Source organism: Platichthys flesus, chromosome 14 (assembly GCF_949316205.1).
Source record: "Platichthys flesus chromosome 14, fPlaFle2.1, whole genome shotgun sequence".
NCBI lineage: Eukaryota > Metazoa > Chordata > Actinopteri > Pleuronectiformes > Pleuronectidae > Platichthys > Platichthys flesus.
The window spans coordinates 9,091,436-9,231,710 of NC_084958.1; the positions used below are offsets into that span (position 1 = coordinate 9,091,436).

At 41.8% G+C, this 140,275-nt stretch overlaps 12 protein-coding genes across 19 annotated transcripts in view; 4 read left to right on the top strand and 8 right to left on the bottom strand.

Moving 5' to 3' along the window:
- The first annotated feature begins 247 nt into the window (after positions 1 to 247).
- Positions 248 to 18,448, top strand: sgip1b (SH3GL interacting endocytic adaptor 1b). The gene is made up of 23 exons (XM_062405315.1): positions 248 to 630; positions 5,997 to 6,060; positions 6,458 to 6,497; positions 7,001 to 7,057; positions 7,382 to 7,439; positions 7,998 to 8,173; positions 8,679 to 8,690; positions 9,252 to 9,263; positions 9,622 to 9,646; positions 9,757 to 9,820; positions 10,173 to 10,243; positions 10,332 to 10,406; positions 10,497 to 10,565; positions 10,648 to 11,409; positions 12,860 to 12,981; positions 13,138 to 13,288; positions 13,801 to 13,912; positions 14,459 to 14,614; positions 14,792 to 14,924; positions 15,047 to 15,249; positions 15,518 to 15,582; positions 16,136 to 16,300; positions 16,390 to 18,448. Exons 1-23 carry the CDS (start codon positions 621 to 623, stop codon positions 16,410 to 16,412), a joined length of 2,625 nt encoding a protein of 874 aa, XP_062261299.1. The 5' UTR covers positions 248 to 620; the 3' UTR covers positions 16,413 to 18,448.
- Positions 18,449 to 20,205: 1,757 nt separating this feature from the next.
- LOC133968981 (dynein light chain Tctex-type 5-A-like) lies at positions 20,206 to 21,271 on the top strand. The gene is made up of 4 exons (XM_062405270.1): positions 20,206 to 20,318; positions 20,478 to 20,566; positions 20,779 to 20,903; positions 21,002 to 21,271. The coding sequence occupies exons 1-4, from the start codon at positions 20,206 to 20,208 to the stop codon at positions 21,203 to 21,205; spliced, it is 531 nt and encodes a 176-aa protein (XP_062261254.1). The 3' UTR covers positions 21,206 to 21,271.
- Positions 21,272 to 22,605: 1,334 nt separating this feature from the next.
- On the top strand, positions 22,606 to 24,338 carry LOC133968803 (dynein light chain Tctex-type 5-A-like). 2 transcript variants are annotated; one of them, XM_062405012.1, is made up of 5 exons: positions 22,606 to 22,688; positions 23,233 to 23,392; positions 23,592 to 23,680; positions 23,864 to 23,988; positions 24,078 to 24,338. In XM_062405012.1, the coding sequence occupies exons 2-5, from the start codon at positions 23,280 to 23,282 to the stop codon at positions 24,279 to 24,281; spliced, it is 531 nt and encodes a 176-aa protein (XP_062260996.1). In that variant the 5' UTR covers positions 22,606 to 22,688; positions 23,233 to 23,279; the 3' UTR covers positions 24,282 to 24,338. The 2 variants fall into 2 exon arrangements, with proteins under 2 accessions (XP_062260996.1, XP_062260997.1); XM_062405013.1 differs by having other exon boundaries at positions 22,634 to 22,688; positions 23,254 to 23,392; positions 24,078 to 24,332.
- A 1,789-nt stretch (positions 24,339 to 26,127) lies between these two features.
- mier1b (mesoderm induction early response 1b, transcriptional regulator) lies at positions 26,128 to 34,344 on the top strand. 3 transcript variants are annotated; one of them, XM_062404090.1, is made up of 13 exons: positions 26,128 to 26,191; positions 26,960 to 26,984; positions 27,874 to 28,022; positions 28,148 to 28,333; positions 28,449 to 28,560; positions 28,687 to 28,754; positions 29,085 to 29,157; positions 29,321 to 29,472; positions 29,788 to 29,869; positions 30,625 to 30,719; positions 31,034 to 31,161; positions 31,887 to 32,014; positions 32,593 to 34,344. In XM_062404090.1, exons 1-13 carry the CDS (start codon positions 26,183 to 26,185, stop codon positions 32,907 to 32,909), a joined length of 1,524 nt encoding a protein of 507 aa, XP_062260074.1. In that variant the 5' UTR covers positions 26,128 to 26,182; the 3' UTR covers positions 32,910 to 34,344. The 3 variants fall into 3 exon arrangements, with proteins under 3 accessions (XP_062260074.1, XP_062260073.1, XP_062260075.1); XM_062404089.1 differs by lacking the exon at positions 26,128 to 26,191 and having other exon boundaries at positions 26,629 to 26,984; XM_062404091.1 differs by lacking the exon at positions 26,128 to 26,191 and having other exon boundaries at positions 26,629 to 26,984; positions 31,115 to 31,161.
- A 388-nt stretch (positions 34,345 to 34,732) lies between these two features.
- LOC133968189 (nucleotide sugar transporter SLC35D1-like) lies at positions 34,733 to 38,935 on the bottom strand. Its single transcript, XM_062404092.1, has 13 exons — positions 38,689 to 38,935; positions 37,680 to 37,713; positions 37,509 to 37,595; positions 36,892 to 36,959; positions 36,724 to 36,795; positions 36,556 to 36,624; positions 36,376 to 36,478; positions 36,198 to 36,290; positions 36,003 to 36,070; positions 35,449 to 35,527; positions 35,281 to 35,363; positions 35,140 to 35,192; positions 34,733 to 35,035 (listed from the first exon to the last, which is right to left on the bottom strand). The coding sequence occupies exons 1-13, from the start codon at positions 38,886 to 38,888 to the stop codon at positions 35,025 to 35,027; spliced, it is 1,020 nt and encodes a 339-aa protein (XP_062260076.1). The 5' UTR covers positions 38,889 to 38,935; the 3' UTR covers positions 34,733 to 35,024.
- Positions 38,936 to 40,295: 1,360 nt separating this feature from the next.
- Positions 40,296 to 48,405, bottom strand: serbp1b (SERPINE1 mRNA binding protein 1b). 4 transcript variants are annotated; one of them, XM_062403752.1, is made up of 9 exons: positions 48,025 to 48,405; positions 47,131 to 47,329; positions 46,129 to 46,269; positions 45,702 to 45,815; positions 44,578 to 44,652; positions 44,086 to 44,275; positions 43,609 to 43,674; positions 43,193 to 43,384; positions 40,296 to 42,037 (listed from the first exon to the last, which is right to left on the bottom strand). In XM_062403752.1, exons 1-9 carry the CDS (start codon positions 48,278 to 48,280, stop codon positions 41,978 to 41,980), a joined length of 1,293 nt encoding a protein of 430 aa, XP_062259736.1. In that variant the 5' UTR covers positions 48,281 to 48,405; the 3' UTR covers positions 40,296 to 41,977. The 4 variants fall into 4 exon arrangements, with proteins under 4 accessions (XP_062259736.1, XP_062259735.1, XP_062259738.1 ...); XM_062403751.1 differs by having other exon boundaries at positions 46,129 to 46,272; XM_062403754.1 differs by having other exon boundaries at positions 45,702 to 45,773; positions 48,025 to 48,404.
- Positions 48,406 to 53,004: 4,599 nt separating this feature from the next.
- LOC133968703 (uncharacterized) lies at positions 53,005 to 55,049 on the bottom strand. 2 transcript variants are annotated; one of them, XM_062404878.1, is made up of 4 exons: positions 54,310 to 55,049; positions 54,126 to 54,195; positions 53,797 to 53,971; positions 53,005 to 53,714 (listed from the first exon to the last, which is right to left on the bottom strand). In XM_062404878.1, the coding sequence occupies exons 1-4, from the start codon at positions 54,922 to 54,924 to the stop codon at positions 53,546 to 53,548; spliced, it is 1,029 nt and encodes a 342-aa protein (XP_062260862.1). In that variant the 5' UTR covers positions 54,925 to 55,049; the 3' UTR covers positions 53,005 to 53,545. The 2 variants fall into 2 exon arrangements, with proteins under 2 accessions (XP_062260862.1, XP_062260863.1); XM_062404879.1 differs by having other exon boundaries at positions 53,005 to 53,731.
- A 4,601-nt stretch (positions 55,050 to 59,650) lies between these two features.
- On the bottom strand, positions 59,651 to 63,373 carry LOC133967994 (3-keto-steroid reductase/17-beta-hydroxysteroid dehydrogenase 7-like). Its single transcript, XM_062403755.1, has 9 exons — positions 63,196 to 63,373; positions 62,511 to 62,714; positions 62,272 to 62,364; positions 62,029 to 62,143; positions 61,120 to 61,314; positions 60,350 to 60,454; positions 60,173 to 60,229; positions 59,968 to 60,066; positions 59,651 to 59,849 (listed from the first exon to the last, which is right to left on the bottom strand). Exons 1-9 carry the CDS (start codon positions 63,228 to 63,230, stop codon positions 59,727 to 59,729), a joined length of 1,026 nt encoding a protein of 341 aa, XP_062259739.1. The 5' UTR covers positions 63,231 to 63,373; the 3' UTR covers positions 59,651 to 59,726.
- A 149-nt stretch (positions 63,374 to 63,522) lies between these two features.
- LOC133968347 (discoidin domain-containing receptor 2-like) lies at positions 63,523 to 71,332 on the bottom strand. Its single transcript, XM_062404335.1, has 14 exons — positions 71,309 to 71,332; positions 70,198 to 70,345; positions 69,607 to 69,709; positions 69,202 to 69,385; positions 68,563 to 68,803; positions 68,371 to 68,436; positions 67,424 to 67,560; positions 66,429 to 66,639; positions 66,148 to 66,332; positions 65,776 to 65,903; positions 65,442 to 65,660; positions 64,791 to 65,025; positions 64,472 to 64,621; positions 63,523 to 64,289 (listed from the first exon to the last, which is right to left on the bottom strand). The coding sequence occupies exons 1-14, from the start codon at positions 71,330 to 71,332 to the stop codon at positions 64,155 to 64,157; spliced, it is 2,166 nt and encodes a 721-aa protein (XP_062260319.1). The 3' UTR covers positions 63,523 to 64,154.
- Positions 71,333 to 79,969: 8,637 nt separating this feature from the next.
- On the bottom strand, positions 79,970 to 94,196 carry LOC133967920 (carboxyl-terminal PDZ ligand of neuronal nitric oxide synthase protein-like). The gene is made up of 10 exons (XM_062403627.1): positions 93,924 to 94,196; positions 93,203 to 93,274; positions 90,575 to 90,664; positions 90,424 to 90,482; positions 90,220 to 90,328; positions 87,574 to 87,703; positions 86,992 to 87,119; positions 82,001 to 82,162; positions 81,762 to 81,930; positions 79,970 to 81,310 (listed from the first exon to the last, which is right to left on the bottom strand). Exons 1-10 carry the CDS (start codon positions 94,026 to 94,028, stop codon positions 80,784 to 80,786), a joined length of 1,551 nt encoding a protein of 516 aa, XP_062259611.1. The 5' UTR covers positions 94,029 to 94,196; the 3' UTR covers positions 79,970 to 80,783.
- A 9,629-nt stretch (positions 94,197 to 103,825) lies between these two features.
- rgs5b (regulator of G protein signaling 5b) lies at positions 103,826 to 105,432 on the bottom strand. Its single transcript, XM_062404568.1, has 5 exons — positions 105,292 to 105,432; positions 105,067 to 105,162; positions 104,912 to 104,973; positions 104,641 to 104,804; positions 103,826 to 104,530 (listed from the first exon to the last, which is right to left on the bottom strand). The coding sequence occupies exons 1-5, from the start codon at positions 105,333 to 105,335 to the stop codon at positions 104,354 to 104,356; spliced, it is 543 nt and encodes a 180-aa protein (XP_062260552.1). The 5' UTR covers positions 105,336 to 105,432; the 3' UTR covers positions 103,826 to 104,353.
- Positions 105,433 to 130,304: 24,872 nt separating this feature from the next.
- The window catches only part of LOC133967879 (BMP/retinoic acid-inducible neural-specific protein 3-like), a 16,790-nt gene continuing 6,819 nt past the window's right edge, over positions 130,305 to 140,275 (bottom strand). The window contains exons 4-8 of the mRNA XM_062403569.1: positions 139,151 to 139,368; positions 136,280 to 136,385; positions 135,262 to 135,498; positions 133,143 to 133,365; positions 130,305 to 131,573 (exon numbers count right to left, since the gene is read on the bottom strand). Coding sequence (XP_062259553.1) covers positions 130,439 to 131,573; positions 133,143 to 133,365; positions 135,262 to 135,498; positions 136,280 to 136,385; positions 139,151 to 139,368 — 1,919 coding nt within the window. The 3' untranslated portion in view covers positions 130,305 to 130,438. The remainder of the gene's footprint in view (positions 131,574 to 133,142; positions 133,366 to 135,261; positions 135,499 to 136,279; positions 136,386 to 139,150; positions 139,369 to 140,275) is intronic.

Below are 140,275 nucleotides of genomic sequence, written 5' to 3' on the forward strand. Positions count from 1 at the left end.
GCATTTTGCGGTGGAGGCAACTCGAGGCGAGCAGAGAGGTGCTAAGGCATCAGGGGACAGCAGCCATGTGACCATGGTTACAGGGATTGGTTTAGTGCAGATGTGACATCAGCAAGCCTCCCACTCCCTCCCTCCCTCCTCTCTCTCCCAGTCTTTCTCTGCCTGTCTCTCTCTCTCTCTCTCGCTGCCTCTCTCTGATTTTTTTTTTCTCCTTCTGCCTTTCCTCAGCATCCCCCCTCTCGGAGATGGCGTGTGTCACTGCTGCTTCTCCCCGGTTGTCCGGGGCCTAACGCGCGCGCATAGGAAGACAGAGAGGACCCCGCTCCCCCCCACCCCTCCCCACCTTGCCTCTGATCTGCTGCATATTCCTCGGGTGTCTCTTTTTGCATCCCTGTCCTCCACCGCTGCCTCCCGTCTCAGCCCTCCTCCCACAACCACCTCCTGGTGCGGGGTGGCCGGGAGTCGGGCCCTTGTGGGTGGAGGGAATCAGCATCGCGCTTTGCTGGGGGAGCTGTGCGGAATTAGCCATGCCCTGCCGAGGCTTCCTCTGACCGGCTGCATTTCTCCGTCTTCTCTCCGCCTGCACACCGGAGGGCAACGTAGGATGAGAATCGGCCAACATGATGCAAGGTGAGTACTCGGTGCACTCCTGCTCCTCCTTTATGTCTCGTGATGTGTGCCCCGGCGTCCTCCCTCTGCCCTCTCACGTCCTGCTGGGCCATTAAAGCCACTGATGTGGGATGTGATCTGCTGTGGAACCACTAAGAGATGTGCACGAGCAGCGTGACAGTGTGTGGGACACATTTAGAGGACCTGTATTTGAGATGCAAGCAAAGGTGTGAGATGGGAGGGACATTTGCAGCCCTTGCTCGTGTTGTGTGTGTGTTTACACATGTGACTGTGCACATCTGTGTTTGCATGTGCAGATTACCCACATATCTTTAGTGGTGCTCAGGCTGTGTCATGTGCATGTGCATCTGAGCAGAGATCAGGTTTGTCCCGGAAGCTACATTCATTCAATCCTCTGCTGCTGCTGCTGTATAACAATATATAACAGGAATGATCATCCTTAAACATAGCACTGTTTGTGTTGCATGATGGTTGCCGTAGTTGACAGTAGTGGAATGCAGTTAAGTAAATTATAAACATTAGATAGAGGAGCTACATCATAGCTCTAACCCTGCATGACAGATGCTGGGCCTTTACCGTCCATTAATGCCAATGTAATGGAAGGTGGCTATTATTAGCTAAAGGCCTGCAGTCAGCCTGCCTTCAGATTGTACACAGATGTCACATGTTCACCACAGCCTTTGTTAGCATGCCTTGCTAATTACACAGTGAAGGCTGTCGGCTGTAGTTAGAGACATGACAACATTTTTATTTGTATATTATAGCAATACTCACCTTCATGCTGATGCAACTTGCAGGGTTATCTATATCATTAAATGCATAATCTCAGGAACATAGATTTATTGGCTGGTAGTACTTCATCATCAGGCACGACTGAAGTTAACTGTCTTGCACCACAGCAGCAGCTTACTTTGCAACATTAGATACAACAAATACATACATTTAACATCACATTACCTCCACAAGCTAGAATGCATTGCTCTGCTAAGGCCCAACAGTTTCAATCAGACTCAAGCTGCACCACATTGCACCCTCTCAGAGATATTACTCCAGAATCCAGGAATTATGCCCTGTGAATAATGAGAAGTGAGTCTTTCTTACACACCACCAAACAAATGTTCAGGGGTGAAAATAAAATAAATAAAAAGACAGTTAATGGCCCTTCAACATACTTTGATCTGGGATTACGTTCCATATCTACTTCTAGGCTTGACTGGTGCACACAGGGCTTCAGTCTAAGACCTAATATTCACTATCAAACATGATTAGAGTCAAAGACAATGTTATTGGCCAGTTTTGACTTCAATAAGTAAAGCATCAAAACAGCAAAGTGTCAGACCGGTTTACTTTCCTCTAGCCATCCTACTTTTTTTTTCATTTTGAGATAATTGATTCCATATATAAAATGAGCAACAAGTGAACAGTGGATCATCTGAGCATTAGCGACAGCCAAGTGGAGTTGATGGATATATCTCAGAAAAGGGCACAGTTATGTCTTAAACCACTGGAATACATTGTTAAAAGCGATCCATAGGTGGAGGTGATGTGTTGTTTGTTCATTTGACATCTACCAAAAGTTCAGTTGGTAGTTTTACAGTGACGTCAAGTTTCAAACCATCAAAATTAAAACTGAAAAAAAAGTCAATGCAGAAAATGACATAGTAAACCTGTATGTGGCACAAAGGTACTCGCATTTCTGAGTGTAGCTTTTAACCAGTAGCTGAAGGAAATAGTTTACAGGCAAAGTTATGACATGCCGAGTCTGGACATTGTTCAGAACTAGCTGGGCCCCGCTTAGCTTCCCCCTCTCTTCTGTATTCTTGATTTCATATCCCCAGTCTGTCGCTGGCAGCTGAGACATGGTGTTGTCAGTGGACAGCATTTCTGTGGCGGATGTAGTTTGTGTAAATAGTGACAGGAGCTGAATTTTCACACCTTGGCACAATTGTCACCTAGCGTGGACGACTGACAGGTTGTCTGCTTTAGGAATAAAAAAAATATATATTGTGGAATTATTGCTTCTTGAGGAATGACAGGTGCCACCGGCTCTAGAAGAGATCTTACATCAGCTAACAGGTTTTGTAGAGAGCTTTCAGCTGCACCCTCTGGTGAGGAAAACCACAAGAGGCAGCTGAAAGAAATCCAGTAAGTGGACCTTGAGAAAGGATTTTTTTTCACAGTTAAAGAGGTTGAATGTCATGAATAGGATTATGTTTTGAATCAGAATTGAAAGACAACGTTACTTAGGTCTGGAGTCAGTTTAAAGGTTTTATTAATTTTATCATGACTCTGCACCGGTCGCAGCCAATGGTTGTGCGTCCATCTGTCTATACCTACGTCTCATTCCTTTGAATGCCTTGAGGGAATTTCCTCCAATTTTGTACAAGTATTCACTTGGACTCAAGGATGAACTGAGTAGATTTTGGTGGACAAAGGTCACAGTGACCTCACAAAGCACATATTTTGCCTTGTGAAGGTGATATATCAGGAAGGTCACCAAGGGAATGTCTTCAAATTCATTACAAATTTTCACTTGGACCCAAAGATGAACTGATTAGATTTTGGTGCCTGGGGGGTCAAAGTTCAAGGTCACAGTGACCTCATGGTACTGTGAATGAGACATATTAGGATTGCCCTTGGGGAATTTCTTTACATCTGGTACAATTCATTTGGACTCACTGATACATTGATCTGATTTCAGTGGTCAAAGGTCAAAGGTCCTGGGGGCTTCAAAAAAAACGTTTTGTGCCTCTTGAATGTGAAACTCAACACTGCTTGAGGGAATTTCTTCAACTTTTGATCAGTTGTCACTTGTTTCAGTAGTCAAAGGTAAAGGTTACAGTGACCTTTATATGATCTGGAAGAATGTACGCAGAGAAATGATATTCACAGAAACTGCACAGGTTAGCGAAGCCATACTTTATTGATTTTATATTTCACTGATAGGAACAGAGCTCGTTAATGAACAGACAAAATACTGTAATGAGCCAAAGTGTCATCTGTTGTCCCTATCAGCAGTGGGCTACATACAAGGCAACCAGAAATAATACAAAATGTCCCATCTCCTGTAACTACAAATATCTATGGATAGTTCATGTTCATTATGCATATCATCCAAACATACTGTCTAACAAACCTATGATTTAACTACATCCAATGAAAAACTGCAGATAACAAATTATTAAAATGTACATTTTATTCAAAAACTAGTCATTGTATTAATAAAGCAATTCAGAATTATCTTTCCAAATTGTCTCTTTTCCCAGTGACTTCTGAAGAAGTCACATGTTACTTAGAAATCATTCTAAGTAACATGCATTTGTCTAACACTCTAATATATGCTTTTGAAATTGTATTTGAATAGATGAATGTTATTGTTATAGTGAAGAACGTTTTCAGTGAAAAATGGTTGCAGTGATGACATCATAAGCCATTTGTTGTGATGTTATCATCATGTTGTCATTAAATAACATAATAATCCTATCTCAGTAATACTTATTACATTGTAACCATCTTCCATCTGTGTAATGAGTTGTCAGGCTCTCTGGAAAACTTTATGAATGGGTTACAAATCAAAGTTTTCCTCTGATAAACCTGAACTGTTTTGCAGTTCAGTGCCGTCAGTGATCATATTAACTGTAACTGTGCTGCTTGTGATGCTTGTGTGTGTACATTATACATAAATATAAGCAGGATTGTTACTTATCAGAATTAAGATTCATTCTCTTTTTGTATACACACAAACCATGCAGGGTATACGCATGGCTCATTGTACAGAGCTGTCTCCACTGATGCAGGAATAATCTGTGCTATTGAGCAGCTCAGCGATCTACTAATACATCACAGGCTCTGACACGTCCTTTAGTACCCGGGAGAGATTCCTCTCAAGTGAATGAGTCACAGTGAACTGACTTCCCTTGTTATGGTTATTTTGATTTCAACACAAGCCTGTTGATTCACCAAATAAACATCTCTATATTTACTATGAAAACATTTAGGACTGGTCTCTATGTAGTGTAGTCAGAAATCATAAATAAGCTATCAACCCCAAAAAAGGTCTGTTTTGGTCAAACAATGACATCCATCTTAAAACACATCAAACTGATGAGGAGCTGAGCTGCCTCTGCAGAGCAATGTTCATCCAACCAACTGTCCATCACATGTGATTGCTCTGTTGCTCTTATATGGATGTGAGAAGCAACTGTGCTCGCTGCTCGTCTAAAACACTGTTATGTAAACCTGTCAGTTATCTGTTTGGGGCAAAACCTGCAGCACAGCAAATTCATGCAAAAAAAAAACATGAATAAATGGTGCTCAAATTGTTGGTTTGACCCGGGTCTTTCTGTTCGCGGTTCTACCAAAGACATGCAGACCGGGGTTAGGTTCATCTGCGACTCTTATTTGATGGTAGATGTGAATGGGAACATGAAGTGTTGTTTTTCCCTGTATGATGGCCCGGCCATAAAGGTGGAGAACTGTCCAGGCTGTATTCTGCCTTTCAACCCATGGTCCGCTGGGATTGACCCCATGCTCCCTTGCAACTCTCAGAGGATAGGCGGTTTAGATGATGGATGGATGGATGATCCTCAAATTATTTAATTTGCCATTAACAGAGTTACATGGTCGTCTTCTTTTTGATGTCTGCCATTTGACTGTATTATTGTTTGTGTACATGTTTAATTCAATACCTCAATAACCTAACCCAGATAAGTTGGGTCAACGCCTCACACATCTGGGAGCTCAGCTGGCTATAGTGTGTTTATGTAAACTTGAAATCCCTTTCAGACTTCATGGTGTGATTCATTTGATTGGTTAATTGTTTCTATGTCTAGTAATAGATTAACTGATTAATTGTGTCAGAAGTTTCTATTAATTTGACATTACAGCTCTGCACACACTGTGCTGTGTTATATTCCCCTCATTTGTCTGGATGTCAGTGCTGCAGGGGGGGTTGGCACCCAGTTTGGCTGACGGGCCGTGTAGCAGATCTCTCCCCACCCACCCTCGAATCTCGCTAATGAAGTGGACGGATTGATCCACCTTTGCTCGTGTTTTCTCTCCACTTTATATAGTCAGGGAGGGGACACTTAAGAGAATTGCTCAGTCTGCATTGCTTCATTTTACGTGGAGGCTCCTCTCAGCTGGCAGGATGTTTGTGTCCCAAACGGATGCATTTATTTATATCACCAAGCTGATTGCTCTATTTCCTGCTCAATGCTGCTGTTAGAGTGCATCATCGCCCTGTTACCTGTCTCCACTTTGCTTTCAGGTGCATTTAAAAGATGAGGCTGTGGGCTTATGCTCAGGCTTTAAACTATTCAAATAACTCTTGATGATATTTTTTTTGTTCCTCTCCCTCTCGATAGGACTGAAAAACCGAACCAGGAGAGTCCTGGGTCTAGGAAAGAAGGACAAAGACACAGACACAACGTGAGTTGGCTCTGAAAACACAATTAACATGAAAAGTATTAGCATCAAACGGCTTGGACATTCATCGTTCGTTAATGTAAATAAATAAGACTAGGTTTTCAACCAAATACTGAGCTCTGACTAAAATATGTCTTTAACAGAAAACTGTCAAGTACTGAAAAGTTGACATTGAATGTTTGGCCAGATGCGCTTATATTTTATATATTTTTTTCTCATTTGCTGATTTCTGATTTGATTCAGTAATTTATACAGCTGTTTGTGTTCAGATATTTAACATTTGAGACTCTTTTGAAACTGGTACTACAACTCAAGTATCATTTTGTACAATAATACAATAATAAGAAGTTCACGAAGTATAACGAAAACATTTCTCCCCCCTTCTTGTCACCTCAAACAGGAGCTCACCTGACAGAGAAGGGGCTGGAAGTGGAAAGAAGGTAAATGCATGGTCATTTTTAATATTCTTGAAGGATTTCTCTTCCTTCTATCTTTTATCCAGACATTCAAGAATGAAATGGGTTCTTCCTCGGGTCAGACCCCACCCCTCGGTTTAGTAGTTTCTTAGTTATCCTGTTGACTGACAGACAAACTAATAGCAATGAAAACATAACCCCCCCCCCCCTTGGCGAAGGTAATCACAGCTCAAATGCCTCATTGCACAGGAAAACTGCACAATCATCACACACATTTTTTAAAGTCAAGCTGTAAATTATAGAAAAAGTTTGGGTAATAATTCAGTTATTTACCCATTAGCTTTTAATTTCTCTTCTAAATTGGTTTGTTAACCAGTGATATTGCTTGATACTTGGAATAATTGCCAGAGCTCATGATTAACCAAATGAGACTCTTTTTTTTATTAAAGATTGTAATGTGTTTATACATTACCCCTTTACTTAAATGAAAGATTAAGTAAAATCTGTTGTTCCTATTTTGTTAATAGAAAAAGGCCAATGGGGCTCCCAATGGTTTCTATGGGGAGATTGACTGGGACAGATATGTGAGTATTATCCTCCTACTCGTTGTGTTTGCTCCCCTTCTTTCTGATGTCATACAGAGACTCTGCAGCTTTATGCATTAAATATATGTTGTGCTGATCAGTGTCATGTAACACTGGGTTTAAAATTACTGAGTAGACCAATGCGAATAGAGCAATAGCTGCATATTCTGTCAGTCAGCAGGAGCTTCAGCCAGGACGTTGAGTGTCTCAGGAAAGACATCTGTGAAATATGATCGACATTTAAATACAGAGCTGATCGAAGGAAGAGAGTTTAGCACTGCGTCTGTTAAATGTTTGTCTCTTTTCTCCTCCTCTCTGCCGCAGGCGACTCCTGATGTGGACGAGGAGGGATTCAGCCTCCGGCCCGGTGACGAGGGCGATGATATCCTTTCAGCGACGGGTAGAAGCAGTGGCAGGAGCAGAGTCGGGACAATTCTGCAAAACTATCGACCTATTTGGCTGACCGACTCATTGGTGGACTGCTCAGTATTAAATAGGCCAAATCAATGGTTCCTCCCTCTCTTGCCACGTTTCATGTGTGTCCCTGCAGTGGCGAAACCTTTTGTTATAGTTATATTTTGATTGACTTTTCAGTTATCCCTGAGCCACAGCTCTTATTAACAACTGTCCCACAGTTCACTGGTATCTTTCGCTCCCGCAGGTGTCAGCCGCTGTATATTTGAATTAGATTCACAGAGAGCTGGCGCTGTGACACTACCCCTGAGCAGGATGATTTATCCGAAGGTGTTGTTTAGCAGCAGATGGAGACACGGAGCAGATGTCTCACTCCTGAGCTGCAGCGTTGCTCTGCGCATGACTGAGACAAATTTCTATATTTTTAAAGGGTTTGTTAACTTTAAATGCTGCAAAAGATTGAATTAGCCTCCATCTCTCCTCTAACATTGAGTACCATTCTGTTTTGTCCTTGACGAGCGTTCACTTGCCTCCAAAGCAAAGCAATTTTTCTCCTCCAGCGATTCTGAGGACGATGACGAAAGCAGGAAAAAGTTCAAAATCAAGATCAAGCCACTGGTGTCGGACAGTGCCAAGTGTGTCCCTCCATCTATGGACGAGCTAAAAGCCTCAGTGGGCGGCCTGGCCCTCTCTCCGTCTCTGGTGAGCGCTGCTGCTCAGGGCACATAACACGTACACATAATGCAGCTTAGTGTCTTTTAGCCTTTTAACTGTGTATGGTGATGGACGATGTTTCTCCACTTCCTCCCACTATCCAGAAATATAAGCAAAACATCCTGGAGTGATGGTAGCAAGGTCCCAGCAATTCTCATGCTCGACCGACTGCATTTCAGTGTCAGCTCTCAATCATGATGTAAAATAACTAATGAGAAAAATGAGAGTGATAAGAACTATGTAAAATGCAAAACAGTAATTTGACATGTGCTTAGAATTTTAATTTTTTGTCCATGTCCCTTACATTAACGTGGAGGAGGGTGGATATGTGACCTATACTGCAAGCAGCTACCAGGGGACGATCACACCACTTTGGCTTGTCTTTAAGGGGTGTAGTCATGACCACCATCTTTGTGTACAGAATGTCTGGTATATCTTTAACTTTCTTTCCATGTTTGTCTTTTTTATGCCGGTTCTCCCCGTGGTCTCGTAGAAGAGAAGTCCGGTAAGCCTGTCACACGTCTTCATCGTTGTATCACCCCCGAGAGAGAGAGAGTGCATTGCATGAGCTCACTTAACAGAAATGCTCGATAAAGTATGTGCCCCCCCCCCATGATAATTCACTTACAAATGGCTTCCCCCTCTTTTTCCGCATGCCTTCACCTTCAGTGTTTGTGCCCTGAATTAAAAATCATGTCTTTTTTGTTGATTAATTTTTTTTTCTGTCTCGTGAAAGCTTTACTTGAACCTGTCTGGCAAAGCGTGTGTATAACATAATAGAGAGTTATCGTAACACAAACACACACATTAGCTCCCAACCTATTGATTTGCTCTAAGTGGAGCTCACATGCTGAGCAGGCCTGCTACTGCCAGTGTGCGGCCACACGTGTGCTGGTCTCATAAGACAACGCCGACAGTTGTCCTCATGATCTCCAGGGTGTCATTCAGGCTTGGCGGTGAAAGTACAGACGTGCGTTGTGTGCAGTTTAAGTTGGTGTCCACTTGACTGATTTGTCACTCACTCTCTGACCCAGGTCTGTTCTCTCTTCCTTTTTGCTGGTCTCAGAGACGCAGCCCGGTGAGTTCATCGCTCCATCTGCTGGCTGTTTGGAGGCAAGCAGCCCGAAATGCAGCTTTTCTGATCTCTGCTGCTTGACCTGTTCTGAACTGTGCAGCATTGAAAAAAGCATACACTAAAAACTCAGCTTAGACAATGTAGTGTTGGTTTTATGTATTTATCTAAGAAAATATAAGTTAAAATATCTTTTAGGACTGTATCCTACACTTTTGCTCATTGTTTTCTCACTTAAAAAACAATACATCACAGAGTAGAAGAATACAATATCTATAATATATAGAGTCTTACAATACACATATATGTACTCTTCATTATTTGTATGCTTACGTTGCCCTTTGTTTTGGATTGTGCTTTTCAGGGGCTGATAAAAAGAAATTTGTCCTGTAAGTACATCAGCGTTAACACTGCTCTCCCCCCCTTAGTTTTATGCATATTTGGTCAAATAAAGGAATAACAGAGCAACAGCTGAGTTTTTCTTTTTTCTTTCTCTTAGGTGAGGAGATTGCCAGACCTAGACGCTCCACCCCGACTCCAAGTCCTGCGCCTGAGATAACAAGGTCTGGGATTAGTGCACCTCTCACCAAACCAAAATCAAACAGGAAGTTGATAGTAATAATCCTTTTCAGGAAGAACTGACAATCATGATGAGGTTGTCAAACAATCAACACCATATGATATGCTATCTAATGACTTTCTATAAGATACAATAAAGAACTTACAGTTTAATTCTCACTTAAAAGGTGCTTTGGTTTTAATACGGAAATGGAAGACATGGCGTGTGCAGAAATATAGTTTTTTTTTATTACATTCACCACTAGGCTGAAGTAAAAAAACTAAACAAAACTTTCCTCTTGAGATAAACAAACAGAGCTACTTATTTATAATCTCCTTGTGTTTCTCCTTCTGCAGTGACAGGCTATCCCAGAACGTTCCCTCCTTCTTCGGGCCGCCTTCAGAGACCAAATATGCCAGATATGATGGTCCGTCCCTTGTCAATAGTAAATTACTATATTTTGTCATCAAATACAGCTACTGAGGGGATGCTGATTGTTTTTTTTGTCATCACAGTGGTTCCTGCTGATATGTGGGTAGAATCAAGACCACGGTCAGACTCTCCACTGGGCATAAGTTTCCCAACAGGAGGTCAGTTTAATTGTACAAGGAGCTATATCCATATATAGTTAAAAATGATGTCATCTATAATCTATAACTGACGTGTCATCCTTGTTGCAGCTCCTCCTCCTCTTCCTCCAAAAAACATTCCATCAAGAAGTCATTATGGTTATCCATCAGAATCAGCTGGTGAGTTCTGCTTCACTTGTCTATCGGCCAGAGAGTTAGATCCCATGAGTTTAGATCTAACGCTCCTTCACTCTAATTGCAGCTGATCTAACCAATGGGAGGGCAACTCGCAGTTCTGCCCCCATCTACCTGAACATCCTGTCCCCGGCCTCCTACCGAGGCTCCCCGGGCCCTGACATCGACGACGTGTTCGGCCCCGTCGACAGCCCTCAAACCAGTGAGGAAGCAATGTCACCCAGATGGGTTACCTTCCCTGATGACAGACCCCCGCCACCGGATGAACCCGCTCCCCCTCCACCGCCAGACTCTCCTGCCCCAGACACGCCCTCGTCCACCCCCTCCACGCCCTGCCTCTCACCCGGACCTCCGCCAGACGAGCCCCCGCCTTTACCCCCACCCTTTTCACCCGGGTCTCCTCCTCCTTTCACGCCACCGGAATCGCCCCCCTCCATTGTGCTCGGACCTCCTCCTCCAGATGAGCCGGCGCCTCCCCTGCCACCAGACTTCTCTCCCTCTAGATCGCCCCCCGTCTGCCTGGATGAGGAGGCGCTCGATGAAGAGGTGCTGCTGTTTGCAGCGTACTCATCCTCCCCTGCTCCAATCAGCCCTGTGCCCCCTCTGCCAGCCGAGCGGAGGTCTCCTCGAATAGGAGTCACTTCTCCCCTTGTGCTGGGGAGCACTGGAGGAAAAAGAACCCCAGAGGGTGCTTACCTGAGAGATGATATCCCAGACTTTGTGGGCTCGCCCAGAGAGCTGACGCCGAGCTTCAGGGGAACGCCGCCTCCTCTCCCTCCAACCACCTACAGGTCTATCATGTCTTCCCCCGGGCCGTACTCAGGCAGCGGTAAGTACTGTCAGCTATCTGATTATACTGAATATGAACTTAGTGAACAAAGCCAAGCTAAAGTGTCTTGTTTGTTTTGAAAAGATGAGAGTGCTGCTCCAATCAGTGAAACCAGACAATCTCATAGAGCTGCCGAGATGTATTTCAACTTTGTGATCTGTTCACATTTTGTCTGTAGTTTAAATGTGATCTGATCGAACTACAGAACTTCATCATGTTATGAGCATCAGTGACTTTTTATCCTTGCTTTTAGTTTCTCAGCAACACTGATAAGAAGTATTAATCTTACCCGTTGTTATTATGTATGACTCGTTCTTGAAAGCAGTTTGATATCCTGCACAGTCTAAATTAAATTATAATATTATATAGGCAACCACCTTGGTTTGACTCTGGATAGTTACATATTATCATTAGGTGGTGCCCCTTTCGAAGTAAGAGTTCTTTGTTAATGTAACCATGCTAAGTGATTTATTACATTACAAAATTACGTTATCTTCCTTGCAGGTGTATGTGTTAGTGCAAATGTCTGCGGACTTTCTCCGCCTGAACCTCTGGTATAAAGTCGGCAGAAAGTCGTCAATGTGAAAACACAGGAGGGGATCCCCCGGTGAATTCACTGTGAGCGACTGGGGAGTGAATGACACTTCTAACATGCGACAGACACAAAAATATATATATATATATATATATATATATATACATATATATATCAGAGAGAAAATGCAGTGACACATACGTATAAGACACGGATGAAGATGTCATGGGTGTTTGTGGTAGAATCCTGCAGAGAATCTGTTGCCATTGTGAACGGGTCTGAGCAGAGACCTGCGTTGGGCATGTGGGAAAGAAAAACTGCCCAACCAATTCTTCGGAGATCCTCAGCAGGACATGAAAACAGCTTTACTGGCATCTGGTGGTTTGATAATTACACAACAGCCTCAGTATTACAAATATGAATATCTCCTTTATCTAATTCCAGATCTCTTTTTTATTTACTACAATCCAATTTAATGTCTCTTTTCCACAGGATACAATATTTCCTTTTACATATTCCAGGGGGGAATACTGACAAAGTAGCTTCTGAACAAAACGAAAACATTGCTGATTACATACCAGAGCTTTATTAAGTAATTTTCTGTGACCATCTAATCTTAACGTTACAATGTCAAGTATGTTGTATTCATCAATTGGGCTCATCTCACCTCAGACTTTTGTATGAATCAGATTCACAACCATAACAGAACCCGAGAGCTCAGTCTGCTCTTGATACGTGTTAGTGGTGATTATCAACCTTTTAAAAAGCATAGAGGAGGGGGAAATATAATCAACAGTGTACCAGACAAACAAAGGGAAAATGACATGAGCTGAGGCGTTGGAGCTCATGTTAAATAAAACCCTCTCATTGTGATCTGAAGCCAGTGCTAACCACAAACACTGGTGTGTGCCACAGGCCCCTCGTCTCCAGCTCGTCCTGCCACGCCCCAGTCCCGAGGCAGCCCAGTTCCGCCGCCTCCTCCCCCCCGACCGTCCTCGAGACCGAAGCTGCCCCCTGGGAAGCCAATCACAGACCTGGTACAAATTAAGTGTCCTTTCATTTCTCTGTCTCCTTTTGCTGTTGTGTCCTTTGACCCGACATCTCATCTGTGATGTTTAAATGAAACAGGTTAATTCATTCTGTATGAGTCTTCCTTGAGACAGCAGATTCTCAGTATGTCTTTCGGTCTCCAGACTCGACCCTTCAGTCCGCCGGTTTCGGGCAGCCCCCCTCCTTTCGCGCCCCTGGCCCGGTCAGAGAGCTCTTCCTCCATCTCCTCCATTACCTCACAGAGTGCAGCATCCACGCCGACGTTAGGAAGGGACCTTAACATCTCCACCACAGGTATCACTTTTCCTTAGTGTAGCGTCTCCTTTGTGTCAGTCCATGTTGTCAGTCGCTCATCATTGTGTCCTTGCCTCACGGTCTTGTCCCTCTCCATGATTCTCTCCTCCTCATGTCTCTTCTCTCTCAGAGGCCTCACAGCCTCTGGTATGGTTTGACCATGGCAGGTTTTATTTAGCTTTTGAAGGTGAGTTGAGCCACGATGCTCCGGTAGTCCCATCTGTGCATGTACTGAAATCACCTGCCGTATTTCGACCTGCCGTCTTGCTCATGTTCACTGAGCCCAAATATTGCTTCCCACCACCCGTGTCTTGCTCACTCACATAGAATACAGATTCAATATGGAGGGTTTAGTTCTGCTTTTAACTATGTGCTTGTTTGTTTATACTCCCCTTTTGTCTGTGTGTGACCCTTGGCTAAACGTTTGTGCAAATATGGAACAACCCAAAGGAAGATATGTGGTTTACGTTTTGATTTAATTTTTAAAAGAACCGTTTGTGTGTTTTCTTCAGGATGCTCCAGAGGACCCAGTCCACTCACCATGGGACCCCAGGACACGCTGCCAGTTGCTGCTGCCTTCACAGAAACCATCAATGCCTACTTTAAAGGCGCTGATCCCAGCAAGTAAGCCTGGATTTCCTTTTTTCTTACAGTGTGACATTACCAATTGTTTTGAGCGTTTTCTGGAAGCTGGTGAAGGGGAAACTCAGGCAGCAGCTGGTGTCTTATGCAGAAGAGCTTAATGTAGACTTGATGCATCAAGGAGACCAGAAGGTTGAACAACATACAAGATACTGTTGGTTGGTCCTTTATCTATAACCTGACTTTGGGATATTCTAAGAGAGAGAAGGGAGTGTGTGTTGAATGAAACAGGCCCCCCTCTCCCAATGGTGAAAAAAAAGTATACACAGTGTATACATAATATAAAGTGGCATATACAGTAATGTGTTAGAAGGGTCAAAAATTCCTCAACACCAATGCACGAGCCAATTTATACAGTTTACAATGCTGTCATAGGTAGAAAGGTCTTGCATTTGTTTCATTATATAGATATATAAGATTTCAAAAAGTTTAGAAGGGACTTACAGTTTGTTCTCTACCTTTTGATCCCCTGTGTATTATTGTTCAGTGCAATGTCTGAGTTCAGCCTTATCTCTCCCACTGGTCCAGATGTGTTGTGAAGATCACAGGGGAGATGGTGCTCTCTTTCCCTGCGGGCATCACCCGGCATTTTTCAAGCCACCCGACTCAGCCCATCCTCACCTTTAGCATCAGCAGCTACAACAGACTGGAGCAGGTCCTCCCCAATCCACAGCTGCTCTGCTGGTAGGAACAAACATCGCGAAACCGTATTCAACCACACAGAAATCTAAGTTTTCGTTGTTTAAAGAACTGGAAAAAAGAAGAGTTACTGGCCTTTATTTTATAATGAATAATGCATAGTATAGAGCCAGTATCTAACTAGTGATTGTCTGAATCAAACACATTTTTCTCATCCTGTAGTGATACCACGACAGAGAGTGTTGACACCAAGGAGTTCTGGGTAAATATGCCAAACTTGATGAGCCATCTGAAAAAAGTGGCCGAACAGAAGCCTCAGGCCACTTACTACAACGTGGACATGATCAAATATCAGGTATCTGTCTATCTACTCCTTCTATTTGTTGTATTTATCCATCCAGCCCCTTGAATCGTCCTCTGTAAATTCTCCTTGCCATCCATCCGTCTATCTTGCTGTCCTGTGTTTCTGTGTCTCAGGTGTCTGCAGATGGGATCCAGTCCACTCCTCTGAATTTGGCATTGAGTTGGCGAGGCGACGGCACCAACACAGACCTTAGAATAGACTACAAATACAACAATGAGGCCTTGGCTGCTCCTGTGCCACTACACAACCTTCACTTTCTGGTACCTGTGGATGGAGGCACAGCCAAACTCCAGGCCATGATCCCACCTGCCATCTGGTGAGGGTCGCTTATATTTGTGATTTTAATTAAACAAGGAAAGGAGATGAATACGCTGCCTAGTCCTCCTTCATTTCCTGCAGTGAAGTTTTTGTTGTTATATTGTGTATTTTGCATCCTTATTACTGTGCAATATACTTAGCTTAGGTCTGGTTTAAAACCTATTTTGTTTTTCTCTATAAGCATGATATTGGACCCAATTTCTCTTTGTGTAAATGAATTTCAGACTATTTTTCTTCTGAAACTGAACACCTATTTTCTCCTATAGGAATCCAGAGCAGCAGACGATACAGTGGAAGATTCCCAGCCTCTCTCATAGATCTGACAATGGAGGTGGGTGTCTGTATATGTCACTGAATACAAAAGCTGGAAAAAAAGCTCCCACACACTATCAAACTTGTAATGAGTGATTTTTCTGCTAATGCTCAGTATGACAGCTAAAATATAAATTGCAGTCTGAAGCTTTTTGTTCTAGGTTTATTAGTTTGTGAGAGTCTTCTCCCCTCAGTTGGTCAAGATCCTGAGTCACCACTTGTCGCTCATCTCGACAAGCTGCACAATTTGAAACACCCTCCATTCATGTTTTCATAGAATAATGAATATATTAAAGCATATGCTTTTATTCTACAAAATGTAGTTGTTTTTTTTTTACATTAAACTGTAATGATAAGATCTGCTTTAGAATGACTGTTATTGAATATCTTTGATGGAGTCAAAGTCTGTGTGGAAATGGGTTTGTGGTCAGGGAAGGAGAAAACACATAACACAGACTGCATCAAGTTCTTTATGACCCATTTGCTACTAAAGTTATTATGCTGGTGCGTAACAACTCGAAAAGGTAGGTGATCACAAAGTAGCACTTTCATCTCAGCTCTTTTTCCTGCAGGAGTAGGGGCTCTCCTGGGCCGGTTCCAGATGAGAGAGGGTCACTGTAAACCGTCCCAGCTGGCGGTGCAGTTTACCAGTGAAGGCAGCACTCTGTCAGGGTGCGACATCCAGCTGGTGGGCACTGGTTACCGGCTATCACTGGTCAAGAAGAGATTTGCTGCAGGTCAGTCGGAGAATCAGAAATGTGTGTGTGACCTTCACTTTTTTATTTGAGTGACTTTGATTCCTGACTTGTTTAATTTCTCTCCACAGGGAAATATTTGGCAGATAATTAGTGGACCTGTTTGTGAAGGGATCCAAGAGAATCAATGGCTTTTGACTGTGACGACAATGGACCCATCTCATGTTTAGTGTGTTTCAAACGTTATCCTTAGCAGCCATTGGAATGAACGGTTGAGATTAAACAGACCACAACACAGGTACACGATATTTGACCTTATGACATCATATTCAGTAGACCAACTGCTGCTGAGTTTATGCAAGTAAACACAAATCCTTAGTTCTGGGTTCGTGGAAATCTTCAAGGGTTTCACAGAGTTCAGTACAGAGAAAACATGATTTGTTATTGTTGACATAATTGTGGATTCATGCAGTGATCCAGCCTTATTCATTTCAATTCCTTTTGTCTAACTGGTTGTCATTGCAAAATGCACTGTAACAGATAATGTGAATAGATTATATAATATAAAAACAATCTTAAACAAGGTGGAAAAGAATGGAAATGTAAAAAAAAAAAAAAGTAGTATAAGATTACTTTGCAGTTATATTTCAATAAGTTATAGGTTACATCGTAATATCTGATTTACACTGCCACCCTAATCACCGTTTGTGAAAAATCTTTAGTCGTCCAAACAGAGATTTTGTTTCTGTCGAGATGAGCATCTGAAATGTCACAGCCCATCCAGCAGTCGTACAGTTAGAGGTGATTGGTGTCATCACAGTTCAGAATGACCTGCAGTACATGTTACCTTTTGAAAGGGAATTTTATGTGGACATCTTGAGCACTGAAAAAAACATTGTTTGCAAGTACATCATTGATATTTGTAAATAAATTGTCATCAAAAAAGAATAATTTGAATTAAGCATCTGTGCTCCATAAAGCTCCTTGCTTGCTACTGAATCAATAATAACCTGTTTGACTCTTTTCTCAAATTTAATTTCAAGCTTTTAAATTCAACTTTAAAATTCGAAAAAGACAACGTTAGCTGGTGAACATAGTGGAACATCTGCTAAAATTAGATTTGTGGATATTTCCATCAGGAGCTGGAGATCAATTACAGAGTGAATATCAGGCTCCAAATTATGCTAATGTTGCTGCGTAGTTCATCAACAAACAATCTAAAAGGTTACAAAATGTCAGTGTTGAGTTCATACAAACAAATTCATTCATGGAGCATATTTACCTGTTTGGCTAAAATTCTATTCTTTCTTCGACAATTTCTGTACAAAATGTAATCCATGTGCCTGAAAACATTTTTCCCGTGCTCAGGATGGAAGTACATATATGTCATACTCTATGGCATATAAACACACTCATAGGTGTCATTTTACCATGAACAGGGCCGATGGTGGCAGTAAATCAGTTGCAGCAGTTGGACCTGCTGAAGAACGAAAGCGTTTCCACTGTGGGCAAGTGCAATGCTGAGATACATTGAAAATGTCCCCTATCACAGGACTGTAGTGTTTTGGTGGTGTGAGTGATTGGTCAGATTTAAAAAAAATAAACTGATATGATGAGTAAAGTGAGCTGCTACTTGGAACAGTTTGGGCTAATCATTCTGTCAATGCTGCAGAATTTTAACAATGTGAAAGGGCCTTAAGATGTTCGTTACACACAGAGCCGGGTGTGAGTGCCATACAGTGGAGATAAGGAGCTTTAGGTTTCAGGAGGAAATGCAGAGGGACCTGGACTGACGATTGTAGGACTAACCTTTAATGCTGCTTAAAAACTTGCCCAGTTCCTTTTGACTGTGATCTTTGCCAGAGTTTTTTTCGACGAGGATCACTGGGGACACCTCAGAGTAATGAAAAGAAATGTCTATCGAGGAGGTAGCACTACTGGTGTCCCTGATTTCATTTCTTCCTTTTCCACCATGTTGAATAAATGTTTTATCATTATTTTCTAATAGCAATATTTAAAAAAACTTAAGTGTAAAAAGTGTACATAAAAAAAAGAAGCTATGTTTCAAATATTTCTCTGGGCATATAGATGTGTCTGTGGTTGTCTCTTGGTTAATTGATGTCAGCACCCATAATGCATTAGGTTCTGTGTAACCCCACCACCACTTTTCTGCATCTATTGTTTCTACATGTGGGTTTCTTGTACAAAGAAGTGTTACTGTGGACGAATAACTCCAAATGGTGCCGCATGAAATCTGCATTTGTCCATCACCAGTCTTTATTAATGCAATACCAGTTCCTCCATTTCAACAAGGTCATTGTACGTGTTATTGTGTAATTGTGCAGTGAGAGGAGACGTTTTGCCTTCACATGAAACTCCACTCCCTGTTCAGAAGATCATTGTCAATACATTTGGCATGTGTCCATTGATATTCCCATTCCATGCATCTAAATATAGGTGTTTGACATTCTCCTGTGTTGGACTTGCAAGAAAAAGAAAAAAAACTTAAATTTCCTTCATCAAAACAATCCACGGCTTCACGTCATGCATACACAAACACACACACAAGTTGGTATGTTGTGTTTGAACATCACATTTTACAGAATGTTTCGATGTGTTGACTCACAGTTTGGGCTTGAGTGTCACATTTGATTGGTTCAGGAAAAAGGAAGCAACCTTGTTATTTGCAGTTAGTTTAGAGCAATGTTTCAACATGTGTTTCTGTTGACAATGCTTTTGTTCTTTTGCCTTATTTATGTCCTCCTGTATTGGAGGATTTGCTCTGAGTTTATTTTTTTCTACAAGTCTTTTTTTGCTGTATTCCTTTCACTGCGGTAGACACAGAATATGCAAACATTTCATGTAAATTTCCCATCCAAAGATTTTGAAAATAAATATATGAAAAATCAATATAATGTAATACCTGTTTTACTTGGTAATAAAGAAGAGGAAATGTGAGACATGTATCTCCTTCTCATTTGTTCAAAGACTCATTATACTTGTCATAGTCATTATACAGGAAATTCTATAAAGTAAAAGTTGCCTTTAATCCATCAATTCCTTAATCGATTAATACTTTAACCCCTTTCAAAAGTCGCTTTAATTACATTAATATAGACTTTGATGGCGGTAATATCAGAGACATCTTGACGTCTTTGGTAGGTCATAAAGGAAAACAGCTAACGAAGAAGAGGAAGAAGACATAGTAGGTGGACGTATAGTCGGATCAGAGACTTTATATTTGCTACGTTATTTCAGGTAAGAATTGGGACAACTTTATCAGGAAGGTACATGGTGGAAAATGGTACTCCTCAGGGCAGTGTCATAGGTCCAATATTGTTTTCCATTATGACAATTCATGTTGTATAAAATGGTTAGTAAGATAGGGTTTCAATTTCTCAGTGTAAAAAACATGATTTTTAGATGACCCTCAATGATTTTGAAGTTGATCTGTGAAAACCTGTAGGAGGAGTTCAATAAATAACACAACTTGTAAAATGGGCAAAATGGCCACTAAATCCAGAACGGCAGACTTCTTGTTGGGTTAATCCAATTAGTGGCACAAACTTTATTTTCCATCCGGTCATGCCACACATATGTTCCAAATTTTGTGAAGATCGGTTAAACCAGATGGAATTGGTGTCAGTAATGTGATTCTTTCGCCTGTCAAGCAATAGGCCCGTCGCACTGACAGTGCTCGGGCCCTAATGAAAACGCTGAGTATGTACAGTGTATACACCTTTCACTGTAGTGGTTTCTATAAACATGTTATAAAGTAAAGTAAGGAAAAGTGCAGTGCGCAAACCAGTAGAAAACCCCTTTGTACATAAATATAAGGAAATATTGGGATGTGCAGATTACATCCTTTGTACTACTGTATGTTTTAATGTTAACTGAGCTACCGTCCATGATTTGAGCCTGTTTATTATCCTGTGAAGAACAGCCACATGTCTAAGCTGCAGAAAGACAAACCTCAGAAACGAGAGAAGAAGACGGTGAAGGTTCCAACAGAGGCGACTCATGGAGTCAAAGGCAAGGAAACCACTGGGAAGACTAAGGAGTGAGTAAACTTCACTAAATAAACCTAGTCTGTGACTGATATCGACCATGTAAGTTTGAAACAGCCTTTTTTCTATTATCACTCCTTTAGGTCACTCAACCAGATGATGTAAACACCTCATTTTTCCGTTCCTTTATTCACCCTGATCCTGTCTTTCAGAGTCGTGGATATTGAGTCACCCAGCGGTGAAGTAGGACACCATGACGACGCTCGTACGGTGGGGAAAATGGAGAACACCTACCAGACGGGTGAGATAACGTTCACCTCAACACTGCAACCCAACACCACCATCACTAACTAAAAACAGAAATACAATAGTGACTGTTTCTTGGAGTTTTGTGCTCAATCTATTTAAGCTTTTCATTCAGTCCTTCTCTTTCTTCATATTTTCACTAACCTAAGCTATCACAGCAGAAGTCAAATGTGTTTGTCTTTGTGTTGTGTGTTTTCTGCACCACAGGCCCTTACAAACGCTTCCCTGTCGGTGCTGTCACAGACATACTGAAGGACGTACTCACCACTTACCTCCAAGAAGAGAAATATGAAGTGGAGTGGTCCCAAAAAATGACCAAAACAATATGTGAGGTAAATTAAACTGAAAAAGCTTGTTCCTGCGGCTCCTTTTGGATACCTGTGAATTGTTCTGCTCTATCCAGCCTCATTCTTCTCTTTGGCTCTCTCAGGTGACACGAGCCCGTGTGAAGGATCTCATGATTCCCAGATATAAGGTGGTCGTCCTGCTCCACATCGGCCAGCTCACTGGTCAGAGCATGCAAATCAGCAGCCGCTGTCTGTGGGATAAATCCAACGACACATTCGCCGCCTACTCTTTCAAGAACAGCTCTCTGTTTGGAATGGCAACTGTCTTTGGTGTTTACTTTGAATGAATCCCTGAATCCCCTGAATTGTCATGATTCAGACATGTTTTAAACTTAATTTCAATGGCGGGTATGACGGCTAGATTGTGACCTATTGTGGATGTTCCCCTCTAGCAGAGCATAGAGAGGTCAGTCCGTCGACAGCCTAGTTGACAGCACACTGTATGAATAGATATCAAGGTTTGTCTAGCAAAAGTCAAGGCTTTTATTTTGTAGGTCGGTTAAATTTGGTGGTTTTAACACCAAAGTTCTTAAGGTAGACGCTGTGTACTGACCGTCCGGCAAAGTGTCGTCTCCTCCCATTAGTCTTCTCCACCTGGATCCTCCGCACGTGTAGGTCACTGCTCGCAGGAAGGCTCGACCACACAGCCTCAGTGTGTTCGCATCATGCTGTGTCTGTGCCTGGGCTGCACAGGACACAGACAGCAGCCTCGCTGCCAGGAGTAAGGAGCTCATGGAGCTAAAAGAAGATACTGAACCAAGATCTTATTTGCAATTAGTTGAGAGCCATGCTTCAGCATGTTTCTGTTGACAACGCTTTTGTTCTTTTGCCTTATTTATGATAATTATATAAATCCTAGGGTATTGGAGGATTTACCTTAAATTAAAAAAAATCTACAACTCTTTTTGCTGTATTCCTTTCACTGCGGTAGACACAGAATATGCAAACATTTCGTGTGAATTTCCCATCCAAAGATTTTGAAAATACGTAAATGAAAATAAATAAAAAAGTTAATAAAAAAGAGGAAATGTGAGACATGTATCTTCCTCTCATTTGTTCAAAGACGTAGAGGTAGACTCATTATACATGCCATATTTATTATACAGGAATGTCTATAAAGTAGAAGTCCTCCAGAATAATTGACGAATATATATACTTCACTTCACTACTGTGTGTTGTGATTATATATAAATATATCCCGGTTAAGGATACGACTCTCTGAACTTTATAAATAGATGGAATCATGACTGATGTTATAGTAAAATAACATGTAATGGAATAACTGAGCATGTGTCGGTCACACCAGGAAAACAGTGATATGATGTCCAAGCTCTAGGAAAAAACAAAGCAGAGTTAGTTGAGTAAACCTGTGTAAAGTTAATTTTTTTAAATTGAGCTCAATAACAGAGCTGAAAATAATAATACTTCAAATAGTTGACTGAAAACAATGCATCTTATTGCATAATCAATTGATGGTTTGATAAGACAGAAAGCAGTCAGGAGCTCTGGTCTAAATGGTGGGCAGTCTCTCTTAAAGGAGACATGGCGATAGTGTTGACTTTAGCACACATGTAGATATTACAATTAAAGAATTGACATTATAATCCACATTTTAACTGAGCACCAGTTTACTCCTTAAATCTCGCGAGACTTCCACCGTCCTCCCACTGCCTGCTGGTTCCTGGTTGTCATGGCAACACCAAGCTCTCCGTGGCCACTCGGTCCATGCTACTTGTTCGGTTGTGTTCGGATCCAGAGGCTCTGACGTCGGTAAAAACCAGTTACATTTCCCTCCGAGTCATTTCTCTCTTGCACACTTGGACGCAGCGATACGTCCTGTAAATGCATTCTTTTATATATGGGTTAGAGTTAGCACGTAGAATTAGCAACTAAAAAACTAACATGCAAATTAAATGCTACATGTTTTCATTTTAAAATCAGAAATTAATAACAACAACGATTTGTGTTTGATAAGTGATGAGTTCTGCAGGTGGTGTATTTAAGATAAGATAAGATAAAACTGTATTGATCCACACACCGGGGAAATTCAGTTGTTCCAGCAGCTGGCAGGTCAGGCTGAGGTAGACAAGGGAAGGAAATAAATATAAATGCTGAGTATGTACATTATATACACCTTTCACTGTAGTGGTTTGTATATAAATTATATAAAGTTAATTAAGGTAAAGTGCAGTGCAAAAAGCAAATAGTATTAAAGTTTGTTCATAAATATTAGGACATGTTGTGATGTGCAGATAACATGTGTGTGCAGATTGTATGTTTTAATATTAACTGAGCTATCGTCCTTGTATTGAAGCCTGGTTATTATCCTGTGAAGAACGGTGTAAGGAACGGGAGGCTGTCATGTCTGAGCTGCTGAAAGACAAACCTCAGAAACGAGAGAAGAAGACGGTGAAGGTTCCAACAGAGGCAAGTCACGGAGTCAGAGGCAAGGAAACCACTGGCAGGACTAAGGAGTGAGTAAACTGTGCAAATCACACTGGAAAGAACCGTTTTATATCTTCCTTCTTCACTAAATATACTAAGTCTGTGACTGATATCGACCATGTAAGTTTGAAACAGCCTTATTTGTTATTATCACTTCGCCGTATGTCAACCCGGGATGTAAACACCTCATTCTTCTGTCACCTTCTTACCCCTGAATCTGTCTTTCAGCTCCATGAGTATTGTGTCATCCATTGATGAATTAGGACACCATGAAGACGCTCGGATGGTGGTGACAATGGAGAACACCTACCAGACGGGTGAGATAACATTCACCTCTACACTGCGCCTCACCACCACCACCACTAACTAAAAACAAAACAGAAATACAATAGTGATTGTTTCTTTTCATTCGTTCCTTCTCTTTCTTCATATTTTCACTAACCTAACACAGCAGAAGTCAAATGTGTTTGTCTTTGTGTTGTTTGTTTTCTGCACCACAGGCCCTTACAAACGCTTCCCTGTCGGTGCTGTCACAGACATACTGAAGGACGTACTCACCAATTACCTCCAAGAAGAGAGATATGAAGTGGAGTGGTCCCAAAAAATGACCAAAACAATATGTGAGGTAAATAAAAATGAGAAAGCTTGTTCCTTTTGGATACCTGTGAATTGTTCTGCTCTATCCAGCCTCATTCTTCTCTTTGGCTCTCTCAGGTGACACGAGCCCGTGTGAAGGATCTCATGATTCCCAGATATAAGGTGGTCGTCCTGGTCCACATCGGCCAGCTCACTGGTCAGAGCATGCAAATCAGCAGCCGCTGTCTGTGGGATAAATCCAACGACACATTCGCCGCCTACTCTTTCAAGAACAGCTCTCTGTTTGGAATGGCAACTGTCTATGGTGTTTACTTTGAATGAATCCCTGACATTTTGAGTAATCTTTATCTGTGATGTTGATCTTGTGTATACTGACAAAACAAGATTCTTTTCAAAAACAGCGTTCAGTGTTTTTTATTTTTGTCATCGTTGAAATTGAATTCACATTATTCAGACAACTTTTTTAGCTTAATTTCAATGGATGAGTGTGACAGCTGGATGGTGACCTATTGTGGATGATCCCCTCTAGCAGAGCCTAGAGAGGTCAGTCCGTCGACAGCCTATTTGACAGCAAACTGTTAAAAGTGCCTGGCTTTCATCACGCCGATGACGTAACATTACCGGAACATCTGTCGTCTTGAGGAAAGTTGGCACCCTGTTGCCTGTGAATAGATATTAAGGTTTGTTTAGCAGAGGTCAAGGCTTTTATTTAGTAGGTCGGTTCAATTTGGTGGTTTTAACACCAAAGTTCTAAAGGCAGACGCTGTGTACTGACCGTCCGGCAAAGTTTCGTCTCCTCCCATCAGTCTTCTCCACCTGGATCCTCCGCACGTGTACACCACTGCTCGCAGGAAGGCTCGACCACACAGCCTCAGTGTGTTCGCATCATCCTGTGTCTGTGTCTGTGCTGCACAGGACACAGACAGCAGCATCGCCAGCAGGAGTAAGGAGCTCATGGAGCTAAAAGAAGATACTGAACCCAAAAGCCAAACACACACTAACACTCTTTGTTGATTCTCAGGAAACATCTACCCGCATCAGTCCTTTTATATCAAGTCTCCTTATCCTCAGGAAAATCTGTTTCTTATCTTGTGTGACCATCAAAGGCTTTTAACAGACGGATGTCACTCAGGCTGTTTGGGATGTGTGTGGGAATCTGGGCCATTGTGAGGATCACTGATTAAATACAATTTTCATAAATGTTAAGGAAAGAAATGCTCCTTTACGTCTGAACTGCAAGGTTTTTATTGCCACGGATTTGGTAAAGTGTCTCCTAATGGATAGCTGGAGATATTCCATGTGTGACCAGCTGAGGTGATGGCTCTCTACATAGCAACATAGTGGTGTGTGTTCGTCACTATCATGAACATAAATCTGTGGTTCCGAGAAGAGACGTTTAAATTAACAGCGCATTTGTCAAAATAAACCCTGTCATGGAAAAGAGTCAACCTTTAGAATGGTCATTACTGGCCCATGTCTAAATACACACGGTGGGGCTGGTATCAGAAATCAAAAACTAGTTTTATCATGTTTATAGCTTAAACCCTTAGATATCCCCTCTGGTCTATCCACTGTATCTCTTAAAGAAAGTAGATATATTAATGAATGATATTGTGCTCCATGGTTTCAGGTGGCAGAAAACCCCAGTAGCCTTCCTTACTTGTGTCATAGTGTTAATCCCTTTATCTCTCAGATTGTACAACATTACAGAAACCCACCATAATTTATGTAAAAGCATATAAAGTGTAATCTCGTCTTGAAACCATCTTTTTGGGGATATACATTTTTTTATTGGATTATTTTCAAGGTTAGTTTTCTGTGACAATCACAAAATTAACCTGAAAGACAGCATATGTGCCTCTAAATTAAATATAATCACATTTAGGAGCACATCAATACATTCAGCTCCCTTGATTAGGATATAATACAAAATACCTGGACATTGTTCTGTTTCTGTTTTAAATTAGCGATTATTCAAATTCTATAAAGTTTTACATACTGTATACCTTGTTAAACCTGTATGCTATGCAACGTTTGGTAGATGTTTACATTGTTTGTTTGTTTTTGATTATTATCAATATTATCATTATCCCTGGGGTCGTGACGTCAGGGCAGCTCTCCACGCGCTCCGGAGGCATCACGCTCTTGATACCGCAGGTGGGCGGGGCTCTACATCCGGGCACCGCTGCTGACCCCTGACGGGACCCTGCAGGATTGCAAACATGGCGGAGGTAAGAGAGTGAGATAAATATACGGGAAAAAAATTATTTATCTCTGCCGGTCAGTTTATTCGGTCCAGTGTGCGCGTCGTGTGCGAGTCGCCTCTTTACTTCGGAGGCTTAGGAAACAAACGGTGGCGTGGCTGGATAACTCACATTTCCCGACACTTACATGTTTAGTAAACTTCGGGTTAAGCTAACGTTAGCCGTGCTAGCTCCGACTGTAGGGAGCTGCGGCGCCTAGCTGTGGTACTTCGCGGTTTTGTTGAAGAATACTTAACTACCCGCGTTTCCGTGTTTTACCCGACGTATGGCGATATTTCCACGGCTGCGGATACGCGTCGTGTTGCCCCGCGGGTCTTCACTGGCGAGCGGCGGATTTCCCGAGCTCGACTTGAACGCAATAGCCCCTTGTAGAAAAAGAGTGTTAGCTTGCAACTTGTACTGCAAGTTGGCCCGCTGAGTTCAGGTAGTGCGCACCGGGCTGTGGCGCTAAGCTAAGTGCGGCTGAATACGGGCGGTAAACGCCACAGTTCCTGTTGTATTCACCTCACCGAGCTGCAGCCTCCACGATCCCGCAGGAAGTGGTGACACTCTTTGTTTCTCTTCTTGTAGAACAGGGCGCGCTTTCTCTCTAACTCCCACCAGTGATAAAGTAACTTCAGTGTGTTGTGGTTACACGCAGCGACGACGAACGCTTTCTGGTTGTAGATCTCAGGAGGTATTTGCCTCTGAATCTGTTCTGTGACTTAACTCATGCTCCTCTTCTCCGTTTTCCAGCCCTCCCTCGGGAACTCGAGCCCAGGTACATACATCTGCAGCCTTTCTCTTTATCCTCTGGGTGCACGGGTTTTCTAAAGACTTGTATCAACAACATATTTCATTTATTGCATAAAGTTAATGTTGTTGACTTAATGTTTAGCATATGTAAATATCGATGACCAGTTTTTTATATTACATATTTTAGTTTTGAGTTATGGTTGGAAACAACAGTAAAACACTTCATAATTATTAAAAACACTAAATGTCGTAACTTTGAATTTTTGTACAATCTGAGATCTTGCCTTAGTGTTTATACCATTTATCAGTTACTTTCATATCCTTGGCTGTATTAAGCAATTATGAATAATGCTGAAATAGTGTAATTCGGTGTGTTTATCACTGTTAATATTTTTTCTAGTGGTGAGCATGCTTTATCATTTGTAATCAATTTCCTGGATTTGTAAAAGCAGACATCCCCATATGACTCATATAACCTCCAAGAGTTTTAATTGAATTATGATAAATGGTTTGTTCTCATGATTTACCTCAATATTATAAATTTATAATTACATTTACAATATTGATGGCTGTGGCTGATTGGTAGAGCAGTTGTCCTCCAACCAAAAGGTCTGCAGTTCGATCCCAGATTTCTCCCGATGCATGCCGAAGTGTCCTTGGTGTGCTGCTAATAGATGCAATATATGAATGTGTGGATGAAAGGTTGTAGATTAAAGAACTTTGGTTGGTCATCAAGACTCGAAAAGCGCTATATATATATTACATTACATTACATGTCATTTGGCTGACGCTGATTGAGCTTTGGTGGATTTTTTTCATAATTTCCTTAGGTAAAAGTTTTGTCACAATTTTACTCGTATCAGTATTTGATACTGAATTTACAATATCTCTTATTTTTGATGTTACTTCTACAGGAGGTTCAGCAGGTTCCGATGACCGGGATTTCGACCCAGCAGCAGACATGCTTGTCCATGACTTTGATGATGAGCGCACCCTGGAGGAAGAGGAAAGGTTGGAGGCATCAGATGAGACCAATGCAAACGAGATTGAAGATCTTGAGCGGGTTAGTTTCAGGCTGTCCGCACGAGGTTTATTTTGTCACCTCTGTTAATAAAATATACTGTTATGCAGTAATCTTCCTCAGTGAGTGGAGTTTAACAAGAAGTTTTTGCTTCTCTTTTGTAACAGGAGAGAGAAATGCCCATTCATGAGCTGCTGAGTATGTATGGCTATGGGGGTGGATCAACAGCAGATGAGGATGAAGAGGAGGAAGAGGAACCTGAGGAAGAAGAGGATGACGAGGAGGAGGATGAGGAAGAAGACCTTGACAATGACGAGAGCAGCAGAAGCACTGGCGAATTGAAAAGAAATGAGGTATGTGGGTATATCTTGAGTTCCTTGACAGTTAAATGATTTCCAGAAAACAAATGTTTTGTGTCAGTTCAGCAGCATCTGTAACATTTGTGACATTTTGTGTGTATGTTTTCAGGGTGAGGGTGTTAGGAACTCTATAGGACAGGGGAATGAGGCCCAGACAACCTCTGAGGTTCGCACACGCTCAGTCAGGTCCCTTGGCACAGCAGAACTAATGTATTTTGAAAGTACGTGCCACCTCATCTTCTTTACTTTTTATGTAGAAGAGTCATGTGTTATCTGTATAAGAAAACATCTCAGACTCTGACTCTCTTGTGAGATTTATCTGACTAAAATATCATTTTTGGTCTTAGGCAATAATGATGCAGAGGAGGAGTCAGATGAAGATGAGGACTATGTTCCATCAGAAGACTGGAAGAAGGTTTGTTTGAACCTAATTCATCAGGGTTAAAGACTGTGTACATATGCAGTGCCAGTTTTATATACAAGATTTAAACTGAATCTCTCAATAAAATTTACTTTTCCAAAGGAAACAATCAAATATTTTCAATCGAGGAATATATTCACATGTGTTCAAATGTGTAGTGAAAATGTGTGTTTGCAGAAAATCAAGTTTACACAGTGTAAAGAAAAAACATGGTTGAATTTGGGCCTGTGTGTTTTGTAGGATGCAAACAGGTTTTATATTTTGTATAAATAATCAAGTAATGTCAGTCCACATTTAGTTTAAATCGTGTTTTTTCCCCAACAGGAGATTATGGTTGGCTCCATGTATCAGGCAGAGACCCCTGCTGGCTTGTGTAAATATAATGACAACGAAAAAGGTGAGATGGCTGCCCTGTTTCCTCGCTGTCGACATCTGCACATTCAAGTAATAACACTATGCGAGTTACACAAGGGATACACAGAGTAAACGTGATATAAAGTTGATATGATTGATGTGAAATTTACGTCTCATTAGCTGCTGTCTGAATTTGTCATCTGTAGTTTATGAAAACGATGACCAGTTATTGTGGAACCCTGAGTGTCTTCCTGAAGGCAAAGTAGTGGAGTTCTTAACAGAGGCATCGAGGCGAACTGGAGATGAGAAGGGAGTCGATGCGATCCCAGAGGGCTCTCATATCAAAGATAATGAACAGGTGAGATCAAAACACCTGTAACATGTATTAATGGAAATTGCTGATGATTGTCTACATTTTTCTTATTGTCAAGAAGTCCCTTGAAAAGTCCAAAACAAACAATTATGTGTGTAGTCTGTTTAGCAAAAGCCTGATATAGCATAAACAAAAAAATTAACAAGACATTCGCACTTTTGTGTTGTCAGTCTCCACATAATGTTTTAATACTCACAGAAATTCAGAAAAAATCATATGCTTTAAAAATAGTCCTAATGTATTATGTTTATAGTTTTGCATGCTGCTAATGTAAACATGTTTGTTTCTCTTTCCATGTAGGCATTGTATGAACTGGTGAAATGTGATTTTGACACAGAAGAAGCTTTAAGAAGACTTAAGTTTAATGTAAAAGCAGCCAGAGGTAAGCAGACTCTCACTAATACCTGCTGCACACTGGAGGATTTTCACATCTTAACTGATTTTCAAAACATGGCAGACCACACACACGCAAAACAACAGATGTAATTGATTTTTAATCTTTTAATCGTGAGAGCCCACATATTACACAATCCAGTCGAGACAGAGAACCACACACTCTGTGTTTCAACAAACAATTTCTGAGAAGTGATTCCAGAGACTTAAGAACTCAAAGATACTCGCATGATGAAACTTGGCTTCATAATAAATTAACATTAAACAATACTTATACAGTTGCCACAATTCCACAAGTTAGTCCTCCTTTTCTTCTGTCCACAATTTCGTATATTTATGTGTAGGCAGCCATGTTATGAGTACGTGACATCCGGTTAGTGACGTTTCCCGGTACGTTTCCTGTGTTTTAGTCTGGGAAAGCAGAAGCAGAGCTAAATGGAAAATGATGACACACTCTCTCTCGACCACTTGCTACCAGCGTTTAAAATGTAATAGTATGGATGCAGCCTCCAATCAGTAATGCCCTAGCAATTGTCGGGAGGCCTGAATCTGACCCAAAATCGACCCAATATCCTCCATTGTGCAGCAGACATGGCCGTCAAAGTTTAATCTTCATTTTCACCTCAGATTTCTCAGATGTAACTCAACCGATCTTATTGTCTCTTTGTAGAAACTGTGATATTTATCTTTTTGAAAGAGATTGTAATAAAGATGCAACATAAACATTCTTCTTCTTTGTAACAGAGGAGTTGTCTGTCTGGACTGAAGAGGAATGTAGAAACTTTGAACAAGGACTAAAAGCTTATGGGAAAGACTTTCATTTAATACAGGCCAATAAGGTAAGAGAAGTGTGAAAATCTGCTTGTTCAGATCATTTTGTCCTCATATTGATATTAAAAAAAATTTGCAATAAAATTGATTTGAAATGATTGTTGATGTGTTGCTGACATGTGTTTTTGAATGCTCAGGGTTGAAATCTGCTCAATTTCAACCTTGCAGCATTTTGAGACAAATCAAATGTCTACAGTTTTGTTGTCTGATTTTTGTCCCAGAGAGAAGTTTGATTTGTCTCTTCTTTGACATTGTGCTGAATCTGTGTCTTCAGATGATGGTAATAATGTTCGTTTCATGTCTGCTGAATTAAATCTTTCAGGTGAGAACTAGGTCTGTAGGAGAATGTGTGGCCTTTTATTACATGTGGAAGAAGTCTGAGCGTTATGATTTCTTTGCACAGCAAACCAGACTTGGGAAAAGGAAATACAACCTTCACCCTGGTGTCACGTGAGTTTTATTTTTTTATTTGTACACTTGTGAAAGATATGAATATGTATACATTGTGAATTATTCATTATTTGGCTTTTTTCAAGCTAATTAAACCTACATGATGTAAAATATGTAGTGTAATTTAATGAAGAAATCATAACCATGTCTTAGGTTTGGTGTTTTTGGTTAGGTTTTTTGTTAAAAAGTCTAGCTGGGATTTTCAGATTTTAAATGTTTTTAAAAGTGAAAAATGAGTTAGTTTAAAGGGGATTGGTAGATTTATGTTCAGAGCACACATATATGTCTGCCTTGATCTGTGCTGCTGCCCTGTTTGCTACCTTCTGACTGCTGTCTCATGCACAGTGATGTTAATTAAATTCATTTAAACCATTATCAGTTCTTATTCTGTGGAAATGGTCCAGTCATGTATCATTTACAATTTTTATATATGGTTCATGAAGATGTACAAGGAGTCTCATGTATTAATCAATCAAACACTTTAAAAATGTGCAATAAATAGAAGAAAAAAGTGGATGGGGATGGAAACATATACTAATAATATTAACAGATTGAAAACATTGAACATACAAATAATCCACACTTTATTTCTGATTCATCTTTAGAATGATAGTGATTCAATGTACAGTATTTGATCCTAACAAGGACCCACCTGCACTCACTGTATCACCCTGTCAAGAGTTGAGATTATGTGTAACAGGCTGTGTCCTGCTGTCTGTCCTCAGAGACTACATGGACAGATTACTGGATGAGACGGAGAGCGCAGCATCCAGCAGGGCGGCATCGCCTCCTCCCACCACCTCCAGTAGCAGTGCCAGCCACTCAGAGAAGGAGGACAGCAGCAGTCAGAATGGTGAGCTGATGACTAGCCCTTACACACCAATAGGTATTGAACACACAAACAGGAATTTAAGATGTTTATTAATTCAGATGTATTGGCAAGGCAAGTTCATTTGTTTTGGCCCTTTCAGCAACAAGGCAATTCAAAGTGCCTTACATAAAAGACATCATGACAAATTGTTAGAGCAAAGTAAGACAAAACAAAAATAGCTTTTGAAAGCGTTTAATAATAAATAAAACTATTTAAACTATCATACAAATAGTTTGACAAATGAAGAAAAACAAAGTTGCATCGAATCAGAATTTTTTTTATAGTATGTGAAGGAGTCAATCACCTAAAACATCAGTTCATATGGTTTTATCAACACATCCATCACAGTAGAAATGGACATTTCATTTTTCGAGCTGGACCATTGACGTATTCAATATAATAAGCTTTCATTAATATCTCTTTCTGTAAACAGTGAACATGATACTGGGGATATCCAGTTTTATCAACATTTGAAATCTCCATTCTAGTTTTAGTTTTTATCATGATCTCTTTATTTCTTAGTTATCTCCGATCACTCAATATTTATATTTCTTTGACAGGTATCGCAACTCACAATTCAAACCACCCTGTGGATGGCGCTCCGTTGCCTCCAGCACTTTCAGTCAAACCTGAGTCGACTCAGTCCAACGGCCCCTCCATTCCAACAGTTGATTCTCCTCCCATCACAGACAACAACTCCAATGGTTGCAGCCAACCCTCTGCGCCCAACCACGACAGAAATGGTTCTCTAGAGCCGCCGCTCGACCACAGAGACGCAGCGGCAGTGGCACTCGAACGGCCGGCCAAGAGATGCAGGACAGAGGCGGAGCCTTTGGGCCAAAGTGAGGTGGAACCATCCAGAACGCTGGAGAACTGAAGGTTTTCGAGCTTGGTGGCGCTTGCTGATAGACTGTAACTTGGGGTAAAATGTCCCGACCTTTTTGGCTGGGAGCTTGGCATCTCCTGAGAGCAAAGACTCACGAAAACAAGGTCAAAGGTCACTGCAAATGACACAGTGAAGAACACAGCCTACCAAACTGCAGCTGGTCCTCCGGGAGGGGCAGTGACGGACCTGTCCCCACCCCGAACCCATTCTTGTACTGACTGCCTGCAAAGCTCATCCCAAAGTAACACCGCTTCATCGTGTCTACGAAACATCTTCTTTATTCCCTTTTCGGAGACTGACAAAATTTTGCCAAGAATTTCCTCTCTTTTTTTCTATTTGTACTCAAAGAAAAGAAATCACCTGATTATTTTTTTACACAGAGATATTTATATTTTTTAACAAAAAAATCTTTAATGATAAGTTACTGTTCAAGCCATTTGAACATTTGATGACACGGGACACACTGGCCGATGCTCAAGTTGTCTTAAAAAGGCAGAAAGACGACAGGTTGGCTGGTGCTGCCACTGACTCACTTTAGGTGCACTTTGATTGTATGTTTCTCATTGTTGATTGACAGATCGATCAGGGTGGTGATGTAAAAACCCAGCAGAATGACTTTTTCACTCCTACACTCACTGAACTGGCTCTGGCCTCGTGTCATGGCTGTTTGTTTCTGATAAATAAACCGAAGGGTTCGTTCCCCCCCCGCCCCCCCTGCAGGTTTGTTTGTGTAAAGCAGCTGACATCAGTGATGTCTTGTACTATAAACTCATCGTGTAGAAGATCGCTGTATTTTTGGATTTTCATAGTCAGTGCTATGCTCAACACTTTGTTTTTACTAGACAGAATGTCCATGGTTTTTAATGTAAAGTTTGTATAGATTTCTTACCTTGAGCAGTTGGTACATTTTTATAACTGTATGTTTATCTCTGTATTTTCTGGTCTTCCTTGTAGGCTTCGCTTTTTTGTTGAGAAACCTTTTTGCTCTGAGATGGATGTAATTAAAGTAGCCATTCCTCGTCCCCTCTCTGTCCGGCGGCACGTCTCATTCCTGTGTGACCCTGCTCAGTCTCAGATGTTTGTTGCAGAGCTTCATATTTTGTGCGTACAAAGTACTCCACATTGTGGTTGAGCTTCGGTTTTAAAAAGCAAAGGCTAATGCTTAGTTTCAGCCAGTATTTCCTGTCCCTCCACAGGGAGCGTCTTCAGAGCAGTGGACCTCCAGCAGACCAGGCTAATTTGTTTTGGTACAGTAGCTTTTCAACCTAATGCTTCGTTGTTTTACTTTGTTTTACTTTGTACTCAATCACAAATTAAGATGAGTTTGTCTCAAATGTTGATCCATGTAGTCTCTTTTCTCTTTTATTTACTGATGGCTTTTTTTCTCTGTAAATGACAACATAAATAAAAATGAAGTGTATTCCAAGACTTGGCTATGAATGGAATAAACGGCTATATTTAATAAATGTATTAATGAAGTTGAGAAGTTGTGTTGTGAGTTTTCATACTGCAAAATTTCAACCACTCAAAACGGCAGTACAGTTTTGTAGATAAAGTGTATATGTGCAGCACTTTATAACACAGCACAGCCATCAGGGGGAAGCAGTGTCTTGCCCAAGGGCACTTTAGCAAGCGGAACTGAGGAGACTGGAATCGAGTGACCCACCCTCTGGTTAGTGGATGACCCGCTCTACCTCCTGATCCATAGCCACCCAAAGTAACACTTTTCAATTTAAAAGACATTTAAGCATTAGAGTAGTGGTTTAAAATATTCCTCACATATACCATATGTGAATTGAAAGAGGTACAAACTATTTAAATACACTTACATTTTTATTAATTTCTCAAATATAAAAAGTCATTGTGAAACAATTGTATAAAAGTTAAGGCTCTTTGTCATAATCTTACAAAAGCTGATCATAGTGTCTCAATTACTTCATGATTGTAAAATAGCAACAAAAAATTCACAAGCTAACAAAGTTCAGGAGATATTTGTAAAACAAGGAATGATTTAAAAGTAGATATATGTATACATGTATCTCTGTACAGTACTCTGAGATGAAATGTGCTCTGGACGTACTTCAGGATCTGGTCGGGACTCAGTGTTTATGCCTTTTCTGTTCAAATTGGATGCAAAAGAGTAATAGTCAGGAAACAGAAAAAAAACTGATTGGACAGTTACAGTGAATTTTACCATCGACTTTATTCAGCCAGTTCTTACTCGCTCGCTCCTGTGTGAAGGTGATGACGGAGTACACCAGGCTCCCGGCGATGCTGTGAGAAACAAAGATGTCATTTGTTAAAAGAAAAAAGAAAAATATCAGCTCCTCAAACAGAATCAGTCAAATGCTCTGAGTCTTACCTGATGTTCAGACCTATAAAGTTTGTCCAGGTGAAAATGTAATCTCCACCGAACACCATTCCAATGTAGGTCACGACAACGTTCTGCAGGGACAGAGAGAGAGTCACTTCACACATCTGCATTTATGACTTAGCCAATAGAGGGCAGCACCGGCTTTAAATGACCCACCTTGATGCAGCCCACGATGGAGGTAGTGAGCGCTGAGTTGTGCTGCGTGCACAGCATGATGGAGTACATCAAAATGAAGCTGCATGACAGATGGGAGACGAATTACACCAGGGCAGCGTTGAGGGTTTATATTATAGATCTGTATAAAAACATGGACGGCGTTTCTCCACTTCCTCCCCACTATCCAGGGATGAACGCTAACACCTTGCGCATTTTGCTACGAGGTTCCATGGATACATGCGGTCGACCAATCATGAGCCAGTCTCAGCTGTCGATCGTGATGCATCATCCTGGTTTTACAGCATCGACAATGAATGAAAACCAAACTTTTCTGATAAGTAAAACTTGGACAATCATGGGTGATTAGAACCACCTTCATAGACAGACAACTTAAGTGGATGTTCCCTTTGATTTTTAGTGTGCACCACGTCCCTTCCACTAACACGGAGGAGACAGGATCCATGATCCCTGTGAGGCTGTGAGCTGTGATGCCGTCCATCTTTATAGACAAGTCGATGATATCTCCATGAACAAACAGTGGCAGTAGAAGTTACCCCATGACACAGGAGAGCACAAACTGCACGACAAACAGCAGCTCGGACCATCCGTCATACTCCAGCCCCTGTACGCAAACACACACACAAACACACACACACACACACACACACACGGCAGAGACCCTGAGGACTGACTCAAGTTGTCAGGAAATATATTATACATAAACTCATGTTAGAAAAACCACATCTTACCATTTGTAAGTCCCCAGAGTAGTAGGCATACGCCGTAGTGGGGAAAATCATGATCAGGGCGTTGTAATACAGAAGACCAAATTTGCCCAGCTCCTGTGGGAACAGCAGCACACAGCTCTTCAGGAAACGGTGAAAGAACGAGAGGCGCCGCGGGATGAGGATCAGCCGCTCCGCTCACCTGAGAGTCAAGTTTCTGCTTCACATAGGCCCCGCTGGCCGCCGTCAGGACGTTGTTCAGCATGATGAAGACGTACCCTTCGAGGTCAAACGCTATGTCAGAGCTGTAAAACCCCAGAGTGAGACACGCGGCCTGGGTTTGAATATCAGCACATGGGTTCAGGGTGTGTGGGGCGCTTACCTGGCGGCGATGAAAGCACCGAAGATCATGGTGAACACTGTCATTTTCACCGACACAGAGAAAGTCTTCCTGTGAGGAGAGGAAATATCGAAAGCATTCATTTGCACGTGTAAAAACATTTTGGTTAAATTGTACAAAAAAAAAAAAAAAACATGGAGTTGAACCTACTTCAGCAGAAGTCCCTCGAACACCATGGTGAGAAAAATACTGAACCTCCTCAGGACTGTAAACATAGGTAAACTAGGAGATGAAGAAATGATTCAGAGTCAAATGATTCTGTTTAAAAGAATATTTCATGAAAATAACATTAGATAATAATGTGGGACAAGCTCTCACTTGAGTCGCTGTGTTCCAAAGAGCCCTGATATCTGATTCCCCACATACAGCAGAGGCAGTGGGAACATCTGGAATGGAAGGAAGCACAGAAAATGTTTTAAAGAGATTATTAAGGGAGGAAAAAACTTTGAGAATAAGTTTTTAAAATCAACAGTCCAAATATTACAAGAAGAAATTGTTATTTGAGGCTACATTTTATATTAGGAGAGGGAATATCAGAAGGTCCGTCTGTCGCTTGTGTTAAAAGAAGGAATGTGGAGCCTCTTTTTAAATTATAATTTAGAATAGGTTTCACAAATAACAAAATACTTCATCTTTTGTCACATCAGCCTCAGCAGATTGGGTGAGAAACTGTCTGTTCTAAAGAAAAGAATCACTCAGAGTAGGAGGAGGAATGTTTGGCAGTGATCGACTGGGGGGTTATGGTCGGTGACATCTGAGTGATATTCACAGAGGTTTCATAATTTCTCAAGAAACAAGGAGTTTAGTCATCAACGGTTTGGATCCAGAAGCACTTGAACTCCAACGAGCTCTCCCTTACTGCTTATACCCCCCAAAAATCTTTATTTTTGTAATTTTCCAATATTTAACATCAGCTCATAGAATTCACTGCGCACCTTGCCTGGTATACTCAGATCCAGATCTGGAAATGAGATGATGCCCAACATCTTCCCCGTCCTCAGAACTACGACCGTGGCCAGCATCTGCAGGGAGAGCAAGTGGAGCACATCAGTGTTTGTTCAAGAGCAGTGGAAAAAAAACGTTGACTCCACTTAAGACAAACCTACTTGGCCGATTCCGACACATGTTGACGATGGAAACCTGTAAAACACGTAGAGAGTGGTGAGAATGAAGAAAGTGACTGAAAACAATATTTAACCAGAACAGTTTGAGTAAAATCTACCAAGACCCAACTGTAAATAATGATAAATAAATATATTCAAACAGTCAAGCTGCACCAAATTCCACACAGTAAGAAATAATAAAATGAGTAACATTCAACAGGTTCTTCTCTGACCCATGAAAATATGTGCAGTGGTTTTTTAATAATCCTACTAACTCACATACAAACAGAAGAAAAACACAAACACCTTGTTGGAGGGAATTACCACACTTCATTCATGCTTCTTAGCTGCATGTTAACGTCTGGTTTTACTTCCTATAACCTGAGATTAAACACATTACACAAGTTTGGCCTTTTAACTTCTTGATGTTTTTTCCTAATAGAAACGTCACACAAATGTAAACAACAAGGATTTCAAGTTCTGAACCAACACAAATGCAGTAAATGTAATAAATAACTGATTTTCACTGACGTTCTTGTACTTTACTTTTATTATTGACTCTTCGTTATATTATGTAACTCATGCGGATATGAACATTTCTATCTTGACCTTATTCTCCAGCAATACAGTGACGCATGAGGTTGCATTATAAAGTTTATTTTTGATGATGTGAAGTGAAAATATTAACCTGGTGAGATGTGTTGTTTCTTTCTGAAGTTACACCTTTTTACTTCGGGTACATTTTGATTCTCACGTTGTAAGAACTCAGGACTTTCCCTTGCTGTTGAACTGACGATTCACTGAACTAAATAACCAACCTCTCCCTAAAGAAACATGGAGGTGGCTGAAGGGAGAGGTTGGTCGGTGCAGGTGGAGAAACCCAGTGACAGTCCTCACAGCTGCACCATTCACCGTGTCCTCTCCCTCAGCTCATCGTTAGAGTAACACCAGTCACATAACAACACACATGTGGAGAGCGGGCTTCCTCTGACTTGAACTCTGAACTTTGTACCTGTAGCTGCTCAGGACGCTCTTGTTGACAATGACGATGAGGAACGAGCTGACTCCGTAGAACACCGCGGCCAGAAGCTTCAGCATCACCGAGGAGGAGCCGCCTTCACTGGAGCCCTCTACCCGGGCCCTGGAGGACTGTCCCCCGGCCGGTGGGTCTCTGTCTCCGGGCTCATGTCGATGTCTGCGGAGCTCAGCCATTAATACCTGGGAGGTTTCAACAGGAGACCTCGAGTCCTGTTGCGCATGCGCACAACAGCATCTTACGCCTCGGCGATAGGAAGTTCCGTTGGCGAAGACGGAAGAGGACGGAAGTTCACTATCTTGACTTTATGACGTAAATTAACTGGATGTAAACATTTCATAAACAGTCAATCTTATATTATTATTCTGGGAAACTATTATATCCATTTACTTAATGGAATAGCATTATAAATACATACATTTTTCAACTACTTTATTTCAGAAAAATTAAAAGGTAAAAATAATTCCAGTGTTCCAGTTTCTTTTTTATCGCTCTCCTGTTTTCTTAGTAGGTACTTTATCTATGTTTTATTCAATAATACCATTATGTTATCTCCCTCATTGTGGCATAACTCATCTGTAGAGTTTTCGTTCAGACATTCCTCAGCTCATCCAAACACATTTTATTCCATCTCCTTTTCTTTTCATCTGGAGTTGATGCTATACAATTCTGTTGTTTGGCAGTGAAGGCCCTGAGGCTCTGGATCAACAGCCCGAGGAGATCATGTCTTTACAGGCCCTTCTTCAGCCTTCAATCTCCATTTCTCAATTTTTGTTTTCACATACCCAATGATTTTATTCTATTTTGCTGATGTGACTGTATAAGTTTGCTGCCATTGTAAGGTGCTATGTAATGTTGACAAGTGCTTAATAAATTGAGTTTATTATCAAACGACTGACTTTTTCTGTGCTCCTCCCTTTTACCCTTTATACCTGTATTAAATCAAATCGTTCATACACTTGAAATTGAAGGATATTTAGTAAATGTGGGACAAACTTATTTCTTCGTATTTCACCCAGCTAACATGATCTATACCTTTCAAACCAGTTAAAATCTCTATAAAGAAATTAAACTTCATAGCTACATTCTTTCTTTTTTTCAACTTAGAGTAAATACTCACTATGGGAATTACTTAGAGATTTAAAGGTCAGTCAATGAAACTCTCAAATCTGTCAGTGTACAAGCTATTACACCAGTCCTACAGTAAATCCCACCTTCAGCAAGTTTATAATATTCAGGATTTGGTGAATCTTTGTTTCAGGTGTTGAGTTAATTTGAGTTATATTATCCAAGCAATTATATACAATCATGGATATAACTGATGGTAGCTTCATAGTCCATTAAGCTGAGTCAACATCACAGATGAAGGTTTAATGCAGAGCTGCCTAAAAACTGTAACTGAGTGTAAATCCAACCTCTCTGCACTGCTTAAGTCTCACTCAGGTCCATATGGGATCAACAGGGAATACTGCCGGCCTGAAACACACCAGCGCCTCAGTGTTTTGAAGCCAATGAAGAGTCATCAGCGTCTTTTACACCTTTTAAATTCACAGTATGGATTTTAAAACACCCCCGACAGCTACTGGCAGAGTACATGTAACACCTCTAAAGCGATTTATTAGAACAGGGATGTTTGCAAGAGAAACTTTCGCCGTCACGTGGCTCAAACAGTCGCATGAGAAAACTTTTGCAGCAACCTGTATCAGTGCATTGCCTGCGAGTCACCGCAGCGCACAGCATGTAAAGCTTTGAACTCACTCCCCAATGCCTTCAGTAACCCCCCCCCCCCAAATGTGGAATGTACTCACTTCATAAAAATAAACGCTCACTGGAAATGACTGACACAGGTGGCTACAAGCAACATCATCGTACAATACATTCTGTAGCTCGTGATTGCTCCACGATGACAGCGGACATTTCTTTCAGACAAATTATGCATTATGATGCTGCTGCTCTGACAAAACACCAACAAAATTAAATAAAAACAGCAAATATGGTTCACAGGAGGGAAAAGGAAAATAAAAACACAATCTTCAGAGGATTGTTGCTGATAAAAACCCAAGTGCTTTGAGTTCTCAAAAGATATTACAGATACTGTAAGAGCTAGATATATCCACAGTCTATCGTTCTCGCATAGATTTCAACAATCACTTTTCAAAACACAGTATGAACTACTTCAGGCCAGAACGTGCAATCTACTGCTGGAGAATGGCAAGTTCTTAGCGGAGGAATACTTAAAATTTTAATTTAACAGCTGTCAAATTCACACAGTCAGCCACACACTCTTCAATACATTCACACTCTTCGATACATTCACACACAATCTTAACAACAAAATACAATATTTGCTTAGTGGTCCTTAATATACAAGTAGTTCAGTCTGTATGACCTAAGAGGACCAGCCTAAAGATATACATTGGGCCCTGGGACACCCTGAAAACACAGGTAGCACATCTGGATCAGGGGATACAAAGCATTACTAACCACTGGTCCACCAAATAAAAGGCAAGCTATCAAAAAATAAATAAAACAGGAAAAGGCATTTACTTCCACTGCACAACAAGCTGAAAAATACCAAGCTTTAGTAGGAGGTCTCTTTGACTGGAGACCCATCCTGAACTTGTGCCTCTCAAACAGGGGTGGGTAGTCAGGATCAGAGCAATTACACTTTAAATGCAAGTTAAGCCATACTTCAGATATCTAGTACAAGTTTGCTATGTAGTGAATCGCTACCACATCGGTGTGCATTTACTGGAAAACAAAAACTCCAGCAGAAAGTCTTTTTCTAAGATGATCCCGTAATACTGAGCGGAAGTCAGGAGGAGAGAAAAAAGAAAGCACACAAGCTTCAGGGGGAAGAGATACACACACGCACACACACACACACTTCAACCTAATTGCAGAAATGAACAAATTCATAAATTCAAGCAGCACAAAAAGAATGATCACTGATGTATGCATAATCTCTGAAAAAAAGAAAAGTATGAAAACATCCCTGCTTTCATGTTTCCTAAATACAAAACGTCAGTGTTACAAGAGGTCCTTTTTCCGCTGTTTTTTGTCTTTTGTTCTCCTTTAAAACGGGTAAATTGTTTCCTCTGGTGGGGTGGATGGTATGGGATGACAGTCTTTTTTTTGTTTGTCATTAAAATCTTTTTTTTTTCTGTTTTCTTATATACTTGGAAGATGTGGTAAGCATGCAAGCCTCGTAGAGGAGGGGCCCCCGGAAGGGCTGATGGGTGGGCTGGTGGTGGAGAATGGGCTCCTAGGCCAGAGCTGGGAAGGCCTCAGGATCATCCACGTTGGGGACTGACACGCCGCTCGCCTGGAGGGAGACACAAGAACCAGGACAGGGTTAACTGGGCTTATACATCAGTAAAGCTGCCATGGTCAAATCAATGGTTTCATTTTAACAATGGATCTTATTACAAAGTGTGTGTGAAGGTTGATGCTCAATTTGCCGAACCCAAAAACAATTAACTGTCAACTCCATAGTTTCCCTGAAATCATCTGCCCTGTAACTTCTAATAATAATACAATATTTGCATTACTTGTTACTTTGACATCTTAATGATAACCCTTTAAAGACCCTTTATTGTAGCTAGTGTCTAAGTATAAGGATCCATATCAATATGATGTTTATATAACCCATTACAATACAGAACATTTGTTGCAGATTATTATATTAAAACAAATATACATTATATGATGCAAGAAATTCCATTTCATCATATCTTATTTTTAAAACATGGATTGGGGGTATCTGATATTAGTTTGCATGAAATGTAGTGTGATTTTCAATTAAATATAAACATAATCTTTGGATGTTTGGTGCGACAGCTTGTGCTCACTTCCCATCGATTTTCATGCGAAAAGAGCCAAAGAAAAGCTGAGTGTGCAGCTTAACATCCTTTCCCTTCGTGAATCTTTGCTTTAGAATCATTTACTGCCTATTATCTTTTCAAATATATTATTGCGCTCTACTTCTACACTTACAGTACAGTGGCAGGCTCATTGTGTATCATCCCTGCCTCCTCCAGCTCTACACTGCTCTGATACAGGGCCTCTCCACAAGTTGAACTTCCTGCACCGTTTCTCTGCAGGGTGGCTTCCGGTTCAGGCTCAACTCCCACACAGGAAATGCACACCAACAGGAGCCGAGCAGGCAAAGGGAAATACATCAGAGTGATGCACCCCTTTAAACCCTGTGAGTCCAAATAAGCATTTGATGATAGCTTTTAGTAGTTCACAGTTTAACACTATAAAAATTGTGATTCACAGAAAAAAAAGCACCACTGTCATGAGGTCAGTGAGAGTTTTCCCACAGTGGAGCACGTGTTCACGGGTCTGTTATTTCAGGGCTTCAGTTTTCCGCAGCAGGTTTTCCACGTCAGTGATTTTGCAGCCTGTTCAGTCAGTGAGCTGAATCTTTTGTGCGGGACACTAAACCTTTGTTGTTGTTAGCAGCTTTCATAGTTACCTTTTCGGGCCGTCCACCCCCGCGTGCCGGCCTGCTGCCTCTCTCGCCGCGGCCTCCCCTGCCTCCGCGCGCCCCCCCACGCCCGCGGCCGGGGCGGCCCAGGTCTCCAAAGTTGATCTCCAGCTGGGATGTGATGTCGTTGGCCGGTTTGCGGAAATGGTGCTCGCTGGACTCGTCGATGGGGCCGGGAGGCTGACAAGAGAAGATATCGAAGTATGTTAGGAGATTAACTGCCTTCCATTTATTTTTGTATTTGGTAATGAGAGTGAACATGAGGTAAAGGTTTTAGTGTGCATCATTTAGTACAATACCCTTAGAGCCTTTATTTCCTCTGCCCAAAATAGATTAAAAATTACCCCCCCCAAATGTTTTCATAGTCTGTGTGTATGAATGAGCAGTGTGAGAGCTGCAGGCACCTTCTGGTAAACTGGTGGAGCTTCTGGTTCAATCTCTGGGGGGTCAATCACAGCACCGACAGGCTTCTGAAAATTGAAACAAGAGAAACATGAGTATCTACACGTGTGATGTGGTCTCAGCTTGTGAGAAAGTCAGTGACCTCCACAGTAACCTGAGCGTGTGTCCCTGGAGTCCAGCCGGAAATGTTCTATTTAAATGCATCAAATTCAAGAAAAAGACAAACAGGAAAGTCTCCGCGCTGTGTCTAAAACTGTTGCAACACACTCCCTATCTGAATTATCATTAACTTTCGGTCATGCACCCAATCGTTTGAGTGCAATGACTCAAAGAATACAAAAACTTTTTATATTATCTGTGCACAACTTCCTATGTTTTCAAAACTCCATATTTCCCTGTAGTCTTTCCTTTTGGTTTATGCTTGAAAATGTAAATAACCACAAATAACAGTATTTGGAATAATAGAAAACTGGACCCACCTCGACGCATACGTCCTCGCTCTTGGACTTGTGCAGCACGTATCCTTTCTTCCACTGGCTGTCGGCGCCCTCGTTGGGCTTCCGGATGTTGAACTCCACCTTGGTGCGCTCCTTGTCCTGCATTGCCTTCCACTCGTCCAGGGTCATTTCTTTGGGGCCTTCGGTTTTCACCTCTTCCGCCTCGTTCTCCCTGGGAAGCCCGCACACAACATTGCAGCGAATTCAAACGCAGAGCCGCATATCCTCTTAGCTCTGTACCTGCTCTAATCCCGAGGGCCAAAAGGTCAGTAGCAATTTTTATCCCCAATCCACCACAGCTGTGAGCAGAACGCTTGAACAGTTTGTGACAAAGACCGTCTCATAAAACCTGCCGATGGTGCTCTGCAGCTACAAGCCACCTTACCTGGCTTTTACGTAAACAAATGATGTTACTTTCCTGAACATCCAAATATCGCCCGACTAATCGTCATCTGACAGGAAGTGCATGCTCACTTGTTCTCAGATCCAGCAGGTGCAGGTTCCTCTCCTTCTGGGGCCGTCTCCGGGGCGGCAGTCGGTTCAGTCTCACTGGGAACAAAGTCACATAGGCACCTGGTCAATACAGACTATTTGACACGACTTAACATAATGAACAGTACAGCTGTAGTGATTTAATATTGGGAAAAAAATAATCTAGCTTTATACCTTCCTGAAAGTCACAACATATCATATGTTCAACCTTATCATTGAAGAAGAAAGTGTTTCACTAAAGGAAGTTTGTGTTTTAAAATGAAAACTTCCTATAATGCAGGTTTAAAATTAAACCTTAAATAAGTCATTCAAATGGGCACGTAAAACAACACAACCAGTATTAAGTAATTGTGACAAAGAAACAATACAACGCTATTTGTAAACAAATCCAATGTCAGATGCTGATGTCATAAACCAACACAAAACAAGCCAATCAAATGTCAAATATTGACGCTGAATGTCTGAAAGTCAAGAAAACTGTTAAACACTTTTGACGAGGACATCTAGTAGATTCCATTCTCTTGTTCAAGTTTTTCCAAACATTGAACGAGTTGGCCATGCAGGTTACACCCCTCCCCCCGTTCCTATGTGTAGCTTACTTAAATTACTGCTTTGGGACGCATTTAAATTTAATGATTTTCTGTAAATATTTAAAGTGTGGTTTCCTCAAGCATCACGTTACCTCACAGCCAGAAACTATGATGAGCAAGAAAAGCGAAAAGCGAACCCAAGAGGAAACTAAGCGAGGCATCTTTTGATGTCTGAACCCGACCCAGGCCCATTTCCCTCGATCACAGGCATGTGCAGTGTAAAGAAACCCAGAAGGTAGCCATGCCAACGTGACCCAAACCTGAGCCAAACACTTCAAACCTTCCGTGTGAACCCGGCCTGCGTATCCACATTCTAAACAGCAGAGAACCGAAGTCAGGTAATTGATCAGAACTGAACAAAGCGGTGCATCGTAAGTTAAACTGACTTTATCTGGAAACCACCTCAGTGAGCAGAGTCTGGGCTGATTCGAGATGTGCCTCGTTGTTGTGCAGACAGTGAAAACAGCTCAGACAAACAGGCCGTGTGTGTGTGTGTGTCTGTTTGTGAACGCTCACCTCACTTCTTCCTTCACGTTGCCCCAGCTGTGTGGGCCGCTGCCACTGCGCTTCTCCTCAACCTTCTGATTGCTGGAGTGAGAACAGACAGGAGGACACACATCGTGATGGAGGCTGTATGAAAATAGTCACAGTGGGAGTAGTTCCAACAACAACTCTTTAGTCTGTAGTGAAAAGTAGGTTGGTGAACACAGCTTGGAAAAATAAGACACAACTGATCTTGATCGCAGACATTGAGACTCCCTGACCTCTGCAGAGGTCAGGGAGTCCTGAGTGTTTGGTTGGTGAACAGTGTCACTGGATTTTTGACAACTTTGTGTTAAAGCGGCCAACAAATAATCTGCTGACAACAACACAGTTTGTTGACGAGTCATTTCTATTTTTAGATTCCCTGCTCTGCTAAAGCCTAAGTTCAGGACTGACTCACGATTTGTCACCGCCGCTGTGTCGCTCAAAGTCTCGTTTCCCACGGGAGTCGAAGCCGTCTCCTCGGCCCATGCCCCGTCCTCTTCCACCACGCCCACCCCGGCCGCCACCACGCCCTCGAGGGGGCCGGTCTCCAGGAGGCCTGCTGGACACAGAGGCGCATGTTAATTGATTCCCGGCAATCGTAAGTGGACGTTGGTCATGATCACACCTGACGTTAGAATGCGTCTCGACTGACTGCTTGCGATCTCACTTCTCTGCCCTGTGTGTAAATAAGCATGTTCAGCATTTCTGTCTGAAAAGAGCAAATGTGTTCATGTGTGGAGTCCGACGATGACACCTGGGTCTGTTGTCAATGTCAAGAAATTATTCTATACCTGCCGGCAAAGGCATCAGCGAGTACACACACATCTATGAACCAATCCCATACCACATCATTAACACGGCCATACAGGGTTATTAGCATACAGCTGTTAAAATAAGTTATGCAAGTTGTCATGCATTAAAAGGAACTGGTATTGGATTAGTGTTCTACATCGGCCTATACACAAAAACCAGGTATCTGAATCATCAGGAAGGGGAAAGTGGTATCAAGCATCTGTATTATTGAGAAACGACAACATCAGTGTTTAGTTCAGATCTCAATGTGCCTGCAATGCATCTTGGGTATGTTTACACCTGTACGCAGGTTAACACCTGCTGTGCAGAGGCCAAAGAGACGTAATATTAACACGTCTGTAAACATGCTGTTATCTGCAGAGGGGATCTGCACTTTCGGTAAAAACTGTCTCGATGACAGAAGTGTCGGCTTAAATGTCAAAGAGCAGTGCAGCACCAGAACCATGCATTTCACTGATGGTTGCTCTGTTGAGGTTAAGGAGAGTTAAGATCAAATCGACGCTTCCTGCACACAGCCTCACACTGATCCTGTGATAGCATCAGACGGCCATGTGCTTATCAGCCTGTTTAAATCTGCGTTTCGTCATTCATCACAGCCACCCACTTGTCTGCTGAGAACTCGCCAGGTCCCTCGGGCTTGTCCTCGGCGGGCTTCTCGAAGCGGCGCTCTCGGGGAGGTCTCCTGTCCGGCCTCTTGTCCCCGGGTCGCCCTTCGCCCTGGCCGCCCTGGCCTCCCTGGCCGCCCTGGTGCTGGGAACCGGGCTGGCCCTGCTGGTCCGGTCTCCGGCCCACCCGCCTGATTCCTGCAGATCACACGAGCAGGAGTCAGATGGAGTAAACTCAGAGTAACAGTCGTGCGAACTGTGTCACACCACTTGCACAGAGGAGCTGTCGTGGAAAGGAGCCGTTTAAGCTCCTGATGTCACCTCAGCAGCTTTACATTAGCAGTGCAACTGTTCATGCACTTAGTTCACAGTGTCTGTCCGGAAACCCACTGGTGTTACAGAGCCAATGAGCTCCACAACTATGAAGCATTCAAAAGAGCGAAGACACCATCACAACAAACAGCGGTCTGCTCCGCGCGCTCGGTCCCGCTCACAGGTGAACATCCTGCAGAGCTCCGTGCAGCCTGCAGCCGGTGCATCCTCCAGAGCATCCTCCAGAGCATCCTCCAGAGCATCCTCCAGAGCATCCTCCAGCAACACAACACTACACCTTCATCTACAGTGGAGACCATTTCTGCGACACAACACTGGCTCGGTCTGCACAGAGGACTCCACCGGAGCTGCACGGTGACTCTGCTGTCACCCGCCTGTGTCCGTCCTCACCCGCCTGAGGACGGACCGGTGTGTCCTCTACCCGCAGCAGGACAGGTCGCCCTCGGGCTGTGTTTGGCTCGGACCAGCGGCAGCTAACACCTGCAGCGACCGGAGCTGCGGATGACAGACCCGGATAAACACGCAGGACACCGGGGCAGCAGCAGAGAGGACAAGCTCACCTTCTTTCTTCAGGGGGACAGGGGGCTGGCTCTCCTCCTTCTTGTCCAGCAGCGGGTTCTTCCGGTCCTTCTGGGACTCCTTCTTCGGCTGCTTGGCTGCCTGCGCCGCGGACTTGGCGGAGCCCGCGGCGGCCCCCTCCTTCTTCTTGTTCTCGGCGGCCTTCAGGATCTCGAACGGGTCCGACTCGTCGTCCAGAAGCTGGTCGAACCGGTTGGTCACGACGCAGCCGAAGCCTTCCTGCAGGTGTCCGGGCATGATGGCGCCCCTTCAGCGGGATTCACCTCCGATTCTACGAGGCTTGATGCGAACGAATCGCGGGATGCGGCCACAAGATGGCTGGGAGAGCTGCCCCTTCTCTTCCGGTGCGTGCACCATCCGGGACACCGCGCCACGCGCACCAATGTGAGCACGCGGCGGCCGCAATGTTTTTATTGACATTATGTAAGTGTCATGTCCTCCTGCTCTAATCCTGCTTCAGTATGGCACTGGATGTTACACAGCAGGAGGCATCTCAGTGGATTTGACTTCAGACTGATGAGTGGTGTGGCTGCAGGAAACGAGCTCCTGGTTTATATAAAGTAAATAATACTGTGGCAAACACCAGAGTATGACAGAAATGAACTTGCATGTAATACAATATATATTCCACGATTGTCTTACAGGAGAACACAGACACATTTCTATAAGGAAACAAAGTGGATTTAATATCAGACTGGTGAGTGGTGCAGAAAACCCCAACGCTATAGGAAACACCAGAGTATGACATGTACAAACATGTACATGCATGTAAACACATATTCCGTTTATGTCTCACAGCAGAACACAGACTTCAGCAAGGAGGCAATATATATGTCAGCACTGCTTCCAGTGGATTTAAGATTAGTCTGATCTGTGGTAAGTCTGCAGGGAACAAGCCTCTGGTTTATATAAATCACATAATACTGTAGGAAAATGTAGGATATGACAGAAATGAACATTTATGTGATTAAATAAATGTTCCATGTTTGTCTCACAGCAGAACTCATACACATCTGTGTTTCCTTGTCAGAATAGATAACATCAATATCTGCACTGCTCTCAGAACATTAAACATTCGCCTGGAGAACGGTGAGTCTGCAGGGAATCAGCATCATATAAACCCCACGATTACATCATGACACACACATGCTCATGTGTGTTATCAAATAAATATTCCATGTTTGTCTCACAGCAGAACACAGACACATTTCTACAAGGAAACACTATATATCTGCATGTGATGGATTTTGTTTTACACAGTCTTATACCTAAAATTGTCTGTGGCTTATATTTTGCCTGATCTGAAATATGTTTCACAGACAGGTTGATCTGAGATGTCCGGAGGCCTCTGCATGAAGGCTTTAGATGTTTTCTGTCTGGTGCTAGGAGACGTAGTTGCCATCCGGTCTCTGATTTAGTGATAAGCTGAACATCGACAGTCTGTATCTCATACGGATGTTGAGCAGTTTGACAGGACCTATTCTGAGGGCAGGCTGCTGTCTGTTCCCTTCCATTTGGTGTGATATGTAACTGCTTTTATTGTACTTTTTGTGTTTTGGTTTAACTGGTAGCATGTACATTCGATTTTTAGATATTAGATATTTCCCCATTTATATTTTTGCTTAGCATTGGATGAAAATATGGTTACCACTTTTATTTCTGGACAGTAAATCTGTAGCCAGATAATTTAATCTGTAGCAAAAAAACAAATTGTCAGATGATAAATTGTGGTCCTACTGTGGATTATGTGTTGGGACTATTTATTTTCCAAAAGATGTCTGACAACCACAGTGACAACCACTTCAGTGAGCAGTCAGCCAAGAAACAGTTTGGCACATATCCTCTGTAAAACCCGGACTGACATTGTTCACCTACTGATCCTGCTCGTGTTTTAAAAAACGGTTTATTCTGATAAACTTTGGACAGTGACAAATTCTGATGAGAAATTAACTCAAGAGACAGATCACAGCTGCCCTGGAGAGGCCCAGCAACAAGAGGCCTGGCTCTGAGATGCAGACGGAGAGAATCGAATATGACCTAGTGCACTATTTATCCTGAAGCTGTCCTGCTTACGTACACTTCTAAACTTCTGCAGCTTGCAGTCATAAACAGGAAGTCTATATTATGACTTAACCCCAGTGTCTCTTAGTGTCAGTCTCACCAAGCCTGTAACATCTGTAACACATCAGATGCAGCACAGAATTATATGAACAGGAATTGTTTTAGTTCCCTCTGGCTGCAAATAGCTCTACTCTCATCTACCTTGTTATTACCCCCATGCAACATGCAGAGCACGCACAGGTATGGATGTCTTACTTTCTTTTTACCAATAGAGGGCAGTGAAGATTTTCCACTGACCTCTTCCTCAACATGGGTGAACACCATAGGTGGACACACACACAACACAACAATTATTATGTTGAACTGCAGAGCAGATAACAGCAGCGAGGCTCTGATATGTCATGATGTGCTTACTATGTTTGTTTACATATGTGGTGCCTCTTTCATTAGGTGTTATTAATGACAGGGAGAAACAAAATATCATGATTGTCTTTTTTTTATGCTTAATATCACACAATCCAACAGCATTAGAATATAGTGTTGAGGCTAAGGTAGACCTCATAGATTATCTTAATCAGCAACATTAGTAACAGTAAGATGAAACACTCAGTCATAGGGAGCAGACCCACAACATGGTCCGGCTAAATGTTTTCTTTTTCCCACAATGCACCTTGCACAGAGCCTGTATGCTGTTGCTAAGGAACAATTTTTTTTTTTTTGAATACCATCACATATTTATTAAGTCTTCTTCATTCCCTGCAGAACGCATTTATCAATATATTCCCTCCTTGGTTTTGGAAGGATATTTCTGTTCATTATCTCCACATTACTGCTGCAGTACAGTGGTGTTCAGAGATGCAGTTTATATATAAAAGTTACTGCTTCACATCTAATGGTGTATATATAACAAATTAAAAGCAAGCCTGTTTATATACACTGCCTCCATTTATTACTGGACAGCAGACTTCAGGTGTATCCTCAGGAGATCCAGTGGCCATGTCTCATGTGTCCGTTCTTGAACTGTTATATTGCAACGGTTATAATACAACTTTCCAGAAAGGCTACCAACTCATGTACACATACATAAATGACAGAACATTTATTTATCAAGTTCTATAGATAGTGAATGACTGTTTGCTCTCTATTTGTTGTTTTAATGAGGGATCTGCTTTTCTAAGGGCTTTCTCTCTTACAGCCCTGTTCCTCTCTGTTCCACTTACAGTCAGAACTAATCTAGGGCCACTGATCATTTGTGGAGCTTAAAAACAACAGACATTATTTAGAAAAATAACAAAAACTTTTTAACCAGTCTTTTTTTCAATTAGTCTCATAACCTGCTCATTTCCCTCATATTCCCACTCTTTCTCTTGCCCAGGCATGTTAACAGAGAAGACTGCAACAACTGCTAAAATAAAAAAGTCACACTTAAAACAGATTTTCAAAATGTAATGAAGAGACCACAGAGAGTAGCAAATCAGAAAACTCAAGTCCACCTTTAACAGAGATGGCAAAAATTAAAAATAACCCGCAGGAGATCAGTGGGGCAGCTGAACATTTTTGAGGAGCTCATGTAACCACGAGTTCAACAGTCTGCTGCTTTTAATTTAGAGTGTTAGAGCAAACCACGGAATCAAAACGTTCACAAAAGAAGAGTGTCTCGTTACACATCGCTTTAGTGAATCAGCCAATGTCTTATGTTTTGAAAGGTCAGTCGCTGAGGTCATCACTTCTTTGAACAAACAGTGCATGTGCTCGTCGTGCATCATCATTATTGATCAGTGGGGAGCTTCAGATGACAGCTGATGATGGAGTTGGAGGTCGGTGTTGGAGGTCAGTCGATGACCTCAGGAAAACCAGACGATAAACGAACAGCTAATTACAGTTTGTAATGAAAGATGTCTGTTTTAAAAGGAAACAGGATCCAGCTATCAGGTGGTGTGACTACATTAGACAACACATTACCAAACAACACACAAAACTCCTGCTGGTATCGATCTCACATCACGACAATATGTCATTATTGAAAACATGTGGCAGGTCAGTTCATGAATGGTTTTATCAGACTTTATAAAAAGTTGGGGGTTGTGAATGACTCACCTTGATGTACACTGTAACAAATTGTGATGTTAAATAACAGTTAACTGCTTGCAGCAGGGTTGCCTGCAGTTTACTGTAGTTTAACAGTACACATACTGTAATACATTTTACAGTATGTTACCATAATAAAGAAATCAGCTGAATTTTAATGTCTTAACAGTAAACTGCTGGCAGCAGGGTGCCAGTATATTACCGTCCCTCAGATATTATTTACAATTTAATACTTTTATAATACTACGTACTAAAACAAGGTAGTGCTGTTCTTTTTTTAATTTACTGTATACTATTGGTTGTGGGGTAGCCAGTACAGTATTCTTTTTAAATGCAATTTCACCATAATCTCAATTACAGCAAAATGTAAATTTATAAGAGCATTTTACTGGCATTATTGATCAGAATCAATTACTATGAATTAAGCATTCCCTTTACTGTTACTTTGATTAGCTATTTTCAAGTGATTCTCTATACAAAGTATACACACTCAATCATTTAGTGAACTAAAATTAAGCAATCAAAACATTCCAAGGAAGAATCATTTAGTAACCAAACATTTATTTCTGAAAAGGCAACATCAACTGAAATCGTTTTTTGATTACAAACAAATTAGGCGTCTGTTTCAGTTGTAAATTTCAGTGTGCAAAACAACATGGCAGTTATCATTTTTTCAATAAATGTGATAACAGTTATAAACATTTTTATACACTTGTGGGGAATGATGCATGAGAAAAGAACAAAAATCCCACAAACAATATAGAAGCAAAGACATTTCTACTTTCATAGAAAGCCAAATGAAAAGACTTGAGTGTTCATTCTGGCAAATAAAGAGCGCCCCCTCAGACAAAGTGCTTACAACAACAATCATCTAACACCACAATGGAAAGACACATATTCTCTTCAAACATTATCAAAATTTGAACAGTGGGAAACCAAGAGGTGTCATACAGTGTATGGAGTAACCTATTAATACAAAATTCAAAAATCTCCCTGAGTAGAATACACTGTACACATTCAGCATTTCAATGTAAGCTGTATTAATTAGAACTTAAAGGAGTCTTAAAATAAATATAAAACAATAAATACGAAATTAAATTAAGAGCAGACCCTGTGCCCTCTAAGAATAGTACTGATCCAAGGTGTGCTCAGATTCTACTGACTGTTACACGGTGACCTTAAAAGGCTAAACTGATCAAATCCAGCAATACCATTTCTTCCCTGGGACAAATGAACATGTTCCCTTTTTGTGTACATTATACCATATTTGCTGGCCAAGAGAAAAAGAACAACATTACATGAACAGAAAAAGACATTGGGAAATAACTGTGGCTGTACCTGGGTAGTGAGCTTTCACTGGCCAATGAAATTCCACTCGAAGTCAATGAGATTCTTCAGGAGAGTGGAGACATGAGTATTAACTGTGACTGACTTCTTTAGAACGACTCTCCCTGTCCTCTTGGAGATGATCTTGCCTCGACCTGCCTTTGTTCCTCTTTCTGGATTGATTCCAACAAATCGCCTGAAAAACATAGTAGTCTGAGATCAGAGGTTGGATAGACATTAATTCTGCTATATATGAACTGTTCATGAATATGTCTTACCTTTGAATGAATTCAAGTGTACAGGCAGCTTCCTCTTGGTAGTGTAGGTTGAAGATATAGTACACTGAAAACAGAGCAGCAAGCCCTGTCACAAATGCTTGTTGGATGCCCTCACAAATGACATGTCCCTCCAGGCTGATCATCCATCGTCCAACTGCCGCCTGCTCTGTTCCACCTGAAACGTGGAATCACGAAGAAGAATTTTTGAAAAAAACATCTTTACTTGTATGAAATCTCTGTTTGAAAGAACATTCATGCATAATTGAAATACAGACAACTTGAAAAACTCATCAGTACAATATACATTTGATAATCCACTGAATACATACCGAGCAGTATTAGACGAGGAGTCAGGGGTAGGGTAAGGGTTCTTTCGACATCAGCCACAGTGGAAGACAACTGTACAGCACAGATGACAAAGTCATGGTGAGGATATTAGTTTCAACAGTTGATTTTATAAAATGCAAAATATTCTATGAAATATGAATGAAAAAGGAAGAGAAACAAGCTTACGTCTGCAAGAAGGATAAGTCCATCTGGAGTCTCTGCAAAGTGGGCCATCAGCAGCTGGACAACATGGAGGGCCACCTCAGAGTTCTCACCATGGTAAAGGGCACTCTGGACATTTTTGTTTGTAGACTTGCTGCGGAAGTATTCTATTATTGACTGTCCACATTCTTCCATGGCAAGCTCCAGGAGACGTAATACATTAAGGTCTGTGAGAAGTTCAAAATGAGCATAGATGCACTTCTGACTGAAGAGGTAAGGCCATTTGCTTCTGATGTCCTCAATGGCAGGAGTGGGTATAGTGTTTATATGGCGACGCTGTAGACAGAATGTCTTCTCCATGAGAGTTTGAACCTCTGCTTTTTCAACCCCCCCTGCACCTTCCTGGCGATAGATTTCGTCCAATCTTTGGCGTTTGTGTTCCACTGTTTCATAACTCTCTTCTGGTGGGAGTTCTGGCTGAAATCTGGTACATCCATATGTGTCAGTAGGCCCTCTTTTGCGTACAGATCTGGATCCAGAGCATCTTGACGCTCTGTGGTGTGCAAAGCTGCTGTCACGGTTTAGGTTTTCAATGCGAGTTTTAACCTGAATTAGTAGTGAGTTACAACCACCAGCCATGATTGAGCCATCTGTAAAAACGTCAGCAAAACTCTGGGTGTATTGCCTCACAATATTTTGACAGACTGTGAGACACTGGGAGCGTGTGGGGTTAACCTCATATTTTCTCAGTTCATCAACCAGCACTCTCACCATCTGCCGCCTTTCAGCAGGGGTCGGTCTCTTGCAATTCGCAGCGGCTGAACGGATTCCTTGCGCCATTAGGTCCCACGGCACTTTGAACTTTTCTGGCCATGTTTTGGATATGTGTAATCTGTTGCTTGGGCTGCTCTGGTCTGATGAGGATGATGTAGCTGCTGGTGATGATGCACTGGACTGTGGGGAGCAGCTTTCAAGTGGTGATGGGCTGGACAGTGTTGTGGGGTTTGGAATAATTTGAAGATCCAGAGTGACCATCTCTGTCTCTGGCAACAAGAAAAATAATGCATTAGTGAATGACTGTCAAATATGGTAACCAGACAAAGTGGCTTGTAGAATTTAAGAAAAACGTTTGCACATAGCCAGAATGTCCCAGCATTAGCTGTTAGCATATTTTTCAAGCCTTGTACATCACATTAAGACAAATTTGACTTACCTGATTTAAATGCCTTCAACAGCTTCCAAAGCTGAATAACAGGCAAGAGGTCAGTCAGGTCTTCCTGCTGTACATATTCCAGGTCTTCTTTTGATTCTAAACCTGAACTTTCAAGCCTAGCAATTAGCTGCGATTTAGTCTCTTCAGAGAGATTTGGCAATGCCTTGAGGATGATGCCCCGGATGTCTTCCTCTAAAGTAGACATTGACCTACACTGTGATAAAAGAATGGTGGAGAACTATTAGTGCAACGCCATCAACAGTGTATTCATGCAAGGGATAGTAGTCCAGCAGATTTTCTTGCTTAACACAGCAGTAGCTTTTCTGACTTTGTGTAAGGCAATGAGCACCTAAATCAGGAAGACGCACAGCCAGATATTTCTCAGAAATAAAATGTATTTCTGAATCTCTGTGGAAGAGTATTACTTGGATTTTTCCAACAATGAGCCCCTCATCAACACCATCAATCAGAATGAACATGTTTTTTTTGTATTTTGTACCCTTTACAGTCACATCATTGGTTATGAGAGTGTTTTCAGGCTCAAAAGTGCAGTGTGCAACTGATGCTCTAATGTTGTCATTGTAGTCCCCCAAGAAAAACTCTGTACCCCTCTCTGCTACAACAGTTGGTGGGAAAAAGTTGCCAGCACTCAGAAAAGCCTGAAGAAGCTGATGCCTCTCTGCAAGAGTTGAAGAAAGGTTCTTAAAGTTATGCAATTTTCTTGCACACTGTTTAAAGTATGAATGTTTACTCTCAAATCTTAATGTCCATAGACGAATGAGTGGCCCAAACTGCACAATAAGATCTGGATAATGACAGATATAATGATGCTTGGGCTTTAATGGGTGATCAGGAAACATATGCCTTTTAAAATACAAATACTCATCAATGATAACTCTTAAATATGCTATCTGACCAATGGAAATGGCTGGTGCACAGATTAATTCCACAATCTCCCTGAGTTGTAAAACCAGTTGCCATATTTGGTTCTGACCTGGACTTCCTATTTTCTCTCCAATCAAGACTGGCAACATTCTGAGCAAGCACCAGTTTTGCACAGCGTGCCCACCAAGTTTATCACTCTCTGGATTAACCTCACAAGGTTTGTTGTTGGCATCATTGCCAAGATAACGGATTGGTTTATTCGTCTATTCAGATTAATACAAGTAAACTGTTTGTCTACTTTGATGAGATGCTTGATGTACAATGCCAGATCAGATGAAACAATACCTTCAAAAAGATCATGACCAAGGCAAGGAGGTAATCCTGGCTGACATACATGAAAATAAGACAGCTCATTGAACACAGAGTCAAATTTAACACCTCTGCTGACAGTGGAATCCCCATCTGTGCAACTCTGAACATGATCTCTGTACGACTGTGCTGTCCGGTTAGTACCCTTGGAAAGAGGATTTGCCTGAAAAGTTTTTCTGTCAATTTCACAATATCTGCAGAAATTAATACTCCTGCTGAAATTCTCAACAAAGCCCCCAATATTGTGTGAACCTAGGTTATCACCTGCAATGGCACACACAGTTCCTTTGTAGACTGTTCCATCAGGCAAGTCAATGGCACTGACTTCAAGATTCTTTAGGTCTTTGACAAGGGGACCAAAGACTAAGTCTTGACCAAAATATTTGTAATCCTGTTCCTTACAAAGAAGCACAAGTTGCATATGATCAGTGCTTGACCTGTTATGTGGCATAATGTCTGCAAGAGTAAGATACACTGCAAGTATCTTGGGTTTTTTCTTGCCCGACCCCAAAGGGTTTACCACTTCAAATGCATCCTGATATAGAATCAAACCAAGTGATGACGCCTCTGTCTTGAACAACAAGTTTTCTCTAACATTTGTGCCATCCCACACATCTCGAAGAACATCTTCAGATGGGTCATGCGAGTGTACTTGATTGTATTGCTCCCTCACGGATTCACAATGAAAGAGAGATTCAATTGTTTGTTTAAGTGGGATATATTGAGCAAAACATTCTTTGCCTGCCACATTCTGTCCCAGGCAAATGGGCACTGGTTCAACATAGTTAAACATATTCTTGAACACGTTTTTTCTTCTTTTATCAGTTTTAAGAGTATTAGTATTATAAGCTCTCAAAAGATCTTCAGTTTTCAGGACATCAAGCACAGTGGCTATATCAGCTTCTGGAACCTCAAGTGCAAGCAACTTTTCTTTCAGTTTGAAAAGTAAGTGTGACTGGCTGATGTCATGAATATCTTGAAAATCTTCAAGAATTGTCTGAATAACAGAGGATGGAAGCAATAACTTAGCTTGTAGTTTAAGGTAAAACAGAGCAACATTTTTCAAAAACTGTGCAGAATCAACATTTTCTGGGCACACATCTATAGGCTCATCGCTGACATCTCTAGGCACATTATGGTACATATTATGTTGGTCTCTTTCATTGCTCTCTTGGTAGGTGCCATGATTTACTGAAGTCCCCACAACAGAGTTAACCAGACTTTCCTCAGAACTGTGTCTATGTTTTCTAGACATATGTGATGTGAATGTTGATAATACTTGAAAATGCTTCTGACATTGTCTGAATGGACAAGCAACATTTTCTCCTCTTTAATGTGCATTTTTAGATGAGAATATAAACTTGGCAAATTGTCCCAAGTGGCATTGCAAAAATCAACATGACATGTTAACTCCGTTGCACCAGACAATCTTGGTCGAATTTTGTCTTTTTTATGATGTCTGTACACATGGGATTTAAATGCTGCAAATGTACGAAATGTTAATTTGCAGTTGGGCAGGGCACACTTTAAAGTTGAGTTTGGAATATTTCTATGAATTCTCATGTGCCTAATATATGCCAACAAAGTGGCACATTGACGAGCACAGACCTGGCATAGCATTTTGAAAGTCAATAACTGCAAAAAAAAAAAATAATTACTTGCTTTAACAAGGTAAAAACACATATTTAAAATTTTCTTTTATTTACTAAATGGCATTTATACTGATTTTAAACAAACCAGTGTATCAGGCGGAAACTACAGTTTTAGCATGAACTTTAAAATATCTGCTGTATTCTGGCTATGTAAGAAACTCTCTGACGATAGACAGTTTTTAAAAATAAAAGTGTGACTGAAATATCAAGTTTAGACTCAAAAGGTCTCCTCTGAGATTGTACATATTACATGCCGACATTCACTATGAACATGAAACGAAAAAGCACAGCAGTATGAATAGTCTTATTGTGTAGCTAACCAACACTGTCTATATGCTAGCATAAGTAGATCAAATTAGAAGGTAAATTCTATTACACCTAAAGTTAATGCTACTAGTGCTGACAATAACAATTTTAACACACAACAAGCTGAAACATTGCTAGCAAGCCTTTTGTGTTACTGATGTACTCACACCATGGCAGGTTCAGAGGACCACATGTGAGTGCTGCAAGCTAGCTTAGTTGCATTGCTAACAAGTCAGAGTTAGTTTAAAGACAGCAAGAGTAAGCAAACAATACCAATCAAATAAAGTGTATATGAATTTACCGTGTGATTTGCGCATAAAATGCCGGATTTAAATGAATAATCTACAAACACCATGCAGGTCCACAGATTGCTTCTTGTAGTTGCATTCACATGTATCTCCAATAGAAAAACAGTAGAGCTCTGTAATAATGGGATCTCTCCAGGGTTGATTCAAGCATCTGCCCCAGAATGCAATGGGGTTTACGGTAAACTGCAGTATTTTTAGACAACAAGTAAACCACCAATACATATTTCCCAGAATGCACTGTTTTCTACAGAACATAACCGTTTTAATGGAAAACTGTTTGTTACTGTGAGAATTTGGCCGTTTTCTTACAGCAAGTTGTTACAGTGTAGGAAAATGTACATTTGTATTGTTGATAAATTAAAATATCCAAAGTCACATGAGTGTTGCAGTCGTTTTTGTGTTTTTGTGCGTACAGTATTTTCATGGAGTTGTGAGTATTTGTACTGTATGAGGTTAAATTTTAACAAATCTTCTCTTTAATAAATACATGCTGCAAATGAATACTTGTAACTGCTTAAAATGTCCCTTTCCTTGCTTCACTGTCCTTTTTTTCAAATTTTCACAGGATTCCCCAAGTGCAGTGAATCCAAAAGTAGCTTCATCGGCTGTAGCCAACATGAACTAGAGTGAAGTAGTAGAAGTATGGTTGTTTTATTCACATATAAAAACACATGTATAATGAATACAAGCACTTTTATTCACTGCACCTCATTGAGGTGCAGTTTGAGCTTTGTCATAAGCGTTTCTCTCACTGAGTTTCCTTCTAACTTCCTTCTCCAGTTCAAGAAGTTTTGAGTAGAGGACCTCAGACATGTCATCATCAATGTCCATCTGAAACACAAACACACCGAGGTTAATCATATGTAAATAGAGATTCTCAGGCAGCATATCACAGTACCTTTCTATGTTTTACTGTCTGGGCACTTTCTCATGTTCTCACGTTACTCACCTGTCGAGGTTGAGTGTAGTTTGCTCCAAGCCCTGATGTTAAACTGTGATATTTTGCTCTTGGGTCCAGAGACTCAGGCTTTTGAAGAAACAGCCAGTGCTGTGGAACAGACCAGAGCAGCAATTCATGTTAATAATGTGTCTATTGTAGAGATATTATGAATCAATCAAAGTATTTATCATAGGAACTACACGCTACAACATACCAGTGCCTCGGCCCCATTGGAGGGTGTCAGTGTGAAAGTGTTGGTGAAGATCCTGATCTGTTCGGCACCATGGGAAGATATATGACATGAACATGAGACAATTAATATGTAACCTCAATGTTCAGACATGTCAGAATTAGCAAAATAATAAAAAGATAATACAAAGAAATCCCTCACCAGCCACATGATGGGCATGATGAGAGTCCAGAAGAACGAGGGCAGGATACCGTAAGTCAGGTTAGTCATCACCAGCCCGGGACATATCACAGAGGAGAACAGCCCCTGTCACACAGAGAAGAAAAAATACTTACTTTAATGTCGGATAAATGTTAAATGACCGGTGCTTTTAAAAGGTGGTTTTAATATAAAATGTTATCATCTATTGCTTTATCAGTTATCAATTACTCTTGATGTATTAAAACAAAAAACTAAAGCGACACTGTGGATACATGGTAAATGTTAGAAATAATTTAAATTCTCCATAAAAAACGAAAATACAAACATTTTATACACGTTCAGTCCATAAATCCACAGTCCAATTATTCAGGCCTTCAAGAAACATAATTATAAACACACATAACCATACACATCAAATAAAGAGCTCAACACTCAGCTAGAGCCTCAGAGGAAGCACAATGTGCAAACCTTTTGAAATGGACCAACACACAATGTATACACAAGTGCAGCAGGTAGAGTCATGTGGTCGTACAGTGAGCTGTCTGATTGGGTAATTGTGTTGAGTTTATCATTACCAAAACCAGTGGATAATCCAACAAGTAAATAAAGAATATGAAGAAAAGAACATTTCGATAAGGCCACATTTTTAATAGACCAATTATTCCATCAGTTTCCCTCCTATGTAACAGTTCACACATAAATAGCCTCTAATGATTCACTGAGTCATTCCAGTTCCAGGTCTACACACGGTGTGTCTGTGAAAGACGAACCTGGCTGTTCTTGTGTTTGCTGAGCGCCAAGCTGAGCAGGTCTGAAGCGTACTTCGAGGAGCTGTAGGGCTCCGTCCCATTTCTGTGCTGCAGGTCCTCAATGTTGAAGGCAGAGCGGCGGGCATTACTGGAGGAGGTCCACACTACCCTGGACGTGTGTCCTGCCTCACACAGCAGAGGCTCCAGCTCCCTGATCTGGAACAAAGAGAAGGACGGAATATCAATAAATACGAATATCAAGCAACAGGTCAAGATAACCACAAAGAGGGAGATGGTTAAGATTGTAAAAACATAGTTAATGAGGATTTCAATCCCTGTAATACATCACAGATATGAGGAAACATTTAAACACTGCTGGTAATTAAAGACCTTAATAGCTGCCTCATTATTTTAACATATTCTGTTGTATCTATTTTAAACTGGTGTAATAAGGCAAGAAAGGGCTCTTTAATGTTTTATGTGCAATCACATTCACATTTTCATACTGATTTATTATTACTTGTATATAAGACAACACTCTCATAGGCATCAAATTGATGAGGTGTCTTGATTTTGTCTAGTGAATAATTCACTGCATAAGTCACAAATCATAAGTCAACAACACACAATGTTGTTGTTTAATAATTCAACATTTTCTTTAATTATATTTCTAGAATATACTATAGTATTTCAGTAGTGTAGTATATAACTTTAATTCTTTGATAGTCCTACATTGGGGAAACTTACCATTATTTACCTTTAATTTACTTAGATTTAGTATGATGTATTTATATGATATGATTGTATATAACCACATGTATTGATTTTTATCAATACATAACAAATGTAATATGAACATCGGCCCTGCAACCTGTTGCAGATGCTGTGCTGCTACACTATGATGCTAGTCGGTCCATCTGAGGTATGTACCAGAAGGAAATGACCAAAGAGGTTGGTGGCAAAAACTTCCTGCAGTCCATCTGCGTTGACTCGATCCTGTTGAGTTAAGATACCCTCCGCTGTAGAGAACATGTTGACGACATTCCTGTGGTGAGAGGGGAAAAGATTACATAAGAGCACAAACATGAACTAAATGTAGCGGTATATGGCCAGGAAGAATCATACAATAAAAAAAAAATCATGCAAAGTCAGGAGGTGGGTTTGGACACTTACGTGGAGAACAGACCCTTGAAAAAAGCTTTGACATCCACTTGTGGATTGGGCATAATTCCTGCATTTAGATACAGAAAGTCAACCCTGCTGTATCTGTAGAAAAACACAAACGTGCACCAAGGACGCATCAGTTTCCCCTTCATAATCATAGTAATTAAAACCATGGCGAGAAGAGGACAAGGAGCAGTGTCATGGAAACAAAACAGAGTTATAAGGTCAGTGTACCAAAGGTCTCTCACCTGGCCTTGACCTCCTGAGCGGCAGCGAGGACCGACTCCACAGAGCCCACGTCCAGGTGCAGCAGGTCCACGCGAGCACCGGCGTGAGACGTCAGCAGGGTGTCGCGGGCGGCCTCGGTCCGCTGCAGGTTTCTGCAGGCCAGACACAGACGGAGCTGGGCGTCCTCAGTCAGCAGCCTCTCGCACAACGCCAGGCCGATGCCACTGCAGAGAGAGAGAGAGCGAGAGAGAGAGAGACAGAGAGAGAAAGTAATATCATTTTATTTTAATATATGTAAACAAGCAAATCAGTATCAACATCTGGCAAAGTCTGGCTCTAATGTAGACTTACATTTTGTATGACCAAAATTTGGGGCTATAGCAATTATCTTTTTTTTTAATATTGTTTCTTTTGATTTCACTATTTTAAAAAATGGAAACTTGTTTAAATACTCTTTTGTGTGTCAATGTTTTGAGTTTTGTATGTTTGATAGCAGATCAAAATTTTGTTAATACAATTTAAAAACTTCAATTCTTTAACATGACAACAACTAGTCATAGATTTAGATGAAGTTCATTTCTCAATAGGACGAAAGTGCACTCCCACAGTGAAGCTACAATGTTTACACAGTCACAAACACACGCAGACACGCAAACGGACACACACACACACCGATCGAGTGTGTATTATTCAGTCAAATCTCACCTGTTGGCTCCGGTCACAACAACGACTCTCTGCATGTCTGTGGCTTGTTTTCAGCTGTGGACGATCCCGCTGTCTGAACCGCTGGTCTGAACACTTCCTCTGGGCAGGTACGAGTCTCTGTGACCGGCCACCATCGGCACATCGTTCGATTCCGGTGGAAACACAGCAGCCTATATCCACCGGTCTACCCGTGGTGTGATTGGATGTCAGCAAAGAACCGACCAATCAGCTTCCACGACGGGCAGCAGCGAGGGCCAAACCGCTGAAGAGCGCAAACATTGAAAACGTCTCTAATAACTCAGTAAAAACACGAGAACCAGAGGAGATTAATGCTTTATTATTTATTTACAAGGCTCTTTGGTTGGACAGCGTTAAAAAAACTTTGGTTTTGCTTCTGCTCAACAATCTACACTTCTTTTATTCTTGTAAAAGGACGTAAACATGTTTATAAAGCACCTAAAAGAGATTCTGCATAGGTAAAAACATCCTAAATCAGAAAACAGTAAATATCGTGTCATTTGTTCACGTTAAAAAATAATAAAGCATAAATAGAAACAGTGAAAAAGATCACACAAACGTACTGACATTCTCTTATACGTGTGCAATAGAAACATATGTTCTTACAGTATGTCAAGGACAATTTTTTAGACATTATCTGTGTTTCATAACCTAGGATTACTTTGGCGTACTCTATAAATACAAATATAAAAGAACTTAATAAATACACAGAGTCGTGAATACTCTGAGTTAATACTTCTCTAACTATCTACACAAAAAGGCTCCATTCAAGTGTGTACCCTCTTAATTCACCGCACCGTTAAGGAAAGCAGGGCTTTATTAAATGCAAACATTTGACAGGTTGTGTCTGACTCCAAGTGAGTCCTAAATAAAAAAAAAAGAGAGTTTGAAAAGAGCAAACAACCCAGTGCTCGGCAGAGAGGGATTCTACGTAGGATCTGCTACGCCAGACTCTCCGTCAGATGAGCGTGCATCTCCTGAAAGCTCGGCCTCTGCTTGGCGTTCCTCCTCCAGCAGCTCAGCATCAGATCGCTGTAGACTCTCTCAGGACAGCACAGAGGCTTGGGCAGGTACACCTGGGAGCACGAGGCAGAAACATTAATGTAGGATTTATGTAAATGAAAATCTTTAAAGCAAGTCTGGTATAATTTTCCTGCAAATTTGAGAAAATAGGGGCTGATTATATTAATTTAACTGTGACTGACTAAAACAAAGTGTACTCTGCGGGATTGGGGACTTGAACCTGTGTGGTGTTTACCTGCTTGCCCTGGTCCCTGAAGAACTCGCCTGTGTTTTCAATTACCTGCTCGTCAGAGAGCTGGGAGTATGGCTGCTTCTTACACAGAGTCAGGATCTCCCACAGAGTCACACCAAACGCCCACACATCACTGGCCATGGTGAACTTACCCTGAGAAAAAAGACACCACCAAATGGACTCAGGAAAACAATGTAGATATTACAATTAGTGGTGTTTGGCTGGAATACAATGATAAATATCACAGAAGTTTTATCAGCACTAACTAAAGGTTATTTATACTTTTCTCAACAGAAATCCCACTTCACTCCAAAGCCCTCACCAGCAGGATGCTCTCCCAGGACATCCAGCGGATGGGCAGGACGGCCCGGCCCTGGATCCTGTAGTAGTCTCCTCTGTACAGGTTCCGGCTCATGCCGAAATCGGCGATCTTTATTGTGTAGTTCTTCCCCACCAGGCAGTTACGCGTGGCCAGGTCGCGGTGGACGAAGTTGAGAGAGGACAAGTACTTCATGCCAGATGCAATCTGCACGGCCATTCCAATCAGTTTACAGTAGCTGAGGGCACAGGAGACCAAAAACAGAGAGACATGGTCTCTACTTGTTGAAATATTGACAGAGTATATATTATACTCTGTCATGTTAGACTGCTGAGGTGACACCACTGAAAACACACTGTAGTGACATAATAATTATTGCCTGAGTCTCGGCCACTTCTGAATTCATTCCAGGTGTTTCTTCTAAACCACCTGATGCAGGAGGCGGGGTCTAGTGATACCTGCCTCCTCTGATTGGGCCAACGCAGCAATTCCCCTCTTCAAAAACAATGAGAACATGTAATACATGTAAAGATATAGTGGAGACTTGTTGTGGAGTAAAGCGAAACGTACACAAGAATTAAGAACAGATACATCAAAACTGTAAGTAAATGTACTCTGTTACATCCCACCACTAATGTTAAGATATGAGCCCACCTGACCATGCTGGTCCCCTCCCTCTCCTCCTGCTCGGCCTTGTCTTCGTCTGCAGCCTCCTTCAGCCTGAGGTTGCACAGGAACTGGTTCAGGTCTCCGTTTTCCATGTACTCAGTGATCATGCACAGCGGGTCCGTGTCCACACACACCGCCAGCAGACGCACTATGTTGGGGTCCATCAGGCGGGACATGATGCGGATCTCCTTCAGGAAGTCGTTTCTGCAGCACAACAAACGGAATCCTCCGCATGACTGAGACTGGAAAGGGCCGAGTCATGTCTGATTGAAAGAGCTAAACAGAATTGTAAACAGAAATCGTCAGCAGGTGTTTTTACCTTGCGTTCTTGTTGGCATCTTCCCGCAGTGTTTTCACAGCGACAAGCAGTGGAGACTCATTGTTTCCCTCTATAGAAAAATCCTCGCCCAAAAACTCCTGCATGCCCTCGGCCTCACACAAGTGCACCTGTACACAAACAGTGCATCATGATGTGAGTCCATCATCCTCTTGGCTCCACTTGGAACCATCTCTTCTGCTCAGTTTGATACCACTAAGTGTTGCCTGTTTGTCAGCGTGAACTGTTTAGTGACTGCATTTCACACCAAGCTGATATAGAGATACATCAATATCATAATGGCAAAGGGAGAACAGGCCAATCAAGCTAACAACCACTCCCAATAATATTTCTATTACACAAAACTGCATGTACTTCTCCGAACTGGCCCTCTCCCAGTTTCTCCTTGAAGGTGAGCTTGTGTCTGGGGAACTCTTTCATGGATGAGTCGGTGCCAGCGAAGAGATTCATGTTGACAGCGGTGATGGAGTAGGTGCCGCTGTCTGAGGCCGACTCCTGCAGGCTGATGATGTCTGCCTCTGCATAGTGGGGGGCACCGTCTGAACCACGGGCACAAAAACACAACACACCACAGCAGCTATAATGATCCCAATCCTTCACGGTATCTAGTGCAAGGGATTTCTTTACCATCTTACCGAGGTGCTCCGCGGACTGAGCGAACTCAGGCAGCTTTCGGATGAGGCGCGACGGCTCCTGGTAGTCGGCGCAGAGAGGGAAGATTCTCTCATAGGTGGAGTTGGAGGTGGAGCCGCCCTCCGTGGAAAGGGACGAGTGTTGGAAGAAGAAGGCCTCGGTCTGGATGGCAAGACGGGCTGTGAGCTCATCGTCCAGGACGCGACGAGACGCCTGAGAAAGTGAGTGAGAGACGAGGTCTGACATTTGATCTTGATGTCAGACAAACTGCAAGAGAAGTGTGTCGACATACTTGGATAAAAAATAAAAAAAAGTGACATTGAAGAGGATGTCAATGCACCGAAATCTGTAAACCGCACCAAAATGGCGGGTGCTCATAGTTGCAAAGGGCCAAATTAATTAATTGAAACATCATGCACGATCATAATTTTCTGAATTATCTCAAAGACGAGGGAAAATATTTTGAGGCCTGAAGCCTTCTGGTGAGCAGGCTTTGGTGAACAGTCCATGTGGAGTGAAAAAGAGGTGGAACAAAATAATTAAATGCAGAAGGGTGTACTGTGGAAGAACCCAGGTCCAGCCGGGGATGAAATGGTTATTATGACAGTTTCACGGTACACAAGGGTCAAATTCCCCACGGTTGGTTAGTTGTTCTGTTTCAATCTTCATTTACTGTAGTTGCTGTGGTCATTTGTTTGATTCTGTCCAGCGCGAGCCAACGTTAACAAGTCAACACAAGCAACATGGATTTGTTGTGAGTTGTATAAACGTGTCAGAAGGAGCCGCAGGCAGTGTCAGAGCTACAGGTCTATTTCAGTAGTTGTCACTTTGCCGTGAAAGGGAACTGAACACCAAATATGGAAATAGTGACATTCTATACAATTCAGTGTACAATAGCCTGCTCACTGCTGTCTGCTTCCACTGGATATCTATCTATGTGGCTCCATGGGCCCCTCACATGTGTAACACTCCCCCACCACACCTCTCTTCTTCTCACCTTCTCCAGCATCTTCTGCCACACCTGCCGCCACAGGATGATCACTATGATGGTCGTGAGGATGGCTATGATAGCCACCAGGCAGCCAATCAGGATGCGGGTGTTGCTCTCATCCACTTTGTGAGTGGGATCATCCCCTGTCAGAGAGGAGATGAGAGTCGGCAGTCAAGGAAGGATTTCATTTAATCCGTCACAGTTGAAGTTCTCCTCAAAATAAATCCCAAAAATAATTAACACCCTCGTCGCACAGTCGTCTTCATGTTTCATTACAAGTGCAGCAAGAAGCCTGACATCTATCTCCATGGTGAGGAGGCCTCTATGATGCTGCCACTAGGGGGCACTGTAAACCCAAACATATGTGTGAGTTAAATCCAATTTTTTCTCTGTGCATTTACCTGCATTTTAAGACTGGAATAAATGCTTACATATCATAATGATATGCATGTTACAAATTGAAATTGGTAAAAAATATCAATATAAAGTAATCTTTTAAATCCATAATTGAAAAATCTATTAAAATTTCATCTGATGGAAATATATTTTTGACCTTTTTGTTTATTCCACACACAATGAGACAAAAAACACACAGAGAATATATGTATAATTATACCTACTTCAATAATAATTCATCATTCAATAATATAGCCTGTCTACTCTGATCACAATATTACTTATCTTATTTTAACAAATTGTCTAACTCAAAACCATCACATTACCAATTCTATTGCGACCTTTTAACTACAGTCTCCTACTGAACCTGCCTGCTGACTTATCTCTTATTAATCCATTAAACCAAATAGGTTTACTCACAATCCTGATACATGTACAGATAAACCTGCCACCTCACTTCCTGGCAGCCCTGCACTCTTTTCTGACACTCTCACTTCAGCCAAACAACAGCCACCACTTAGAGACTGATGAAAATCACAGAGGGCTCAGCTGCTGACCTGGTAGAGTGTTTGTGGGGTGTCCATGTTTGCGAGGAGTCAGAGATGTGTTGTACACAGCTGAGCCTGTGAGTGAAGGAACAAAGTGAAGAAAAACGAATGATGGACAAAGGAGGACGGAAGCATCACATTAGAAAGTTTCCACCAGGATGGACAACAGAAGACAACACCCACATCCCCCTTTTTTTTAACCTGATTGGAAGGCCACCTCGCTCAACAGCATCCAAAGGTCACCGAAGTGGAAACGGCACTTGATGGCGCTGGCTGTGCGGTCCCCCAGGGGCACTGTGACAAAGCGGGCGACTTGGCTGACGCGGTCGGCTGGGGGCCTAAAGGTCACCGGGTCGGTCTCCCAGTCGGAGCCCGAGCGGAAGTAACAGGAGGCCTGTCGAAACATCCTGACCCCCCGGCTGAACATGTTGTTACAGTGAACCTGTGGAGGTAACAGGTATGTAAAGCTTTATCACAGAACTAAAAACTCTCATGTAAATAATCATTTATCTATTTTATATCCACAAGGAATATCTGTATTTCTCAAATGAGAGGTTAAAAAACGTAAAACCCAAAATGGAGAGAAGCAGAGGAAGGTGTAGTGATGACTTATCAGTCCGGCTGTGCTAAAAAAACATCATCTTCCATCTTTGAATTCAGGCCATGGCGCTTGGCAAATAATAATTACACCAAAAATATCATACTATGCTTTTTTTGCAAACTGGTTTAAAATTTTCAGCTGTATTGTATGTGTTAGCTCAGATCCATATCGTGTTGACTCAAATCTAAAAATATCCCAATGAAATACACTGAGAGGGTTTTCGCCCCGCACCCTCTCACCTTCATGGACGTGAAGTTTCGGACGTGGTCGAACTCAAAGATCATCTCCACGTAACCTCTGACGAAGCTCTTGTTGTTCCAGCCCACGTAGTCGTAGCCTGGCCACATGCTGTAGATGTGGCTGTGCAGGAAATCGTCCAGACCCCAGGTGCCGTCTGTCAGCTGGCCGAGGCCCTTTGTCAGTCTGGTGCAGGGACGAGTGGAAGAAGAGAAAAGATAAAAAAATAATTTTATATAGAGGAGAGGAGATTATAGAGTCATCGTTATTTTAGCACAAAAGGGGAAAAAAATGATATATCCCCAATTTGTTTTTGAAGAATATTGAGGTGAACAAACACAACAGTGACTACAGAATTATTTGCTTCTATATTGAAGGATCTTTCTTTTCAGAAGTACAATCCTGACCTTTCAGCTGATGCTCCATCGTACACAGAGTCATTAAAGTAGACGTCCAGGCCTCTGTAGATCATCTGGTGCCCATCTGGAATGCTGTAAGACACCAGGCCATCTAAAAGAGCAGGCCAGAGAAGCTTGAGATTGATTGACTCAGAGCAGGCTCCAAGGATAACAAGACAATAAACATGTCACAAGTCACAAAACATCTGTCCAAAGTAAAAACAAGGAATAACGATTTTGAAAACAGTGGACAGGATGGTGCAAACCCCAGGTTAATAGACATAAGAATTATTATTGATGATTATCATTATTGTTATTATATTATTGGTGATGGTAATCAGGGTAAAAGTAACACACACACACACTCACACACAAACACACACACACACACACACACACACACACACACACACACACACACACACACACACACTGTTATTTAATGTTCCTGTCCCCCTTCTCTTATTTTGTCAATGCCCTGTCTCTTGTCTTGCAAAATCAAATAAAAACCAGTTTGAGGTTTGCACTGAAGTAACATAGACTATAGATGTTGTTCGATGAAGATGCTGCAGTGCAGAGAAATGGCAAGCGAGGACTGACCGAGCCATTCACAGCCGTACAGCTCCACTCTCATGCACACGATCATGGAGTTGTCCGTCACCGGCATGAAGCGGAAGAAGCGAGCTATGATTGGAGGCTCCAGATCTTTCAGCACCACGTCATATGCGTTCCTGTTCCCCTCGATGACCTGACAGGGGAAAGGCCAGGGTCAGGGATGAATATCAGAGATCTAATATCTATATGGTGCTAATACATAATATGATATGTGATAGTGACAAAATAAACTAAATGGATTCTGTCTGTTTCATGAACTTCAGATCACACTTGTTATGAATTCTGAAATGTTGTTGTTTCTTTACTGAAGTAGTTGCAACACAAGGCCATAAGAAAACTCCTTGATATGACTTCCTCTAACCTTAGCCACTTGCCTAAGCCCTACCCTTAACCTTAACCTTAACCTTAACCTTAACCTTTATAAAACATGCCTTCCCCTTAATAACTCATCGATGTTATGAAAAGGGACTCTATTTCACTGCACAGACGACGTCATCATCTCATGATGTCATTCTTTGTTACCAGGATTATCTTTGCTATATCTCTGGATAGTGGGAGGAAGTGGAGACGTGTCGTCCATCTTTAAATCTAGCCTATTATCTTGCACTGTCATAAAAGCACATCTGGATTTTGTTCAGACACAAGATGAGCTAAAGATCTGTGTTTTCTTCATAGACAAAGTCAAGCCATTCTCTAAGGCCCACCTGTCATAGTTTTTGCACCAGCTCTATAGATCTGAACCTGATGACATGCAAATTTGTTATATATATATATATTTGTAAAACAAAAACATTTTTTAATTTATATTCAGTTGTTAGCACTGTCCCCTTATTAACAATACCATCAAAAATATGACAATTTGCTAAGCTTTAGTATAAATATAACATCATTTGGTTTCAACAAAAGCTCCACAACAGCCACTAAATGAAAGTTCAGACAATATTTTCCTTTCACATATGCTGCTGGCGAACCGAAAGCCAAGCAAATACTGCATGTAGCAAGAACGACAATGACAATGAAACATATCTGATTATCATTCATCAAGATTCATGAAGTATGTTGAAAAATGTTTTAGAAAGTGAACAAAATTTAATACGTTCTCCTCGGACCTGTCATTCATCCTTTCACCAAGTTTCCTGGTAATTTGTGCAGCAGAGTAATTCTGCTAACTAACAAGGAAACGCAGATAAAAAAACATAACCTCTTTGGCGGAGGTCAAGAAGCTCGAGCAGAGAGATGTGTTTGTGTGTGTGTTTTTACACTGAAGAACAAGAGGAATGAACAGGAGAAGAATTTGGTGCAAACATCAGTGACCACCAGGGGCTGAACATGATCTGAGGTCCAATTAATTAGAATACAGATAATTCGAGATTTACTCTTTTGCACCAAGTCAAATGATACACTGTGCTTGTGACATATTTTAATCAAAAGAATAGAAATGCATAACCCAACATGCCTTCCAAATCTTGCAGCCGTCGACTCGGACCACTGACTGGAGGCGGAGATGTCCTCGTCCTGAATCTGCCCGCCGGTCATACCCAGAGGATAGCGACAGATTTCTACAAACACAGGAAGCATCGCGGGTTTATTCTCAATATGTCTTCGAATGTGTGAGTGTAAAACGCGTATTCTCTGCCATGCACTGTGAGTGTTTATCCTCATTGTGTATTTTCAGGATGTGAGGAGGTGAGTGTAAAGCGGTCTGAGCTCATCCCTTCCCCCTCGCGGTCCCCTTCCTGCAGCACCTCGAGGCCTCCAGAGCCAAACAGAGGCATCACTGTGTAGGTGCCAGTCCAAGCAAAATGAGCAGGGAGTGGCCTCCGGGCTGCCGGCGCTTCGGTTTTCCTTCATAATTTATACCAGAGAAACGCGAGAGAAATTTCTTGTACTCTAAATCAATCAATTTCATATCTAACCTACATTTGCGTGACAGGAGAGGCCACATTTTCCTGCTGATGTGGTTCAACGTCTGCATGTTCCGCAGCTGCAGTATCACTGTTTATCCTCAGCATCACTACCTGGTCATTAAGGGACGTGTGTTTTATTCACCTTCCCACTGAACTCTCTAACATGTACTTTGAGAGAACAGCAGAACAAACACGCCTTTTACTCTGGAAATATTCTAAGTGGAACAGATAGAGCAGTGCATGTGGGTGCGTGCATGTGAGAGAAGGTATTACTTTTTTCTACGAATGCCCCCCCCGCATGTGAAAGGTCTGCCTGTTCTGAGGAGTATTTGCTGTCTGACCACTAGGTAAACCGCATACACACACACACATACACACACACATGCACACACACACACACACATGCACACAAACACACACACACACACACACGCACATTAACATTCTTGCATTTTAAGCCCACCCACCGAAAATTGCTTTCCTTCTCCATCCTGTCAACACGCCTCTCCCCCAGGAAAAGTTATTTTAAGCTTAAATATGACATAGCGGCATGAGCCCGATCGCACACTGTGACTTCAACTAAACACACTCTATCATGAACAGTTCAACTGGAATGAAGAGGCCTTGACATGTATGTTGAAGGATCAAGACCTACCTGGGTTGACTTGAGCCCTCGCAGAGGCAGCCAGCAGGATAAAGACGACTCGGCGTGTGATCAGTTTAACCTCCATGACCTTCATCTCTTCTCCAGGAGCTGCCCACCTAAACATGTCAGATATGAAGTGAGAGGTATTCACTCGTTCTCCGCTGAAGAAATTCACAATTAACACAGCAGGACAAGGAAATGGCGGTTCAAGGGAAAATGTAGCTAGAAATATTAAGAATGAAAATAGAAATAACTTGTACCATACAAAGGGAAAAGTATATACAAGTGTGGATTTCAGGATTGATCAGTGGGTGAGTGGTGAGGCTCAAAGTGCTGCAGAGTAAGATGTAATATAGGCTTTTATACATCACATTGACACATTTTACACCCACTTCTATATTTCAAATGATGAGTCAAATGATGAGTCAGGTACAAAAACTCTAATATAAAAAGGCTCAGCTAAAACTCCAAATGCACATAAATGATAAGAACAATTGATCCAAAGTAAATGTAAGAATTGGAAAAAGAAATCGAAAACCTGAGAATATATATTCTTTGTATGTATTATTATGATATAAGGCTTGAAAGTGTGTGTGTATATACATATATACGTACAAATTATATTTAATTTAATTGAATAATAGACATACTACTCATATACACTTGTTTTATATAGAACAAGACCTTACTAAACTTATTTGTTGAGTTTTTGTTTGATAAAAAAAAATTGCTTAAAAAGTTAGTTTTCGAATTGGAATTTTTTATAGAAATTTGAATTTTGTCTTGCACATTCTGTCCAGCCTAAAACAGAAAAAAACTGAAAAAAAACAGAGCTTCGTCATGAGTAATAATACGGAACATATGAGGCATTGCAACATTTCTATTTAAAATTTCGAAATAAATGTGGCCTACTTTTAAGCAGTAAAATAAAACAAACATTCCATTCTACCATCATCAGTACCTTGGGTCAAATATCTACTCTTGACTCATCATAATTAGACCAATACAGAAGAAAATGTGATTCATTATCCACATCTCTGAATTCACCTATTTTCCTCAGGGATTTTTTAAATATATTTATGTGTTAGTCACATATCCCGATAGCAGCATGTTACTAATGTGCTGTGGCGTTGAGAAACCCTGTTGAGCTCCTCACTGGTAGATGCACACACAGTCCTCCTTGTGACCCACAGTCCTGCTCTCTCTCTCTCTCTCTCTTGCTCTCTCTCTGCCACCACAGTGGTTGCAGTATGAGTTTTATTTACCTTGTATAAGCCCAGTGAAGGTCTCAGTGACTTACACCCTCCAACGCACTGTGAAACTGCTCAGAAAGTGCACTTACACCACATTCACGTGGTGTGTTCCCCTAAGATGTTTTTTTGGGGGGGAGAGTGTACTTCTGCAGCAGTGGGATGTGTACTCACCAAGAACTTATTGTAACTTGCATATTTTGTACATAAAGACAGTAAACTCCATTTAACTTCCTGTGTCACACCAGTAACTTGTGCCTGAAATGAATCTTTCATTGGAGTTACCGGCTCACGTCATAATCGCTTACTTTCTGGTGTACAAGCTTCAAAATGCCTGGGTTACAAACTGAAGTATTTCAAAGCTAGCTACAATATCTTTCCCTGTTGCACCTTTATCAATCTATTTATTTATGTATTAGAATGTTATTAGAACCTAGCTATATACTGATATCTATATATGAATATAATATGATAAACATCAATATATACATGTCTATTCTTAAACTAATTTGTAAACATTTTTTGGGCCACTTTCCCACAGCTAATGTGTCAATACAGAGCAATGTCAAACCAGTCAGACTCCACGTGGGGGAACTTGGCCATTAAAGCCAATTCCGTTGTATTTTCCTGTGTGATGTCACTCTGTACGCTGAGCCGAGCTGAGCCGAGCTGAGCCGAGCTGACTCAAACTTCCCTCGAGGTCGACGTGGACGTCAGGGTTAATTATTCACATGTGAGAAAAATATGGATCTGACTTACATTCGCATGTTCCTCTCTGGTTATTATGAAACCATCTGTGTTCGGGGAGTATTCCACATCTACTGGGAGTTGATGCATTCCCCACTGCAAGTCGCTGACCTCTTCCTCTGAAGGACTTTCTGGGAATGGAAGGAGAGAGGGAGGGAGAGCAACGGAGAGAGAGAGAGAGAGAGAGAGAGCGAGCGAGAGAGAGAGGGAGGAAACTGTCCTTCTGGCTGGAGGAAAGAAAGAGAGAAAATAACTGCTTTGGATTTTGAGATGAAGCCAAAATCCCAGAATTCCACCTGATCCACAAATGGTTTCAATTATGGCCCACAGAGGCAGCCTCCACCACCAGCTACTGACAAAAACAGACTGGAGCCCATTTCCCTGCTGAGACGAACCTGCTAATTACTGAAGGAGACGTGATGGTTTGGAAGAAAAAAAAAACTGGATCACTGGAAACAAACAAGAAAGGGGCAGGACTGGGATAATGGAAACAGTGGATATGACAAAAAGACAGAACCTTGTTGTCATTATCAGAAGTGTGCTTCAGAGTGGTTTGACAGCAGGGTCAAGCACGTAATATTTATTTTAAATTATTTATTGAATGTTCATATTTTCAGCATCATGTCTTCAGTTACCTTTTAAGTGAAATGTTTGATTCACAGTCACTCATGACACTTCAGGAGGTTATGGTTGAAAGAAAATGCAGATATAAAAGTAATGATTGGAAGAAAGTAGAGAAATAAAACTAAAGCCTTTTAATAATTCTGTATATTTAGGGCACACACTCCTTTTGATATCACAATGCATTGAAGGGGTTCTGGTGCATCGGTATCTGTTATGATGAGATCTGTGATCACAAACCCCACTTTTTATCATAATGTGTCTACAATAGATAGGGCCCATTTAGCGGAATAGTTTGAAACATTTTCTCTATTAACAAGAGATGGATGAGAAGTTCAATATAACTTCTGACTGTGCTTTACATATGAAGCGACCTATACCGAGGGAGGAAACAGCCAAGCTGTACCATATCCCCTGTAGCTGGTTTCATGATTCTCTAATAAAAGCTTATTCATGAGTGTTCATCGCAGGAGCAACATCACTGCAGTTTGATGACAGTCCTCACAAAGTTAGGAATATTGTAGCTATAGGAAATATGGCATCTATCTAATTTTATGTGAAGTGGAATGACCAATGCATAGCTGTGTGTAAATGGGAGCATTAGTCGAATAAACGTGTTCATTAAACAGCTCGGAAGGAAGAAAAGCATTTTCTGAATCCAGATTCTTCTCAGTTTCATCTGCCTGAACCGACTGCTTCTCAGTCACATGTAATGATATTTAGTGGAATCAATTTTTTCATCTGTACAATGTTCCCTCTGCCACACATAGCATTACCAGCCACATGTTTTAACATAACTTATGTCAAATACGTCTAATTTCTTCTCCAAACACACTTTTGATCAATAACTTCCTCCGCCTAACCTCCCTGCAGTTTTCTCATATGTGGGTTTTGCTTGGCCTTTCCTCTGCCTGCCCAGCAGATGTGCAGTTCTATCTGAGCGCTTTTTTCCTCTCGGTTTCTCAATTCTCCCCTTATCCACTATTTTCTTAATGACGTTTCAGACAGTGGAAACTGCAGCTGGAAGCACTTTCATAACTTTATATAGCTCTGCCTGTTTTTAAGGCATCCGTATCATCAGCTTCATTACAGATCCTCCGTGAGCTGTTCAGAGGAGCCTGTGGTTCAAGTGGTTTGCAGAGGGAGAGACTTTATCATCAGGGGACAAATTATATTTTGTCGACGAGTCCTAAGATCAGATAAGGTCTAATTATTTAATAGTGTATTACAGTGTATTACATGGACAAGAATGAGCACACATTTGCACATGCCACAATTACAGTTTTTAATTTTGCATTAGTCAAGCTTAAGTTGTCCTTATACCTCAGGGGTTGTATTGATTTATTTTTACTTCAAAGATGAACTAAATATGTAATTTGCCCAGGGGTGCAGCAACCTGTGGGACTTAGGAACTCCAGCAGAGATATGATCTCATAAGAGGATGGCTTTGGTGATAAAGTAGTTTTAACATTAAAAATCTCCTTACTTCTACATTCATGGTACTAACACATATTGGCCTAGCTTCGGTACAACGTCACCCATGAAACGCTTTGTAACTGTAAACTACCAGATACTTTAAATTAACTGTGAACAACGGTATACAATAATGTAATAAAATAGATTCAGAAGACTATTTTATCTTGACCCTACTCAGAAACTCAGAAAAACAATATATGAAACTAATCTGCAGGTAAAAAGAACATTAAAAGTACAGAAGAATACTTTTTCGATGCAGTATTAAATTGATGTCAGGACATTTTTTAACTTTAAAGTGAGATAAAAATCAATGCTTGATTTAAATAAAATGTTCGTATGTCATGAGGAAAGAAAAAGCCTTTATTGAATTTCATTGCAGCTCAGTGACAGACTGTGTTTCGGTGAGTTACACTGAATGGAAACATAACTTTAGCCTCACTCCAAAGGACACCTTTAAAAAGCCGATGTTTATCAGCTAATGTGTTTATTGATGTTTACTAATACAGTTGTTTGGAATAAACGAAAAAAGTTAAGAAAAGTTGAGCGATCATTGACGTTTTGACAATTCATCCTGTCGGGAACATGACTGATCGTGGTAAAGTACATGACAATCATCATGTGATAAATGAATTCAATGTAAAAACACAAATGTCAAGGTCATGGTGGCGCTAGAGCAACACCTGGGAGATTATACAACAAGAATCTGCAGGATTCATCATCTGGGGACCATGAATGTCTCTCAAAAACAAAAACATGCAGCCGAGGCATTAACGCAACACTGCAGTGAAACCGTGTTGGTTGAATCCAGCTGACCTGCAGAATACAAAGCAACGTACATACGGATCGAGGAGGTGGGGAGCAGAGTGACACTGCAGACCATTCTTCACTATAATCAAGCATTGAGAGCAGGGGCCACCTCCTGGAGGCCGCCCACTGTGCCTGTGTCAGCAGCAGCAGTGCGAGTGGAGCTGCAGGACGTCGTGGCTGGGTGTGGGTGGGTAATGGCTGATATTCTTCATATTTATCCAGCGCATCTGCAGTGTTACATCAAGCTGCTGCTCTAAGCGCGCTCGCACACAGTGAGCGTGATGGGAGCTGACCCTGTGTAACGGCCACAGCTGGTGTGTCTCAGATGATAATAGTGAGCCGTAGCCCTCGCAGAGCACCTGCCTGCATCCCAACATCCCGAGGAATTATAAATACTAACGAGAAAAAGCGTCTGGAAAAGGTCGGCCCAGAAACCGGTGCTGCTTAGCATGAAGCTTGAGACAAATTTCGGTTTTAGTGAGTCGCACTAAACGTGCTGGACATATCATAGCACCAGGTGGCATTTGAGAAAGGAGATGTTTACTTAAGTGCACTTTTGTTTTTAGTACACTTCATGTGAACAGGGCGCGATGTAACCTTGGAGGGAAACAGCACAGATTGACAAGAGAGATATGGATAGATGGATATGGGCGACAGATTGTGAGTGCAAGGCGGTGGGAGAACGAGCTAATGAGCTTTAGGGCGAAAGCGGAGGAGGAAGGTGAGTGAGGGAGGCGAGGAGGAGGAGGGCCAGGAAGAGATGAATCGATTTTGGAAAGAGCTCAAAGAAACGTCATCGATTCAGCGATTCATTACGTTTGGCTCTCAGTCAGAGAGGCCACAAAAATATGAAGGGGGCCCAGAGGTTCCCTGTATGCCGCCTGTCGGCGCTCTGAATGGGTGACTCAAACAATCCTCTCTCTGAGGGGTGGAGCAGCGGTGATGCAGCAGTTTGTCGCTGCCGCAGTACGGCATTAATAAATAACAGTTTTTAAGCAGCACAGACGGGACTGTGGCAGCACCTGCACACAGGGAGGAGCTTCTCTCTGAGACACCTCAGAAACCGAGCCATGGATTGACTGCAGAGCATCCAAGTTAATCTGAATATATACATTGGGGGAAATCAGACTGGGACAGATACATGCTCATTTTCAAACCCATGTGTAATTCACAGACTAAGTGGCACAGCAAGCACAGCGAGATTTTTCATTATTCACAATCCCCAAAAATCCTTGAAAGCTTGTCCAGACAGATTTTAGCAAAGGAGTCTTTTCTTCTCAGGTCTTCATTTGACGACAGATCAGACGAAGATGTCCGCGCCACATGATAAAGACACAACCACAGTGTAACAAGTCCAGTGAGAGAGTCAGAGAGCCAAAAGTATGAAGGTACAACAATCATTAGACTGATTAACACACACAAACACCCGGTATGCAATACAAAGGAGGGGAGAGAGAGCGAGAGAGTCTGAAACACCTTGTGACAAGTTTGATTAGAGCTGAATTGGGTCAAGTTCTTATTTGTTTATTTGTCAAAAGGTCTACGCAAAAAATGTTTTCCGCAAAAACTTGTTCTAAGGAGGGGCCAGGAGAGGACCCATACAATTTTGGTTTTGAATCACTTTCTTGAATGGGATTGTTTTTATTTATTGACATGTTTTCACTGATTTCCAAGCTAATAGATGAATCCTGATCATGTATCATTACCGTGCATTAAAGGTTCAGTATGTAGGATTCAGGTTAAATGGATTTATTGGCAGAAGCTGAATATGAAATAATCCCAGTGATGTTTTCACAATTGTGTTTCATCTAAAATGTACAAATTGTTGTTCTCTTTAGCCCAGAATGAGCTATTTATATTTAAAAACTTTATATTTACATTGGGAGCAGGGTCCTCTCTACGAAGGCCCCCATGCTTTTTACAGCAGCCCACACTGGACAAACTAAACAGCTTTTGAATTCAGCTGCAAAATGGAAATTCTCGACTTAATTCTACACACTGAACCTTTTAATCAGGTCTATCTAGGGAACTGATATGTGAGTGTGTACAATTTGGTGCAGCTAGATTCAATTTGAAATGACCACAGGGCTGTGGTGGAGGTACGCGCTGTACTCTGTGTCATTTTAGTTCCAAAATCACGGGAAGTAGCCCCCAGTGTATGTCTTGTACTGTAGTGTGGAGCTCATGAAGATTTAATCAGCGACTGGATTAATAAAACTGCTGTCAAGACAAAAATTTAATTTAGTTTGATATTTAAATTTAGGATCATGGGCCAGTAAAAACGGTTACCTTCAGCTTTAGTTTAGTGCTAATTGAATAGACTGAAAGACTAGATGGTGATTAACATGGACTGTATATAAAGATGGACAAATAGCACAGATTTTCAGCTTTAGTCCATGAAACCTCCAAACCTTAAACATTGTTGCAAAATTAGGCTTCTCCCACCATTTCCAGCACTTTCATGCACTTTGAGCAAATTAGAAAAGAGAAACCCTTTAGGCGCAACTTTTTCATTGGGGACTCAAAAACAGAGGAGGCGTTTATAGACTATACTGAAGCCAGCCACCAGGTGGCGATCAAGACGCTGGCTTTACTTTTGGGGAGCAGTCAACTTTAGATACAGTTAATTCTAACTTAAATGACAACATTAAGGGTTTGACAACAACAAGCTTGATTTGGTTGACATCTGTACGTTTTATGTTGTATCTGTAGACACATATCATCCTTACTTCTTATCATCTTATTATTATTCTGTGTGTTTTTCTGAAATATTTTTGTCGTCATCAAGTCATTCTAAATTTCAAAACTACAATGGGTCCTTTTAATTCAATCATGAGCAGTTTTGTTCTTATGATTTACTTATATGAGTTCCACTGCTCAGTAAAAATAAAGTGACAAATCAAAACTTGAGCGTAAACTTTAAAACTTTCCTCAGACCTGTGGTGAGTAAGCGCTCAGTTCAGCTATCAGTCATAATTCATACCTGCGTAAGATACTGATGTCACCATGCAGGATTTCTGTGTCATGAAGTCCTTTAGATAATGAATGTCACCTCTTTGTCATTGGGATGGGACATAAGTAACAAAGTTGCCTAGTGCAGCTTTACACACAGCAGCACTACACAGCCACCTCATCCCCTAAGCAGTCCGGCAGACTCTCTGCGTTCAGCACGTTCAAGAGTCGAGCTGCACCGTCGGCCCCTATGCCCTCGCCCTGTCCCCAGCTGTCTCGGTCGTCGCTCTCATCTGTGTTTGATTCGTACTCTGATCCGATCCCTGACTCCCTGAACCGCAGCAGCTCCAGGGCTCCGAGGACCTGCTCCCCGAGTAGCGAGATCTCATCCGGGGCTCCGTCGCTGGGCGTCTCCCCCGCATCCAGGCCCTGCTCCTGGCTGTCTGGCCCCCGGGAGGAGAAGCGGAAGCACTCGAGTCGAACTCCACCGCCACTCAGTCCCAGAGGGCTGGTGTCGGCAGCCATGGTGCCTGGAGAGCAGGGTCCGGGGAGGGCGGAGACCCAGGCACTGTCACAGATCTGGAGATGGGACTGGGAGGCTAAATGGCCGATCGATGAAGACAGGGTGAGCCGTTCACGCTGGGGAGGCTTGGCGCGAAAGGTGATCTCCAGGAGGCTGTCCTGCGAGCCCACTGAGGACAAATCCAAAAAAAGATACGAGAGGAGAGAATTAGAGACAGATGAAACAAATCACAGCGAATTTACACATCACATGTAAGAGGAGATGTCTGAGAGAGGCAGATGAGATTATTTAGAGTGCAGTGACGTCTGTGCTGAGAGGATTTGATAATTCATGACTGTATGGCAGCATATTGCCTCGTGCTAAATGCAGGGAGAGGAGAGCAGAGAGCAGCAGTGAGTCCTCTGATAATGAATCGTGTGTCACGGATGGATCAAAAAAATGGATGACATCGGAGGGAAATGGGAGGGGAAGAAAAAATCAAGATGGAAGAGATGACAGGGGAAAAAAATATTTTATGCGAATTTAAAAAAGAGAACGAAAGGAAATGGACAAAGGTTCAAGCAGTGGATAAAAAATTGAGGCTGAGTCGTAGGTCCAACATGAAGCCGATTTCAACTCACTGGATGTCAATTGGCCGGCAGCTTTGAGTTCCAGCTCCTGGATCTGTTTGACCAGCAGGGAAATGTGCTGCAGCAGGTCAGTGTTCTGCTGCAGCAGCCTCTGCACTCTTGATTGGGCCTCGGTCCGTGCACACACCTCCACCGACAGCTGCTCCTGGAGCACATGAACCTGAACACACCAAAACAGTTCAACACATGTTGATGAAAGATGAAAGATATCTGTCCTCTGTCCTCAGTACCTGCGCTCCAGCTGCCAACGCCTGCTGTTCCTGCTGCTGCAGTTGTTTCTGAAGGAGCTGGACGTGGTGCTCCGCAGAGCAGGGAGCCTCAGCTGTCAACTGACCCGACAGAGACGCCCCGAGGATGGGAGAACCCAGCAGAGGAGAAGGGTCATCAGACACCTGCAGCAGACAAATCAGGGACAACTTCTTCTTACCGTATGACAAAGTGACCATGATGTGAAAGCATATGATGTCTTTTTTTCTTTACATGTCTGTTTTGTTGTTTGTTTGATCTGATAGATGAAGTGATCGTAGCAAGTGTGAAGAGAAGTTCAAGTTTCATGGAAAGAAAGAGAAGAAGAAAAGCTGAATGTCAGTGCTTAACAATGCAGCGGAGAGCCTCCACAGCACAGTGTGATTCTGCCAGACAATAACAATGTTGCCTACTTCCACTAAATATATAAAGTAAACAAAAGCTGCGGGTTGGCGGCACAGGAGATAGATTTAAAGGTAAAGTAAAGTATAGGCCTTATACTTTATTTTTGGTTCATTTTTCATGGAAAAATTTACAGTGGCTGAGAACAACAGCAGCAGTAGATTAAGCAAAGGGAGACAGTAACAAGCTTGACCTCTCTCTATCTCACACACACACACACACACACACACACACACACACACACACACACACACACAAACACACAGTAGTATTCGGTATATACACACTGTGGTTATTATTTACTGTGTGGTGTGTTATATTGATGTCTGTCTGTGTGAGGGGCGGCAGAATGTCCTGTATGTACACAGAGTATTTCCACAGCTGTGATTAAACCAGACGACCACGGGGGCTCAGAGCAGGAAACTCTCTCCTCATCAGGTTTGTTTTGGCTCAGATGCCGAGTCCACGGATCCACGTTTGTCATTTTTATCTGGATGAAAACAAATTCACTTCTACATAAAAGATTTTAATCCCGATTTTCAAGTTGAGGCTCGAGCTGCTGCCTTTGAAACTAGGTTTCCTCTTTGACTTGATAAACTAATACATGATGGGCACAAACTGGGGCCATTAGTGATATACTTTCTAAGTATAAGGACATATTAATTATGTGTGTGAATGTGTCGGACACAACATTAACAACTGCCAAAGGAGATAATAGTTGGCATAATTACAGTCATCACCTCTCTAAAACAATTTCAGTAAAGTGAAGGAAAGGAAAATATACGGCCTTGGGATTGGACAGGATACGTTTATACGTGTTCCTATAAAAAATTATTTATTTTGATGGTGGCCAGAAAAACAAAATAATCAGACAGTCCTCCACCGTGATGGCCTCCTCTTCTTCTATGTTGGTATCACCGGAGTGTCATTGGTACATCCGTTCTTCACCAGTGGAGGATTCAGTCCACTCTTACTCTTCCTCCTTCATCCACCTCCTCCTTCTCAGCCTCCTTCCCCGCCAGATGGGAGCTGGGATTTCCTCTTGCAGATCAGCTACATCTGCCTGGTTCCTCTTGAGGGACCACTGTTACTGTGCCAGATGTAAATTCAGGTTTCTCGATGCCAGGCTTGTATTTTTTGGTGGTTCCATTCTATGAGCTGAACTGTGTTTTGGCAAGACACTGAACCCCAAAGTTCCCCTGACAGCTGTGCTGGCAGTGTACGAGAGCTGTGTGATAGAGAAAGTGCTGCACATAGATGCACTGTATATATGGACTATAAATGTGCGTGTGGATGGTTGAATGGCCAACTGCAGCGTAAAGAACTTTGAGTGGTCATCAGGACTTAAAGCTGCTATATGAATTCAGACCATCTACCGTTTAAATGCTGCAGCAGCATCTTCTGTGTCTCTGAGGCCTCTAGCGGAAGCTCAGTGCTGAAACTCTTCTCCTCTTTCAACAACAACATCTGAAAAAAATGGAATATCCAGCCTGCGGTCTGTTCCTCCTCCCACCAGTGCTGTCAGTCTACATATATCTACGTACATTTCCCCCCCAGATTCATATGAGGTCACAGTGATGTTGACCTTTCTCTTAATGTCTTCTGGAGATATCATATTCACCAGAAGAGAGTGGATGGACGAATGGGCTAACTATGTGAAAACACTCCACACTTTGAGGGACTTGTTTAACCTCTCTACATTTTTGCAGTTCTTTGCTGAGCTTTTCTTTTAGGACCTGAGGCTCATTTCCTTTGCAGATCATTTTCAAGCCTTTCGATTTCCCCCCCAGCAGCTGGCTGCATGCAGCCGTTACAGTTCTGTCTTCATCACGTCACCTTCCTCTTCATCAACCTTATCTCCTGGAGCATTTCTTTTTATGAGAGGGACTTTTTTTGATTTCATCTTCTCCAGGCTCCTCAGTTTTTCTTCTCTGCAGGTTTGTTTAATACAAGCATCTCATCTTACAGACACATGATCAATTGTTAATTTAATCATCAGCTGTTGATTTTAAAAACGGTTATGGCAGCTTTACAGCTGGTTGAAAAGTGATTCTGTCCCTCAAAGAAGGAAGAGTCCTACCAGGCATTTTACTTTAATTATGGCAAATGTCATAACAATTTCTGGTCTAATGATACTTGCAGAGTGGAGTCATGCATCTAATCTCTCATCAATCTATATAAACAGATCTGAATGAGCCGCCGTTTGGTTTGAGCACATAATGTCAGACCTCTGCTGCTGGAGGAGCCGCCGTGAAGGACACGACTGATCTGTCTCATCTGAGAGGGGAGGTAAACACGGTGGACACAGTTGTCATTATTATTAAACCGTGAAGGACACTTGACCAGAGACATCGCAGGCGCGAGCCGAACATATGCAACGCTGATGTCTTATTGTCGCGGGACTGCATTTTGAGAATGAAAGTATAAAACTAATTTCCTTCTTCTCTGTGTAACCATGTAATTGGATGTAATATCCATTCAATTCAAACTAATTAACTCCCGCGCCAGAACAACACTTGTTTCCTCTCTTGAGCGATAAAGCCGACAGTGGTTGTAAAATGAGGCAACAAATATCAGAGAGCAAACAGCCACTTGTCCTCCATTGCAGGATTAGGAGAGCCTCGCTGTATTTTCCTCAGCAAACCATATGATCCGGTCAATATCAAAGAGCCCCGAGGAGGATTTCTTCCCAAACAACCATAAAAGACGTGGTGTTCTCGCTTTCTGTTCCACACTGATGTTCTCTCATCTTCACTTTCATCACATGAGCTGCTAGCCCTGCAGAATTATTCATTAGCAAGGCTTTTTCAAGGTTTTATATCAATGTTTTCAAAAATGATGAAAACACCATGTTTGTCCTCAGATGTTTCCTGGGTATGATGAGCAAATTAAATCCATCGCTTTCTCTTGGAGTCATTTATGTAACTTGTTTGTGCCATGCTTGGTTGAAAGAAGGAATTGGAACTTGAATGAATCAGGTCAGTGGTCGTAAGTTAGGTGTTTGGGGTGTTACTTTTAAAGCTGTCATTGTTTCTGAAACACTTCTTAGTATTTGTTGAAATCTTCCTCATGTCCCGATTACTGAAAAAGAAAACAAAAGCTTGGTCGAGGGACCTTTGCAGGACAGGAATAAACACGACGGAATGAAATGATTGGCTGGCGAATCTCTCTGTGACCTGCCGACCTGCAGGTTAGCGAGTGAATCACAGATAAGACATTTTATGGCAGTTTGTGTGAGCGCTTTTATGTGTTTTTGGGACGTAGCTTTGATGAGAAGGGAGCGATGTATCTGTTACAAGTTTTCAAAGTGTAGCCTGCTCTTGTTAGTTATTGCAGGCTTAAGTAGAGTGGATTCATAGATGAGTCAAACAACAGCAATGTAATCTGTAAGCTTTTTGAAAATTTGTTTAAAGGACTAGTCCAACAATTTAGCACTGCCCTTTCATTAAAGGACACATGTTGTGCTTTCTTCAGTGTTTCTTACCTCTGGTTTGTTTATAGGTTTTTCTGTTAATGTTGAATTTCTAAACGGTTAAAAAAGTCCAAGGCTCCTGAAACGTCTCTTAGTCCCTCACATTACATCACGATTCCCCACATTTGTGTAACGCTCTACAAGCGGCTAAAGTAAGAGCAGAGGCGGACGTTTTCCTGTCAGAACCAATCAGAACAGACCGGGCTTTATCTGGGGGGGGCTTAAAGAGACAGGACCATAAAACCTAGCGTTTCAGACAGAGGCTGAAAAGAGGAGCTGTAGAAAATAGATTGTGTGAGGCAAGTGATGTTGTTTCTGAACCTTAGAGCATGTACACCGTGTCAAGTAGGAACAAAACAAGTAAAATAAATAATCCAAATATGAGCACAATATATCTCCTTGAAGGAATGGTGAAAATCTGTGCAGCAGAGGCCAGGATATCTTGAGTCCATCTCAAACTGTCTTTTCAAACTACACATGTCTCATTTCAGATTAGACTTTCTTTTATAAATGTGTTGAACCCTGAACTTGACATCTTGTCCAGGGGCCGAGGAGTTTATCCTCTGTTCAAATACGACGTTGTGCATGTTGTATGGTAATTGGTCTCTGGTTTGGCTTCTACCCCCTTGTTGAACCCTGATAACATCATAATACAGCATCAAGGTTAAGAACTTCACAAAACATTGTACACCTTCTGTGTAAACTTGGTAATGTGTCCCTTTCTGTCATTTTTTAAACGCACAAACCATTGATTGAATATTCGCTCTATTTGAGACTTACGTGAAAGGATTTTTTTTTTTTGCTTTTGTACCACTGATTGCACAAAACGAGGCATCTGAAAAAGCTATTCAGTTTTGCAAGGATGCTTTTTCATTACCTCCTGAGACCTTTAAGACCAAATAATGAATCGAAAGAATGAGATGTGCAGATTACTTCATAATGAAAAGGATTTTAGTTGCTATAACTTGAAAAAAATCTCTATCTGCAGTAATGGCTTCATCTATGCATATTTCATAAAACCTCCAGCTGCTAATGGAGTTTGAAAGTAGCACGGTGCTTTACACGATCCCACACCAATCAAGGACAACTCATGTACGCTACCTTCACATCGTTACCAAGGGCCTCGTCTTTTTTACTCTTCTCCGGGTCTGATGAAGAGACGCACTCGATGCTCTCCTCTGTCGTGGCTTCAAGGTCGGCCTCTTCTGACAACGCAAACCTCTTCTTTGCTGTGGAGAGACCAGACAGATTCAATATGCCGCTGTTTTACAGTTTACGACACGTCTCCGGGCGCTGACAGCAGCGGCGGACGAGCAAGGTCTCTGAACAGTGGCCTGCCCGATTCACCGAAACCAATCTGCAGCTGCGCTATGGCAAGCGGCAAAGGAAAAACTACCTGCAGCAGATAACGACATATTTTATCTGGGAAGATTGTGCGACCTTTTGTTTCGGCAGAAGTTAAGGGTTGGTGTAGAGAGGACAAAGAAGAAGAAGAAGAAGAAGAACGCCTCAAGAGTTTGTGTGCTGTTGGGGGAGTTTATGTGTATGTGTGTGTGTGTGTGACAGAAGGCGAATGGTGAGGAGAGAGACAGGAGGGGGGAGGGGACTGGATGTATGGATGCAATTTTGTGTGTATGTGTGTGCTTGTGTAAGTTTGCGTGTTTATAGGTAGATGCGAGTCACCTGGCACCGCCTCAGACCCCTCGTCCTTCCCCTCCTCATCCTCCTGGTCGTCGGTTTTCTCCTGCAGGTTCAGCTGGTGACACACATCAAACGCCTGACCCACCGTCCTCACGATCCTCATGGCCTGAGACTGGGAGGGAGGACACAGAGACAAAGGGTGGGTGTGTGTTTGTGTGCGTGTTTGTGTTTCTGTATGAGAGAGTAAGAGAGCAGGGGGGTGGGGAAAGCAGCAGGAGCAGCACAGCGAGGGAGGGATGACGCGGGAGAAAGGAAGCCGTGGGGGGGAAATGAGGTGGCAGAGAAGTTGTGCAGGAAGAAAAACGGAAAGGCAGATCGAGTGTGTGCGTTTGTGTGTGCGCACAGGTAACAAGACACGTCAGAGATAGGGAAAAGGAGATGAAAAATGAAGACGTGGTAAAGCGGAGGGAAGGAGGGGAGGAGATATGACAAGCGCATGGGCTTCACTTGTTTGCCCTTGTCTATCTGCTCTGCATACGTTGTGCTGTCAGAGAGATGGATCGGTCCGCTTCCGAGGCAACTAACTGTGATGGCAGGGAGGAGGTGAAGATTAAGTTGTTTTGTTATTGCAGGAGGCTCAGTAGGTGTGTCTGTAGCGTCAGGTCATCAATCAGGGACACTTAACTCAAACCTGACATGAACATATTCGAACATTTTTAAACACTAATCCTGTTTGTCTCATGGACTTAATGTTGGAGACAGATGTTCCTGTGATGAGTCCCACAGAGCTGTCACCATCCAAATAGAGGTTAAATCATGGTCTCCACTTCCTATTGCTAACCAGAAATGACGGCAAAATCTCCTGGATATACGATAGCTGCCATCTTGTGCATTTGGAGCCAGAGTCCGGGCAGTCGTGATCAAGGGATGGAGCCGTGGTAGTCAATCGGGAATCGAGTCTCAGCTGTCAATCAAAACTCGGCGGAAGGCTTCGGTATGGGGGGAGGAAGATTCCATTAACTTTTGGGGCAGATTCGATTAAGGGTGCAGGTCTAGGAAATTATTTTCAATTTCTTCAGCATGGCGAGATGGGATGTTAGGCTTGGAGGAGGCATTCACTCACCCCCTCCGACCTTTTAAAAATGAAATCTCACAGTTACGTTTACCCAATTTGGTTGTTCATTAATTTACTTTGCACTTTCAAATCATTCAATTTCTCCTCTATTTGAAAACAGTTTGTTTAAAATAACAGCACTTTTACTTTAGTAGAATCCTACAGCACTGTTTCCCGAAAAAGCCTTTTGTGTGGCATTTGAAACACCACCACTTCTCTTTTTTTCATAAAATCATAATATACAGTCACTGAAATTGAAGTTTGCCCAACATGTTTTTCCTCACTCTCATCAGAGTCAGTATTTCTTTTCAAAAAATATTTAATATCAGCAGAAGCAGAATCGAAATGAAAGGTTTTGCTCCCTGCGTTCATCCTGCCTCCAGGCGCTCAGTCAATATGTCAAGGGTGCTCAAACCTCAAAGTACTCAATCAAATGCAACAGCGCAAGAAAAACATCGGAATAAAGCCGTGAAATTGTTTACTTTGCTCTGCCAATGTAAAATGTAATTCTGTTTTAAACAGTAAGGAAAAATATTTAAAAAAACAGCTCTCCCATGGCCAAACACAGAAGGCTCTGTTGATGTATGGAGCTGACATCTAAGCCCTGCGATGAGCCATGATGAAAATAAATCAAATCTCCTCTTATCAGCTGCTCTATCACCTCCTACTCAGCACAAATGCTTGGTCTGCAACACCCAGATAAGGCCCCGCAGCCCTGAGGGGGGCGCCGAGGCACCGCGGCCTGTGCCCCCCCCCCCCGACCATTTGATGATGCTTTTCTTCGGCAGCGGTGAAAATGTCTTTAAAAGCCGAGGAAAAAGCCCATCTTCCTTTCTCTTCCCACCAGGATGATTACTATGCAGCTTCACTAAGTCACCGTCTGTCTGGCATCCATAGTGAAGGGATGGGAGTCAACCCCACTGATGCTCTGTCTTTGTCATAGAGGAAGAAATGTCACCGTTTCATATGAAGATATGCTGAGGAGAAGAACAGGCCTTTCAATTTCATGAGCGTTTTTTGCAAAAACTCACACGAGGAGGATCTGTCTGTCAGATTAATTGGCCGTGTGAACAGGCCCAACAGTACCATACATCACCGATGCCGTGACCACAAATATCAATATCCCCATTAAAAGCTTTGTTCAAGGAGTGGGGAGGAAAACACGATGCAGTGACTGAATTGCTGCGTTTCTTCTTGAAGTACTGGTCGGAATCATGCATTCAGTATCTTCCGCAGAGAGTTAGGATGGGAGGAGGAGATTTACCTGAGAGTGAGACTTATCATCGAGCCAGACATGGGTAATGTTTCTAGACACTGAATAACCATTTGAGGCTTATGTTGGCACATTTAATAGACATTTTGTGGACTGCCCCATATGTTTACATCGTGGCCCCTGCCACTGTGTCATGGCTGCCGGCGGAGGGGATCTACTGAACCGATTCAAAATGTTTTTAGTATCATCATTTACATTAAAGTATTTGTCATTTGAAAGGACCTAAAGTTGGCAGGTAATTTATGTTATGGCAGAAAAATGGAACGATGGCGTTGAGTCTTCTCGTGTAAGTTAAACGTACCTTCCTCTTTGACTTGAACACGTTGCAGCGGAAGATGTTGCTCTGCCCTTCTCTGGCTATGTAACTGAAGATCTTCAAGTCTTGAGCATCATGTGAGACATAAAAGATCCTATTGGGGAAACAGAATACATGAAATGAGCTCAATGAGGCTTTACATTTGACTCCTGTCTCTGATTTAAAATGACCAGGAGGACATTAGACTACCTGTGGATGGGATCCTGTGTCACCAGGAAGGAATTCTCATCCCATGAGCACCCTTTTCTCTGTCACAACACCAAAACACATGAGCAGACAGTGAGACAGGTGATTTTTATAAAAGAAACTAAATGTATTAAATGTACATTAAATGACCGACCTTCTTTTTGCGTAGAATCACTTTTACACTATCGGTGGACACGACAATGTTGACCTTTTTCTTCTTTATATTCTTCAGTTTGAATTCATACTGAGGAGGAAGAATGATACTCTCATTAACATTCCAGGTATAGGCCCAAAAAAGTAAAATGAAACCAGACTGATTATTATGCTACTGGAATGAAATATCACTCAGTCCTGCTGAGACTGAGCTCTTTACACAAGAAAACTGAAATATTGGAAAAAGCGAGAAGGGATAATGACAAGAAGATGTGTCTGACTATCTTCTTCTCAGGAGGAAACTGCGATTGAGTAAACAGCGAGGAACTGTCAGTTGGTGTTTCTGGAAGCTGTTTAAGCTTTCAAAGAGACTTCCCAGAGGGAGGCAGGCGTGTGTGGGACACTTTCATCCCTCTCCATGATTAATGCTGGAGACTGGAGCCTCTGCCTCCACTGCAGGCACTGCACGCTCCAAATATCAGCGCCCAGAGATCTGAGAACAAGCAGGATTTATCTGAAATAACGTTGCTTGCTTTCAAAAAAAAAAATAAAAAAACCTACATCAGATAATTAATTGATGCAATGAAGTTCTATGAAAATCCCAGTCTTCCTAGATCAATTCACCATCAGCCGCCCTACATGACAGGCTTGGAGGTTCTCTGTCATTATTTGTTTTGTGTTTAAAAATAACAACTTGGCACTGTCTTTTATTTTCAACGCGATTGGAGCCAACTTTCAGTCTTTGCCTGACATTTCAGAATAAAAGAAATGGGGAAATGTTGTTATTTGCAACATGACAAGTCACACTTGGTGATTTTTAGGGCTATTGAATTTGGACCGTTTTTTTTACAAACCTGAGACATTTGTCACAATTAGAGGAAAAGCACTTTACTAGAAGATTCTTAATATTTTTGGTGGATATTTTTTTTTTTAAATCAGAGTTGATGAATTGAAGGACAAAACTCCCTTAAAAGGGAATCCCAGTATTTTCAACCTTGGTCCTAAGAACATGAATTTGGGTGTGTTAATGGAAGTGGCTATAATGTAATCTTATGGGGCAACTGCGACAGACCTCAATATCTCCTCTAAAAGTGCTTATTTTTTGTTATTAGCATTTGATTAGAGTATGGCAAAAGTTTACATATCTCCCTCTATGATACATCTCAAAACCTTTTATTGGCAAAACAAAAAGCACTTTTAGTCCACATTTGTCACAGTTGCCCCAAAAGATTAGATTGTAGCCACTGCTGCTGTGACACGGCTGCAGGCCGAGACATTTTACTGGACGAATTTCATAAAAATCTCAGTATTCCCCTTTAATGTGTTTTATGTGTTTATAATGCAACCCCACGTTATCTGGGACGAGAGGAAGTGGAACACAGGAACGGTTCTTGCCGCATTTTTTCCCCCCCAAAAAACACAATGGATGCGACAGGTTGAATAAACTTACCTCTGGTCTAATCTCTAAGCCACTGTGAGCATCTTAAGGGCGATTTGCTTCTGAATATTCAGAGACTCTCGCCCCCTGAAGCAGAAGCTCTTAATTACTGTGTTATAATTACAGAGCTCACAAACATTACCATCATGCTGTTTATTTAATTAATTCCATTATTTGTCTCATTTTATTTTGTCCTATTTTTTAGACCTCGTAAACCTATTTACAGGGGAAGACACATAGACACCTCAGAGAAAGCCCAACAGAGTAGCAGAGTCGAGAGTAGCAGAGTCCATCCATAAAATTACAATATTGACAGCATTGATAAGGAAAGACAGAGTCTAACATACATGAAGATGTGTATCAATGTTTATAGTATTTGTACATGAGAAGAAATCTGACTAAGATGAATGGAGCAATCTGGTTGTCCAGTTCCCGATCCCCTGCCACCACGATCCATGTGAAAGTTTAGACAAGACAGATTAGTGTAGCAGCAACAACCTGTGCATAGGAGATCTTATGTGATCTTGCTTAAATCAATATCCTTTGAGAAAATGGACGTCTCAAGTCTCGGGCATGATCATTTCTGGGGTTGGGTACTGAACATTTTAAGGACATCTGACTTTGGCTGTTACATTTAGACAAATCGCGATAAACGTAAAATTTCAATTAATCTTACTGAATAATAAATCATTATCGGGCACTGTACTTAAAGGATCAGGATTAAGTTCCTCTCTGGTGTCACTGGGGACATGGCCGACCTCCGCCACTGACACAATAACTTAGATGCTAGATTAGATACAGCAGCTGACAAAACGGCTAAATCCTCTCGTCCCAGTGCCTGTGTAGCGCTGCACTGATGATGTGTGAGGAGCAGACATCGCAGGGTTTTCAGTGGCCTTAATAAGAGAGGAGAGCTTGTTTTGGGTTTCTCTAATGGAATCACATATAAACCTGCTTGCTGTGTCTCTATCCAGCCATAAAATCAGAGCTGCTCTATGAATCCTTGTGTGATTTAAACTGCTCCTGACAGCCCAGTGAATTGGCCAAGTGTGTAGTTTTACCCTGACTGGTGATTTATGTGAATTAAAGGATGTTGAGGGGGGGGGGGGTTATCCTCTGAGAACCCTGCACAAGGTGAGACATGAGAGAGGATGGACGTGCCCTGAGCAGCCACATATGTCAGTGTCTTACCCTGATTCGCCTCATCGCGGCGACAATCTCCATCCGACTCCCAGGACGACCCACCTCCAAACTGCCGATGTACTGCAGAGTGAGAGACACAGATCCACAGACATGTCGTTGCTGCAAATATTCACTTCTGTCAGGAGGCTGGAGTAGTACTTTATGTTCAGGAGTCCTCAAAATGCATTCACTCAAAACATAGAAAGTGAAAAAGAGAATTCACTAAGAGAAAAGAACAATTACACTGAATATATAAACATTCCTAAAAAGACCGAAAACCCCCGCCAACTGTCAAAATATCATGAAAAATCCAATATTACCATACAGATAAAATGACGTATATAAGCCTTTTCATTTGAGTCTTATTTAGTCAGACAAAAGTCCACAACTGAAACATGGCCTTTACCTTTATTATACATTTGGGATACTGTTATAAATGACGGAGACAAGCAGCAAATCCTCAAATGTGAGAAGCTGGGACCCTGCAAATGTGTAAAACTTTATTTTGAAAAAATGACTGAGCAAAAATAATGGCAGCATTTTCTTTTGATGGATGGATAACTTAGTTAATTGCCCGATTGTTGCAGCTCTAAAATTATCATAAAGTAATAAAGCAGAGAGCCAGTGGGCAGCCTCAGCGTCGCACAGACAGCACCGTGCTGTCTGTGACAGTGGCAGCCCCAGTGTGTGTGTGACAGATCCTGCAGGTACAGTTGCAGAGGGTCCTTACCTTTGCCTCGAAGCAGACCCCGTGCTGGAACACCTCCTCGTTGTGCATGGGGATCCTAAGGTCGTGCACGTCATCTACCAGATTGTACTTGGTTATCCCTGGCATTGCTCTATCAGTGTCTGACCTGCTCGTGTTTTACAACCGCGCTAGAGACCTGCAGACGTCCGTCCATCCATCTCCTCCGGCGCCGCTGCCTCCACGCACACTCCCAGCGGAGAGCCGCGTCACTCCGGAGGTCATCCGGTTTGAATTGATTGGTCGGCGGTGTTTGCGACGAACGTGTTGATCGGTGATCGGTGTGCGCGCTCACTGAACCCGTTACTCCGCTCAAAGGCACGACCACGGCGGGGGCACTGTGCGCGCCGCCGCAGCCGCCACCGCCGCCGGGGTCCAGATGACGCACGGATCTCAACGCGATTATTTTTCCTCGAAACACCAATCAAGGAAATCCAGGAAGTGGTTTCTCACAGTGAGCGATCAAGATGCAGCGGCAGCTCGCGGGCTTCTGATCAGGTCTGGCACCGAGAGCATCATGTGTCACTGATGAAGAGCAGCTCCTCATCTGTTTTATGTTGGTGGGACCAGACCCGCTGTTTGCTTGTGTGACATCTAGTGGTTTACAGGGGAAAGACAAATCCCCAAATCACGGGAGACCAGGGCCCAAGGGGTCTCTGACGGGACCCTGACTCCCTCCAGTGTCATCAATAACTTCAGATCAACTTAAATGGCTGCAATAAATGCTGGTGCACTTCACCTGCCCTGACGATTTAGAGACAGATACAGATTTATAAAAGGCATATATTTCTTTAATATATTTTGTCCCCTTTCTCATTTGACAATAGATACCTTTGTCTTTTTGATTTCTTCGATCCTTGCTTTAAAGGCATTTTGACAAGAAATGTATATACAACTACAACACTGCTACTATTACTACTACTCATAATAATGATCATTATCATCATTATCATCATCATCATCATCATCATCATCATCATCATCATCATCATCATCATCATCATCATCATCATCATAATTGTACCTCTCCGCATAGAAAGACAAATACAAAATAAAGAAATTATCAGCATCATAGCAACACACTGATATCATCAAACACAGAAAATAATTATACAACATTTAGAATTTAAAAAGGACAACAATACATATTGCATTACATAAAATCGGAGCCAACAAGTTGAATGTGACATGAAACTGTTGACAGTAATTGTAAAAGAGCAGCATGAAAATAAATAGAAGAGTAACAGAAACAACAAGAAGGTGGAGGCACTCATTGAAAGAATGTTGTGAGAGAAGATTGAAAAGTAGAGAGAGAGAAGCTCCACAGAGCAACTGCCAGGAAAAGCCCTGTCCCCTCTGGTTTTCATTCTCGACCAGGAAATATCGAACAGATTCTTATTTGAAGATCGAAGCTATGGGCCGGTGAGGACTGATTTAACAGCTCAGCCAACTAGCTCAGTGCCAAAGGGCCTGGACGTCAACAGTCATATTATAAAATCAATTCTAAAACACACAGACAGCCTGCTCCAATATATGTTCACAACTTCCACCCCGGTTAAAAAACTTTGTTGGTGCTTTGATAGCTCTACAGTGTGTTTTTAGAATTTTAATTAGCTGCATATTGCCGCAAGAACGGTTAAGTTGTGAGCCACATAATCAAAAGAATGAACAATGAGCCGAAAGACATGATCCAGAGAGCTGAGAGAAGCTGCAGAGTTGTGTTATATAAAAAAAATGGGCTCACAAAAATGTTATGTTTTGTCACACTGACCAGGTCCTTATTAAACAACCACATACCTGCATAGAAGCGGTGAGCACATGTTATGTTGGTCTCCCTGTTGAGGTCCATGAAAACTGTCTTTGCCATAAGTCTATAGTGAAACCTGCACCTAGTTTCACCTTCAACTGTCCAGGCCTGGTATGCTTTCTGTCCAATAGGTGTCAGGAGAGCTCTTTGCATTTTACAGCGTATAAAGCTCGTAACAGCATGTGAGACCATGCTGAAGTCAAACATACACTTTAAGTCTAAAAGATGCTGCTTCGTCTTCTACGTGCTCTTATTTATTTTTGTATTTTTTTTGTGCAGCTTGTCTTTTGTTGACCCTTGTCAGGAACAACTCAGCACAATGTGTTGTACTTACTCTGTCTCGGTAACAGGCGCCATCCATTAAAGTCCAAATGAACAGAGTGCTCTGTCGCTTGAAAACAAAATCATCCCTCTCATCATGTACTTTCTGGGATAAAGGTGTCCAGTCTCTGTTTCTTTGGGACAAAATGTCCTCTGGGCTCCTCCTTGAAGAGAACCGAAATACTCTTCTCGAGCTTGAGGAGACTGTCTTCTGTCAATTGCCTCATTTTGAGGTTGCTTGTGTCTTGCTCTGTGCACCCAGTTCCTGCGGCCTGAGTGACACCTGCCAGTTTATTAAGCTGGCCGGTGAGACGTGTGTCATATGTTTACAATTAATTGGAAAGCAGTAGTACTACAGACGAGGGGGAACAATCCCTGTGTGGCTTTTATTGCGAAATGATTGAAGGGAAGCATGTGCGTCAGAGGCTGCAGTTATTTTAACACTCAGCATCATCTGCTCGACGAGTGGAAGCAGTGTGGCTTTTGTCTCGCTCGCTCTCGTGTATTTGCACTGTGATTACTGGAGACACACTGAATGGGTCTGCATCCAACTTGTAACACCACATGTTTTGTCGTGTGCTCCATGTTTTATGGAAACGTACATGTTTGTACCAAATGCAAATGACTGTCCATTTTACTAATTGGTGAGACGTTTCACGCTCAACCTCAAATAGCAACTCTATGGCCGCTTGGGGTGGAAAAGATCGGGGATCTACAAAGTGACTAGAACACATTTCCTGAGTACCATGAATGTCTGACACAAATCTCAAATGCGATGGACTGACCAACAGACGTTGCCATTTCTAGAGCCATGCTGCTAATGTGTTCTAGCTCGACCCCATGCTCTCCTACCTCTTGGACGACATAGAAGGTTCCCAGAAGGCATCCTTAATCATAGGCTCTAACCCACTCATTAGAAAGAGTCCCTCTCTAAGACTGAATCCAGACACCCTGAGGAGTACACAGTTTCATTCTTTAGGTCACCACCCAAAGGTCATGAACATAGATGAGGGTCAGAGTGTATTGACTGTTGAATTAATGGTTCAGTAAGGGTCACCTCCCTCTTCACTGCAATGATCGGGTCCAGCACCTGCTTTACTGCTGATGCGGCACTGCTATGCCTGTAAGTCTCTCTACCTGCTACCCCAATTGGTGGACAAGACCCAGGGACACTTGAACACTTGTGGGAGACACTCTGTCCCAAACCAAGGGGAGCAATTTATTGTTCTCATCAAAGCAAACAATGGCCTTGGACTTTTCCGCGCCAACAGCACCACATAAATCTACCAATCACAGAGAGGGAAGAGACACGCCAATCTAGACCCTCTCCTCACCCAGACATGTCTCAAAGTCCTGTTCATTAAATTTACAAAAAATCTGTTTGGCGCTGGTGGAAACGCGCGTCTTTATGCTAAGCTCGGATAACAGGATGATGGCTTTAGCTTGATATTTAATGGACACGTTTTCAGTATCGTATAAATAATCTCATTTCACTTTGGCAAGAAAACCAATAAGTGTATTCCCTAAAATGTTGAACTATCCCATTAATGTGTGTGTTGGCCCCAGTTTGACTTTGTCCATATTTATTTTGTTGCTGTGGTCAACTATCTAAGACATTAAGTTCCCACTTAAATCATTTGCGTAAATAGGGTTAGGGTCAATTAGCATCTGATTAATGTCTTGTCCAACATGATGATATAACACTTTTAAGGGTTTACGATTTTCCCGATATTGTTTGAAGTCGACGCCTTCTGATTATTAATAGCTATATATTAAGGGAGAGTAAACAAAAAAGACAAATATATGGTGAGAAGTGGTTACAGGAACTGAACAAGCATCGTAGTATTTGATTAAGTCACTTAATAATTTGCATGTTTGAAGTAAACTAGACAGGGATGGTGGGAAAAGGGTCAGTTCAAAAGTTTAGAGATGTCATCAAGACTAGAAAAGTGCTATATAAATACAGATTAAAAAAGGTCTGTTTTATAGTGTTGAACCTGGGGATAGGAGGGGATGGTGGAGCTTTTGCTTCTTGAGTTTCCTGAGACTCCAGCAGCAGCAGCAGATTGTTTCTGAAGAAATGAGAAACATTGGAGCGTCTCGCTGAGCTGCAGAAACACCACACATTGATTGCCTATGAGACAGACTCTTGAACAGACTACTTAGAAACAAACACTTCTTATGCATTGTTTATTTTCAACTGCTTTCTTGGGTTTTGTTTTTGTCAACGTCTTTGTGTTCACGTAAACCAACCCACAGTGGGTGGAAACAAGCGGAATAACCTGGGCAACATCCAACCACCCTTACATTACATTACTATATTCATTTATACTTTGCGGGATTTATAGGAAAACAGATCCAACTCAGGAAATCTGTTGAAACTCCTCTGAGAAAATCCAACTACATCTCTTCTATCATCTCCTAGCTACATACACTACTAACAAACACATGTGGCTTTACGTACAGAAGTGAGTCATCATTGTTCTCTGTATATGGCTCATCTCCTGCTGGTTCAACATGGCATCATGAAGTAAATTAATGCATGGCAGATGTTGAAATAGCAAAACAAGCGAGTTATATTCTCATATTTCACACTTGTGTTTAAATAGCAGACAGTTGTTCATGATGCCTGACAAGAGGCCCTGCTCTTAACCAGTGGACACAAACAAGTTTATTTCAGGCAACCCTTTTGTAATTTGGCCGTGCTAAATGAAATAAACATGAGTTTAAGCTTTCATGGTATAATTGTATTTGAGAATGAATGTTGGTATGGGATCGCTGCTGTGTTAGTTGCCTTGGTAACCCGGTAGCCATGACTACAGCTCTTTGTTTTTACACGACTGCTCCAAGTTCGAGCACCGTCGGTGATGATATTAATCATCGCTCGCACAACAAATGTGTTTTAATACGGGTATACTGACTCACTCCTGCCAGTGAAGTGGAGCCAGATCCACGGTTGAACAGAGCTCCACCTGCTCTGTGCCACATGATGGTTCCACCTTCCTGACACTCATACTCCTCCACTTAATCTGATCCAGACACTCATGTAAAAAATACCAGGATTAGCCCCTCCCATGACAGCTCATCCAGGCGTGGGACCTGTTTGTGTTTACAGAGTAATAACTTCATAACCCTCACCGTTTATTGATCTTGTACTTTTTTAATCATTCAAACGTATTTAATGATCACATGGTTATTTCTTGCTAGCCGTCATGGAAAACGTATTTCCAACGTGAATACAAAGATTAAACTTCTTCAAGCCAGTTAAAAGACATAAGGGTAAAATGAACATTCTGTCCATCACAGACATACCAGGTTGAGTCATCGGTTAGTAATGTTAGGAGAGGAGATCCTGTTTTTCTTCTGGGTTTTTGGATTCATTCAGATAATTTATTAAATAATTGTTGGAGGCTTCAAGAAGCATTGACACATATGTGTATTTCCATTAAATGTTTTTAGTTGTTACATTTTGGCCTCCATTTTGAAGAGAGAAAGAGAGAAAGAGAGAGAGAGAGAGAGAGAGAGAGAGAGAGAGAGAGAGAGAGAGAGAGAGAGAGGGACAGAGAGGGAGAGAGAGTTCATATTTGGACTGAACCAAAGCCATTCAATTAACGTCATCTGAAATTTGATTTGCATGATAGTGTAGCTAATGTTTTAACCTACTTTTTGTTTAGTATGAAAACTTCAAGGCTTGTTCAAAATCTAAATGTTTGCCTCCATGAATGCCCCTTAATAATACAGTGATGAAAACTCCTTAATCTATCTCTGCCTAGTAAATGGATTTCATCAATGTAAAAAAACATGCAAATATTGAGTTAATAAACAAGAGCCACTTACTCTACCATGTGCGGTAGTAGAATGTAGAGTACATTTACTACTATATTGATGTATTTTCAGTATGGAAACACTTTATAGTGAGAACCCTATAACATGCTTATACTAATAAAAATAAATGCTAATAAACTTTTTTTCTATGGCACCTTTTGCAATCAAGATGAATCACAAAATAATAAAAGTTCAAAATTAGCAAATCATAGACTCAGCAATGCAACAAACCAAAACAGATATGTGTACAATAATAACACAATAAAATAACTTTTTTAAAACATAAAAACTGTACGAAACTGATTCTGCTGATCTGTTGTTGGAAGGGACGTTGCTGGAGAGTTTAAAGCACATTTAGGTTTTTATTATTGTAAATGTTTACAACTCTGATATCTCTTTTAAACACATGAGTAAAGACTGCTGTATAAGCAGTCAATGAATTACAATGCCAATTTACTGTATATTTATAAATACCTTCGTCTGATATGTACCTAAAACTACTTTAAAGTGTTATAAATCAATCTCTAAATTATTCTATCCTGTTTATAATGGCTAAATATGTGATATATACAACATTAATGTTGTTCTGAAACCATGAAGCCATGGAAATAAGTTTATATTTTCATTACTGATGATTCTGAGTCAACCTTTACAAACCAGGCCACAGATCTGAACACCAACCACCACCATAACATTGAAAACAGGTAACTGGTTTCACTGTTGTGGCTGATCAAAGTATTTTGATTGTGCATTTCAATGGCTAGTTTAACCTGTCACAGTTTGTTTTGCTGTAGTGCAGCTAAATTGTGTTATTAGGCTTCTAGAACCAATTTGGAACTTACCTTAATCATCTGCTAATAAGAAGATTCTGCCGAACAAAAAGGAGAATGTTGCACTTGGTGTCTCATTATGTCATTACAGCTGATAACCACAATAAAGCTCAGGAAACGAGCCAGTAAGGCTCTGACTGGAATCCAGTTCAACATGATTCACTTGAAATTCACTTATTCAGAGCTCAACTTCTTTTGTCCACCCATCTGCATGCAGTTACACACATCACATAGGAATGCAGAGCTTTGCATGAATACAGTGTAATTCTCCACTCTGCATTTGATTAGAGTAGGAACACTGCAACACAGAGGCTATAACGCTAATGCTTAAAGTTTTAAATGTAATGCAATTCTTAGTGAAGTTAACCAATTTTCCTACCGGCTTGAAAAATATTTAATTTAATCTTCTTTAATCTTATCTCTTTGTTGCTCGGTTATTATCGGGATTGTTGGAAAACAAAAATGATTTTTATACAGAAACCAAAAGTCTACTCAAATGACTGATCAGGTCTCCACACGTTTCTTTTAATTTCCACAGTTCGGTGCGATTGGTAAGCTTACATTGAAATGAGCATTGACTTCAGGCCCACACAGACTCCTGAAAGTCATCGTTCCTCAGAAACAGCATGTGTAACATCCGCTGCAAAGGCAAAGAGTCGAAAGTTAAGTCCATGTGTTCCCTGAGAACACGAGTCTCAGTTTACTGAGCCAAAGAAAAAACACATCAGCTTTTCTTCACTTAATCTCAGTCAGTGTGTGTCCAGGCTCAGAAGACGATTCATTACTCATCACTTCAGGCTGAGAGAAAGAGGGTGGAGGGGAGAGATAGCCTTTGTCATGTTCCATCAGTGTGAGAGTGGTGGTAACGACTTCCCTATCACCTTTTTAGGGGCTGAGTGTTTGAACGGGAGTTAGGTCTTTGCAGCAGTGTTGGAAGGGGAGAGCTTGCGATCAGAGAGGCGAGGAGGCGGCGAGGAGGCGGCGGGGATAGACTGCGATAGAATGGAGGGAAGGGGCTGATTTACAAAAAGGAGGGGGGGCTGCTGTGACGCACAGGCGGCGAGGTAGTAAACAAACCTGCCTGTGGAGGGGCTCGGTAGGTGGCTGCTGTCTCCATGGAAACTGGCCCTCATGCTCAGATGCTTCTCAGAATAATTACCTTAAACAAGCAGTGGTAGTGCTTCACAGCCACTGCACTTCAACCCATTTACCAAACCAAAGTGCAGCCTGGAGTCTAACCTAAACTTTGACCCACATCTATCAACCTTGACATTGAAGGTAATGTGCTCATTTGCTTTCTTGCTGAGAGTTCAATGAGAAGATGGCGCAGGCCTTTCTAAGCTCTAGCTTAAGTAACCGGATGAGACATCGAGCCTGTCTGTGAACGAAGATGTTGTAAGAGTTTGTGATGATAAGACCTCCCGCTATGTTGGGCATGTGTGAAAGGCACCTGCAGATAAACTTTGGTCATGTGTGAAAACAGCTGAAGTAAACATCTTACCTTAAGATACATTTATCCGACGCTTAGCTTAGAATAAAGAGTGGAAATAGGAAACAGCCAGCATATTGTAACAAAATCCAGACACACCCCCAAAGCTCATCAGTAACGTATAATTCATTAAAATAATGAATTTGAATCTTGACTTCGTGTGTGGGATGCGACTATTTCCCCTTGTCTCTTTATGCTACACTAAGAAAACCTGCTGAAGGCTCCGGCAGCTTTTCAGTGACTTGAGAGTTTAATTATTCTTCCCTCCTCGTTCTGCAACAACACAGTGCCTAACATGATCTTTTCTATTTGTTATATTTTGAGTTTCTTTAATACTCATTAACAGGATTGTAACAATCACCCTTTCCTCAACTTGCATTACAGTCATTCCTGCTCCTGAGCTTTTAACCACATGACCTTCATCGGCAGATGGAGTTTATACCATTGTCATTAAAATGCAGTTATTTAAATATAGTTAAAATCGTTAAACATATATTGGAGTTAGACAAGAAGATAGATCAAACTGGACGGCCTCTGAATTTATATTGAAATAGAGCAGGGGTTAGGAAACCGCGGGCCTCTGGCTGACTTGCACGGCTCATATGGAAATTTACATCTGAGATTTTTTATTTTCTCCGGACAGCAATACGTTTTTTCCTATAATTAAAGAATCACACAAACAAGCAGACTTACAGGTCCTTAAAGATGGTTCCTGCCAGTAAGTGCAAAATGGTCAGGGTGAATGAAAAAAGAAAAGGAAATGTTGCACTTTCAATTGAGTCGACAGATGATTCCTCGTCCTTCAAAGATAAATTAATGAGTTTCTAGTTTTCAGGAAATTGGTCACACTGATGAAAAAGCCAAATTTAGCATTATTACATTCTGACAGAGACTATTTTACCCTTGCAGGTTTTATGGTGAGCGAGCTAATAGGCTGAAACCTCATTCAGGATGTGAACTAGTGAAGGAGGCCTGAAGCTGCAGAATGGATGAAAAAGATTTAAAAACTAAATTTGTCGGAAATCATATCAACCTTGGAAAGGGGAAAAGTTCTGCGCCCCTGAACTAAAGCCAGCAGGGTAGTTAGCTTAGGATAAAGACTAGAAACAGGGGGAACAGATAGCATGCCCTGTCCAATGTCGAAAAGCATGCGCCCACCAGCTCACTAGCTGGAAATTTATATCTTGTTTGACAAATGCAAATGTATGTATGCTAACAGGCTTAGGCCCATAAAATTTGTTCTAATGTGAAAGTACTCCTGGTGACTTGAGATGAACTACAAACTTCAAATAAAACAAAACTAATTCATTTTTGTCTAGTGTTATGAGCTTTGTGACTTATGTTTTGTTTGAGCAATCGATTAAGTATAGATGTGGTCTCATACACACACACACACACACACACACATGCGTACACTTCATATCTTCCATTGACTGTTGCCCCGTAGACTCATCCTTTCACCTACTTGTGAACTGGAACATACTGGGGCCACATAGTTTGCAGCTGTAACAGTGACCATCTTCTTCCTCCCTCTTCCTCCCTCTCCCGCCCTCACTGACCACATCCACGTTAACATTTTCCATGGAACCAAACAGCAGCATTTTGTCTCTGGAAATTCTTTTATTCAAATTTCACATACAGCACTTCAGATAAAAAACAAAAAAACACATTAAATTAAAAACAGTTTCACTGACCAGCTGCACGGCAAACATTCACATAATAAATATAAGCTTTTAATAAATAAATAATAAATAATCATTTATGCTACGGAGAGGATGGGCATCTCTCCCAGTGGTAGTTTTAGTTGTGTGAAATTCATTCTTGTCAGTCTCTGCATTGATGCACTTCATGTCGCTGAGGCTGCTGTTCATGTATATACAGCACATGTGTTTCTTCGGAGTCAGACATCTGCAGCTCAGTCTATTGTCACAGCCTCAGCGTCCTCTAGCTGTCAGCTTGGACCCCGGCCGCTGTGTAACCCCCATGTCTCCAGAATAACTCCACATGGGGGAAACTCCTCGGATTCAGGAATTAATTCCAATCCGAAACCTTTTCCAGTCTCCGCTGTGCGTCAGAAAGCCTGTGTGCCTTTTGAGGAGGGATCACGTCCTAGCAGGAAAGTTCATCAGAGGGAGAGAGACTTTTAAGATGCCCTGGTCTTCCTGCTGAGCTCCAGGTACGTGGGGGACTTGAGGAAGCGAGGGTAGCAGTCCTTCTCCATCAGGGTGTAGATTTTGGACTGGGCCAGGTCGAAACAGGACTGATTGGGATTCTCCGTGTTCTTCTTGATGATGGCTTTGGTCACATGGTCCAGATTTACCTATTGATGAAGAAAAGAGTTACAGAGGTGATTATACTGCATGATAAGATCAATTAACAGAGTTAACACAGCAAATCCTTAAGTGTCTTTTTGACCTATTTGATATGTACCTCTCGTGGTGCATCAGATCCAATGAATTCATCATAAATTTTCTTTGCTTTAGTGGCCAGCTTTGAGGGCTTAGTGGCCCTGTAGTCCTCGCAGGCCAAGTAGAAGGCGATGTTTTCCTCGCTGAACTCACTGACGAGGAACGCTCTGAACAGGCACAGTCCATCTGGAAACAGGAAGAAGAGACAATTAACATCTGGGAGTCATCTTAAAACATCTGGAATGATCCAATTCTCACTATACTGTGTCGACAGTGACGTGATGTGTGCTTACTTTTGCAGGAGAGCAGTTTCTCAAACGACTCCTTCCACTTCAGAGGTTCATCGATATTTAACCTGCAGGAGCAGAAAAAAACATTAGCATAAGTTTTAAAAGTCCCAGTCGTCCTGTGTTGTTCTGCTCGCTGGCTGGAATTTAGTTTGACTTACCTCAGTTTGTCACATTTCTTTGTCTGTCCAGCGACGGTGATGCTGTGATCTGACTTCTGGAGTAAACTTGCAAACAAAGCCTTCAGCTCCTTTGCCCTGCAAAGATACAGAAAGAGAACAAGTTATAAAAAAGGACACCTTCAAAGTAAAGTCCAGCTGTCATATTGTAAAAGTGCAAAACTGATCACTTTTACACCATAAAAAGGAAACCAGTTAGGATCTCACCTCTCCAGGCAGGTGATGGGCAGTGATTCCAGTCCTCTGCACATGATGAGATGTTTTCTTCCTGCTCACGACTGAATATTTCCAAAGGATTTGTAAGTTTTGTATGTTACAGCTACAGGTCTTCCTTGCCGTCAGTGAGTGAGCTCTCAGCTGGTCTGCCTTCATCTGTCTGACAGGCACTCTTTATAGGGGAGCCCACACTGTGACATCACGACTCTCAGCCAATGAGAAATGACGTGTGGGAGGATGAGGTGACGCCTCTACACTGATTTTCCTCCAGACTACTTCCTCACTGCTGAGCGACACATGAGGTGGTTACAATCGTTGGAATTACTTCCTCAGTCATAAATGTCTTTGTGCTCATTCACAGGGGTGTGAATGTATGCGAACGAGTGTGTGTGTGTTTCCCTGGAGATCCAGGCATTCACACAAGGAGAGAAAATCCTCTAAAGTGAGAACATTTGACAGCACTGTCTTTAATAGATTCCCTAGTTTGACCCTCATGTCAAAAATGCCTAAACTGACTATTTGTCAATAAATTCCAAAATGACCGAATGACTAATTTGACAGATCTGGGATGTAATCAAGTCCTTCAAATCAGTAAAAGTCATATAACACAAAGTGAAAAATAGCCCAACTGATATGTTTGACAATTGATTGATCAACTTAAGAAGGAGAGCTGCCTCACAGCCCATAAAGTGACACACCATCTGTTTTTCTGGAAAAAAAAAGACAATCCAAAATTTCTTGATCACCTGAACAATGTATATGACAGGTGCATTAGTAGGATAGACAACTTCGAGAAAGACGAGACACCTGCACACTGTCTCGATTGCTCAGTACTGAACATATGTTCTGAAATGACAGACGTCTGTCTAAGAGATCCATGGATTTCATTGGACAGCAACACCAAGTTAAATGAAAGCTTTAGAGGGTTTTATTCTTGCTTCTATCATTATTGGATTACTATCATTGGTATATCAACATGAAACCAACCGAGATAGCCTGTTATTCACTACTTTATTTTCTTGTGTTTTCATCTTCTGTAAGTCGATCATATATGTTTGAGTAGATTCAACATATATAAGTGAACCAGTGGCTGTAGCTGTTATAAAATGTAATGACGTACAAACAGTAGACTTGAAATAGGAGGCAGCACAAAATGAAATACTCTAATACAGTGCAAATGCCCTTGAAAACTATTATTCATGTTTCACAAGGTCAACAAACTGAACCAATGATAATGATAAAGGTGAATCTGATCAGGCCCAATAAAACTAGCAGAGGCTTTCATGAAGTCTTATAAGCTACAGGATAAAGGGGATTGTCTGATTGTCTGAAAATTGTCTTATGGTTTATTATTTATATATATCTATATATATATAGATATATATAATTGTATGTTTTATGAAATAAACCCACACAGGCCTGATGGAACATAAAATGGTCCTCACAAGTGTACTAACAAGTGTTTTTGTATGTGTCATAAGGCCATAAGGTCGCACTTGGACAATCTCTGTCTGAGAAATTCTTGTCCGGGATTATATCCACAGCTATATCTGTCGTCTCAACTTCCGGGTGGAGCAAACCATTGTTCAGTTAGTCAGAAAAATCTAAATTTAGCCAGACAGAGAGCTGTGCAACAGTAAATGCTGCTAACAGGTTATTTCTCATGTGGTTCACAGGAAACGCAGGAAAGAGAAAATCAGGCAGCCGGATGGAGAGGCAGCTCATTTAAAGTTCCCGAGCCGGCAGCCTGAACAATACTTACTCTCGCCCCATAAATAATGAGCTGCTTCCCTGTTTCTTCAGTAGAAACATATTCTTTGTAGGTCTGCAGTGAGAGGAACTTCCAAGAAGTAAAGTGGGGCATGTGGCAGGGTGAGCTGTGAGGAAGAAAAGGAAGTAATTTGACTTTCTTTGGCAAGGAGGAGGCATTCATTTGGCCTCCATGAAAAGGTTATCATTTGATTCAACATGTTCTAGTTTTCCAGTCTCCATTGGCAAAGCAACTATATTTACACGAAAACTATAAAAAGTAACAATTAAATGTACTTGTGAGATTCAACACTTATTTGTCACAAAGCAGAATGAGGGTAAATCAACTTGACTCATTGCTAAATATTAAATAACTGTTACTGTCTTTTAAAGCCTTACCGAATAATCCACAAACTTACTTCTAGCTTTTGAGTTGCAACTGTAACACAATATAGAGACCCATCTCCTGCCTGTTTATGCCCCGAGCGGGGTCCAATCGACTAAATCCGAATAAGAACGCAAATCCGAATAAGAACGCACAAACAAGTGGAGATAACCATTACAGATGGGTACTCCCACCTCCTCTATTGTGTTCAGTGGCAGAGATACATAAATAACAGCCCTAAGTGATAATAATGTTCAACATGATCGACATTTAGGTCATAATCTGTCCAAAATCTGGGTTATTTAAGAGGCTGGCCCATGACATTTCATAAGTTGATATGTCATTTGCTGTTTCTTGAGAGTTCAATCTGAGTGATCAATATTGCCAATTAAAACTCATTTGTTGTTTTAAGCATTTTGCAAGGCTTCATGGCTAGACTGCATCAAAACTAGCTCAGCGGCTGATCGGTATATATCAAAATAGTAGCAGCTGTTTTTGAAAATAAAAAGGCAAATATAAATAGTATCAAATGAGTGTTTTGATAAAAGGAAGATCAGAAGGATTCTAACCTTCATGGCTTGTTATGTTGACCTCATTTTGCAAAGAAAAGTTAACTCTAGAAATAACAATTGCAGCTTAAACGTCAAGGTCAAACAGTGAAACACTTTCGCATTCACTGTGACAATGCTATCATCACTTTGCATTAATGTGTTGGAAGCGCTCACAGAGTAGTTACAGATTACTTTTTTTTAAACGCTTATTTATCACATTAATTATATTACAGAATCCTTGTTTTTCAGCTGTTGTTCTTCTATGGACTCAACACTGTCCAGTTTCTAAATACAGTAGCTGCATAAACGTTGCAGGTATTATTATTATTATTATCTTCCTTTAAATATATGTTATGGAATCTTAATAATTTCAAATATTCATAAACAATCAGTGTACTATGCAGCATAAAACATCTTCTTTAATTGCACTACTAATGTGTTATGTGTATTTACATCATATGTCTACAAACATATTAGAGGTAAAATGATGGCCCTCCATCTGGGCTCCATTTCTGACCTTGTGTTTATGTGTTTTAATATAATTCTGTGTTTTATTGACTTGAATTATTTCTGAGCTTAATAACACTTTCTCTCCCTGATGCACAGAGATGACTCTGTGTTTAATCACTCTTACCTTTAACTGAACTTGGGAATACATCAGCTTTAAGTGTTCAGATGATGTTTTTCATCTTCTGGGTCCAGCCAAAGACACGTCACATTTATCTTGATTTACCTGGTTTAAAAACTACAAACCCTAATTAAATTGTGATCTTTATTTTACCACTGGGAGCAACTTAATTCAAGTTGATTTATGCTGCATGCTTTTCGTTAATTTCAAACAAGTCTTTATCTTGATTCATGCATTTTCTTGAGGACTTTCTCTGCTTCCTGCCCCGCTCCAGTTAAGATGATTTCCGAGCCTTGCCGTCTGCAAGAGTCTGTCACATGCGGGAAGTACACCGCAGCATGGAATTCCCACAAAGTCTGACCATTTCCCAGACGACGTGACCCTGACCTCTGTGGAAGTCATCCAAAAACCACCCTGTTTCCTCCTCCTTTCGCTGACTCTCCTCCTCCCTTTCTGCTGCAGCAGAAGCTCATATGGTCAGAGTCTATGTTTTGAGCTCATGAGCAACAAAACTCTAAGTCAAAATAGAAACAACAAAACACATAATGTATTTACTGTAGAAAACACAGTTGGAGTGGCACCAGCTGGCAGCGGACAGAGAATCCACAATCTGCATATTCACCCAGCGGAGCAGGTGGCTCACCTAATGCATCCAAATGAAGACGCTCCGCCAACAGTCACCTGCTCTCTGCCGGATTAGCCCACTGTATCTCTGTATCATCAAATGTCAACTGGCCATCGAACATCTGGAGATGCAGCAGCGAGGAAGACAAATCAATTTGAACTAGTTTGCACATTTAAAAGATGCACCAGTGTATCCAGTGTATCCAGTGCTTCTGTTACATGTCTCACATGTGTCTCACTCACTTTTTGTACCTGCTGGCTACTCGAGCTGAATGTATTTTTAATTCGGACACACTGGCTTTTATAAATACATGCAAGAGTTACATTTCGCCCATCTGGCATCAAGCTACACGGGTTTGCATTTGGATGAGAGAAAAAAATGACTGCAAGTTGACGGGATCATATTGAGATCAACTTGCATGGCTTGATTATAACGGCACATGGTGTTAAAGGCTCGGTGAGACATTTGGAACTTCCCTTGCTTCTCGGAATAATGGCAAATTGTTTAATTTTATTTTCCAAAGAATACACTGCAGGAGGCTAATAGGTTTGCCCTCGCTAGCACCAAAACAAATATGTCTGCAGCGTGGCCAGCAATGCACCAGCGGGACATTGGTCGGCACACAGGTAATTGGGTACATTGCCAGAGATCCAGCAGCAGTAAAGAGAGCGTTGCTTTATGGGAAATAATAACGGACACTACAATGTGCCCTCTCTTATTCTGAAATATGGCTGCCTGGTGATAGGGTAGTGTGGGAACAGAGGGTTAATGAGGCGACAGTAAACAAGACAGATGAGGGCATTGGTGTCTTTTCCATATTTGTTAAAGCATTTGTTATATTCAGTCACACAACCCATTAGGTTAGGCAACATGTCAACACCTTCTTTTCAAGAAACAAGGCACACAAACTGGCTTGGATCCTAAAAAGTGTAAACCTTAAAAACCCATTTAAAAATGTATAATTTAGCAATCAAGCCTCATATTTCATTTAAACTGCTTGATTTATAAGGTTATGCATAAGAAATATTTCATGAGTATTACAAAGAGGACATTAGTTTTAACATTATGTCCAACTGAAAGCATTTGTGTTTTTTCTTCTCTTTTTCCATGACAGCAAAGAGATTAAGTAAATGTTTGCCTGCTTTTAAGCTCTGGGGTATTTCGGGGGGCAAGTGAAGAACACGTGGGTCGGGCATGTTGAAGGTAACTGGGCAAACACATCTGTTCAGAGCACCACCTGCACGGCAACACTCGAGAGGAGGAATCATGGCCGAGTTTTTCTCCGAAATGAACTGTCAACGTGGATCTTTACAATAAGAGTGTGCAGTCATGCTGGATCTCTAATACTGGCTCAGCTACAGTGACAATGCTAACTGATGTTTTAGCAGATATGTTTTTTTTATCTTAATTTAGCATGTTAGCATGCTAATATTCGCTTAACACCAAACACAACGTACAGCTGAGGCTGATGTCATTCGTCTTACACATGGACAGTATGATGGACGTGCATATGTGTGCATGAACCAATCTCAATCATGACGTTTACCCCGTTTGCATAGCATCAAATAACTAATTTAAACCAAAAGAGGCCTACAAGATAATTTTTTAACAAACATCAGTGTGATAATTACTACGTAAAATGTCAGAAACAATCTTTGCGAAAAACGTATTGGACTTTTTAGTTTGGTACATTATATGGAGGAGGCGGGTTTAATGATGAATACTGCAGCCGGCCACTAGGTGGTGGTAGAGACACTTTGGCTTCACTTTTGGAAGTGAGACTGATCGCATTGGTTTTACAGACATGGCTGACATTGACAACGCTATAGCGCCACCTGACTACTGTTATATCGGAGCAGTAGTCAGCACATTACGTTAGTGCCACTTTCATGTCATAGCTTTGAAGCTTTATAAAAATTCCCCCCACCCCCCCTCCCATTCTGCCAACATTGTGCAAATTAGTCGAAGCTTCCCTCTTGCCAGTGACGTAACTGTAGATTTATCAGCCCTGTTTGGATTTTTCAGGAAGTTGTGCTACTGTTTAAATTTCAGGTGAGGAAGTAGCAAAGAAAACCAACATACAACCAAAGATAAAGCAGAGTGAATATTAATAATTTTGAAAATCTGCATTCACAGTCTCTTTAGACTTACTACATACCATATAGACAGTGGTTCCTTATATTGAAAAGCATGGAATAATAAATTACATATGTGCAGTGAGCTTTGATTTATTTTGAATTCTGTGTATTCACGGGGCTTCTGCTCTCGATCCTGTTGAGACCCAGAATTCCCCACACCACCCCTCTCTCTCTTTTTCTGCATGTGACATACTAGCTTTGCTGCGTAAGTGATCTCTGCATGCTTTGCTCACTTCTCATGGGAAATGAATAGACATGGGATCGGCTGTCAGGCAGATTGTGCATGTTGGAGCGTCTGTTGGAGCGTCTCAGTGAGACGGCATCGGGAACAGCTTGCTTCTGGCCTGCAGGGAGTCCACGGGAAGTTCAGAGAGAATTAATGTGCAGGATGATTGTTTGTTCAGCTCCGACACAAAACTGAACCGTGAGGATCGCTGGGAGCAGGGGCGAGAGCTCATGGGGAGCAAAACGTGCCCCATCCTTCTTATTTTCTATGTAACACAGAGCTGCATGACAACAAGCTGGTATCAAAAACCACATACTGAAGTCAAAATAGGGAAATAAACAACTACAGATTTGTAGTTTAGTAGCATGAATTTAAAGGTCTGTTCCATTGACAACCAGTTCATGTATATCTTGCACCTGTAAGGCCTTCTATCCAAACGTTAATTAAAATGAAACGATTTAAAACAAAAGTCCAAGACATCTCCTGCTGTTGTGATCGGAGCTGAGCAGTTTTTTATGCTGAAGAAATTTCATCTGTGCTGAAAAAGAAAGGTAATAAAATCTTTCCTTTATGCTCCGTCCTTCACCTCCTATAGATCATAATGGAAGTCATCACTTTCACTGTCTGCTCGGCCGATCTGTGCCTGTTCAATGACCTCAGTGGCTTGACTGTAATCACATGTGTCAAAGGAACAAGCAAAGATATAAGGGAAGCGTGCGTATCAAGGTTAGTGTCAAAGGCAAGTATCGTTTTCTACATTGTTTTGAATCTCTCTCATCAAGATGTTTCCTGCAGAAGTTGAAACCCTCTAAGTTACACAGGAGGGTGCCCATTAAAGGGCTGGGAGCGAACATACAATTCCTCCGAGTGTGAATGTGTGATAGGTGGGTTTTGGGCCCAGTATCACCTCCATGCCAGTTTTCCTGTTCCATGGAGGCCCCGCCCATTTACTGCAGCCACTCACCTGGAGGCCATTGTCTCATTTAGAGCTGATATATGTAGGCCCACTTCAGCAGTTCTGTCTGGATGTTTTTTGTTTAGGGTGGCAGGGACACAATAGGTTTTCATATAGCCACTGTTTTTCCTATGTTAGGCAATTGTCTGTGCTGCAATTTTATCTGTGTGAATTCATATTGTACTTAAGAGAAGTGTGATTGATTATGGGTCAGAAGATATTGTCAACTTCTGGGGTTTGCTTATACTTTGTTTTTGACTTTAGGTGAATTGCCCTCATCCACTTTCGTTTTCCCTTTTTTTCGCAGTTCCCCTGCTGGACAAATGGGGTGGTGCTGATGGGTGCCCCTCTCCTTTGCACTGCATGTGGCATGTTGTGATAACTGTGTGCACTTTTAAATCCTGCGTTTGGTTTTTGTTTTCAGGTGACAAGGTGTGTGCAAGAAATCATTCATTCCATCCACAGTAACCATCCTGAACAAAAACATATATACGCGGTAAGATAAATCAGTTTTTAATTTACACATTTTATATTTGTTTATCTGTTGTGTGTTAGGAACCATGTGTTTTTTTTTCTAAATGAATTGTGTATGTCGAGACCTGTCAAATAACTTCTGTCACTGATCGGACAGTTGATACAGAATTTTTTTTCCCATCTTTTTGTAACATAAAGGGCATTATGACAAATTGTTGGAAATGAAGGAGACTTCCTCTGGGGCCTAGACACTGGTGGTGGTGATGACTTGTCAGGCTGTGATTCGATGAGAATGAGCTGCTGGACCCAGATGCCGAGAAATGTGCATGTGAGTCAGGAGGCAAGAAGACGTCTTCCTGACTGAGCCTTCGTCTTTGTGGGCTACACGCCAAGAGGATATCATGAACATGCTGGACTTCAATATATATTTGATCATGAACAACCGATTTGACAAATACCACAATTTATCATTTGTTTTTCAGAGATATTGGCTTAAAGAAATTGTCTTGTTTTATTAATGGTTTACTTACCGGGGACAAATTATTGATCAATAAGCACTTGAGCACTTCCCTACTAGAATTTCAGTTTACATGTGCACTTCTGCTCAGTGGTGGAGCTCTGCAGGTATGTTTGTAATCAGAAACTGCAAAAGAGAAAATGCAGGCCACAGGAACAGAGGAGGCTTGTGTTGTCTGGGTCGGTGACAAAGACTCAAAGATCATGGATTGCTTAATGCCCTTTTAATTATCATAGATTCCACATTAACATAGTCTTAACCAGCAATTAAAATGATGAATGCTTGTGATTTGCCTCAGTCTTTTGGTATTGGCTCTGAAATACTCCCACTCGAGTCGGAAGGTGTAACGTGAAGAAATCCTTTCATGGCTGAGCTTGCAGAGAAGCCCCTGCAGGTCTTTGAAACAAAGCAATGTGTCACGTTGTAAGAGTGGAGGTGGTGGAAAATGGAGCTGACTAAGTGAGCATAATGACAGTCTCACAGTGTGCCATCGACTATTCAAGCCCTGGCACATACAGTACGCCAATCACTTAAAAAGCTTTGAAACCTGCTCACGGCTGCTGAATGCCGGCGTGAAATGTCCACCCACACAGCAGCCAGAGCTCGGCCTCTGAAGACACACAGCAGACACACACTGTCTACTGATTCACACACAGGTAGAAATGACAAAATACATGTGGGGGCGATCCAACTGATGAAAATAATGGAGAAATGTTTCAGATAATTGCACTCTGTTAACATGCATCTGCCCAGGCCTAATAGTCCCCTTAAATTAAAACACTTCCTTTCTTAGCTACACATTACTGGTTATTACAGGCTTCTAGTTCTATTTGTTATAATGCAGCAGATGAAAACATTAATTATGAAACCACATTTCAAATCTTTAAATCCAGATTTATTCATTTATTTCATGACAACAAGCCCCCTAAATTCCTGGATCCTTACCAAATACAATTTATTTTCATGTCATATGTTACATGTCTAGTTTTAGTCATTCGTTTTGGAGAGAATCTCATTTAGATTTTTGGAAATGTTTACAATTCTACAGTAAACCTACGTCTTCTAAAACTCATATGAGAAAATGATTGAGAAAATGAATATAAAATTGTTTGGGTGGTTTTTGATTTAAACACAAAGAAAATAAAGGTGGAGAATATTAAGCTATTAAAGCCACTGATATGAAAACATTTAAATGAGCTCTTCATATACAATAGCTTTTGTGGTGTTGATAAATTTCTAATTGCATGAAATTAAGCTCTAGGGGCTGACTGCGTTGCCTTTTGGGAACTTTTCATCAGACGTGAATGAATGAGACAGCGATGATCAACAAACTTCCCATGTTGCCTCATTCCAGGCTCGGTGATCATGTGTGGGAATCTGTGCTCCACTGGGAGAAATATAATGCATCTCTTCATCTGACTACATTTGTCACATGGGTGACAATAGTTTTTTTTTTTTATCTAAAAGATAAGTGTGTTGCGAAATCACATCCGGCTTCAGCAGCGAGCTCTGAACTCAGCTGTCCCCTGTGGGACCGGAGCAGTGGCCATTAGCCACATACCTCCCAAAACCACTGTGGAGTTATTTATACTTTCCAATATGAATTTCAAATATTCATACATTTCCTATTTCTGTGTCATGCCAATGTATTTGGACTATGGGCAGAGAAGGTCTCTGGTTCGTCTCTGGTTCGACTCCACGGAGAGACAACAAAAGACAAACCTGGATTGATCTGTCCAAAAATCCAAGAGTCTCCCTACCCTGTCTAGTGCCCCTGAGCAAGGCACCTTACTCCCCAAACATCTGCTCCCCGAGCGCCGTACATGGTCGCTCACTGCTCTGTGTGTCCTGCACCAGATGGGTCAAAAGCAGAAGTTAAATTTTCCTACCTGCATGCGTGTGCCTTTGCATGTCTATGCATGTGTTTGGGACTATTAAATGCATCTTAATCTTAATTTTTATCTTAATGGAAATACAACACCCCTTATTTACGAATCCATAATTATTATTCTGACAGAATATTTATTTATTTAGAAATGGACTCGATGCAGACGTTTTTCTTTCTTGTCCCAGGCTTTCTCCAGGTAACTGCTAATGTTCATTACTGCCAATTCAGACTTTTCACATCATTTCTAACTTGCAAAATAGATCATTATGCTGTTTATAATAAAAAAAAAGAATTTCATTTTCTCAACCATGAAGACAACAACTTGTGCATCAGCCTTCAACCTCTAACATGTAATGTATCCTCCAGTTTCAACAGTCACAGGTAAAATTATAGCTGACCTCCCTTAACGCACAAAAACAAAACAAAAAAACTCAGAAATGCACCTGATGTTCAGCCTCAGTACTAATCACAAAGAAACCTGCCCCCCTCACGCAGACTGAGATAAGGCAGGTTTGTGCGATTACTCTAAATGCCATCCTGGTAGATGTGTTCACACATCACAACATCAAAACAAATTAAAATCGTCTTCTTCTTATCTGTTGGTCTGAAGCATCAAAGCACGACTGGGCTGTGAACTCTCTAGAAGGTCTCCTCACATGACTCCTGAGCGTAAGACTATTCTGTCTCTCTGTCAATCAATCTATCTATCATTCCCTCTCTCTCTCTCTCTCTCTCTCTCTCTCTCTCTCTCTGGCTCTCTCGCATTTACTTCAGTACTTCTGCGTTAGTCCAGCAGATGGAAGCACAGTCACATCTGTGTAGTGTCGCCTGTGGCTCAGTGTGTGTCAGTCGTGCAGCACCTGTTAAAGCTCCACTTCTCACTTGACATGAACGTGACACCAGTCTGTTGGCTGAGTTCAGGACTGCAGGGAAACACTAACTCTGCAGAAGAAAAAGAAAACAAAGCTCTGACTCTGTGTTGAGCCGACGGTGAAGACTTCCGACGCAAATTGCATTCGGCCCCAGCAGAAGGCAGCTTCGAGCAACACGAAGTAAAGAGACATCGGGCACCGAGCACAAATGAACCATTAAATGCAAGGCCTTTGACACACTTAGCGCTTTGTGTCACATATAATAGGATTTTGTGAGTGTGCATGCCTGCGAGCAACTCAATGTGTCTTAATTTTAATACACAAACCCTTTTCCTGCAGCTATGAGAGATGAATAGAAAACGAGCATGGGAATGCTGTTTTTGTTTCTTTACGATCAATTCTCCCACCCTGCAGAAGCCCCTGGATGCTTTGTGTTGCGTTTGTCTTGCCCCCCACCAAGGACCACATTATCTTGTGTATTTCTACAGCAGACATCACAGGAAAATGCTTTGAACGCTTGCATGTGCTATCCACTGGGTGCAGCTGTGCATGTGTAAGCATTTTTTATCATGTATGCCAGCATTTAGCTTTAAATAAATCCAATCATTCTCAACTGTGCCCGCGCCGCTTCCCTCTTCCCTCGGAATGTACTTGAGCAAAAAGCCAAGGTGAGCACTACAGCAGAATGGGCAATTCTCTCCGCCATGAATACATTTCAGTGCGGAAAGTTTAATACATCTCTTACTATAAGGTTGCCTTCTTCTGGACCTATTTTGTCCTGCGGGATCACCGAGTGCGATTGAGACCTAATGGGAATGGATGATGGCCATAAGAGCACCTGTCTGAAGATGATAGCTCCAATCAGTATTCTCTCCGGCAATGAGAAGTGGAAATGGGGGCTGTAGTTAAGGCAATAGTGATGTCTGTCCCCTGGTCTGTGAAATGGCTCAATCTCCGCGGCCGATCCACCGTTTGATTGTTATAAATCTTTTGGTATCGCATTATCTTGGCACACCCATTACCGATGATTGTGATTCTGGAGCTGGTGAGAAATGTAAAGAGACAGGCGCTGTATTTTCCTAAACTTCCGTGGCCATACTTTAAATTTACAGGCTATACTGCAAAAAGAAGATCTTGTTAGTTATTTGTTAAGCCCTCGTGAACCTTTATACACTGATCAGCCCCAATATAGCTACAGGGAGCAGGTTTTAATGCCGCGGAGGATAACTGTAATTTCCGAAATGGAGACAAAAGCCGTTGAAGTTTTGTATCTACCTCCCGAACGACTTGATTTGTCTTCTCAGTCAGAGGGAGCCATTTGGAAGGCGGCGCTCTTACACCATTAGCTGACATTTCTCAGCAGGCGTCACTAAGACTTTCTCTAATAATCGCCATTTTCACGCAGCAATAATGAATGAATTTATGCTGAGAGTGCAGCACTTAGATGACAGGAGCTTTATAGATCGCAGTGTTTCCATGAAAGATATATCTGTTTGTTAAGAAATCCAACAATCCCACTAAAGAGGCTTTTATCGTTCACTGCTCTCAAGAAGGAAATGCGAGCAAGCAGCAGCAGAGACGTCGGAGCAGGTACAATATTCACGACCATGCTGTTGTTCCGGGAGCTTTGTATATTTGCAGCGTGCATAATGGAGCATTTTAATTAGAAACATTGAATATTCCAGGAACATGGAAACTGCTCCCAGAGTTAAAATATTCTCCTCCTGTCAGTCTGGAGCACCGTAGGTTCAGGCCTCGGCAGAACACGTGACACCAGCGCCTTTGTAGCCGCCGTGATTCTTGTCTCCGTGATGTATCTAAAATGTTTCCGAGCTCCGCACAGACAGAAGGCTGCTCAATTATTTGTCTCCTCGCACCCATTTTGCTGCAGGAGTTCTTAGAGTTTGATCATTATCAGATATTTTATCATCGTTAAGGGTCATTAACCATCTGCCATAGCGGTAATAAAACTTACATATAGTTCACCCCCTTAAGTCATTGCCAAGTCCTCAGTTGCCAAATTAGCATATGGTAGCGGTCCTCGTGGAGGGCCGACCGAAAAGTGAGCCGCTTAATTGCGGCACAGCTTAAAGTGTCAGTTTTTTCTTTTAAGCTGGAGTCAGATGAAAACTCTGGGAGGGCTGTAACGACCACACTGCTGATAGAAATGCATGTTCCCTCAGCTCACTGGGGCGTCTCGCCCGCTAAGGACAGACCACTGAGGACGGACAAGGGCGGCGAGAACGAAGCGGAGCTTAAAGCTGATCGTAATTCCCCCCCACCCACTGCATGTTGGCTCTCAGGGAACTCATAGGCCAGGAGATATATATTAAAGTTTATCGGGACGGATATGAGAACACAGTCAGCTCTTATCCTGTTTAATTGGGAATAACATCTCACTAATAGAGGATAACATGTCTGAAGAGACCAGGGTTACTGAAGGGGGCCTCTCATGACAATCACACACAGATAAGAGTGGTTACCTGATATGATGGCTAAAGGTGATACACAGGTCAATCATGGAAGCCACTCATTGTCATTCATTATAATAGCATATATTAGTAAGCTTCATTTAATTCTTCCATAGCATTGAGTCACAATAATTAATCTGTGAAGCATGTGCAGTACTCTAAAGATGTAAAGAGCAAAAATGTCCCTCCGACTGTATTTAGTCATTTTAGTAACTTTCTTCACACAGAAAGAGGTTTTAAAGTCACTAAAAGTCCTTTTACAGATCCATGTATTTAATAATGTGGTTACCATTGATATCTGCACTATATTGCCTATAAAAAAACAAAAAAGCTTGGCTTAAATGAAGGAGGAGGGGTTATTATTTGTCCTGATATAAGAATTTGATATGACTTCTAGAGAGGGAGCTCTGCTGGAGGTCCAGAGGGAGGTTTGTTAACATGCTCAGACAAAAACATGGTTGTGATTAAATATATTATATTATATTGAAGTTTTTACAGAAATGAACTAACTATTTGGTTGTTATTAGGGTTTAGATAAAAGGATGTTGGTTAAATCTGCTCTCATCAATAATTTATGGTAAAAATGTATGTACTGTGCAAAGAGTAGTGACAGACCCACAGAGAATACTTTCATATTTCTCAACAAGGAGTTCTAGTTCTAGTAACTTTCAGCTGATTGTTTTGATTGTTTGACCCACAACTTAAAATTTAGATTTAACCTCACAGCTCTCAGACCATTTAGTGGCCAGCTGGTGAACATACTAAAGCATGAAGCTGCTAAAGCACTAGTTGGTGGAGACAAAAACAGAGCTATACTATTATTATTATTATATTATTGTTAATATTAGAGTTACATTCATCAGGTAACGAGAAAGATATTAGATCATTTCTAATTGTGCTGGGTGTATTGCTTCAGTGGATATAAATGGATGCCGCTTGAGGGTCATTGTGTTGGTCTTTAGTTAGGTGAAATGTGACATTTTACAGTCATATCTTTTTCATATTTTCACACCTTCTGTGGCGCCCAAATCATTTTCTGTAGTTGAGATATTCTATGAGACCGGGATGGTGCCCAACCACTGAAAAGGAAATTCTTTGTCATTATCAGGCCACTGTGCAGCAGTCACCGCCAAGAAATGTGTGAGAAATGTGTGAGAAATGCTGCAAATGTGAGAGACATTTATTCTCAACATTCACTTAGTCCATCACTACTTAAAAAAAACACTATGCCTTTATCCCACCCAAACCTTCAAGTGGGACGCCCGGGCCACAGAATTTAGGATCTCGTTGCTCATTCTCTCCATCATCTTCGGGAGCCTTTACGAGGATGACGTCTCCAGTCAGAACTCTCGCTGTCACCCTGCATGTCTTTGATGCTTTACGATCCGTGAAATAGACCCAGTACATCGCTTCTCTCCTCTCCTCTTCTCTTCTCTTCTCTTCTCTTCTCTTCTCTTCTCTTCTCTTCTCTTCTCTTCTCTTCTCTTCTCTTCTCTTCTCTTCTCTTCTCTTCTCTTCTCTTCTCTTCTCTTCTCTTCTCTTCTCTCCTCTCCTCTTCTCTTCTCCTCCTGCAGGAGATGAGTGGGCATCATAAGGAGGACGGCCATGGATGGATAGAGAAGAGACGAGGTTATCAACTCTGTCATTCCATCAGGATGACTAACGGAGTAACATCATCAGGTACGACCATTAGAGACACTCTCATTCCTGAGCCTTGTTATCTTTCTTCACTGTCATTCTGTCACAATGGCGAAAACCTGTGCTACAGACACAGTGCATTGAATACTTCATACTTTTCAAAGATATTTTCATCTTCTCTGCAGTCTCGGCTTACTTCTTTTCAAGTCTACATTGTTCATTTCAATACAATTACAGTGTATAGGAGCTGAACGCCAGACATTCAACTGGTTAGTATGTCAGCTCGGAGTCAGATTTATTCATACAGTCTCGCCCTTCATCATAAAAGTCTTCTGTGAGAAGAAATCTGCAGAGATGTGCCGACGTGGATCTGACGAGGAGTCAGTCAGGAAAAATAACGATGGGAATCAATGTAAGAAAACAAAACACGAGCAGACAAAACAGAGGAAAATAGCACAACATGCAGCCTGACCCGTAGAACCTCGCCCCAATTTACCCAGCATGAGCGTCAAGAAAAATGAAAACACAATGAAATGTTTGACAGTGGCTTCAAATAAAACCTGCAGGTGTGAAATATACCAAAAAAATGTCGGCACTCAAACACTTGTGACCTTCGGTTTATTAGGAAGTGATAGGGTGGAAATGCATTTTGCCAAAGCGTCCCCTCTTCTGTTGAATCCCTGCATGTTGAGAGTGAGATCTGCCACGGAATCGTTTAGTGCAGGACGATCCACTGAGAAACCAAAACGATTTGTCTCAATTTCCCCGTCAAAGTCGTCCTATTAGTGGACGTGTGTGAGTGTAGATGACTTGAGACACGGGGGAGAGGGGTCTGACATGTGAGCGGGGGTGGTGTGGGGGGTTTGTTGAGCAGCGAGCACGAGGGTGGAGAGATGCGAGGTGTGCTTGAGGAGACGAGCGTGTAAAAAAGACACCTGAATTGAGAATAATGAATCCAGAGAGGAGTGCAGACATCTCTTTCATCTTCAGGCAGATTTGAACTGCTCTTTCATCATCGTGTGAGAAATGTGCATGCTCGGAGCAGGAGATGCATTCACCTGCAGGGAAGCAACACACATTTCACTTTCAAAGAAACACTCACTTCTCCCTCCTTCGTTATTGCTTTTCAGGTCCTGCAGTGTTTGGAAGCGGGAGCGAGGAGTCATTAAAGACGTGGCACGCACCCGCTGCCAGGAACACGGGCAGGTGACAATTATTTACCCCGAAATTAGCCTTGTTATCGGGCCTGATGAATGGGTGCGGAAATTAAGGGTGAAAGCCCTGAATGGCATCCGAGCAGCGCAGCGTAACAAGGGCACGGGAGTGTTTGAAGAGTCGCTCCTGTGAGTGACAGAAAACAATGTGAGGAGCTGCAGTTTAGTTCAAAGCCGAATACATTTGAGGAAGAGGGAGTTTTCGTATCTGTGATTTCTTTTTGTCTGTCTGCTGCTGGAGTGGAAGTCAAGACGCATCAACTTGGTTGTTTGTGTATGGGCCGTGCTAGCGGCATGACTTCAGGGATGGAATTGTTCGTCTGATGGTAGATCTGTGACTTTGGTCCCGGAATAAAACATCTCAACAACTAATGGGGGGGGGGGGGGGGGGGGGGGGGGGGGGGTTGTACAGACATTTGTGGTTCCCAGAGAATGAACCCCATTGACTGTGCGAGTGAAATATCTCAACATCTACAAATATTTTTGTACATACATTTGTGGTTCCCAGAGAATGAACCCCATTGACTGTGCGAGTGAAATATCTCAACATCTACAAATATTTTTGTACATACATTCGTGGTTCCCAGAGGATGAACCCCATCGACTGTCCGAGTGAAATATCTCAACACCTACAAATATTTTTGTACAGACATTCGTGGTTCCCAGAGGATGAACCCCATCGACTGTCCGAGTGAAATATCTCAACACCTACAAATATTTTTGTAGAGACATTCGTGATTCCCAGAGGATGAACCCCATCGACTGTCCGAGTGAAATATCTCAACATCTACAAATATTTTTGTGCAGACATTTGTGGTTCCCAGAGGATGAACCCCATCGACTGTCCGAGTGAAATATCTCAACACCTACAAATATTTTTGTGCAGACATTTGTGGTTCCCAGAGGATGAACCCCATCGACTGTCCGAGTGAAATATCTCAACATCTACAAATATTTTTGTGCAGACATTTGTGGTTCCCAGAGGATGAACCCCATCGACTGTCCGAGTGAAATATCTCAACACCTACAAATATTTTTGTGCAGACATTTGTGGTTCCCAGAGGATGAACCCCATCGACTGTCCGAGTGAAATATCTCAACATCTACAAATATTTTTGTACAGACCTTCATGGTTCCCAGAGCATGAATCCCGGTGATCGCTTGTTTTTCATCCAGCGCCACCAGTAGGTCAACACTTTTTTACTATCAAGGGAAATACCTCAATATCGACAAATCATTTTCTGACCAACATTCATGGTGCCCAGAGGATGAATCCCACTGACTATGTTTGTTGATACCCAGACCTTTCATCCATGACACCAGCAGGTCAACATGTTTGCCTATCAAGTGAAATATCTCATCTATATACAGAATAATTTAGTGCAGTTTTGAGACATTCTCCTACGATGCAACACTGGGGTTGAAATTTCTACATCTGATATCTTGCGCCCTCATCAAGTGAAATTTCTTATTTGTCCATTTTTGTCCTCATCAGATGAATGTAAACTGAACTTTGAGTTAGAATGTGGATAACTGACTTGAGCCTGTCGGGAACCCTTGAGCTGTGTTCGGACAAAAAAATTTGTAAATGTAATTGTTGGCTGGGTTCTACTTGATATTTGACAATGCGTGTGCTTGTGGTTTGAGAGACAATCGGGCTCAAGGTGAGTTTTGGAAACATTAAAATGAATGCCTTTTGGATTTGGGTTTGATTCGGCAAACAACAATGTGCACGGACCATATGTTTATGGTGTTATGTAGACGTGCAGCTGCATCCACCAGAAACACCGACTCCTATTATTTTCCTTCCGTCTCTTTCCTGTCTCTCAAATCCCCAGGAGGAGTAATCATTTTTCACTCAAGCAGAAGCGTCTTCAACTTGTGCAAATGCACCTTTGCATTAATTAATGCCCTGTGTCTATTCATGCCATTCACATCTTCCCAGTGATTTTGTATGTAATGGTGCCACGTCTATAATTCACTCTGCATTAAGTGTGAACACAGGTTAACATGGTGAACGTCCTAAATAATCCGAAGTTCATAACGGCTGTGTGTGGCATTAGACTTGCTTTTTTTTGTTTCATTATTATAGAAACAGAAAGACATTAAAAAAAGGGAAAAAAAGCCAATGATCTCATCTCTCTGCCCTTCAGGTGATCAGAACCTGGTTTGTCACTTTGTGTGTGCGTGCGTGTGTATTCGTGAGTCAGCGTGTGCAGCTGCACTAAAGCTCAGTGGCCTTACTTGGTCCACAAGCAAAAAGACGCGATGTGCCCCGACCATCTGACTGGATTTGCCGTGACCCAGTTAAGCAGAATCTTTGGCAGCAGCCGCCGTGCAGGCAAACCTGGCTTTGCTTTGCAGAATCTGTCCTTAATTGAAGAGACAGCATCGTGAGGGAAGACACAACAACTTTCAGAGGACATTTAGGTAGGTAGTTAATTTTCACTTGAGGTGGGTATAGTCACCGGCTGAGTCATCAGGAACGTGACCTCCCTGTGCTCCAGGAAGCCTGAGCCTGGGAGTGGAATTACAACGACAGTCATTACAGCAACGGCAGGCATAGAAATCTAATAGGAACAATTGCTGGGTCTATTGATCCTCTTATTTATTCTGCAAGTGAGTGAGTATTCAGAACGCTGGCTCTTGTCTTTCTGGACATAATCAGGCTACTTCATGCGGCTCAGGGGATTTTTTAAGCTGTCATTTGGATTTGCCAGGTTTCCCTCAATAATAGGCTACAGAACTCCTGGCTGTGAGATTGCTGTTTGTCCGATTATGGCAGCTTCTGCTTTCCAACAGTCCCCACAGGCCGAAAGTGCTGATACCGAGTGCTTTTATCAGGGAACTTATTCTCTCTTAATCGCAAAAACGGTCTCCAGATACCATTTTTTTTTTTTTTGTGTGTGTGTGTGTATGCGTCAGCCCCAGTTTGATTAATGTGATCGGGGAGTGCTGGAAGTGCTGCCAGGCTCAGAGGTGTCACCCAACACTGCTGCATAAATGAACAGAACTAATTGTTTGTTTATGATTTGAAATATTAATAACGTTGAATATATGAGTCTGTCAGTTAAAATCACCATTTGAGACAAATACGTGCCACGGCTGGGGCCAGCTTTAACAGTGACTGTGTCGACCACTTCGGCGTTAGGACACAAACGTTGAGGCTGCGTTATTGGAGTTTCATGCAATTATGCGATCCCCTTAAGAAACAGAGTCCATTTATAATTAAAGCAGCTCGTGTAATGTTTGTGGGAAGTTTTTTTGGGGGGGTAAACATTTGAAGGGGGAAACTGCAGCGGAGAGATGGCAAGATAGAGGCTTCTGTTAATGAGGTGGTGAAATACTCTCCCACGGCTTACTGCACATTGCACATCGCCTGGCCTATTAATGTATGCCATTCACACAGAAAACAAAAGAGCAATGGTATGGCACACTTACATGGCCATAGGGGCTTTGGAAACAATGCAGAGTGGCCCGGGCGATTATCACTAAGTATGATTGCACTTCAAAGCTCCTCAAACCCCGAGCTGACAAGTATTCCCGAGCCACTGATTAATGGACTATTATACAGTATGTTCAGCTCTAGAGCCACTTTGAGAAAGCATCAGTTTCCCTCCACAGTGGGATAATGAGTGCAGGGTCCACGAGGTTCCCGTGCACGAGCTCCCCTTGTACCTGGAAACCCGAGCCGAGGGTGTTTTGTTCAGATGTGGCAGTGTGGGGCTCTGGTGGGTCTCATCAGGATTGCTGCTGTCTGCCTTTCTAATGCCGCCAGTTTAAGGAGGATGATGCTGAATGAGGAGACTAAATCCCAACTCCCTGGTGGTGTGAACCCCAGGCAAAGTTTTGTTTACGCTGTGAATTATCAGTGATCTGGGAGGCATTGTAAATCCTCTGCATCTCCTCTTTCATCTCCATAAAACACCTTGATCCTTATACTGCGTCACTGCCGCTGCGGCAATAATGAGGGAGTGGAGAATTTGCAACCTTATGGTTGTATTGCGTTGTGTAGTGCGTGTGTAGTTGTGTGTGGAGACAGGAGGGTGGGGGCTTTGCCAGCAGTACTCATTATAGAAGACTTTATGTAAATCCAAAAGGCTATCTTGTTGTTAATCTTGAAGCGACCCTCAGCGTTTTATTGTGCAGCACACAGCTCTCAAAATGAAATAAGATGATGCTGTTGATTATGGCTGATAGCGAGGAGCAATGGCCAGGTCTGAATTATTCGGAATCATCTTATCAGTAACTTCATTTGCTTTATCGCACGATGGACAATCCTCTGGAGTAGCAAAAACAACCCCATCTATTTGTTTGCAGATGTAAATGCTGAACACTTACATTCAATAGCAGTCCCTGTTGGTTTGTTTTTTGACTGCTTATGTGATTACGACTCCTCTGTGGCCACAACTGAAATTCTCTCAAAACTGAAATGAGGTGTTATTTTCAAGCCTTTGCGCTTATTGTGGTAACGTCAGTCATGATTTCTCTCAAGTTATTCCCCGGTCAAATATTTGATATATCTCAAAGTTCCACTGAATGTCGGGGTCGTCACCCTGAGTCCCTGACAGGATTTTGTCATTCAATCAGTTTCGGTTATTTTGTGCTATTATTAGTGTCAAAAGATGGTCTGCAGTTCATCCTGATTGAAAGGATTTTCTAGCCTGTCAAAAGTGAAATCCCGATGGAAAGACTTAATGTTTGCTTCTGCTGACATGAAAACAGGAACATTTTACAGATGAATTACTGACACTCTGACTTCCGTCTAAAAATGTCGGTATTGCATTAAAAAGCCATCAGTCAACCTCTAAGACAAAGCGGGGCAATCGCACGATTCGGGTTAGAGAGGCTGTTAGATATCTTCACATGCCGTGACAGCCTATTCAAACAGTGGTGTCGGATCTCATTTGGTTTCCAGGTGTCGTATTACATCGCTGGATTGGTATCACATCACTTGATGTGTACAACAGAACATGGCCACACTCTTGATTTTTCCAAACGAAAGCTCCCCATGCTGATTGAACAGGGTTTCAAAGGCTCTCAGGAGACATCATTTAGAGTTAAAGAATTTTCCAGCTGCCCGCCCAGGTCTTCTTTAGGCAAGAGGCTTTTTTATGACCGTGCCTGTGGACGTCCATTTAGGCAACGCAGAAATCAAACAAATGCACGTGTGGAAATGTAAAGCCAACAAAGTCCATATACTTTCATGATTCGACATTTAAATGTGAAACACAGGACTAAATTGGAACGCATGGATCGAAAAACGGTGTCCTGGTCCTTTGAGTGCTCTGTTGCTCCACAGTCAGTTTCCGAGCGGTGGCTCCCTCTTGTCTTGTAAATCAAGCTGTCTGGGCTGTTATGACATATCGTCAGCTATTATGCCTGATGCCTCCCGTGGGGTCGTCCTCACCATAAACTCTTCCCCTTCAATGAGCCCCTGCCTCCCATCACCAGCATGCTTGTTAAACAGACACACACATTAGTCTAACTCATGTTTCCTCCGAGGCTCGCAACACTTCCAAGCCAAAGCTCCCGCTTATCACTCAGCATCTGCCCTGTGTGTGTGTGTGTCTAGGACGTATGTGTGTCACTGAGTGTGTGTGGATATGAAGCGGCTTGACACACATTCACACTCCCTCCTGACCTCCAATACTACTACTACTGATAATGATAATAATAAGTTTTTGAGGTGTACTTCTTCTTTATCCCAGCCTCCTACCTCTTATCCACTATGTTTGGCTCTGAACTTAATAAAAAAGAGAAAACTAATAAGAAGAAATCTTGTAAAAAAGTGTTGGATAATCACCTCTTCTATGGCTGTAGGGAGAGAGCTAGCTGTCCACCACCTGCACTCCTACTTCACCTCCTCTCACCAGATCAAGCCCTGCCCCCCCCCCCCCCCCCCTCACCAACCCAAGCAGCTCAGCTCTGTCTCTTACCAGGTGTTGATCCCATGCAGCTCGATCGTACCCGTCTTTCTCCACCTGAATGCCTTCATTGGATGAAAGTGGACGAGTGCCTATGCCAATGGTTGGACTAGTCATTTCCTTGTCACATGCTGTCTTTGTCTAAAAGAGGAGGCAGGGAGATTCCTCTTTCATTCCTTGACCCAGAATACAGTTATCAAGCCAACCCTGTGTTGAACAGTCTTTGCCGCGCTTGACTTCAGTCGACTCAAGAGCAGATTAGCAAATCTTGGATGAAAACCTTGCGCCCCACCCCGGCATTTCTGTCAAGCCGCTTGGTTTCCCCCTAGATGTCAATGCGTTAGATGGAGGACCCCGTGGCCCTCGTCACACTGTACAGAATCTCTGTTTCTCTTTCTCTCTGGGGTCCTTCGTTAGCTGATCCAAATCAACCTCATCTCATCCAATTCAGGCTCCTCCAGTTCTTGGTCAACTTTGGTTGAGATAACGTTCCCGCGATAGTGAGTACGGGTTCATTAGGTCAATCTTTATGCCTGGAATCTGTCCTGCAGATGTCACTCCCTACCTTGTTTGCACTGGTACCATATGTGTGGCAGACGTCTGGTCCTACTTGTCGTTGGTCACACTCGGCTCCACACTGCACTCAAACCTTCAACTCATTCCCTGGTTAACAGTAATACGTGCTATTGAAAGTTGCATTTCCAAAGCTGTGAACTTTGTGGCTCTGCACATTATCCCAGAACAGGGACCCCGTTTCAAAACAATAGAAGAAAATTACCAAGAGGATACCCTTGGTTAAATATTGAGCAATGACCTGCAGCCAGTTTGCACAAAATAAGTGGAAACATAAATAAGATTTATTATAATGTGTTAGTTGATAACCATAAAAAAAACACTGTAAAAATGTACACAATAGCTTAATTAAGCTAACCATCTACTGGACCATCTTTGTGTTTAGCTTACACAGACAAACGTGGTATTGATTTTATTATCAAACTCTTGAAATAAGCATATGTAAAAGATCTTGTGATCTTTCTTTCAACATATTTTAGTGTTGTTCTGAAAAGGTTTTTCAGTTGCTTTTGTGCAGTTTTCTTAATGTTGTTCATTTAGATGTGTTATATATTGAGTCCGTTATTTCAATTTTATTTTATTTTAAATTTGGCTAAGGAAGAAGAAGAAGAAGAAGAAGAAGAAGAAGAAGAAGGTGAATTTCCCCAATCAAAACCTAGCGAACTAACCAGAGCTGCTCACAACAGCAAACTCTTTCTTTCTGTCTCTCCACCAGACTTACCCCTGAGGTACACTGGACTGCTTCCAACAACACGAGCTGCATTTTCACACCCAGATGCAAAATATTTGCTTGTTAAAAAGATTTTTTAAATCCCACCAGATGCTCACAGTTTAAACCACAGGAATTAACCCTTCACCGGGACACGGTCCAGATTCACTACCCTTCTCACACACTGTCTTCTTCCTGCAGTCAATTAAAACCCACAGCGCAAATTGGTAGATTGTGGCAAATCAAACGTTACAGCTGCAACATAAACTGCTTTAAAGTAAATAACTAGTAAAACAAGACTAGATGAAAAAGAAAAGGATGTAAATATAATATAAAGGTTGATTGCATGATATGATTAAACGTGGCAATGTTGTCCTCCTGTGATGTCTGATAGCTCAGTAAAATACATTTTACAGCCTGGAGACAACAGCGGAGCCTAACAATTAGTCAGTATTATAATTCAATGTTTGATGCCAAAATTTGTATTGAAATCAATGCCTTCAGCTCAACTTCAAAATTTGCTGATTTGCCACAAAAACTCATTAAAGTGATTTTCACCGTAACACTGCACCGTGATGCACCATACGGTAATTTGAATGACAGTAGGGTAGTGGTAGTTGTACGCTCAGCACCTCGCCCACCCAATCAAAACCTGCATCAACAAGCTCTTCACACTCGTTCTGAACGATAGCATCAGAGCAAATTGTGTCTGGCTTTAATCTCACGAGAAACATGTCTGATGAATCCTGATGAAGCTACGCCTTTGCTACAGCCCCTTTAGATGCTAGTCTAATCAAAGCCGTGCCATGCCGCTACCCTGCGGCTCAACTGTTGACAGGCCTCGGGGGATTAAAGCTGATTTCCCTCCCTAGTCAGAGTCACTCGTGTGAGGGTTCAACTGCTCTGGCGTTGGGCAAGAGCACTGTCCTTGTCCCCGGTACCTCGCTTACTGTTGTGTGATGCTGGGCATGTCTCTGCGGGTCCCCGGCTCATCTATCACAGTAACTGTGAATGGCGGATGGGGACGGCAAAGGAACAGAGGAAGGCTGCTCCCGGCCCTCCCTTCTCTCTCACTATATACTTAGTAATCTCTGCCAAGGCTGTTCCCTCATCGGAGAATGGAGACCTTGTGTTCCGAGGCTCCAGATGGGCCAAAACAACACAGCACACACCACTGAGAATCTCCAGTGAGATCGACGGGGGGAAGTGTGAGATGAACTAGGCAGGCTATGGGGACATTTCCATGCATGTCAGACTTCTGTGTTTGGATTGTAGGATTAAAATGTAGCATGTAGCAATATTTAAGGCCCAGACAATATTATAACCAATCTGTGTTAAACTCTATATCAATAACCACTGAGGATGTTTTCTCCCAGACATAAACTTGATTATTGCTTGTACAGCAATGAATATTTAATGCAGTTTTAATCCATAAAACTACAATGAATTTATGAAAACATCAAATTTAATTGCACATTGTATCTGTACAACAACGCCTTGAACAACATACCACACACTTGACACATATGAATCCAGCTGACAAAGGAGACAGGCCTGTCTGTGGCAAGGAAATGGTACAAAACATCAAATAGTGGCCATTAACTACACAGTTTATTCGCCTCGTACTCTACGTAGTTTGGTTGTCTGGCACTGAAAGCTTGCAGGGCAGTGAGTATCCTGGCCACATCCGCGCTGGACAATTTGAGCCTGTGGCGGAGGAGACAGGCGAACAGATCCACGTGCGGTGACCCCGGGGGCGAGAGCCGGTTCACCCTGTAGCGCAGCTCCACCAGCTGCAGCAGGGCCGAGTCCTGCGATCCCTGAGTGTACGGGTAGTCTATCTGCAGGATCAGGTCCTGGATCGCCTCCGGGTCAAAGTGCACGCTGAATCCGAACAGCTGCATGCTGTTCACCTTCATGTAGCCGATGTTGCTCGACGGCTCCGCCTCCTCCTGAGGCTCATAGTACGCCGTTGTGTTCTTGTTCCCTCCTGTCGCTCCCACAGAGTCCCTCATGCGGCTCCTAAGGTAGAAATGAACCGTCTCAAAAAAGCTCTTCCATCTGTTTCCAAGAGTCAATGTCCAATTATAGCAGTCCAAAGGGATATCCAGCTTGATTCGCTCCCAGTCTGGGTATCCGTGCTGACCAATCGGCATCGTCCAACTCTCTGAATGGCTGCCCCCGAACGGATTCACAAACAGGGACAGGGCGGGCTCCAGAGTGCTGTTCCGAGTGAGGCAAAACTGGAGGGACACTCCGAGCAGAATGTGAACACGGTTTGATTTCACACGGTTGCTCTTGAGGGTGAGCAGCATTCTTTTCCTCCAGGACGGGTCGAACCATGTGTTTATGCGCAGGTCATTGCTCACAAATACAGCATGCAGGGAGATGCGGGGGTCGCGCCGCTGCAGCAGGTAGCGCAGCTCCAGATCCTGCAGGTCACGGTCGCTCTCCATGCCGAGGTAGGGGTCCGTCGGGTCGGGCACGGCAGGCCGACAGGCTCCCTGGGTCATTGTAAAGCTGGGGTTGCAGCTGGAGCATCGCGTCCGGTTATCTGTGGAACAGGAGGCACAGCGGACGCCGTCGCCCACAGAGCAAGGGATGAGGCCCTGGCAAGGAGGATGGTTGTAGGGGCAGGAGCAGCTGCGGCTCTCGTCACTGTAAACCCCGACCTGGTTGTTCTCGCTGCAGTACAAAATGGAGAGGGCGTAGCGCACCCAGAAGTGCAGAGGCCTAAAGGAGAGACAACCGCTGTGTTAATCACTTTAAGTTTAGAGCAGACTGCTGCATCATATTTCTGTGATTAATGCTGTCTTTCACTAGAAACTGTTCTGGATTGATTTGCAGCAAAAACAATTAGAGACCATCTCCGACTGAGGTGGAATTACAGCAGCGAAATCAGATCAAAATGAATATTGTAATATATTGAACCCCCCCAGTCTGTGGTGCAGATGGGAAGCTTTGACACACACTCACTCACACCTACACGTCGTCTTAATGTCTTTCTCTTCCTGACAAATTCAGGATTGATTAAAAGATTTTATGGCTTGTCTTTTAAATGGGTTGGCACTGAGGTCGCCCAACCCGATGCTTATGGACGTCCTGAGAGCTACAGCTTAAAAATACAAAGGTGACCAGGCCTTTGCAGTGGCAATCTTTACTTGGAGTGGTGATAGAACCGCTCCGACCCTAGAAACATGAAAAAAATCATCGGCAAAGACCAAATTCGTCTCACTGGCTTTCAATTCGAGTTTGAGACCTTGATTTCAGCTCCTATTGTGTACTGTTTTAACTCTCAAATTTGTATGATTTTTTATGTTCTATTGCTTTTGTATCTTGTGTATAAATTCTGTTTTATACATTCTTTTCATATTCTTTTATTTTTCCTACAGCCTCTTCTACAGTTTCATGGTCAATATCACTCACTTCCTTTGTGGTTCTGTTTCCCTGTTGTGGCTTTTGAATTTGTGTTTTCCCGTTTATGCGCTGGAGTGAGACGCCAGGGCCCCGTAACATTTAAACATGCCATCTGAATAAACTTAGAATTTTACAGATACAGCACGGTAAAACGTAATCAAAATGTGAATTTGGACAATAAATAAGCGAATAATTCAAACATAACACAGATATCATATTTCCCATCGAAAATAATAAATCGAAACTGTACACCACAACTCAATTTATTTTCTTCAGGCGGAGAGGGTGCGATAAAGAAGTGTAATGGCGATGTAGACGGAGGAGGCAGCGTCTGCAGCCTGACTAGCTCACTGATGGATTGTGTCATTTTGTTAATTTCCCTGCCAGAAATAGCTATCAACACAGAGGGTTCATGAGAGAGGCATAAATCGGACTGGAGTTATGACCACGGCGCTCTCTGCTACGCTGCAGAAGTACCTCGTCCAGGTGTGAGTGCTGCTGAAACAGCGGCTATAACAGTTAACAAAAACAAGAATAGATAGAGGCAGAGAGTATAACTGTCATGTCCACTGCAGCTGAGACTCCTGGATATGATATTCGAGACGCCGGATTGATTGCGGTGCAGTTTCAGGACGGTGAAACGTGTCTGTTTGGCCGATACGTGATTCTGTTTGTCTTGGGAACAGAGAGGCAGGTTCCCTCCCGTCAGCACTTTCCCAACTACTTTTCCTTGAGAGCCTTCTAATAAGTACCGTCTCACACCGCTGCTTTCGCCCAGTGCCTGCCGCATAAATCATTTTCATAATTATAAGTTTTGGGGAGCACCTTGGGTTAGCAGGCTGCGGTACAAATATTCCACCCCCTTCTTCTCGTCTCGGATCTTACCTCGGCCTCTGCAGGACTATTTTGGGCTGCTTTCGGCACCTCTTGCTGAGGCTGAAGAGCTTGTTAGCGGTGCGGCGAGCTTTGGTGAAAAGCTGGTTGCTCCTGGTCTCCAGCTGCCTGTAGCGCTGGAGCAGGCTGGCGTCGGTCCTCCACAAGTGTTCCACGGCAGACGTGTTTACAGCGTAATGGGTTGGCAGCTTCCCAACAAAGCTCTGGAACTCCTCTGGAAGGGAAAACAAAACAAACAGAAAACGAATAAGCAAACTCTGCTCGCGGTTATGAGCCGCCGGGTAACAATATCCAAAATAAAATGAAAAAGAAATGGATTGACTTTTCATTGTTTGTCCCAGAAAAGCAAACCGCTCAAGAGAAGATGGCTGCAGCCTGCCTGAAATCCTGTTGCTGTTATTTAGATTTTTTCCTTCGCCGGGCAGATTGCTGACCTCATCATCATGTCAGAGAACAGACGTCTTTCGTTATTTTGTTTCCGTAAAAAAAGATGTACAGTATGTTAATCACCACCTGTTGTCAGCATACAGCACTGTGCGTCGTCAAAAAGCAACTAGTTTGTAATTACATGTGAATGACTCTAAAAGCTCAATTGCTATTCTTGCCTCCAGCAATGTGAAAGTAAGATGGTTGCTATAGGAACAGTAATCACAAAAATGTCTTTCAGAAAAGTTCCAGGAAAAATTAAAATGGAGAAACTTCTGATCGTAGCTGGGACATTTTGATTTCATTTCTGGAAAGTGGGTGGAAGTAGAGACTAGGGCCAGTATATACTATAGTATGTTTATGGTAATAACAGGCCCACCTCGAACTCACTGCAATTATTCACCGACTTACAGTGTGGTATTTCACATTATTAATTTATTTTCAGATATTAGATAACTTATTTTGCTTGAATAGAGTTCATGCAGAGTCAGACGTTGCCCTCTTCATCTGAGAGCTCTAAATATTCCTATAACTGTATTTTATTGACTTAATGTAAAGTAATAGCTGCATTTTGACTGGTGTTGGATGAGAAGATTCATACCACTCCTATCTGTGCATCGTAAAAAGGAAACCTTCAGCTGTCGAGGGTTGTGGCTCAAGTGCTGGACTATTTTTACACTTCCTCTTCAAACAAATGAGAAATCACATGTTTGACACACACAAGTGCCGCAACTCTTAGCTGGAAGGGAAATGAGCATATTTCCTCAGATGTTGAACTGTGACATTAAATACACTTTTTCATGAGTCCTCGTCTAACTTTGTTGGATGAGAACAGACGGATGTCTAAAGAAGATCTGTGTACCGTCACACACGGCAGCCCTGAGCACCTTGAGAGGAACATCATTTGATTTGACACAATGACTGACGGGTCTCTTGATTCAGAGTTTGGCAGCTGCTCCTGTCTGACGGCCGAGAATTTATAAATACAAGTCATGTGGTTTGGTTCATCCATGTATAAGTTAATATTTGTTGTTAAATATACTAATACTACTACTATAACTAATATAAATAATAATAATATTCATAATAATAATAGTATTAAAAAAGTCATGTTAATAATGTTAATGATAATTATATATATAGTTTATAAACAATAAATTAATGCAGAAATGAAAGCTTTGATTTTAAGTATTTTTAAAGAAGGCATTTAAAAGCAGTAACATCTGGGAAAAATATCAGGCAACTGAGAAAAAAGTAATTTGAATATGTTTTGTAGAAACTCTTTAAAAACAATGCTGCAGTTTTAAAGACGGAATTCTCAAATACAAAATACAAATTTTTACATTTTTTTCCATTCAAAGTATTACGCAAGGCTCCAAAATGAGATTTCAATCCTGCAATTTTAACCTTTCAATAAGTGTATATATAAAATAAAATAAAGATATTTATGATATATCTCTAGTCACCTATCTGGCTCTGGGAGCAATTTGAAGATTGTAATCTGATTTAAGATGGTGCGCAGGTTTAGAAAGTTACTTCATACAAATATCTGAATATCACCTGCATGCTGGAGAACAGGTGATTTTGAAAAAGATCTAAAAAAGCCAGTGCTCCGTGTGTTTTTGAATGCACCGTAAAAAGTTCCATTTCCGACCATCACAGTAAATCAAAAAGCCTTCCTCACCAGATTCCTCAAACTCCCGGTTGGTCAGCCTCCAGGAGTCTCTGATGCGCAGCAGGTTGTTCTGCAGCGTGTCCAGGTCCGAGTGAGGACAGTTACACCGAGGGAAGTCCACGGTGCACTCGCACCAGCAGTCACTGTTCTGGCAAACAAAGCGACCCTCGGATTTGCAGCCGATGTAGCTGAGAGCCGCCTGAATGAAGCGGCTCTGTAAATAGCCGGGTAGGATGACCTGCAGCCCTGTGGACCGTGACACACAGCATCAGGTCAGTGCTCGAGTAAAAAACATGACTTTGCTTTGTTCAATTTAGACTAAAGGTTTCTGACCCAATGCCAACGATTTATGTTTTTCAAGAGTTGTGGTCTGAAAGCCAAACGCCAGGCAGCAAGATGTGAACAGTAATATTGTTGCTCTTGTTCTTTTTATGAGAATTTGAAACAATAAAAAAAAAAAAATCCAAGAAGAATATATTAAAGGAATAATCTTTATTGTCTTCGTGAGGCTTAGATTGAGTAAGTTCGATACCACTCTCATATCATCTCATAGCTAATCATTGTAAATGAGGGCCTCCCTCTACAGACATGTTTCTATGGACACCAATATTCTGATATTAAGAAAATATTGACTGGAAAAAAAGTCAAGTGTGTGTAGATTGCTAATAACTATGATCTATATGATAATATGGTAATATTTGGTGCAGATAAAATTAATAATCTGTATTTTGTGTATCAAAATAAATATTTCAAGGGGGGGTGATCTGTATTCAGCTACTGTACAGTGATAAATAATCCTTTCAGCAGTATCAAAGAAGTGGTATTTTGCCTGCACATGTTCTGCAGATCATTTCTGTGTACACTTTATATATCTGATCTCCATTATGCAATATGGTGATAAATTGGCCCATCAGCCAAGTTACGTGCTCTCCAAGTTGTTTTTGAGTTTAGAAAGTGTTTTTTAAAACAAACACATCACAGTCAGTAAGATGCCGTCCCTAGGATTTAAGGAGCCTATTTTTCATACCTTGTAGATGAATCTTGTTTTCTGGACTGTGAACCAGCACAGAGCTGACCGTGTCCAAGTTGTCATAGTTGCTGCATCCAAGCGGCCCGGTCCTGGTTTCTGTCACCTGACGTGGAGAGAAAACAGTTGAGTGTTTATCCAATGTCCGGTGTTTGTGCCTTTTTTTTTTTAAATAATCTTTGTGTCAAGCTTAATTATAACTCAGAAAAAAACTAAATGAGGGCTCAATAACGGTGTTTTTATGCTTCAAAAATGATTTATGAAAGCTGTGAAGTCACTGCGGAGTAATCTTGAAAAATTCCTTAATTAGAAGCTGTTTTTCCTCGGACTGAATAATTGGCTCTGATTTGACGGAACAAATCAACTTCGGTCCAACTCGGGAACTTTAGACTGATTCACGTTAATGCTTGATTTCTAAATGCAATTAAACTGCCCGTCAAAGCTGGAAATATTAACTTGCTTGAGTATTTGCATAAATTTATGCTCCGGGTCCGTCCTGTTTCTCACCCAATCCCCAGCACCGTATGTGATTTTAATGACTGACTGCGTATGGCAGGTGCTGCTTTACATCCAACATAAAATGCAGTACCCCCCCCGCCCCCCCCCCCGACATTCCCACTCCCACCTCTCTGTCTCTGGCTTTGATCGTTACTCAGCCTGAACACTACGCACGCTGCAAAGTGGCAAACGCATTGAAGTCAGTGTGGACTGGAAATTAATGGAAATTCATATATTTAATCCATCAGGCTGATGCATAACCAGAGGAACACATTTTCAGTTTGGGGGGAACTTGTCTTCATCAGCGGCTACTGACTTTAGAATCCACATTTGCCCCTCGGGCTGATTAATGCTTACACTCTAAGAGCCACTTCATATGATAAAATGGATGATTGGTGCTTCAGACTATACAGGATGCAGGACTGCTGCTCCGGCCTCCATCCTTCTCTCCTCTGCTCTTTTAAGATGAAAGTCTTTGAAACCCCCTTATGTTCTAATATTGCTTTTTCTGCTGCTAAAGCAGTTAGTGGGTGGTTAGCAAGGACGTGTTTGAGCAACTTGATATAAAATAATTTATCAAACAGATTCGGATTCCAATCAACTTGCCAGTTTTCTGTGATGTCTGTCGAGGAGAGAGAAACAGCAGAGACACATTTGACAGGGCGGTTTCTCCCCTGCAGCTACAACAGGTGAATTTCTTGTTGTCGGGCCAATTCTGTAAACAAGCATTTGTTCCTAATCCTACCTGGTGAAATAACTTATGGAAATAAATTCCCTGAGCTCCATCTGTTTGTTCATGTTATCTTCAAGTTGAGCGACCAGAGTGCCACGAATTAAAGGTTTGCTCGACTTGGAGTGGAAAGAAAAATGTAGATTATTTTGAACTTTAAGTATTTTCTTTTTATGCTACATGTACTTTAATTCTAGTACATCTCAGAGATAAATATTGGACATTTTGTTAATTGGAGACTTTAAATTGGCTGTAGGTGTGAATGTGGGCGTGAACTGTGTTTTCTGCGATACGCTGGTGATCTATCCAGGATCTTTCCTCTCACCCAGTCAGCTTGGATGGCTCTCAAAGGATAAACAGTATAGATGATGGATGGGTATTTGACATTTTACAGCTACATTACAAGTTATTTGAAAGATTTCTAAGATTTGATATGGAATCTTTTCTAGGTGATCTCTTTTTTTAATATATGATGTGTTTTTATATCGTATAAAGTTCCAATCACCGCAACAAAATTAATGCAATACTATACAATACTATAGATCCGATAACACTGATTAAGGTCACTCTGCAAAATGCTTTTCTGATACATTAAAAATTGTGTAACACAGGGTTTAACCTGATGTTAAGTTGTTACATTTTGTTGCCCACATTTGTCTAACATTTAAGTAACATTTTGAATGTAAAACCATTACATGTACCTCAGTTTTGTTTTGCTATTCAAAATATTCGAATACTTCTTCCAACACTCATCTCAGTCCATAGTTAAAACTGGTTAAGCATTTCTGCATTTTGTCAAATTTATTAAGGCTTGTTATTACAGACTTCAAGTGAGTAAGTAAGGGTGGGACAAAATATCAATACGGAAATGTATTATCATGACATCCAATTATTGATAAGCTGCCGCAAAATATCAATATTTAGTTAATTAGTTATATATATATATATATATATATATATAACATTGGATTGATGGCACATGTGCAAATTGGCAAGTTACAGTGTGTCTGTTCAAGTCTAAAGAGTCACTAAGATACAACTTTAGGCATATAAACATTGTGTCATCTTAGTTTGTGTCAAACTCTGTAAAACTGAAACCACATTGCAGTGACTAAATCCACAAATCCTGCACTTTGCCTCTTTAGGGGTATTTTGTATTCTGTTCAGTTCAGCAAATATCATAATGTCTCATGTGATTGTCTTACAATTTATCGATTATTGCAGAGTCGCAGTATTGCGATGTTATTGTTACCCTGCAATTTCTTCCCCTTTAATAATGGGTTGATTTAGATATAATATAAAATGATAAATAAAATAAAAGACACACTAAAAACATCAGCTCTGGGTAAAGTTAGCCCTGTGATGTACCGTGGTAATGTGAGTGATTTATATGTGCATCTATTTACTGATCAAGACTGAAATTATGTTTTGTCCCTGACAACTGAACAAGTCATTCATCAATGTTCAGCGACCTCAGCTAAACCCAGAACCCAACCAGGCCATGTGAATGCATAGTATCCCACCATTCCCCTGTGTAAATGTCGAGGGTTAACAAGCCACAACACTGCAGGGGGACATCTCTAATGCTATCAGACAGTGAGTTAATCTCCTATCAGACTGCTGCCATATTAACTTCCACTTACCCGGATGGCGGTGGATGCGATCTGGAGGTGGTGCAGCCTTCGCAGGGTGCTCTCTCTGTCGGTGAAGTAAGAAGCAGCCAGTTGGTGAAGGGCTTCCAGGGTCACGGTCCCCGTAGTGCTGGAGTTCCTGTTGCCGCCACTGCTGGCCTCGGCCACCGAGGGCGAGGACTCCTGGCTGAGCTTCCTTTTGTCCACGAATATCGTCAAAGACTCCTCCCCTGGTGGCAGAGGGAATGAGAGCTGTTTTAGCTCTGACAGAGCAGCACTAATCACCTTGCATTAGTATCTTCTCAGATCAGATATAAAAGCACAGTAGTGATTAAGTGCTGTGGAGGAACAAATATTAAATGATCAGGTCAACTTTTCAGAGCTGAAAGTCAGAACCATGCTTCATGTCGTTGTTACATTGTTTACATTTGATCTAGTTAGTTTGGGTTTCACATTGTAATTCAGGGAGGGCACTCAAGACTTGTGCATGACATACGTATGTCTTGTCTTCATCACTTCCATGGGCAGCATATATACTTAATCTCAATTTGGTTATTCTTCATGGCCTTTGTATTTGCCAACATTTTAAATAGAGGGCATGAAAGAAAAAAAAGTACCATCGGAGGTAAAGACTAAACAAGCAATTCTGTAAGCATCTTCTTTTTCATCTGCTATTGTTAAATGTTTGGTTTCAATGTTCTGAGACTAAACCATCCAGAAAGGAGAGTTCTGTTGGCTTGAAATTGTCTTAGACACCTTTGTCACCTTTTATTTTGGATCACACTAAACAGGCCGAGTCCGAAGAACAAGTCCGACATTCCACACTTAACAAGGTAGGTGTGAAAGGGCCCTTGGGATGCTTGATACCGACCTAGTTTAGCCTGGTCCAAAGGAACAGGAGTGAAAACACCACTATCCGGACAAACTTACCAATATTCAGTCCAACCAAAACAGGTGGTCTTAATCTGAATTAAACTGAATGAAAGTTTGGTTCTTTCTTTTTTCAGACTTTTGAACCAATTGCAGGAAGTTGGGCACAGCATTGACCAAGAAGAAAAAGAAGTGGATGTGACTCAGTCTTCCCCTCCAATTTATTGCTTTAATGATGAGAACATTCATTTGGTCAATTTGAACTAG

Excerpts from the sequence above, each read along its gene's own strand:
- sgip1b (XM_062405315.1), top strand. Across the intron at positions 14,925-15,046 it reads TGGACATGATCAAATATCAG|GTGTCTGCAGATGGGATCCA; the intron begins GTATCTGTCTAT and ends TCTGTGTCTCAG. Across the intron at positions 15,583-16,135 it reads TCATAGATCTGACAATGGAG|GAGTAGGGGCTCTCCTGGGC; the intron begins GTGGGTGTCTGT and ends TTTTTCCTGCAG.
- LOC133968981 (XM_062405270.1), top strand. The coding sequence starts at position 20,206 with ATGTCTAAGCTGCAGAAAGACAAACCTCAGAAACGAGAGAAGAAGACG. Across the intron at positions 20,319-20,477 it reads ACCACTGGGAAGACTAAGGA|AGTCGTGGATATTGAGTCAC; the intron begins GTGAGTAAACTT and ends CCTGTCTTTCAG. Across the intron at positions 20,904-21,001 it reads TGACCAAAACAATATGTGAG|GTGACACGAGCCCGTGTGAA; the intron begins GTAAATTAAACT and ends TGGCTCTCTCAG.
- LOC133968803 (XM_062405012.1), top strand. The coding sequence starts at position 23,280 with ATGTCTGAGCTGCTGAAAGACAAACCTCAGAAACGAGAGAAGAAGACG. Across the intron at positions 23,393-23,591 it reads ACCACTGGCAGGACTAAGGA|CTCCATGAGTATTGTGTCAT; the intron begins GTGAGTAAACTG and ends TCTGTCTTTCAG. Across the intron at positions 23,681-23,863 it reads GGAGAACACCTACCAGACGG|GCCCTTACAAACGCTTCCCT; the intron begins GTGAGATAACAT and ends TCTGCACCACAG.
- mier1b (XM_062404089.1), top strand. The coding sequence starts at position 26,936 with ATGCTCCTCTTCTCCGTTTTCCAGCCCTCCCTCGGGAACTCGAGCCCA. Across the intron at positions 26,985-27,873 it reads CCTCGGGAACTCGAGCCCAG|GAGGTTCAGCAGGTTCCGAT; the intron begins GTACATACATCT and ends TTACTTCTACAG. Across the intron at positions 30,720-31,033 it reads ATTTAATACAGGCCAATAAG|GTGAGAACTAGGTCTGTAGG; the intron begins GTAAGAGAAGTG and ends TAAATCTTTCAG.
- LOC133968189 (XM_062404092.1), bottom strand. The coding sequence starts at position 38,888 with ATGGCTGAGCTCCGCAGACATCGACATGAGCCCGGAGACAGAGACCCA. Across the intron at positions 37,714-38,688 it reads AGCGTCCTGAGCAGCTACAG|GTTTCCATCGTCAACATGTG; the intron begins GTACAAAGTTCA and ends CGTGTTTTACAG. Across the intron at positions 36,071-36,197 it reads ACTCTGGGGACTTACAAATG|GGGCTGGAGTATGACGGATG; the intron begins GTAAGATGTGGT and ends GTTTGCGTACAG.
- serbp1b (XM_062403751.1), bottom strand. The coding sequence starts at position 48,280 with ATGCCCGGACACCTGCAGGAAGGCTTCGGCTGCGTCGTGACCAACCGG. Across the intron at positions 45,816-46,128 it reads CACAGCGGCGGTGACAAATC|CCTCCATCACGATGTGTGTC; the intron begins GTGAGTCAGTCC and ends ATTTTCATACAG. Across the intron at positions 43,675-44,085 it reads GCGAGGACGTATGCGTCGAG|AAGCCTGTCGGTGCTGTGAT; the intron begins GTGGGTCCAGTT and ends TTCAATTTTCAG.
- LOC133968703 (XM_062404878.1), bottom strand. The coding sequence starts at position 54,924 with ATGGCTGGTGGTTGTAACTCACTACTAATTCAGGTTAAAACTCGCATT. Across the intron at positions 54,196-54,309 it reads GACTTATCCTTCTTGCAGAC|TTGTCTTCCACTGTGGCTGA; the intron begins GTAAGCTTGTTT and ends TGTGCTGTACAG. Across the intron at positions 53,715-53,796 it reads ACACTTGAATTCATTCAAAG|GCGATTTGTTGGAATCAATC; the intron begins GTAAGACATATT and ends TATGTTTTTCAG.
- LOC133967994 (XM_062403755.1), bottom strand. The coding sequence starts at position 63,230 with ATGCAGAGAGTCGTTGTTGTGACCGGAGCCAACAG. Across the intron at positions 60,455-61,119 it reads GCAAACACAAGAACAGCCAG|GGGCTGTTCTCCTCTGTGAT; the intron begins GTTCGTCTTTCA and ends TCTGTGTGACAG. Across the intron at positions 59,850-59,967 it reads ACTACACTCAACCTCGACAG|ATGGACATTGATGATGACAT; the intron begins GTGAGTAACGTG and ends TTTGTGTTTCAG.
- LOC133968347 (XM_062404335.1), bottom strand. The coding sequence starts at position 71,332 with ATGAATGACAGGTCCGAGGAGAAC. Across the intron at positions 68,437-68,562 it reads CGAGGTGGCCTTCCAATCAG|GCTCAGCTGTGTACAACACA; the intron begins GTTAAAAAAAAG and ends CTTCACTCACAG. Across the intron at positions 65,661-65,775 it reads GATGCCAACAAGAACGCAAG|AAACGACTTCCTGAAGGAGA; the intron begins GTAAAAACACCT and ends GTTGTGCTGCAG.
- LOC133967920 (XM_062403627.1), bottom strand. The coding sequence starts at position 94,028 with ATGCCAGGGATAACCAAGTACAATCTGGTAGATGACGTGCACGACCTT. Across the intron at positions 90,329-90,423 it reads ACACAGGATCCCATCCACAG|GATCTTTTATGTCTCACATG; the intron begins GTAGTCTAATGT and ends TTTCCCCAATAG. Across the intron at positions 87,120-87,573 it reads GGGGTCTGAGGCGGTGCCAG|CAAAGAAGAGGTTTGCGTTG; the intron begins GTGACTCGCATC and ends GTCTCTCCACAG.
- rgs5b (XM_062404568.1), bottom strand. The coding sequence starts at position 105,335 with ATGTGCAGAGGACTGGAATCACTGCCCATCACCTGCCTGGAGAG. Across the intron at positions 105,163-105,291 it reads CCCATCACCTGCCTGGAGAG|GGCAAAGGAGCTGAAGGCTT; the intron begins GTGAGATCCTAA and ends GTATCTTTGCAG. Across the intron at positions 104,974-105,066 it reads AAGAAATGTGACAAACTGAG|GTTAAATATCGATGAACCTC; the intron begins GTAAGTCAAACT and ends CTGCTCCTGCAG.